The 144,179-nt window shown below is 42.9% G+C and overlaps 2 protein-coding genes across 6 annotated transcripts; both read right to left on the bottom strand.

Annotated features, from left to right (window-relative positions):
* Positions 1 to 23,053: 23,053 nt before the first annotated feature.
* On the bottom strand, positions 23,054 to 50,524 carry IL10RB (interleukin 10 receptor subunit beta). 3 transcript variants are annotated; one of them, XM_048867955.2, is made up of 7 exons: positions 50,003 to 50,524; positions 44,410 to 44,533; positions 42,870 to 43,024; positions 38,859 to 39,025; positions 36,526 to 36,676; positions 34,697 to 34,854; positions 23,054 to 24,735 (listed from the first exon to the last, which is right to left on the bottom strand). In XM_048867955.2, exons 1-7 carry the CDS (start codon positions 50,499 to 50,501, stop codon positions 24,511 to 24,513), a joined length of 1,479 nt encoding a protein of 492 aa, XP_048723912.2. In that variant the 5' UTR covers positions 50,502 to 50,524; the 3' UTR covers positions 23,054 to 24,510. The 3 variants fall into 3 exon arrangements, with proteins under 3 accessions (XP_048723912.2, XP_048723902.2, XP_048723919.2); XM_048867945.2 differs by having other exon boundaries at positions 42,870 to 43,027; XM_048867962.2 differs by lacking the exon at positions 23,054 to 24,735 and adding an exon at positions 27,189 to 29,153 and having other exon boundaries at positions 42,870 to 43,027.
* A 10,753-nt stretch (positions 50,525 to 61,277) lies between these two features.
* IFNAR2 (interferon alpha and beta receptor subunit 2) lies at positions 61,278 to 97,608 on the bottom strand. Of its 3 annotated transcripts, XM_048867980.2 has the most exons (10): positions 97,382 to 97,608; positions 89,683 to 89,727; positions 85,844 to 85,935; positions 77,602 to 77,643; positions 77,142 to 77,271; positions 75,104 to 75,279; positions 72,012 to 72,172; positions 69,338 to 69,503; positions 68,889 to 69,010; positions 61,278 to 64,854 (listed from the first exon to the last, which is right to left on the bottom strand). In XM_048867980.2, the coding sequence occupies exons 3-10, from the start codon at positions 85,881 to 85,883 to the stop codon at positions 64,198 to 64,200; spliced, it is 1,494 nt and encodes a 497-aa protein (XP_048723937.2). In that variant the 5' UTR covers positions 85,884 to 85,935; positions 89,683 to 89,727; positions 97,382 to 97,608; the 3' UTR covers positions 61,278 to 64,197. The 3 variants fall into 3 exon arrangements, with proteins under 3 accessions (XP_048723937.2, XP_048723931.2, XP_048723947.2); XM_048867974.2 differs by lacking the exon at positions 89,683 to 89,727; XM_048867990.2 differs by lacking the exon at positions 89,683 to 89,727 and having other exon boundaries at positions 75,104 to 75,276; positions 97,382 to 97,606.
* Between the last annotated feature and the right edge of the window lie 46,571 nt (positions 97,609 to 144,179).

Below are 144,179 nucleotides of genomic sequence, written 5' to 3' on the forward strand. Positions count from 1 at the left end.
GTAACCAGCAGCCAGGCGATTTGCCTCAACCTCCCACCCCACCATAAACGTCTCCCCCTTACTTTCACAGATATTGTGGAGTGCACAGCAAGCAGTAATAACAATGAGGTCGGCTAAAAGAGCACCCTGGAGTACGGCAACAATGGCTACCAGTCGTACTGCACTGTCTGCTGCCAAAGGCAATGAGCTGCTGCTGTGTAGCAATGCAGTACCGCGTCTGCCAGCACCCAGGAGACATACAGTGATGGTGAGCTGAGCGGGCTCCATGCTTGCCGTGGTATGGCGTCTGCACAGGTAACCCAGGAAAAAAGGCGCAAAACGATTGTCTGCCATTGCTTTCACGGAGGGAGAGAAGGAAGGGGGGGCCTGACAATATGTACCCGGAACCACCTGCGACAATGTTTTTGCCCCATCAGGCATTGGGATTTCTACCCAGAATTCAAATGGGTGGCGGAGAACTGTGGGATAGCTACCCACAGTGCAACGCTCCAGAAGTCGATGGTTGCCTCGGTACTGTGGATGCACTCCGCTGACTAAATGCCGACTAAATGCACTTAGAGCATTTGTGTGGGGACACACACAATCGACTGTATAAAAATGCTTTCTATAAAACCGACTTCTATAAATTTGACCTAATTTTTTGGTATAGACATAGCCTCTGTTTGTTTCAAAAGAGAGTTAACAGTCTTTTCTTCTTAACTCTCATGTTTTATCCCAGATGAAACTCAAATTTCTGCCAACAAATTCCCTGAAGTATGGCCCTTTATAAACCCTAGTCTACAGAACACTGAAGCTGATAAATTGTTGGTAAACAATCGTGAAGACAACACATGGGAGAGAACTTGGGTAGGGAGCCAGAGTCTATGCTTGCATAATACCAAATTTCAATAACTGAAAAAAATATTTTAAAAGTCAGCTATTTCTCAAGAGAAAAACAAAACAAAATGCAAAGAAAAAATAGAGCTTTGTGATTAAACTACAAAACAAGAACATAACACGTCTGGGGTTTATTGCCAGCTTTCCCACAACTTCCTCTGTAACCTTGGGTAATTCAGCTAATCTTTCTGTACAGAGAGACCAAGTGGGTGAGATAATATCTTTTATTGGACCAACATTTATTGGTGAGAAACACAAGCTTAAGCTGGTCCAATAAAGGATAGTACCTTACCCACCTTGTCTCTCCAATATCTTGAGACTGAGACAGCTCCAATAACAACATTTCTATACATTAGTTTTTCTTTATGTAAAATAGAAATAAGATTTAACTATTGCATAAGGGGGTTAAAAGGCTCAATATGTTAATGTTGATAAAGTGCCTTGTAATCCTTCAAAAATGATGCTATATGAGTATAAAATATTATCATTAAAGGTAACTGTGGCTTCACTCAGACCAGTAAGGGGTTGTGTTGCTGCCCGCCCTGTAACCCTGGGTGCTTCCGTGCTGTGCGGCTTTGGCCCAGAGCCCTGACAGCAGCATGCAGCTCACAGCACAATCGCCTCACCCTGGCTTCCACCAGTCTGGTTACACCTTGCATAATGACACCATCAGCCCCTCTTACTGGACCCTCACAGAACTTATTAAATTTACTGCCTCCAAGGGGACAGAGTATACACACCAGCCTGATAGATTGGCTGAAGGCCCATACTTCAGTTTAATACACAGCTTTGAGAAGATTTTGTAATAAAATAAAAATAAATTTATGAACAAGGAACATAGGTTTCAGTGATTACACGTAGGAGTGAAAGAGAGAGGAAAGGTTACAGATAAAACAAACATGCTTTCTAATGGCTAAAACTTGATTCTAGCAAGTTACAATCTTTCCCTGAGTAGTTTCCTTGCTTACCTCAAGTTATCCCCCTCCAGACTAGCAGACCCAAATTTCATAGGCTCAAAGCGTCCTGTATCCAATCATCCCTTCAATGATGGATGACAAAAATGGCTTTTTGCCTCTGTTTATATCATCCCACAGTTCATTAACCCTGTTTCAAGAGGCAGGAAGGCTTCCTGAGGGGTGCAATCTCCATCGCCTGTTAAGATGGCGAAGGGGTCATCTTCCCTCATTTGCTTGCCTGATGGCTTTGTTTACCTTGCATGCAAATATGTTTTTTATTGTCTTAGCTCACACCTTGCTTAATTTACATTGGACACACAGTCAAGTCTGTGAAACAGCGTTTGTCTAGGACAGGTGAGGCTTAGGCACTGTCTGCCAAACACATTTTAAGAACAAATTTCTAGCACAGATCTGTTTTTTAATACACCACCCATACATACATCACACAGTAATATTAATTACCAGCCTGTTACCGATTTGCACATGACACCTTACACATCTACCTTCTGGATAGAGCTTATGACAACAGTAGTTGGTGCAATGAGTGTGTCAGGCATGATATGAGTTATGGTTTGGTGGCCCCTCTGCCAGTTGGTATTGAGGGGCTCCCTGGGTCACAGCAACCAACAACAGATTGTAGCAACAAAATAGCATAGTCATAGATCTCTGCAGATAGCCTTTCAGCATTAAGTGCCCATAATAAAATTTCCCAGTGCCCTACGCAGCTGCATACTTTGTGTACGGGCAAGGATGCCCCTGGTGCTAAGTAACCTTCTTTCAGGCTCAGTGAAAGGAGTAATTAAGCCCTTCTGTGTAGTGAGATAGCTAGAAACTATAGAAACCATTGCCCAAGGCAAAGGACTACACGGCAAGGTCTGATCTGAAGCTAAACCATGTGGTTTCAGGGATTCCCTTACTGCAAACTCAGGGACTAGGGTATCGGTTGAAGCTGTGTGTGTGTGTGTTTGGGGAAAAAGCATGCAGACAGAAGGAGAAGCAGTTGTTCCACTGGAACTCTGCCTGTGGTTTGTTGAACCTGATAGGTTTCTGTGAAACATTTCAGGTTCAGTGATTTGGCATTTTCCATCCTCTGTTTCACTGGTAAATTCACAGCCAACTCTCCTCCCACTTCCTCATAGGTGCTCCATCCTCAGGGACCCTTCAGGGGAGACAAAATTGAAGAAGAATCTTAAACTTGGCAACTGAATTCTCTGCCGCAGACTGAGACCCCCTGAGAAGTGATCTCTTCTTTTCCATGAAGAGATCCTGAGGACAAATACTGCAGGAGACTTTCTTTCCTCCAGCACAAAGTTTGTGTGGGAGTAAATAAACCAGTGATATCTTCTTTATTTGAGATGAGCCGTCAGTCTGTTAGGCAGTTTTGAATCTAGCAGACATATGTGGGTTATGTAGCTGTGGGGAGGTGGCACACCTCAGCAAACCTTGGTGAGTTTCAGTTCTGTCATGAAATGTGAAATCAGTTGAGTTCTGCCTACTTACAGGGAATTTGCTATGAAGTTTTCACACAGGTCTTTGCCCTACAGCTATTGGAGATTTCCTTTAACTAAACTAGCAAGAGCCTGGCTTTTTGTAGGAGAAATTCCTGCATTGCAATTTTGCTGATTACTGTGATAATCTGTTCAGGCACACTGTGCAGAACTGCTGTTTAGTTCTCTTGGTACCTCACTGACACCATGCTCTTGCATGGCAACATCTGCGAGTAACACTTTCTAACATCTCTGGTTGGCTAGGAGACTCTGTCCCCTCCTGGCAGATAGTGACCTTGCCTGAGTTATCCATTCCTTTGTCATCTCTCATCATTGCTATAGTACAGATGAGAGATGACAAAGGAATATAAGTCTACTGTGAGCACATCAAATGTGTCCTTCGCTCTCTAGTCTCACTTCCCTTAGAATACTGAGTCTAGTTCAAGGTTTTGGTCCTTATCTTCAAGGCGCTCAATCGCCTGGGCCCAGCATATCTAATAGATCTTGTAAAGCTCCGAGATGAAGAGCATTTTTTACAGCTCTGCTTCTTGGGTACAATAGAACTTTCTACTGTAAGAGTAAAACTCACCTGTGTAGGAAACAGGGCTTTCTCAGGGGCCTGTCTGAAACCATGCAATGAACTCCCACAAGAACTAAGAACCATCATAAACTTTCCACTCCAAGGGCAAAGTGTTCTTTTTCCACCTTGCATTCTCTAATATAAACACATACATATCAAGGAATTCCAAACAAATAAAATAAATATCCAACCAAAGAAAACACTCCACTTTACACACAATTCTCTTCCTGGGGAGACAATGAAAGGGAAAAAAACAAATCACACATGCTCTGATGTTAGTCATGTTACATAATTCACTAGTGGAAGGTACTCATATACCATGGTGATGAGGGTGGTATAAGACCCTATGTGCAATAGTACAGAATAGAAATCATTATCTTAAAGTCCTTGCAACCTTGGAAGCATTATAGGTAAGGGATTTCCATTCCACACTGCAAGAGTGGATGTGGGATTATTACTGAGGCCACTATAGTGTGACCTAGGCTGGGTGATAGAGAGATATGCCTTGCTACAGATTAGGTATCTAGTAACAAGTTGCTTTGGAGGATGTATTATTACAGGACAGTTCTCATCTCAAGGGGAACTTGTTGGTTGTAGGCTTTATTTTTGTCTGGCCTCAGAATCTTGCATTCAAACGCATGCAATCAAGATTGTAACATGAATTATTTCTCAATGTGCCTACTCAGGGCAGCTCAAAGATGCTGTATTAACAACATTCATATTCCAATAAATTGAACAATATTTCCTCTCTGGAGCAATACCAAAGAGGAAGAGGAAGTTTACAAGAAAAAGTTACATTCTTTTTTTTAAAGATAAGTGCTGTTATTTGACCTGTAGCACTGGAGCAACTAACTGAATGTAGAAAAAACATGTGCTCCTGCATGCCCAGTTCTTGTTCCTATTGTTAAGAGCAAAACTTTTGTGAACTTCAATGAGAGCAGGATCACCCTTATGTGAAGAAGAAAAATAAAAAATGCATCTCTGTTGAATTTATTTCAATATGGCTGACAAATGTATGGGAAACAAATTTGTTTGTTTCTCAGATCAACTATTTTGAGCAAAATAAGAGAGATAAAAATAGTGGCTCATCCTGTTTATAAGGTTTTGTATTGTTACATTATCTTATGCTCCTTCTCTGCATTTGTCTTTTGATGTCCCACTGCACCAGTTCTGGGGGAAATGGCTATTTCTGATCTATTCCTAGTACATGCAGTTTTGAAAGCTGGATAATCATTAGGGCCAACATTTCCAGTGAGGGTACAGTGGGTGTGCCCACAAAAATACCTGCATCTCCACCAAGACTGGAAAAACCCTGCATTTGCACATGAAGGCCCCATTTCTACATTTGGTAGTGTGTGGGTAGACTGCTGTGCTCAGAGAGGGCGCAAGTGATTTCACAAATGGGCACTTCTATCCTTGCACAGGAAGTGGCATGGCATTGAGTCAAGTTGTAGTTCAGACATAAATCTAATCAACTAGGAGTTCTTAACTTACTGGGTTTGATCCTCAAGACATGTCAGGTATTCTTAGCGTTTGGAGGATGTGCCCTTTCTCTGCAAGGAGCACTTCAGAAGTCATTGTGCTGGTTCACTTTGGAAGAGCCCTGAGAGCTGTCACAAAGGATCCTGGAATACCACTGAGTAATGGTTTGAAGGCGGGGGGGGGGGGGGGTCATGAGTGGTGAAAGGCTGAAAACACCTGTCAAAAGCACCTTGAAAAGAAATCAGGCCTAGGTCCTCTGAGATATTTGGACAGCTAACTCCAATTAAGTCAATGGGAGTTAGGTGCCTAAATACCATTGAGGAGCTGGGCATTGCTGCATCATGGCTGGTGCTGGCTTCTGAAAGGAACTTTGCTCCCAGTGTCGCAGAAGGCAGCTACAAAATGGGGGCTTGTTTCTTCTTTCACTTAGAACTATTATTTTCTACACACTGTACTACGTTTCGATGGGACACTGTCAGTGTTAGAAGCCTGTATTGCCGACAAACACCTATGTCACTAAAACCTTACAGCATAGCTAAACAAAAAGATTTTTTAAAAATCCAATTTACTTTTCACACTTTATGCTGTTTCATATTTTGCATTATCTCCACTTGGACAATGAAAATCACTGAAGTCAGTTTCCCCTTCAGATTCTAAATCCTGCAATGTTTGCGTTACAGACACTGCAGCCAGAGTGCTTATTTGTTTTACAATCAGTTTCCATTGATATTAAAATATACCAATAATGCAAATGTTTATATTTGGGTTTGCATTTAATCAGAATCTGATCCAGAGGTTGTCACTTCTCCAAAGCCATAGAGTCAGATGCCCAACTCCGAGCTCTGTTCTCTAGCCCAGGGGCGGCCAACCTGAGCCTGAGAAGGATCCAAAATTTACCAGTATACAATGCCAAAGAGCCACAGTAACACATCAGCAGCCCCCCATCAGCGAACCCTCGCCCCCGCTCCCAGTGCTTCCCGCCCACCGGCAGCCCCACGAATCAGCACCTCCCCCTCTCTCTCCGCACCTCCCCATCAGCTGTTTTGTGGCGTGCAAGAGTCTCAGAGGGGGTGGGGGAGGAGTGAGGGCATAGAAGGCTCAGGGGAGGGGGCGGGCAGGGGTGGAGTGGGGGCACATTGGAAAGTTGGCACCTGTAGCTCCAGACCCAGAGTCGGTGCCTATACAAGGAGCTGCATATTAACTTCTGAAGAGCAGCATGTGTCTCCAGAGCCACAGGTTGGCCACCCCGCTCTAGCCTCTAGAACATACTGTCTTTAAAAGTTATGAAATATATGTCTGTGAAAGATGAAGGGTACATAGTGTCAATTTGTGCTGCATTTTCTTCCATAGGATATGTCTATACTGTACTCGAAGGTTTGATTGAAGCCTGGGTAGGCATAGCCACACTAGCTTTAATCTAGTTTGCATGCTAAAAATACCAATGTAGATGTAGCAAAGCAGGCTTCAGCACAGGTTAGGAATGTGAGTGTGTATCCAGGGGAACCAGGTGGGCTTGGACAGCCTGCGCTGATGCCATGGTCTTCATTACTGTTTTTATCCATATTAGCTAGATTAAAGCTAGTGTGGGTATGCCTTCCCAAGCTGCAATCACACCTCTGATTGCAGTGTAGCCGTACCCATAAACAACAGCAAATAGCAAGCCAATATGATACAGCTTTAACTGCAAACAACCATAGGAATTGAGGATGCACAGAATATTAGAGTAGCTTGACTATTATACAGGGGCAGTTGGATGATTGAGACGATTTTTCCATCTTTAATGAGAGTCAGTTTTACAGTACTGTATTCTCACTGCAGGTGCAGAGACACCCATATCTTTTTAAAGATCCTGAGGCTTTTCTGGTCAATTGCAATGAAAACTTGCCACAGAGAACAATTCTTACAAAACCAATGGTATCCCTTCCCCTTTCACTAGATTGCCATACATATGTGTTGCAGGGTTGTACCACAGGTGGTATGGCACATCTTTAGTCTTCACTTTACCTGCCTTTCATTTGCTGTGTGAACTGTGTTTATCAGTCTGCAGAAGTGAGAGGGGAGAACTGAGGGTATGTCTACACTACGGAATAAGGTCGAATTTATAGAAGTCGGTTTTTTAGAAATCGGTTTTATAAATTCGAGTGTGTGTGTCCCCACAGAAAATGCTCTAAGTGCATTAAGTGCATTAACTCGGCGGAGCGCTTCCACAGTACCGAGGCAAGCGTCGACTTCCGGAGCGTTGCACTGTGGGTAGCTATCCCACAGTTCCCGCAGTCTCCGCTGCCCATTGGAATTCTGGGTTGAGATCCCAATGCCTGATGGGGCTAAAACATTGTCGCGGGTGGTTCTGGGTACATATCGTCAGCCCCCCGTTCCCTCCCTCCCCCCGTGAAAGCAAGGGCAGACAATCATTTCGCGCCTTTTTTCCTGAGTTACCTGTGCAGACGCCATACCATGGCAAGCATGGAGCCCGCTCAGGTAACCGTCACCCTATGTCTCCTGGGTGCTGGCAGACGCGGTACGGCATTGCTACACAGTAGCAGCAACCCCTTGCCTTGTGGCAGCAGACGGTACAGTACGACTGGTAGCCGTCATCGTCATGTCTGAGGTGCTCCTGGTCGCCTCTGTGAGGTCGATCAGGAGCGCCTGGGCAGACATGGGCACAGGGACTAAATTTGGAGTGACTTGACCAGGTCATTCTCTTTAGTCCTGCAGTCAGTCCTATTGAACCGTCTTATGGTGAGCGGGCAGGCGATACGGACTGCTAGCAGTCGTACTGTACCATCTTCTGCCGAGCAGCCATGAGATGTGGATGGCATGCAGTCCTTCTGCACCGTCTGCTGCCAGCCAAAGATGTAAAAGATAGATGGAGTGGGTCAAAACAAGAAATAGACCAGATTTGTTTTGTACTCATTTGCTTCCCCCCCTCCCCTGTCTAGGAGACTCATTCTTCTAGATCACACTGCAGTCACTTACAGAGAAGGTGCAGCGAGGTAAATCTAGCCATGTATCAATCAGAGGCCAGGCTAACCTTCTTGCTCCAATAAGGACAATAACTTAGGTGCACCATTTCTTATTGGAACCCTCCGTGAAGTCCTGCCTGAAATACTCCTTGATGTAAAGCCACCCCCTTTGTTGATTTTAGCTCCCTGAAGCCAACCCTGTAAGCGCCCCTCCCAGCGTCAGAGCAATGGCAAACAATCGGGCATCTGAGAGTGCTGTCCAGAGCAGTCACAATGGAGCACTCTGATGGGGCTAAAACATTGTCGCGGGTGGTTCTGGGTACGTGTCGTCAGGCCCCCGTTCCCTCCCTCCCTCCGTGAAAGCAAGGGCAGACAATCATTTCGCGCCTTTTTTCCTGAGTTACCTGTGCAGATGCCATACCACAGCAAGCATGGAGCCCGCTCAGGTAACTGTCACCCTATGTCTCCTGGGTGCTGGCAGACGCGGTACGGCTTTGCTGCACAGTAGCAGCAACCCCTTGCCTTCTGGCAGCAGACGGTGCAATACGATTGGTAGTCGTCCTCATCGTGTCCGAGGTGCTCCTGGCTGCGTCGGCTGGGAGCGCCTGGGCAGACATGGGCGCAGGGACTAAATTTGGAGTGACTTGACCAGGTCATTCTCTTTAGTCCTGCAGTCAGTCCTATTGAACCGTCTTATGGTGAGCGGGCAGGCGATACGGACTGCTAGCAGTCGTACTGTACCATCTTCTGCCAGGCAGGCAAGAGATGAGGATTGCTAGCAGTCGTATTGCACCATCTTCTGCCAGGCAGGCAAGAGATGGGGATGGCTAGCAGTCGTACTGTACCATCTTCTGCCGAGCAGCCATGAGATGTGGATGGCATGCAGTCCTTCTGCACCGTCTGCTGCCAGCCAAAGATGTAAAAGATAGATGGAGTGGGTCAAAACAAGTAATAGACCAGATTTGTTTTGTACTCATTTGCTCCTCCCCTGTCTAGGGGACTCATTCCTCTAGGTCACACTGCAGTCACTCACAGAGAAGGTGCAGCGAGGTAAATCTAGCCATGTATCAATCAGAGGCCAGGCTAACCTCCTTGTTCCAATAACAACGATAACTTAGGTGCACCATTTCTTATTGGAACCCTCCGTGCAGTCCTGCCTGAAATACTCCTTGATGTACAGGCACCCCCTTTGTTGATTTTAGCTCCCTGAAGCCAACCCTGTAAGCCGTGTCGTCAGTCGCCCCTCCCTCCGTCAGAGCAACGGCAGACAATCGTTCCGCGCCTTTTTTCTGTGCGGACGCCATACCACGGCAAGCATGGAGCCCGCTCAGCTCACTTTGGCAATTAGGAGCACATTAACCACCACACGCATTATTCAGCAGTATATGCAGCACCAGAACATGGCAACGCGATACCGGGCGAGGAGGCGACGTCAGCGCGGTCCCGTAAGTGATCAGGACATGGACACAGATTTCTCTGAAAGCATGGGCCCTGACAATGCATGCATCATGGTGCTAATGGGGCAGGTTCATGCTGTGGAACGCCGATTCTGGGCTCGGGAAACAAGCACAGACTGGTGGGACCGCATAGTGTTGCAGGTCTGGGACGATTCCCAGTGGCTACGAAACTTTCGCATGCGTAAGGGCACTTTCATGGAACTTTGTGACTTGCTTTCCCCTGCCCTGAAGTGCATGAATACCAAGATGAGAGCAGCCCTCACAGTTGAGAAGCGAGTGGCGATAGCCCTGTGGAAGCTTGCAACGCCAGACAGCTACCGGTCAGTTGGGAATCAATTTGGAGTGGGCAAATCTACTGTGGGGGCTGCTGTGATGCAAGTAGCCCACGCAATCAAAGATCTGCTGATATCAAGGGTAGTGACCCTGGGAAATGTGCAGGTCATAGTGGATGGCTTTGCTGCAATGGGATTCCCTAACTGTGGTGGGGCTATAGATGGAACCCATATCCCTATCTTGGCACCGGAGCACCAAGCCGCCGAGTACATAAACCGCAAGGGGTACTTTTCGATAGTGCTGCAAGCTCTGGTGGATCACAAGGGACGTTTCACCAACATCAACGTGGGATGGCCGGGAAAGGTGCATGATGCTCGCATCTTCAGGAACTCTGGTCTGTTTCAAAAGCTGCAGGAAGGGACTTTATTCCCAGACCAGAAAATAACTGTTGGGGATGTTGAAATGCCTATATGTATCCTTGGGGACCCAGCCTACCCCTTAATGCCATGGCTCATGAAGCCGTACATAGGCAGCCTGGACAGTGGTCAGGAGCTGTTCAACTACAGGCTGAGCAAGTGCAGAATGGTGGTAGAATGTGCATTTGGACGTTTAAAGGCGCGCTGGCGCAGTTTACTGACTCGCTTAGACCTCAGCGAAACCAATATTCCCACTGTTATTACTGCTTGCTGTGTGCTCCACAATATCTGTGAGAGTAAGGGGGAGACGTTTATGGCGGGGTGGGAGGTTGAGGCAAATCGCCTGGCTGCTGGTTACGCGCAGCCAGACACCAGGGCGGTTAGAAGAGCACAGGAGGGCGCGGTACGCATCAGAGAAGCTTTGAAAAACAGTTTCATGACTGGCCAGGCTACGGTGTGAAAGTTCTGTTTGTTTCTCCTTGATGAACCCCCCCACCCCTTGGTTCACTCTACTTCCCTGTAAGCTAACCACCCTCCCCTCCTCCCTTTAATCATTGCTTGCAGAGCCAATAAAGTCATTGTTGCTTCACAGTCATGCATTCGTTATTCATTCATCACACAAATAGGGGGATGACTACCAAGGTATCCCAGGAGGGGTGGTGGAGGAGGGAAGGAAAATGCCACACAGCACTTTAAGCACAGCACTTTAAAAGTTTACAACTTTAAAATTTATTGAATGACAGCCTTCTTTTTTTTGGGCAATCCTCTGTGGTGGAGTGGCTGGTTGGCCGGAGGCCCCCCCACCGCGTTCTTGGGCGTCTGGGTGTGGAGGCTATGGAACTTGGGGAGGAGGGCGGTTGGTTACAGAGGGGCTGCAGTGGCAGTCTGTGCTCCAGCTGCCTTTGCTGCAGCTCAACCATACACTGGAGCATACTGGTTTGGTCCTGCAGCAGCCTCAGCATTGAATCCTGCCTCCTCTCATCACGCTGCCGCCACCTTTGAGCTTCAGCCCTGTCTTCAGCCCGCCACTTACTCTCTTCAGCCCGCCACTTACTCTCTTCAGCCCTCCACCTCTCCTCCCGGTCATTTTGTGCTTTCCTGCACTCTGACATTATTTGCCTCCACGCATTCGTCTGTGCTCTGTCAGTGTGGGAGGACAGCATGAGCTCGGAGAACATTTCATCACGAGTGCGTTTTTTTTTCTTTCTAAGCTTCACTAGCCTCTGGGAAGGAGAAGATCCTGTGATCATTGAAACACATGCAGCTGGTGGAGAAAAAAAAAGGGACAGCGGTATTTAAAAAGACACATTTTATAAAACAGTGGCTACACTCTTTCAGGGTAAACCTTGCTGTTAACATTACATACATAGCACATGTGCTTTCGTTACAAGGTCGCATTTTGCCTCCTCCCACCGCGTGAACGGATTTTGGTTGAATGCCAGCAAACATACACTGCAATGCTTTGTTCTACAGTGATTCCCCAGTACGTGTTGCTGGCCTGGAGTGGTAAAGTGTCCTACCATGAAGGACGAAATAAGGCTGCCCTCCCCAGAAACCTTTTGCAAAGACAGAACCGCAAATGCCAGGGCAAAGTAATCCTTTCACATGCTTGCTTTTAAACCATGTATAGCATTTTAAAAGGTACACTCACCAGAGGTCCCTTCTCCGCCTGCTGAGTCCAGGAGGCAGCCTTGGGTGGGTTCGGGGGGTACTGGCTCCAGGTCTAGGGTGAGAAACAGTTCCTGGCTGTCGGGAAAACCGGTTTCTCCGCTTGCTTGCTGTGAGCTATCTACAACCTCCTCATCATCATCTTCTTCGTCCCCAAAACCTACTTCTGTATTGCCTCCATCTCCATTGAAGGAGTCAAACAACACGGCTGGGGTAGTGGTGGCTGAACCCCCTAAAATGGCATGCAGCTCATCATAGAAGCGGCATGTTTGGGGCTCTGACCCAGAGCGGCTGTTCGCCTCTCTGGTTTTCTGGTAGGCTTGCCTCAGCTCCTTCAGTTTCACGCGGCACTGCTTCGGGTCCCTGTTATGGCCTCTGTCCTTCATGCCCTGGGAGATTTTCAGAAAGGTTTTGGCATTTCGAAAACTGGAACGGAGTTCTGATAGCACGGATTCCTCTCCCCAAACAGCGATCAGATCCCGTACCTCCCGTTCGGTCCATGCTGGAGCTCTTTTGCGATTCTGGGACTCCATCATGGTCACCTGTGCTGATGAGCTCTGCATGGTCACCTGCAGCTTGCCACGCTGGCCAAACAGGAAATGAGATTCAAAAGTTCGCGGTTCTTTTCCTGTCTACCTGGCCAGTGCATCTGAGTTGAGAGCGCTGTCCAGAGCGGTCAGAATGGAGCACTCTGGGATAGCTCCCGGAGGCCAATACCATCGAATTGTGTCCACAGTACCCCAAATTCGAGCCGGCAACGTCGATTTAAGCGCTAATCCACTTGTCAGGGGTGGAGTAAGGAAATCGATTTTAAGAGCCCTTTAAGTCGAAATAAAGGGCTTCATTGTGTGGACGGGTGCAGGTTTAAATCGATTTAACGCTGCTAAATTCGACCTAAAGTCCTAGTGTAGACCAGGGCTGAGCAAGCTCAGTGCAGCAGAAGCCAGGTCTATGCTTTTAGTATCCATTTCAGCATTAGGGATGATGGAGGTAGTGGGAGGGCCTCATATTTCCTGCACCAGCATTGCACTGTGACACTTTGCCATTGACTTCAGTGGGGCCAGGATATCACCCATTGTTTCTAAATTGTCTTTTTGATATTACTATTAGTAATTATTTGTTTTACCGTAATACCTAGATGCCCAAGTCAAGGACTAGAACCCCATTGTGATAGGAGCTGTACAAACATGGGGAAAAGCCGGTCCCTGCCCCAAAAATCATACAATCTAAGTATGGCACAGCATTTTCATTTCATACAGACATTCCTCTGCCTTAATCTCTTCTGAGTAAACCAAATAATTTTAAAATGTCCTCTTTTCAACAACAAAATAAGAGGTTATTTTATTAGGAAGTGTAACTAAGAAACTTCCAGTGTAGTCTGTGGGTTATCAGCTGAGCTGGCAGGATACTTACAGTAGTTTTTAATGGGAAATTTGCTAAATTTCAACTTCCTTCTGTCTGCTAAAGAGCAGAAGTAAGTCTTGACTTGCATATGCATTTCATATCATTCAGTTGACATAAGCCATGACTAAAGGCAAATTAAATTTTTGCAAGTAGGCATGATTTTGTACAAGTTGCATAAGGAAAGCATGAGGAATCTAACAGCTCAGATTCAGTTCTCAATACATGACATTTCTTGTCTCCAGTCTAATGAAATACCTTCAGCTTTGGGGATATTCTTTTATAAGGCGGGGCTTTAGCCTTACAGCTGCTCAATGCTAATGATACTTGGGCCACTAAATCTCTAGGCATAAAATTGAGACTTTTTAATTTATTTTCAGTGACCACAAAAGAGCTTTGTCATTTAGCTCTCCACATTTACTGTGAAGTATTATCTCAGACTTAAATGAGAGCTACATAAGGGGCTCCGAGATGCAAGTTCCTGTTGTTTTTTTAGTCCAAGGCTACATTCTGTGGTCAAAAGGGGCTGGGTTTCATATTTGGCAAAGGAAGAGGGGATCATTCCACATAGGGAAATTTCTTGTCCAAATGAACAAGTTCAATGCATTCTCCTCTCTACCAGCAGCCATTAAAACAGAGTCCTTTCCCTCTGCCCCGCATAAATAGAACTGCCTGAGGTTAGCTGTGCTCTAAGGGCTTGTCTTCACAGCGCAGTCAGCTCAACTTAGTACACTCAAGTTACTGCGCTCTAGCTAGCCAGGCTTCAGCGGAAGCGGCCACACTTCAGAACAACACTGAAGTTATGCTGAGACATTTGGTGAGTGGCATACAGTGACTAGACTCGCTGCTGCTGAGTAGTTGTAAGTCATGCCGTTGTTACGTCCCCACGGCATTACTGGCTGGAGCATCAGAATCATGGGAGCTTCAAACCTTCCCCCAGCCCCACTACGAGGGGCTATCCTGCATTTAAAGCACCACCTCAATTGAGCTACAGATTTTTGTGTGTGAATAGGGGTCAAGTTAGGGATAACAGTTGAGTTATAACTTGAGCTCACTGTGCTGTGAAGATACACCCTAATTTAGCATACACACTAGCCTTAGGCCTCCGCACCTTCTCAATACATGCCATCTATCTTTAGTACATATAATGTTCCTCTTTACCATAATATCTGAGCTCCTCACAGACTTGTCGTCACAGCACCCCTGTGAGGCAGTGCAGTGCTATTATCGATATTTTACAGATGGAAACTGAGGCCCAGAGTAGCCAAGTGATTTGGTCCCAAGGCTGTGTTGGAGCATTAGTCATTCATCCCCCAAATCGGAAATCACTATTTAATGCTGCTCTGGAATTACCTTTTAAGCAATAACAGAAATAATGCTTTGTTCAAGTGCACTGACACAAGTGTGAATAAACAGATAGTAGAGAGTCAAAGGAAGAAATCCCTTTTATGTTAAAAGGACACTCTCAGCTCAAATGTGGCCCAAAATGCAACAACTGATCAGATTCTTAGGAGCATGAGGAGAGATCCACCTTTAGATTCCTCAGTTAATTTACAAGGGGCCAGATCCTGGACCCTGGTGTAGACTATTTGAGGATTCCTTTGATTTATAGCAATCGCCTTTCATTTATAGCTGGCTCTGTGTCATCCTCTTTTGGCCACCCCACCTTAGGGGGTGTATTGTGTCCAGGGTGCTGCTGTTCTCTGGCAATCTGCAGCATGCGGAAACATTTGGAAGATGTTGCAGCTGGGCTTAATTTAGCATAACCCTGAAGGTGCCCTAACTTGCATTGTGGATTGAACCATCTTTGCCCCCTCCTCACCTTCCTGGTCCTGCTTGGCCAGACCCAAGGATTGGGAGCTAGATCTTCTCCCGGCCTAACACATTACACTGGGAATTATGCACTCACTTATGGGAGCAAATCATGTTATTGCTTGGAAGTGGAAATGTCTGTCATCCTAACAAACAGGTGAAGCATTTAGGACACTGTAGTTTTAGGAAAATGGATAGAGAGTGCCAAAGACTGATTTACAGTTTGTTATGCCATTTGGCATCCTTTCTTTGAAGTAATAGAAGAGGGGTTTGTTATATATGATCTCCTTTAACTTTGAATATTTATGAAATGCTTAGGGTGAGAGTGGTATGTCAAAAAGAAGAATAGCATATCTGTAAGGACCTGCAGTTGTACTTGTGAGCAAAATAAGGAGGAACAACAAGTTCAGGTATTTAGATTTATATTTTTGGTATAGTAACTAAACATCTACACTGAGTAAGTTGGTAGGGTTATAAAATATACTTGAAGGGAAGAGCTGAGATCTGTGACTGTGGGCTGGGAACATGGCAGTTTCTTGGAGACAGAAAGTTTACTTCATATTTCTGCAGTTTTGGAATGAAAGATGATTTTGGAAATTCTGACAACAGCCCAAGTGTCTCTGCAGGACTGAATAATCGACTGGTAAAATCTTCAGTACCTCTTCTGAAAACAAAGCCTAGGAAATGAATAGAACATTTGGTGTTCTCTCTTGAGCTAAATGCCAATAAGAATACTTGTACATATGGCAATATCTATTGCTGTAGATAACGGTCTGTTTCTTTTATTGTATGTACAAGAAAATAGCAATTATATGCTATTGGCCCCAAATTGAGGCTAGGTAAAAATAAGCATTTACAAAATGTAATAAGATTGATAGAGAATTTCTTATGCATATTTATATGTCATTGGAAAGGTTTAAACAAACATTTCCCCTCATTATTTGCAAATTAAACATTGTATCATCGTGCTAGAAAAATGTTTTGACTGGTGTGTTATGTCCCCTGGGGTGGGTGTGTCTGAGGGTGGGGAAATCACAACAGGCTATGAGGGGGATAACCAGGTGCTGAATATTTTATTACAATCGAAACAAAGAAACTCTTACTTCCCCCATTCCCTGCACAATTTAACTCTTCAAGGTCAAGTTTCTCTGTCAAACTCTTGAAACACACACACAAATTAATTATGCAGTTTTAGCATAATCACTGATGTTTATACAGTTAGTGTAAGGAGGTTGCAACAATTTTGACTTCAAATAAGAGGTTGCCAACCTGAAAAAGTTGGAGAAACATTGTGGTAGAATGCAATGCCCTAGCTATTAAATATCTGTTCCACAGATGGGTATTGTACTTCCATTAGTACAAAACATGTGCTCATAACATAACATGTGCCTTTTAAAAAAATGTGGTAATCTATGTTGAATTGAAATTGTTATAGTCTTAACAGCCTAATCTGGGTTAATAACTCTTTAGGATGGCTCTCTTTAAAGAGTATCATCCATTGGCAAATTGCTGTAGACTTGAGGCTTTTAATGAACGTTGCTTTGCTGAGGATGAAGCCAGGTGGAGGATACAGAACACGGGTTTTGCTGTGGCCACATAACATGGAAGGTTTTGACCAGTGCTCATTTTTGGAATTAGAGTTAAACCCTTTCTAGACACAATTCTGCACAGCTGTGCATTTTCAATGTTGCTAGATGAGTGTCCAGCAGAATACAAACATCCGCTGAATAAACTTCAGAGTACAACCCTGTAAACTTAGATTCTAGAAGTGAGAATTATTAAATAGTTTATATATGACATGGGAACCATCACGGCTTCTTTGGGTTATCTCCTTCTCCATCATATACCTGATAATATAACTATTGGCCTTTAGGTAAAGAAGTAGAATTATGACTAGCTTGGAGAATCTGTAAGGTTGATAAAAATAGGGGACCTGCAGCTTGTCTTTGTTTTTTTTATTTTGACAGTTAAACAAATGTTGTGGTTGCATGTCTGTGGGCTTCTGGAAATTTGTCAAACAAGATAAACAGTTTCCTAGTATAATCCTTCTGCATGCAATGTCCTTGACTTAAATTACTGTATAATTATTCGCAAAAAGAAAAGGAGTACTTGTGGCACCTTAGAGACTAACCAATTTATTTGAGCGTGAGCTTTCGTGAGCTACAGCTCACTTCATCGTAGCTCACGAAAGCTCATGCTCAAATAAATTGGTTAGTCTCTAAGGTGCCACAAGTACTCCTTTTCTTTTTGCGAATACAGACTAACACGGCTGTTACTCTGAAACCTGTATAATTATTAGCTCGGCTACTGCATGTGAGAAGTGAAATGGAGCATTTGACAGGCAATTCTTCTCTCTCTAAGCACCAGTTTATGTAAAGGATGAGGAAGTCCTGAGATTACTCTGACAACTCCAGCAATAGTATATTCCAAACAATCTGAAAGCTTAACATTTTTCAGAGGGTTGGAATTAAACTGGAGGGGTATGCTAAGATCTGTTAGTATTCGGTAGGGTTCTCCAATCTTATTTCCCACCTGAGCGGTGTGGTGATCTGGCAAGATGACTCATTCATTTCCATCTCATGCTGGCTATGCCATGCTGCAATAGGCATCTTTGCACCACGTTATATTGTGCTGCTTCTTTGCCTTTTAATTTTGGAGCACGGTATGTACTTGGTAACTGACTTTTGGTAGCTTAAATGGTCTCAATATATATAGTTTAATATGTATATAGTTTATGTATAGTCAATATTGTTTAAAAGAAAATCTTTATATGTCTTTAAAAATAGAGATGTCTTATGCCAAGAAAAGATTATGGCAGTACAGTAATCTCCACAAATGGAGCAACAGACAACACATTTCTCTAAAGTAGTTGAAAAAGTAGCGTCCAGAGACCTCACTTCCTCTTTCTCTCAAGTGATACTGCTGCAGTTGAAATCAGCTGGGATGGGAGAGCTAAAACCTCCCCTGTTTAAATGGGAGGGTTGGCATCTGGAAGTTCTGTGAAGGGTCCTTGTGACCCAGTGCTCCTGGCCTCTTTGCTTTGCACAGACTGCTCAGAGATCTTCTCTTACGTAGATACCACCTTACAATGTTTTACTCAATTACCTTCTACATAGTAGTGCAGTCACAGTATTTTACAAAAAGAAAAGGAGGACTTGTGGTACCTTAGAGACTAACCAATTTATTTGAGCATAAGCTTTCGTGAGCTACAGCTCACTTCATCCGACGAAGTGAGCTGTAGCTCACGAAAGCTTCTGCTCAAATAAATTGGTTAGTCTCTAAGGTACCACAAGTCCTCCTTTTCTTTTTGCGAATACAGACTAACACGGCTGTTACTCTGAAACAGTATTTTACAATGTTTTCCAGCTTTACTACTCCTTCTCCAAAGGGGGGGAAGTGTGTCTGCCCCAAGAATTCCCTTTTGCCAGGCCCCACTAAGTCACTTGCCCACCCATCAACCTACTCTCCTGCTCACCTCCCCGCCCCATTTCCCGGTGCTCTTTTATCCAGTGTCCTTGTTAATGTGTAATAGTAGGATTTTATGTTTGTATTTTGTATAATTTAGAACGAAGGATAAAGAATAATAAGATAATAATGTAGCATGTATTAAATGTATTGATGTATGATTTGACCATATCCTGCCAGCCACTCTTTTTGAATAGCAGAAAGGAATGGCCTAATGTGCCATTGGTAGAGATGCATCAGCCAGAATTTCTTTGTGTCTGGACTGATTTCAAGGCAGTAACAGACCTTTGGGGGTCACCACTTTGTTGTAGGGTTAGCATTTTAAAATAAGTAAAAGAATGCCATGATTGGTTTGTTTGTTTTTTGCATTGCAACTTGATGTTCCTGTTCAGAATGGTCTGTGTAAATTAATTTTGTTTTGTGTGTGAATGTGGAATGTCTGTTAAGATAAGTGTGAAGGCCATCGCTGAACCAGATGTTTCTAGGGAGGGATCGGTGACAGACGCACGTGTGCCAGAAGGCTGCAACACGCCCTATTGAAATGTCAGAGGAGGGCAGATTGATGAATCTAAAGATGAGACAGGCACCTATCAATGGGGACAAGATAGCTGTGATCAAAACCAGCATGGGATAACTCCCTGAGGAACTTGATGAAAGAACAAGATAAAGGATGAGAAGGACAATTTAAGAAAACAAGCACTCATCAAACAACAATTGATTACAGCATGACTCATTGGTGCAAAACTCATTGGTCCCAGTGAAGGAAAATCACTATATAAACAGGTGCCTTGTCATGAAACTTTGGGTTTGTCCTGCCAAGACTTCCCTGGAGCATCATGTTGCGACTGACGGAACTTGCCTCCTACCTACCCATGATCAACCTAGAGGGCCACTAGATCGATCTGGGCTCTGGACTGGAAACTGTAAGATCGATTGGTGGGACAGTGTGTGTGTGGTGTGATTGAATGCATATGCTAATTGTTGTATCTTCAATAAACGTGGTGTATTGCCTTTTCCACTGAAAAAGATCCCGTGTGTTTCTTATAAGCATAACAAATATGCTAGTTAGCTCATTAGCTACCCAGCCCCAACCTGATCTGGTAATCATAGAATCAAAGACATGTAGGACTGGAAGGGACCTCGAGATAAGGTGACCATATGTCCAGTGTTGGCTGGGATAGTCCCTTTTTTAAGCCCTGGCCTGGCTGTCTCAGCTTTTTTGACAAAATGGGGCATTTATCACATTTGCTCTTGCCAACTTGATCTTTCAACTCAGTTTAATAACTTGATCACTCAATAATTAGACCATCCCTGACAGGTGTCTGTCTAACCCATTATTAAAAATCTCTAGTGACGGAGATTCCACATCCTCCCTAGGCCATTTGTTCCAGTGCTTAACCACCCTGTCAGTTAGAAAGTTTTTCATAATGTCCAACCTAAACCTCCCTTGCTGCAGTTTAAGCCCACTGCTTCTTGTCCTATTCTCAGAGGTTAAGGAGAACAATTTTTCTCCTTCCTCCTTGTACTTTTATGTACTTGAAAACTTTTATGTCCTCTGAGTCTTCTGTTCTCCAGACTAAACAAACCCAATTTTTTCAATCTTTCTTCATAGGTCATGTTTTCTAGACCTTTAATAACTTTTGTTGCTCTTCTTTGGACTTTCTCCAATTTGTCCAGATATTTCCTGAAATGTGGCACCCAGAACAGGCCACAATACTTCAGCTGAGACCATATCAGCACAGATCCTCCCCAGATCCCATTCTGTTGTACTCCTTCCTATGCAGTCATTTCCCATTTTGTATGTGTGCAACTGATTGTTCCTTCCTAAATGGAGTACTTTGCATTTGTCCTTATTAAAGTTCATCCTATTTATTTTAGACCATTTCTCCAGTTTGTCCAGATCATTTTGAATTTTAATCCTCTCCTCCAAAGCACTTGCGACCCCCCTCTCCCCCCAGCTTGGGATCATCTGCAAACTTTGTAAGTGAACTCTCTATGCCATTATCTAAGTAATTGATGAAGATATTGAACAGAACCGGACCCAGAACTTATTCTGACAGAATCCCACTCAATATGTCCTTCCAGCTTGACTGTGAACCATTGATAACTACTCTCTGAGAACCGTTTTCCAACCAGTTATGCACCCACCTTATAGTAGCTCCATCTAGGTTGAATTTCCCTAGTTTGTTTATGAGAAAGTCATGCGAGACAGAGTCAAAAGTCTTACTAAAAATCAAGATATACCACATCTACTGCTTCCTCCCTATCCACAAGGCCTGTTACCCTGTCAAAAAAAGCTATCAGGTTGGTTTGACATGATTTGTTCTTGATACATCCATGCCGACTGTTATCACCGTATTATCCTCTAGGTGTTTGCAAATTGATTGCTTAATTATTTACTCCATTATCTTTCCAGGTATTGAAGATAAGCTGACTGGTCTGTATTTCCCTGGGTAGTCCTTATTCCCTTTTAATAGATTGGCACTATATTTGCCCTTTTTCAGTCCTCTGGAATCTCTCCTGTCTTTCATGACTTTTTGAAGATAATCACTAATGGCTCAGATATCTCCTCAGTCAGCTTCTTGAAAATTCTAGAAGGCTCAGCTGACTTGAAGACATCTAACTTGCCTAAGTAATTTTTAACTTGTTCTTTCCCTATTTTATCCTCTGATCCTAATTCACTTTTACTGGCATTGACTATGTTAGATGTCCAATCGATACTAACTTTTTTGGTGAAAACTGAAACAAAGAAGTCATTTAGCACTTTTGCCATTTTTACATCTTTTGTTATAGTTTTCTCTCTCATTGAGCAACGAGCCTATCCTGTCTGTGGTCTTCCTATTGCTTCTAATGTATTTGTAGAATGTTTTCTTGTTACCCTTTATGTCTTTAGCTAGTTCAATCTCATTTTGTGCCCTGGCCTTTCTAATTTTGTCCCTACATGCTTATGTTGTTTATATTCATCCTCTGTAATTTGACCTAGTTTTCACTTTTTGGGGACTTTTTTGAGTTTCAGATCACTGAATATCTCCTGGTGAAGACAGCATGATCTCTTGCCATACTTCCTATCTTTCCTAAGCAGTAGGATAGTCAGGAACTTTCCTATGCAGTGGGATAATCAGGAACTCCTCTCCTTAATCAGCCCCCTCGCCCAGCATAATTGATTAAACAGTGACCAGAACGCTGGTTCTGTTGCTTCCCAGCACTTTGTCACAGTCCTCCACCACTGTTCCCTCTAAGCTGTGCGCGTGCACACAGATCCTAAACCCCACTCACACGGCGAAACACCACGCGCACAAAAATTTGCACAGAAATATTTTGCGCACACGGCCTGTCAAAAATTAGAGGGAACATTGTCCTCAACTATACAATTTACTGCTTGCTGTGGTCTAAAGTAGAGGTTATCAACCTTTTTCTTTCTGCGTCCCCCCTCCCCCCCAAATATGCTATAAAAACTCCATGGCCCACCTGTTTCATAACAACTGGTTTTCTGCATACAAAAACAAGGGCTGCCACTAAGGGATAGTAAGACGGGCAATTGCCTGGGGCCTCATGCCACAGGGGCCCCTGCAAAGCTACATTTGCTCAGGCTTCAGCCCAGAGTGGTGGGGCTCAGGGCTGTGGGCTTCAGCCCCACGCAGTGGAGCTTCAGCTTTCTACTCTGGGCCCCAGCAAGTCTAATGCTAGCCTTGCTTGGCAGCCCCCTTGAAACCTGTTCACTGTCCCCCAGGAGGCCCCAGACTCCTGGTTGAGAAGCACTGGTCTAAAGAATGGCTGTGGATTTCTTATCCTTCAGGGATTGTTGCAAGATCTATTTTTCTGGGCCTTTCCTGGCTGGGCTGCAAGCATGGTGTTCAAAGAATTATTATTTTTTAATAAATATTGCACAGCTCCTACAAGTAGGCTCCTATTTTCACTATTTACTTTTCAATATATAAAAAGATCTCTTCCTTTTAAATTACTGCTGCAAGTAGGCACCTGTCAACAGAACTAAAAACCTGCTGCCATTGATAGACATGATTTGTTTGACGTTGTCTCCAACAAGCTATCTCCCTCCAACTTCCTGAAATCGGTTTAGCTGAAGGTGTAATGTGGAAGCAGGGAAAAGGGAGGGGGGTACAACAGTGTGTAATAGTTATGTGTGACTTTCTTCCTTGCTAGCTGTAGAAGGTAGACTCTTTCATAATGAGTACAGTGAATATTGCATGAATCAGACACTTTTGTAACTATAGATTTTATTTACATACACTATCTTTACAAAATAAATCTATAAAATATATCATTTACATCTATCATAATGTGAATCAGTATTTTACAAAATATTGTTGTTCTTCTGCACATTTAGATTACAACAAATACATACAAGAGAAGTAGCTGAGGGTAACTGATGCAAAAATGTCCCTGCAACAACATGCCTTTCTTTTCTGAAAATGCCTCTCTTACCCTTCCTCCATTTCCTCAATATTTTGTCCTTTAATATTTTTAAAAAGAGACAAAGAATTTTTTCCCCAATAATAAATACATTTGTATATTAAGCATACTATCATGTGATATGTTGAAGAAATATCAATTTTCTTTATTTTTTGTGTATTCTTTCTGAATTAGTTCTCTAAAAGATACAAATTTATCCTATCTCTATAATAAAAACAAAAATTAGGGCAATGAATTTTGCCACCCACATAACTAATTATGTTTTTCCATAATATACTCATTGCAATCCACTTTTGCTGAGGAAAAATTTGACTTTTTGCAGACATATAATACAGTATGTTCAGATAATTTTGCAGCAATTGAAGGATTTGTTTCTATTAAATTAAGACCAAGCTGTATGCCCAATATTATTTTTCTTTGCCCATACAGCAACTATCCTCCTTTTAGGCACACAGCAATATAGCCTAGCTGCTGGCCATTTCTGAACTGAGTATTAATTAAGTTATATGGTCTAGCAGATTCATGAAGGTGTATATAATATTAAACCCCATTTCCTGGAAAGTCTTTACATTGACTCCAGTGATTTTGGATTAGGCTCAATCCAAATTTGCTATAAGAACTGGAGGCAGATCCTTAAAGGTTGTAAACTGTCATAGCTCCATTGCCCCACTGTAAGCCAATGACGAAGTATGGCCCATAACTAAATTTCTCACATTTAAAACATACTGAAATTGTTTGCTACTATTTTATTAAGGTGGTACCCATCAAGAATAACTTCATAATTTTAGTGTCATGTATAAATCAAATGTAAAATATTATTCTGCTTACTACTAGTCAGATTTTAAACCAACCACTGAAACAAAATACAAAGATTTTCATATTAAAATCAGTTAAATCTAAAGTTTTCTTGGAAAGGAAAAGTTTCCTTTGAAAACTATGCTGTGCTGTTCATAATTCTGATGAACTTTAATATTCAATAAATTAATTTTTTCTAATTATATATTTAATACTTGCTTTACAAGAAGTACCATATTATGGTGCAATATAATTAGTGCCACAGGTTATAAATAAACCATTAAAAATTGCATCCCACTTCAAGACTCCTTTATAATGTTTCTCAGAGTTGAAAAATAAATATGATTGATAAAATTCTCTTTACACGTTTTAAATCTGGAATTTTACCAAGTGCTTGCTGCTGCATTCTCAATATAAAGTCATATTTAATGGGCTATTTGTTTTCAGCCTAAATCTGGTACAAGACTGAACTTGGTCCCTTTCCAAAAGCTGAAACTTTTTCTGCAATAGAAATCTCTTCTTGGGAGTCCTGAAGCTGCTCCTTTGTGTTGCTTGTCTCATTGCTACAGTTTTCAGATTCTTCTGAAATGACAGTTAACTTGTCAAAGGAGTGATCCTCTTCTGATAAGTGTGGCGAAAGAAACTGTGAACTGTAGGAAGGCTTGCTCAAAAACTGGAGGAAATAAGAGCGGAAATGAGAATCAAACTGTGGCTGTTCCTCTTTTCCAGCATCAGCAGCAGTTTTCTCAGCAGTCTTTAAAGACCTTGCACTGGTAACTCACTGTCTTAGGCCTCATCTACACTAGAAAAAGGTCTAGCTATGCTGGCAAACCCTCCTAGACACAGCTTATACTGGTAAAAGAGTGCTTTTGTCTATATGGCTTATACCAGTTCCCTGAATGAAATATGCTATACCAGCAAAAGGACCAGCATCACTGCATCTATGCTAGAGCTTTAGATGGTATAACTTTGGTGGCTGGGTAAATAATCGCACCTCTGACCATAATAGCTACGCCACCAAAAATTTTAAGTGTAGACTACTTTAAAGTGTATCTGTTAATTTGTACTCTCTATTCAAAGTGCATCGAACCACCTCTCCTTCAACGAGACCTAATCAGATTCTCTTTCTCTATTGATACACCACAATGCTCATCCAAGAAGCAACGGGTACGCCAATGCACTGAAAAAATTCTCTCTGGAGTAACACCACAGTAACAAAATATAGAAAGGATTGTTACCACTTTTAATAGATCCTTGTCAAAAATTCTGATGGAATCTATTTCAAAGCAAATCACATTAATCCTGAATTATTACTCACATGAGGGTTAAATGCAGTGCAGAGCCATACCAACATTTTTCCTTTAATTCATTTTTTAACATTTGTAAGAACTGTACGATAACAAAAGAAAAGTGTTGTCTGTTCTATTAACCCCTCTGGAGTTTCAAGCACAATTTTATTTGACTTAAAACATGGGCATAGCTGGGGGTGGAGGGTGCTGCCCCCCAAAACTGCAAGCCTCAGGCAGGTGTGGAATTTGCCCCCCCTACCCCATGCGTGGCCCCATTGGCCTGACTGGAGCTACCCCCCTGAATATATACATCCATTTTAAATTCACATAATCTAGGCAACTACTATTTTGCTGATCTCTCAAACTGTTGCTCAGTTTGCAAAAACAAATACCATCTACAGAAATGTGGTTGATTAGAATAATTAAGACAAAAAGAACTATTTACTGCCTGTATTAGGCTACTGTGACAGAATGTAGCCGTGTTCATACCCTACACACTACTGTAATAATCTTTGTACAAACTATGCCTTGTGAGGTATAATTTAAAAACTCATAATTTGCTGATCAATAATATCACAGCAAAATGCATGTGGCAGCATTATATGTGAAGTTATAAACATAAGAGGAGAGATCATGACTAAACTATGTTTTCCAGAGAAGTCTGGGGAATGGCCAAACCAGTTCCTCAGAGACAAAGGGCAAGTAGATGCCTCAGTCAGGTGTAAACAAAGCTGATGGACCATTACTTGCTAAGTGGCCATTCTTTGGCAGGAAAGGGGGCAGGAGCAAAAAAATCTACATCTTAGCAAAGAAACAACATGGGAGTTCCCTTCCATGCAGACTACTTGTCTCCTTACTCCCAGTTAGAAATGCTTCTCAAAGGGGGGATAGGACTATAAAAAGAGGGGCAGATGCCCCAAGTGGCCTCCTTCCTCTTTCTGACCATCAATTCGCTGCACTGAAGGACACTGCCAACATAGCTACTGCCTCTCGTGGAGGTGGAGTTATTAAGCTGACAGGAGAGCTCTCTCCTATCAGCTTAAAGCATTTTCACCAGATGTGCTACTGCAACACAGCTACACTAATGCAGCTGTAAATTTCTAATGCAGACCTGCACTTAATGTCCATAACGTTCCGTATTACCTCCAGTTTCTTGATGCACATTCTGATACAGTGTAACTCAGGGCAAGTCTACACTACAAAATTAAGTCGACTGAAGTTACGTCGACTTACAGCCACTACAGTAATTACATTACTTTTGCATGTCCACACTATGCTCCTTGTGTTGAGGGTGTGCATCCCCACCAGGAGCACTTGCTCCGATTTAACTGGCAGCATGGGCATTGCGGGATGGCTTTTGAAAGGCAACAACAGTCGACATAAGCAACGCAGCGTCTACACTGACGCTGCGTTGACCTAACTACATTGAGCTAAACACTATGCCTCTCACGGAGGTGGAGTTATTAAGTCAGTGTAGTGGGTGAGTTACATGGGTGGGAGCTACATTTTAGTGTAGACACTTACAGAGTTAGGTCGAAATTAGCTGCCTTACGTTAACCTAACTCTGTAGTGAAGACCAGGCCTCATTCAAACAGCTCTCTGCTCAACAGAAGCCTGGTCATATTCCCTGACAAAAATGAGTAACATTCATTACTCTGTTTATGTGAAGGTTTCAGATACCTGTGAAACTCTTGGCTTAAATTGAGTTGCACTATAACTTCTCTCTCACCTGAAACAGGAGTCTCTCATTCATACAGTACAACTCAGTTTAAGCCAAGAGTTTCAGAGATATCAGACACCTTCACATAATCAACGGATTAGTGAATGTTACTCATTTTTGTCAGGGAACATGACCAGCCTTCTGTTAAGTGGAGAGCAGTTTGAATGAGTTACACTGTATCAGAATCTGCATGAAGAAACTGGAGGTTACGCAGAATATTACGGACGTTAAGCAAATCATCTTACATTATTGCTGCACTGTTCTTGTGTCCTTCATTTTGGTTTATTTAATCCTCAACTGAAGTTCTAAAATGAGACATTGGAGGTAGTTCTCAATGGTTCCCTTCTCCCCCACCCAAATTAAAATAAAATAAAGTTACATGTGACCCCTCCCAAACGGAGTTTTAGGATGCATCAGGGTGGATAAACATCAATGATTAAAAAAAAAAAAAAACAAAATTGGATTTTTTTAAATTTAAAATCAGATTTTTTTGATAAAATGCTTTGAGGAAAAAAACCTATCTAAAGATAATTTTAATTAAGATACATTACAGCTCAAAGATATCTCGTCACGGAATAGGAATTATAAATTCTAATTCTATAGTAGGAGACAATATATTCATGTAATGTTTAAGAAAAGTTTTGTAAATGATTTCTAATAGTTCATGGATTAGGCACCCAATCTTACAGGGTTCCAGGGGTTTCTGTAGAGATTATTTAGGTTAATCTTTCTATCTACCCAATGGGACTCAGTGCTCAGTCTAGAAGATGCCATCAGAGATGATTAGTTTTGCAGTTCTCAAACTGTGGATCTGCATCTCCAGAGATAACATGCTTGTTAACAGAAAAAAATTGTTTTAAATAAAATAAAGGTATGAAATAACAGACATCAGCCCTATCGTCACTCTGCAAATTTGTGTACACAGAGTCAACCCCTTACTTCTCTCCAAAAGTGCACAGTTTCAAAAAGTTCAATGAATAGAAGATTGTTGGGGGCGGACTAGATCTGGACAAGGAAAAGAAGTCTGGAGATAAATGTGAGAGAGGAGGGACAGGCAGTAGAAACAAAAGTGAAACTGTTTGAACAGCATATTCCAGAAGTCTTAAGGTCTTTGAGTGTAGCCTTCATTGATTTGAGTTCTACCATACCATTCTCTCACTAGAAGGGAAAACCTATAATGGCAGCAGGCAGGACTGGCTCTAGGCACGAGCTAAGCAAGCTGGTGCCTGGGGCGGCGCTGCTGAAGGGGCAGCACTTCAGCTGTTTGTGGGGTGGCACTCCAGCAGCAGTCTGGCAGCAATTCAGCGGCATCTCTTCTGCCTCGGGTCTCGCCGTCGGCGGTAATTCGGCAGCAACTCCCTCCGATGTTCCTCTTCTCTCTGGCGGCGTCATATTCGGCAGGTTTCCCCCCCCCCCCCCGCTTGGGGTGGCAAAAAACAGAGCCGGCCCTGGCAGCAGGCTGTAAGAGACACCCAGTTTGGGAATATTTTATTGAAGTTCCTCTATCTGTGGGTAAGACAGGCATGCGTGCAAAATGCAAACAGTGCAACAAAGAAATGCAAGGCCTGGTTATCCAAACGAAACAGTGCACAAAGGAACAAGTGTTCCTTCTCAGGAGGAAGCTGCATTGAAGATGATGAAAGGAACATGCAGGATCTTCAGGTTGATAAACTTTTTTATTTCATACTTCTTTCTTAAGGGCTGCCCGTCTTCCTTCTGGACTATTCTTGAATTCTCATGTTTGAGCAAAAAATATAGTTATTACTCGACGGTACTATCATTTTAGATGCAGTTGTGATAAAAAATAAATCGCTGAAATAGGCAGATCTTCCTTTTACAATTTCACCTTTAAAGTAGTACTGAGTGTCAGTGAATGCAATGAGGAATACTAAAGGAGTAGTAATGGTAATAATAATTAAATAACTGCCTTGACTTATTTTGTTTAGAAGAATCCATCCTCAACATACAGGATTCTGAAGACTATCCATCTTTAAGATCACCATCATTTTCTATAGTTTGAGTTATCTGCCAATGATAGTGTTTCAGTCACATCATGATTGTCACATAGCCACAGTATATCACCTGTAGCAAAAAGAAAAAAAAAAATCTCCATCATCCAGAAATAACCATAGATAAATTTGTGAAAAGAACCAGCAGATTACAAAAAGGTAATTGATAAAAAAATTGCCCGGTTTGTTTATGCAACAAACTCTCCTTTCCGTATGATTGAGAACCCACACTTCATTAACATGGTTCAGTCATTAAGACAAGGATACAGTCCACGCAACAGAGCCGATGTCGCAGGTAAATTGCGGGATAAAGTGTATGAAAGAGAAATTGAGCAGTGTGAAAAAGGTCTAGAGGGTAAAATTGTTAACCTGAGTCTTGATGGGTGGAGCAATGTCCACAATGATCCTGTTGTATGTGCTTGTGTGACAAGAGAAGAAGGGAATGTCTTCCTTACAGAAACAATTGATACATCAGGAAATGCACACACAGCAGAATACTTACAAGTAGCAGTGGTAAAAGCTATAAGAAACTGTGAAAAAAAAATTCAAATGTCTAGTACGCAGCTTGGTCACAGACAATGCTGCAAATGTATCCAAGATGAGAATAAGTTATATAGAAGAGAGTCCCAAGCTAATAACATAGGGTTGAAGTGCTCATTTGATGCACCTCCTATGCAAAGCTTCATTGTTCCAGAAATGAAGGCTAATGTTATTGAAATTGCAAAATACTTCTGTAACAACCACTTTGCAGAAGCTGCTTGAAAAAAGTGGGAGGAACCAAACTAACTTTCCCACAAGATGTGTGATGGAACTCAGTAGTGGACTGTTTTGAGCACTATATCAAGAACTGGTCTAATTTGATGACAGTTTGTGAATAAAATCGTGAAAAAATAGATGGCACTGTCACAGCTGAAGTTCTCAACGTTGGGCTTAAGAGAAATGTTGAACACGTGCTGCGTAACCTGAAGCCTATTTCTGTAGCCTTGAAAAAAAATGCAGGGAAATAGCGGTTTTATTGCTGACGCTATTGAAATTTGGAAGGAACTGAGTGAGATCTTAAAAAGAGAAATATGCAATGACAGAGTTAAATTACAAGCATTAAAAAAAATGAATGGGACAAACACTATCGCCAACTCATTTTCTTGCAAATATTCTCAATACTCGGTACCAGGGTCAAACTTTAACTCCTGAAGAAGAGGAGTTGGCTAGGACATGGACATCCAGCTATCACCCCTCCATAATGCCAACTATAATAAACTTCAGAGCTAAGGGTGAAGCATTCAAGAACTATATGTTTGCTGATGATGTTTTAAAGAAAGTCACACCAGTGAACTGATGGAAGTCACTTAAGCACTTGGTTCAGAGTCTGTTGAAATGATAATTTCACTTTTAACAGCAGTAGCTTCTTCTGCAGGTGTAGAAAGAATATTTTCTTCCTTTGGACTAATTCATTCCAAATTGAAAAATCATTTGTGTCATAAGTATAAAGGGAAGGGTAACTACCTTTCTGTATACAGTGCTATAAAATCCCTCCTGGCCAGAGGCAACATCCTGTTACCTGTAAAGGGTTGAGAAGCTCAGCTAACCTGGCTGGCACCTGACCCAAAGGACCAATAAGGGAACAAGATACTTTCAAATCTTGAGGGGGGTGGAAGGCTTTTGTTTGTGTTCTTTGTTTACATGGTTGTTCTCTCTTGGGACTCAGAGAGGCCAGACAGAAATCCATTTTCTCCAACACATCCTAATCCAAGTCTCCAATATTGCAACCAGTATAGGTAAGCCAGGCAAGGCGGATTAGTTTATCTTTTGTTTTATGTGAATTTTCCCTGTGTTAAGAGGGAGGTTTATTCCTGTTTTCTGTAACTTTAAGGTTTTGCCCAGAGGGGGATCCTCTGTGTTTTGAATCTGAATACCCTGTAAAGTATTTTCCATCCTGATTTTACAGAGGTGATTCTTTTACCTTTTCTCTAATTAAAATTATTCTTTTAAGAACCGGATTGATTTTTCATTGTTCTTAAGATCCAAGGGTTTGGGTCTGTGTTCACCTGTACAAATTTGTGAGGATTATTCACAAGCATTCCCTAGGAAAGGGGTATAGGGCTTGGGGGAAGACGTCTCCAAGTGGGCTCTTTCCCTGTTCTTTGTTTTAAACGCTTGGTGGTGGCAGCATACTGTTCAAGGACAAGGCAAAGTTTGTACCTTGGGGAAGTTTTTAACCTAAGCTGGTAAGAATAAGCTTGGGGGGGGGGGGTCTTTCATGCGGGTCCCCACATCTGTACCCTAGAGTTCAGAGTGGGGAAGGAACCCTGACAGTTTGGGACCTGAAAAAGCAGGAAAGCTTGTTTTTCTTTTCCAGATTATGAACAAACAGGAAAACGAAAGAGAAGACGACTGAGTTAGCTGCAGAAGCCAATATTTTAAGTTTCTCATGTTGACCTGGCTGACATAGTAGATTCAAATTTTTTTTTTTTAAATATTTCATTCAACTATTTTAGTTAAACAATTTTAACAAAAACAAACCTGATTTTAAAAAACTTAAATGTTTAACTAAATTCAAAAATTCATATGCTTGTTTTGTTAAAATATTATATGTTTGCTGTTGAAGAAAAAAAATCCAGAATACATAATGTTAAATTGTTTTAGTTAACTAAAACAACAAATGTCTGTCTGGTGATATTCTCCTCCTAATACAGCATGGCAAGAAAATCCTCTAAATATTAATGATTAAGCTGTTGAATTGGAGATAGTTCACCTCCCAATAACTTCATAAATATCTTCAACTGCCTTTGGTAAATGAAATAACCAAACAATCATTCATTTTTTGATATAGTTGTAAAACTAATCTGAAAAGTTTTCAAAATAAATCACTTTAAAAATGTAAAGTGTGTACCTTCTAAAACTGAAACCTACATCTATCTCTGAGTTGTGAAGAAAATGTATTAAGGTTGTAACAACCAACAAGAATGCACTTTTATGTAGAAATCCATGATTAAATTGAGTCTTCCTGACTAGTGATTTAAATCAATTCCACCCTGGGATGCATATTGTTATATTTTCCTACAAATGTCTAACACAATAAAAATTTTAAGGGGCTTCTCTTCACAAAATACATATCTAACCTCCTTTAACTTTAAGGGGCATTGTGTGTATACTGAGGGGAGAAAAGATCACCTAAACTGGAATTATGTATTTCTTCTAAATATTCACAGATTTCTTACACATACTTGCACTGCACTGAACATGGGTAATTCCAACTCACAAAGGGACAAGGCCCTCCTCCACACTGGGAAACATTTCATATTAACTTGTTTTTAAAGATAAAGTGACCAGGGAGCAGATGAGGCAAAATGTGATTACAAACCTCTTAGAAACATAAAGCACTACTTAAACATATGTTTCCTCCCTTCATTCTGGACAGTCTAAATCAGTGGTTTTCAACCTGTGGTCTGTGGACCTCAGGGGTTCTGCAGATTAAGGTTAAGGGGACTGCAAAAGGTGACTACAAAAATAAAGTTTCAGATCCCAGAAAAGGCATTCTATTTTTCTGATAAATCAAAATTATCTGAATATCCCCACCTGCAGTCAAAACCTGGAAGTGTTGTTGTTACCACCGAAGCCCAGTTTAGTGCCCTTTCTCACACTGTGTCAAATGCTGTGCCAAACACATGCAACATTTATAGCTGAATTCTGTACAGTCAGTTTTCAGTCTAAGACTACTATGGTAGGGGTCTACAGACCACAGATTGAATTTCCAAACGGATCTGCACCTTCATTCAAATTTTTTTTAGGGGTCCGCATATGAAAAAAGGTTGAAAACCACTGATCTAAATGGTCCTTGGCTGTAATATTAAAACCAACCACAAGAGGCCAGCCTTAGGCTAAAATTTAGAACAAATCCACATGGCTTCCGTTTTGCATTCTTAACAGTCTTGAATAGAATTTATTTACTTATTTATTGAATTTAGGAATGGGCGGGGGGGAGAAAACATGCAAAACAAAAATATTCAGTTTCTAAAGCACCCACATAATTTGTAAAACAAGGTTTTAAAACCACCACCATATGGGTAAATGACTAAAAAGAAGGAAAAAAAACAAAAACAAAACAAAAAACACTACAAAAGATGAGCCTGGGAGCTTAAATTAATTACTTTTCTAGACACTAAAAATCAGGGACTGAGTAGAGAGACAGGATTTATGGTTTATTAAAATATATAACCCACTAACAACCCCTCCAACTGCCCTTCTCTGCCTCTTTCTTTCCTCATTGCTGGAGGTGGGTTAACGGGCCACTTCGCCTTGAATAGCCCCTTGAAATGTGTGTCAACTACTTATGCTACATAATCTGTTCTACCTTGTATTTAGCTGTGACACAGAGTACATTCGCCAGACCTCAAGAAGAGCTCTGTGAACCTCGAAAGCTCATCTCTCTCACCAACAGAAGATGGTCGAATAAAAGGTATTACCTCCCCCCTCGTGTCTCAGTGATGTGGCTGAGCTTTTGAATGCTTCCTTTAAAGCATTCTGTTAGAACATATCAGATGGGTAAGATTTCATCATTTACTAAAGAGTGACACCACTCTTACTCATTCTGAGTAGTGCCACAGAAATCAACAGAAACAGACGATGGAGTAAGGTACTAGGTTATGTCTGTGCTAACTAGGGTGACCAGATGAAACGAAGAAAATATCGGGACACATGGGGGAAGCAAAAAACATACAAACAAATAAAAAACAAAATGCCGGAGCGGCCAAAGCCGCAATATCAGGACAAATGGCGTCCCGACCGTGCATCGGTCAGGATGCGGGACAAAGACCTAAAAATCGGGACGTCTGGTCATCCTAATGCTAACAGAGTACAAGCTGGCATAGCCCTCTAGATGCAGCATACACTGACAGAAGGAGCTCTACCTGTATAAGGAAACCACATCCCCAAACAAGGTTAGTTATGCTGTTAGAAGCCCTGTTCTGTTAGCAGGGTTGCATTTACATAGGGGGAGGATTGTCAGCATAGTTATGTCACTATGGGGTGTGGTTGTGTCACACCCCTGACCTACTTAGCTATGTCAGTAATAATTTAAAGTGTGGCCCAGTCCCTGTGCAGTGTGGGAGAAGGTTGTGGAATGAAGCCAGCTGAATGCTGAATTAGTTCAAGTCGCATTACGTCACTATTTACACTCACTTGAATTACTGCTCAAAGTCTTTGGTAGCAGATCAATCAACTTTTGCAGTTCATTGAGGGTTTGAAATGATAGTCATCCACACAAGCAGTTTATCACAAGTGAACTAAAGTAACCAAAGATGACATAGCTTAAATAGATCATACCATATAGCTGCTAAGACTCGTATCTATTATTTTGCAACATATACACTGCACCTGGGTTCTTTTAGCTTGCGCGCCTAATAACCAGCATTACCCCATATATTCACTTCAGGCAAAACCTGTGTAACACTAACACAGCCGGTTAACTATCCAGGTGCATGGGTAAGAATGAGGAACTGCCGTCAGAAGGTTCACATGCATTAATCAGAAGAGTTGCAAGCTTTTTGGGGGTCTTTGATAGACAAAAGGCTCTTCTGGAAGGCTTAATTATTTTATGTAGAATACAAATATACAAACCTCCTTCAGATGTTGTGGAAGAGAATACTTAGGGCAGAAGACATATCTGGTCTGCCGATATATATAGGAAGAGGTAAAGAAACAGGCAGGAACTGATACTAGAACCACCAACATTGATACTAGAAGAACAGTGACAGTTATCCACACTGGAGTTACACCTGCAAGAGACAACAAGAAGAATTTTTCTTAATCTGATTATTCTTTATTATTATTATGAATAAAGAATTTTTCAGAATTTAATTCTCATAAGCGAATAAAATATTTTTTCCTCCACTTTTTGCATATTAACAGCTATTTTGGTGAATGAACATTCTTCCTTTTGGTAACAAAAAATACGTACCAACTTTGTTTTTACTTCAACCACTCAAGACATTCTTACTAGATAAGTTTAACCTACAGCCATGATATGTAGACATTTACAGAAAGAAAAAAATTTTAAGTAAATGCGGGGAGGGGGAAAGGAGGGTAACAACATGTAAACTCGCAGTATACTTATTCCTGGATGCTTCAAACCAGGGCACTGAATTCTGTTTCTCTCTAAAGGAAAAATGAAATAATGGTAACAAAAATGACAACTAATTTGGAGGTGGTGGTAGTCCAAAATTCCTTAACTTCCAAAATATTGTGTCTTCTAAAGCTTGGTTTCATGCACGGGGTTGTCACAGCATGCGATATGAATAAACATTGATCAAGGTATCACTTTAAAGCTGTCTATGATTGTTAAGCAGCTGCTTACTAATTAATCTGGGACTGCACTTTTCCTTTTAAATGGAAACACAAAAGCTCTCTTCTAAAAGGAGGCCACCTGACTGATGGTGGCTATGGCCACCATAAATAGCTATTCCATAGATAGCTATTGAGGTGGAGTGGTTGGAAATTGGAGCGTTCAGCCAGTTTCCACTGTGAAGTTAGTACTATAAAAAAATTAAAGACTGGAATCTTGATTAGGCATTGCAGAGGTTACATTGGAGAATTTTTTTTTATGATTGGTACTTACTGGTACAGTTGCATAAAAATAAAATATTTAAACAAAGAAACTAGTTTATATTGAGAGTCGATAATAATGGTAGCTTTGGATTGCACTCAGAGAAAAACATCTTTGGTACAATCTTAGTTCCACTGGAGACAATGGCAAAACTTCCCTTGACTTCAGTGGGACCAGGAATTCACTCCTTTGAAAGATGTATCTTGACTAATAAATTGCATGCTTTTTGTAACCATGAAGAAAACTGATTCTCTGGCATGCTTGCCTAAAGATTTTAAACACGAGAACAGAAAAAGAAAGCATGACTGAGCTCTATCCATTTAAAAAAAAATTCAACAATGTAATTGTTACAAAATGTAAACAGAATCAGACTTTGCAATATAGGGACAAATTCTACTCTCAGCTATACCTGTGGAAGCCAAAGGGTTCACAAATAAACGTAAATTGGCTTATGGGTAGATGAAGTTTATGCCTGTGCAGAGGGGCCAGCACAAGGCCTATGCACCACTTAAATTGCACTTAAATCTTGCTTAGAAGAGCTTTAGGGGTCCATGTGCCTCATATGGGTCCTCTGCACTGCAGTAAATTTCATCTGTTGTGTATCTTACTATTTGTAGTTATAAGAGACTGAATTAAAGCTCTCCTTTTTTTCTGGCATGAATGTTTCAAATTTTTTGCAAATTAGAGATATGCTTGGATATCACAATGAACAATACAGAAGTAACAAAACATTTCTGAAGGTTTAAATGCATGTTTTTGTTTCTTTTATGTCAATCAATGAGTGCCTTACAATGTTTCATAATTAATCAGGATGTTTATAATGTACTGGTGTGTTAGCTAATACCATTATCAGTTGTCCTATCACAGAACTCCTCACTCAGTTCTCCTGTTTTGTTCCATTCAGGAATAACTGCTTGAACTTGAAGGCAATATATTGTCCAAGGGTCCAAACCAGATAATATTTCGGAGTTATATTTAGTATCTGTGGTTACAACCTATATCAAAGAAGAATACAGAAAATTCAAAGAAGAATACAGAAAATTCAAAGGCAAATTCAAGTTCCAATAAATGAACAAACTACAGCTTCTAGTTACAACTCCATTTAGTAGTCTTTGCATTTGTAGCTGCACTATGAATTGGATTTACACAGTACCTAGTTCCTGAAAAAGTGAAAGTTTAAAATATCTGCTGTTAAAACAGTTTTGTAGTTGTCTGTATTACTTAAGAATCAAAGAAAAGTTTCCTTTTAAGAATTACTTAAAAAGGACACTGCAAATATTAAAATTAATCAGCTGACTTCAAATTCCTCTCTTTCTATTTTAGAACATCCCATTGATGGTGAAAATAATCACCTTCCAAAACAAAAGCTGTAACAGCATTGAAATCCTAGCTCCTAAGCTGGTTGACCAACAGGAAGTGGGCTCTAAGTTTCTTGTGATCAGACTCACAGGTAGTCTCCTTCCACTATACCATAAAAGAATTTTCCAAGAGAAACACTAACAAAAAGAGGGACTCTACAGCTATTATATAAATGTGCACAGAATTTTAAATAGCAGTATTTTAAAAAAAATCATGCAACTAACAAAACCAAACAAGTATTCATGCAACACACTCTATTTAGGGTTATATATGAAGACCACTCATACTTTAGCTAGAATGTGACACACTGCCTGCTTAAAACAGCTGATCAATGTATGTACTTTGTGTGCAATTGTTCACAGCACTGACTTTTTATCTTCTTCTGGGTGTGTTTAATGGTATTGGTCTTAAAAGTATAAATCCTTATATGGTTAAGGAGGTGCTACCAAAAGAGATTGCCTCTCCCCCTGTGCAACATCACACTAGGTGACACCAGCTAAAAGTGCGGTTATTTATAGACATGGCTTACAGTAAACTAGGACACTTTTTTTGTACGTGGATCTTAGGAGACTTGGTTGCTGTGAGGGAATAAATATACTTGAACAAACTATCCAAGTACTAACTTAAAAAAAAAAAAAAAAAAAGAGCTAATGAAATCCCATTGTCCAGCACTTCTTGGAAGCCTCTTTAATCACTGAGGGAATCTCCCAGGTTTGCACTCTAGTACTGGAACCAGACTATTCTCAGTGAAATCTCCTTTTGGGTAACTTGCTTCCTTTGGCAGTTTGCCGAAGGTTGCTTGACCAGGTATGGACTCACTGACTTTCCCTACAGAACAAACACTCTTTTCCCCCTCTTCCTCAATTATTCGTGAGCTGGGGCTAATAAGGTGTTTGGGATGAGAAGATCCCTTTATTTCTGGAACTGCATTTTAAGTACTAGACTGGGAATTGTGAAGGATACCTAATATGAATCAGAAGTGCAGCTGCACCAAAGTCTTCATGTATAAAAATTTCCTGTGTTGTACAGAGATCTAGTTATTCCCATTGATATTGATAGAAATTTCTGTCTTTCTTGGATCAAAAGTAAGATTCTATGACACTATAATTAACCTATTATTTATTTAAAAAAAAATGTCCATGCATATAGTGTGGTGGAGTCTGTGGGGCTGTGGAGCATGCCCACCTCTGGGACAGAATGTCTCTCTGGCTTAGAGGAGGGTGACCATAGTGGAAGTGAGTAAATAGATTATGTCTGATGACAGGGAAGATGGTAGCAGGAGAGAGACTGACCCTATGGCAGCAGCCATGTTAAGCATCCAAAAATCAGTCTTTTTTCAAACCAGTATTGTACAATAGATCATTCTAGCAAAACTGCTTGAATCACATATGATTTGGTTGCAGAATAGCTATTCATCATATCCCTAGATATTACCTATGTAGGCACTTCTAAGTTACATTTGTTTTTTTGTGCAGTGTGCATTGGTACTGCTGTGATGATTGCAGTATATACCACTGAAAAAAATAAAAACATTGATGCATAAAGGGAATAAACCCTCATAATTTATTAACTATTTCTAACTATGGAAGGATAATTTATGCCTATTTAGTAGGTGGTTACTCATTTCTCTGCCAGCTTGCAGAATGCAGGTTGTGACAATTACAAGTTCCTGATAACATTGTAAATTTCAGAGATCTTGTTTTTGCTTCAGCAATGTTAAGTCTCAGAACATTATCAATATCGTATTATAACTAGAAATGCCTGTTCAAAGCTGCAGCTGTAAAACAGTTACACAATAGTCAGTTGAGCAAAAGTTACCTCTTCACTATTGCTTTTTTTCCAGTATAGCACCCTGTAAGCCCAAGAGCCATAATATTTCTTTAAAGGCCACTTGTCTGACCCTTGTACAACAACAGGGCCTGTGAAATCTACATGCAAAGATCCGGATTCAGATTTCACTTTTATGTCCGGTGGTCCAATGATTGCTAAATGAGAAGAGAGGAGGGAAAAAAAAAAAGATTACAAAAATATGATTTCTCACACTGTTCTCAGATTGATATTTTTATATGGTATACAGCACACCACCTAATTACTATCATAATCTTATTTACTTGAAGAAAACTCCTTCACCTCAAAGAATCAAGGATAAATAAACTCTTCATTCACAGATGTGTCAAAGTGACTTTGTCTTTACACTTTAATAGACTATCTTCCATTGCTGTATACAGTATAATTGTAGCTGTATTGGTCCCAACCACAGAAGTTGGTCCAAGAAAGATATTACCTCACCCACTTGTCTCATTTAAATAGAAGACATTTTTGCTGTCTGTGCCTCCTCCACTCACTAAGCCACCCTCAGTTCTGTTCTGCCAGCTGCTTTCACTAATGGAAGAGGTAAGAATACTAAGGAACCTGCTCCCAGGGCATCTTATTGCCTGCATGTCCCCATGGAGCTGCAGCTCAGAGACGTCAGACTTCGCTGAGGAAACTTTCTGGTGAAGCGTTTTTATTGCTCTCCTCATTGCAACTCATTTGAGAAACTGCAACTCTTGAATTGCTTCTGAATTTATTATTAATTCTTTTTTACATCAAAGGATATATTTTTATATTTTGAAACTGGCTACTTTACTATATTTTTGTTCCCCCAAATATCTTAGTTTAGTGAGTACTTTAGTCCTCAGTTAGGTTGTGTCTACAATGAACTCTTTCATAAACTCTCCCAATGTTCCACCTGAACCACTGTATGGGTGCTTCTCATCTAAACCTGTACTCAGGTGGTAAAATGCCGATGGTCAGTTTACACTAGCACTCCAACTATTGCTACCAACAGTGAAGTTACACCAGGGCTACAGCATCAGTGGAAGATTTTAAGAAGCAGCTCAATGTAGACAAGGCTTTGCATTTTTCCAGAAATTCAAACCAGTTATAAAAACATCTCTGGCTGTGGCAGCCTTGGTTACACGGTAATTCCAACTGATTAAACCAGTGTAAAGTTATGGAAAAATTTCCCAATTGGTGACTCTGATGTTCCTAGGCTGCACCCATACATTAGGGTCTTTAATTTCCCAACAACTACAACTCTGTTGGTGGTAATGCTGGTGGAAACTGCAGATACACATATAATACACCTGGTTAGGTGCTCTGAGCAGTATTAAACAATATGGTGGTAAAAATGACACAGTGATTAAGAGTCCTATCTACATTGCAGATTTTACCAGTGCTGCTCCCTCAATTAGTTTTATACATAGACTCTTTAGTCCAATTATAAATTGGCTTTTGAAGGTCAGTGTTGCTTAGAAGTTAACTCTTTCCTTGAAATGTGAATCAAAATCCTGTTTTCAATGCAATTCTTCATAAAATTCTGACTTGTTAATGGTTTTGTTCTCTGATATGGGGGTTCATCTTAAGTACTACTCTTTCTGTCCCCAAACTCTCATAGTATTTGTTAAATACTTCAATTTTCTATGTTGTAGTTCAGCTTTTCTGGTCAGACAGTTTTAACTCTCTCCAAGTTAAGCTTTGGAAAAAACACAAACCCCCAAAACATGCTCTCATTTTCCAAATTTCTTTTTCTTCCTTAAGTATTACATTTGCACTAAGGTATGCAACTAACCTTCCCCTTGTAAGCATTTTCAGATTTCCTATAGAGTAACTGGTCATATGTTTTTTGTCCTACTGTGAGAAATTTTTCTCAATTAATACTTTAAACTGATCAATGCTTTAAAGTCTTTTTTTAAAAGTCCTTCAAGAGTTAGTGCATGGATATGGGAGTCAGTTTACAGAGAGATGTCTAAGTGAAGAGATCAAAGAGCAATGGCCATCACATCTTATGAATTTGGAATTTAATATGGAAAAATTATGTCAAACACTGTCCTGATATAAACAATTGCACTGGGAAAGTGAGACTGGAAACAAACTCTGAAAACCAAGGACTAGAAAGGTTAAGCTTTAAGTAAATTCAAACCAAGCCAGAGAAGAAGGGAAAACTAAGAATTGCTTCTAGAGGTAGAGAAACCAAAGAGGCCTCTTGCATACCTTCCCATTGACATCTGTGCAGTGGAGAAATAGAAGTTTTGGATAGTCTGACAAAATTAGTGCTTGCTGATGGATGAAATAATTTTGAGAATGCATTGACAAAGATCCTGTTCCCCACAAACTCAGACAACAGCATGCTGTCCAAGATCTCTGCTATAAGAAAGTGATGAAGTGCCAAGTTTGACCACCTTTCACACAAGACAGCAAACATGGTAGCTTCAAAATGATTTTTTTTTAATTGAAGAGTAAACTTTTTTCCCCTTGAACATGTCCAAATATAGGATGGAGGTGGAGTGGGGAGGGGGGAGGAGAGTTAATTTTTTTCCCCCAGCTTAGTAACAAGAAAGTAGCTGAATTGATTTAAATATGTAGGAAGTTAGAATCCTTGGAGGTAAAGCACTCCTGCTCTAAATATTTGTATGCAATATTTTTTTTTAGGGGGGAAATATATGTATGTATGTATGTATGTGTGTGTGTTAAAATCCCTCAAAAGATGTCTCAGAATGGAAGAATAGTCAATGATGACCTACATATACTTTTGATTTTACTACATTTTCTGTACTCCTGGGGGAATTCTGCACCACTTCACTTGTGCATAATTAATGAGCCATTAATATTTTTAATTTTTTTGCGCAGAAAAAAGCTTCTGCCAGGAAGTTGCTGCACTTCTGCCTTTTGCCTACCGGAGGGCACTGTGGCAATAGAACAGAGCAGCAGCTCCTAGCCAATTAGAGAAGAGAAAGAGCCTGCCTTCTTCACAGTGCCTGTCAGGCCAGGTCAGGAGACAGGAGATATGGGAAGACAGACAGCATGGGGCTGCTGGGTGGTCAGACGGGGGCTCATAAGGGCTAGTGGGGGAAGACAGACTGGGGCATGGGCTGAATGGGAGTGGAGGCTCAGGGCCACATTGAGTGGAGGCTCAGGGACAGGAGGGTGGCTGGGTGGGGGAACAGAAACACATGGTGACAGCAAGGTGGGCCCAGGGCTGCATGGGGATGGGGGGAGTGAGTGTCTACATGGGGATGAAGGGACACATGGACGGGGGTGCAACACATGGGGGTGCAGGGAAACATGGGGCCAGGGCCAGGTGTGCCTGACTGAATGGGAGAGGCTAGGGATCAGCCAGGGTCTACCTGCAGGAAGCTCCTTAACAATCCCTCCCTGCCTCCCACAAAAACCTGTTCCATACTTTTCCCCACCCATACCCAACAGCCCTCCAAGTTCACACCCAGGCTTCTTCTCAGCAATTACTTCCCTCTCCCTCAGCTCCTCCATTACCCCTGACTCCCCCAAGCCTTTGCACTGCTACTGAGGGGTGCAGGAAATACCTTTCTGTATTGTAGTTTAAATGAATTATTACTCACAGTTCTGTATTAATATGCCTAGTAAGGAATCTATTTGTCAAAAAACATTTCCTGAATCTTTTTTGTTGTCTGTATTGTTACAGACATACTTGCTGACAGGTATTTTGAAATAAATGACTAAAAATAATTGAAACTTGTGTTATTTTGACAAATAAAATATGCAGAATTTTGCAGAATTTGAAAATACTGTAAGAAGAATGTTTAATTTTTTGGTGCAGAATTCCCCCAGAAGTATTTGTGAGAGCAACTCTTCTCTTCCCAAAAAGTATACCAAATAGGACTCGGATATTTCATATTTTACTTAAAATAATTTGCAAATTTAAAACAATCTGAATTTTAATCTCTCTACTTATTCAGATTAATTGCAATTTTATTTAATTAACAGTTCGCTATTAGTGGGCAAAAGTTTCCCGTGTAGGGGAAGCCTTACTGTCATCGAGTGGCTTAAAGATGGTGTTCACCCAGTCTGACTCTTCGTTCTCTGATTCAGCTCTGACTCGCAAGGTGTAGTTTCCATATACAGACAGAGAAGAGAAGTCACACTCCGTGATGACAATGTTCTTACACAAATTCCTGTTATAAAGACTGCTGAAGAGGAGGCAAAAGAATTGCATCGAAGTCATATATTAGGAACAAGAAAATATCTTTCATTTCAGTGAAGCAGGTAAGTGGCAGTACTCACTCACCATGTATTAACATTGCTAATTATCACTCAGGCAAAAATCATTAGCTGAAAAAAAAAATAAGAACATGGATATATCTATATCTCTCACATACTTATATATAGGTATTAGACACTCGTAATATCTATTAGGATAGTCTATTATTACTTTATGATAAAGGTAGAGATTAAGGTGACCATTCAGCAAAAAGTACACTTTTGCTCTGACTTGGCACCTGCAAATCCTGATTGAGCAGACAGAAAATGCCTGATACCAAAGACAAGTTCAACTATGCCTGCATTTTCAGTCTAATTCTCACCCTTCTACAAATGGTCCTTTGGATAGGCCTTACACTATCCTAATCTTTCATTATATGCCCAGGTCTTGAATGGGTACTAGTTAACATGTGGAATGTTACTTCTGTTTTGTATGTAGAGCCCACCCTGGAACAGGAGCTTGCTACCCTGGCAGTTTGGGGGTCCCACACATCCCTCGTACCTTCCCCCTGCTGACTGACATAGCAGACATGCTTGCTTTGTGTTCTACATCTTTTTAGAGGCCCTTGCTCAGCAGGCACCCGACTGTCTGACATTCCCCCACCCTAAGGTTCTGCTCTTTCTTTGCCGAGAAATGAACCTTTTGACTCATTGGGGTAATTTGTTGTCTAGGCTTTGTTCAGCTACTGAAGCAGCCAGGGATCTAATACTAGACTAGAGGAGTCCTCAGCCTTCTTTAGAGTGCTCCCCACAAAATTCTTCCCCTCCCAATCAAAGACCAATCTGGAGTGAAAACATGGGAAAAATTCCTGACAAAAAGGGGCCTCAGAGTAAGCTGCTGAGAACCTCTGCTTTTGAGCACAGAGGCAGCAGACTGGGGAACATTCTTGCTGAACTTCACAAGCCGTGTCTGTAGAGGGCCCTGACAAACAGATTGCTCTGGGGAAAAAGTGGAACCTGTTGCCTGCATTAGAAATTGGAAAACGTGGGAGAATGCATCAGTACTAAGCCTGTTGAAGTAGTAGTTTCCTAGGACAGAGGATGTAAATTTACATGTAGCTGACCGATTACGGTTAAGATTACACGGTGTTTCCCACTCCAGATGAATATGTGACAAACTAATGAATATTAAAAACTATAAAGCTTGCCCTCTAATATGTATCTAGCTCAGGAGAAGGTGTCTTATGTGCATAAGCCAAAAGAAAGGGACAGTCCACGTCTGGAAAAAAAAGTCACAAGAACACAATACTATAAACTGTAAGTTTATCTAAGACATCTTGCAAAGGTAAATACACAAAGCTCCTAGACCTACCTTATAGACTCGACTGTATAAGTAATATTTTCTTTGTGAAAAGTAGGTGGATCCCACTGTAGAGTGCTATTCAAGTTAAATGAATTAATTCTTACATTTTTTGGTTCTGGCACAATTCCAAATGCTGAAAAACAAACAAACCAGTGTAATATATGTTCTTCCAATGACTGAAGTAACAAATAACCCTTTTTGAAAACTGGAAAAGAGACTAGAAGTATTGCTGGAATATACACATACTGTACTGCTAACTAGTAGTTTCCGTGACTACTGAGTTATGATCATCATTTTGATTCTTTACAGATGAGTTAGAAATTATACCAGCCAAGCCAGTCACTAAGAGCTGTGCTTTGTATTGTGCTTCAGAGCCGATTTCATTTTAAATCACAGGAGAGAAACCAAATAATGTGCATGCTCTTTAAGAAAAAAAACCTAATTAGCAACTTTATGTGCATATTGTAGATGTAATAATGCATGAAACTAATGTGTGAGAAGTACACTCCATGCACCTGCACAAGACAAACTAAATTTTAACACAGGAACTCCATTTCAAGTACAGAGTTTACTTCCTCAAATGTGACCTCTTCCTGTACCCATAAAATTTCAGTCAGAACGTCCATTAAATTAGAAGAGAATGTCACTTATGTACATAATTTGGATCTAGAATTTTTGATTTAAAGAAATTCTGGCATTTCATTTTTCTCCTTGCCAAATGAGCTTGTGGGGTGAAATTCTGGCCTAATTAAAGTCAATAGAAGAAGTCCCATAGACATCAGTGAGAACCAGATTTCATCTATGGCCATCAAGATATTTCCTGATCTGCTACATACTGAGGATATGTTTACGCTATGGAGACTATACCAGCATTGCTATACTGGCATAGACCCATACTGCAGATGCAGTCCACACCAACAGGAGTTTTTCTGTCAGGGTAGAAACACCACCTCCTTGGAAGACATTAGCTGCGTAGATGGAAGCAATCTGTATTGGGGGGTTTGTTAGCAATGTTGGTCAGGGGGGTGGATTTTCACACCCCTGAACAATGTAGCTATGCCAACATAACTTTTCAATGTAGACCAAGATGAAACTACTGTAAATGGACCAAGTTCAAAACTCTGTCTCTCTGTCACAGATTATCAGTGCTGTAGAGGTGTTATGCTCAACTATGGGAAATAGGGAGGTATAGACTTCCATACACTCTACAACACCCTCTGTGGCCAACTCAAGAGCCACTGACTGGCTCCAAAGGAAGTCAAATCCAGTCCTCTATGGGGCCATCTATACTAGGGCCTTATTGGAACTAGGACATTGGCACTATTTTTCAGCAATGGCGCAGCTGCCCCAGTGCTTCCAAAGGGCATAAGGTCCAGTATAGACAGTTATTTTTCATCCCATGTCATTTTCAGAGCTCTACACCATTGCTGAAAAACTGGAAAGAAATGTCCAATTTTCTAGTGTAGAAAATAAACCATGGCAGACAACATGAGGTAACACTGTTTTGGCAAAGCAGCCTTCTGGCTGCATCAAGAAGCTTCCATTGTATCTCATTTTCTCCAAAGAGGCTACACAACTCTCTACACTCACGATTTCAACACAATATAAATAAAAGTGACCTGGAAAGGGAAGTGGATTTGTGCCCCTTTATACATCATAAACAAATGAAAAGAGGTGTGAAAGATTTTTGTTAAAAAAAAAGTTCTGCTTGGTGCTTTCCCCACCTCTCCCAAAAACCACATCTTGTCTGTCTGACTGGAGAACTAATTAGGAAACAACATCAAAGGAGGCAAGAGTCTCAGCTCTCTGCAATTCAGAAGAGCAGGGATTTTAGACTATATGAAGTTTTAATTTTTATCATCTATTTGACTCCACTACCTAATGAATCCTTCATTAAAATTTCACCACCCCACCTTCAACTACAATGGGAGAGCTCACAAAAAGCATCTTCACAAAAGTCCTCCAGCAAAACCATAAAAGGCAAAACTTGACATGCTTGTTATTTGCAACGTGGAAACACTTATTTTTATTTGTAAAATAAAATGGCCCTCCCAAACTATCCCTAATGTTTCAGGCTCAGATCCATTTAAGAAGAAATTCCTTTTCAGATCACTTTTAAGACTTGATAAGATAGTCTCTATAAGCACAGGGCCAGCTTTTCAGCTGTTGTAAATTGCGGTAGCTCTATCTGGCCATAGCATAAATGTTATTTTAAAATGTTTATTGTTCAAATTTCATTTAAAAATATAAATATCAGCTTCAGTACTTTTGCTTCACTGCTATTTTCTTCAGTTGCTGCATGGAATCTGGGGTGTTTCAGTTATACAGACACATTCCCTCTACACAAGTCACATGGTCTTTGGCTGATTGATGCCCTTAGTTGTGGAGCACGGGTGGGCAAAGCAACAGCGTCCAGCCCATCAGACCTTTAAATTTGGCCCTTGAGCTCCCACTAGGGAGTGGGGTCAGGGGCTTGCCCCGTTTCACGCATGCTGTGGCTCTGCACAGCTCCCAGAAGCAATGGCATGTCCCCACTCCAGCTCCTATGCGTAGGGGCAGCCAGGGGGCTCCGAAAGCTGCCCCAGCCCCAAGCACCGGCTCTGCAGTTCCTGTTGGCCAGGAACTGCGGCCAATGGGAGCTGCAGGTGTGGTGCCTGTGGATGGGACAGTGCGCAAAGCTGCCTGGCTGGCACCTCTGCATCGGAGCTGGAGGGGGGGGGACATGCTGCTGCTTCCGGAAGCTGCTTCTGGTAAGCAGCGCCTGGAGCCTGCACCCCTGACATTCTTCCACGTCCCAACCTCCTGTCCCAGCCTTGATCCCACTCCTACCCTTTGAACCCCTCGGTTCCAGCCCAGAGCACCCTCTTGCATCCCAAACGCCTCATCCCCAGCCCCACCCCAGAGCCTGCACCCTCAGCCAGAGCCCTCATGCCCCCCTCCCCACACCACAATCCCCTGTCTGGAGCCCCCTCCCACACACCGAACCCCTCAGCCCCAGCCTGGAGCCCCCTCCCCCGCATCCTGAATCCCTAATTTCTGGCCTCATCCTGGAACCTGCACCCCCAGCCCAGAGCCCCTCCCACACTGCCCCAGCCTGGAGCCCCCTCCCATACTCTGAACCCCTCTGCTCCACCCCCAGTCCTCTCAGCACTCCAAACCCCTCACCCCTGGCCCCACTCCAGAGCCCACACCGCCAGCCGGAGCCCTCACCCTCTCCCACACCCCAACCCCCAATTCTGTGAGCATTTATGGCCTGCCATACAATTTCCATACCCAGATGTGGCCCGCAGGCCAAAAAGTTTGCCCACCCCTGATCGGGAGGGTCAAATTCTCCTTGTTCATAGTCTTTTGATTTCAATAGAATTAGACCAGTGCAACTGAGAGGAAAATCTGACTCTTAATATTTAATTAATACCAAAGATCAGCCGAAGACCATTCTCTTTCCCTAATCATAAATCTCATAAACAAGATATTAGAGTGCAGCAATATTTAAACTCTAGAGTAAATGTACACTAGACTGATATTTTGAAAATGAAAAGGTTCTGAATTGGCCAAGTGGCCCCAGCAAAAGGGTTTTAAAGATAGGGATTTCTCAGATCTGGGCCTTTGGGAAGTCCTGAGAATCAAGCAACTCAGCAGAGTACTGGGGAGGTCAGGAATGAAAACCACCATACACTTAATTGCAAGGATCAGTCAACTTCTGATCCCACTGCAACAGCCATTGCATACAACATAGGCATGATTTTTTTTTTCCCCGAGCATTGCCTGCTTTTTTTTCCCCCGATTGGTAGCACTGAGCAGAGGACCAGGGGTATGGCAGGAGTAAGAAAGACATGATAAGTATTTCTTCCACTCTATTGAGTGCTGATAAGGCCTCAGCTGGAATAATGGGTTCAGTTCTGGGTGCCACATTTCAGGGAAGTGGACAAACTGGATAAAGTCCAAAGGAGAGCAACAAAAATGATTAAAAAAATCTAGAAAACATGACCTATGAGGAAACATTGAAAAAACTGGGTTTAGTCTGGAAAAGAGAAGACTGGGGAGGGGGCAACCTGATATCCATTCTCAAGTACATAAAAGGTTGTTAAAAAGAGGAGGCAGGCCAGGGGCCCATGGCCCTGTCACTTTTAAAAGCAGTAGGCTATGCCCTTCCCCTTTTTACTGGCCAAAAGGGCAAATGATTGGGGTCGGGGTGGGGGAAGAGGTGGAGAGGAACAAGCAGGGGGTAGGGTCTTGGGAGGAAGAGGTGGTGCATGTGTAGAGCCATGGTTCAGGCACTGGTGGCTCCCCACTTTTAGCGAGCTTCTGCCACTCCTGGGAGGAGGGTAAACAACAGTTCTCCTTAACCTCTGAGGATAGGAGAAGCAGCAACAGGCTTAAATTGCAGCGGGGCGAGGCATAAGGGATAGCTCAGTGGTTTGAGCATTGGCCTGCTAAACCCAGGGTTGTGAGCTCAATCCTTGAGGGGGCCCTTTAGGGATCTGGGGCAAAAATTGGGGATTGGTCCTGCTTTGAGCAGGGGGTTGGACTAGATGACCTCCTCAGGTCCCTTCTTCCAACCCTGATATTCTAAGGGCAGTTTAGGTTGGACATTAGGAAAAACTTCCTGTCAGGGTGGTTAAGCACTGGAATAAACTGCCTAGGGAGGTTGTGGAATCTCCATCATTAGGAGTTTAAGAGCAGGTCAGACAAACACCTGTTAGGAACGGTCTAGTTATTACTTAGCGTCAAGTGTAGGGGACTGGACTAGATGACCTGTTGAGATCCCTTCCAGTCCTACGCTTCTATAATCAGTCCCCTTGGAGAACTACCCAACCAACCCCTCTCAACTCCCATAGTGCCAGGAGGCAAACTGGGGACATCAGTCACTGTCCTGTGCCACAGATGTGTTTCACCACCATGTTCTTTGTTGGGAGCCATGGGGAGGGGAAGAAAACATGCCTGCCTCAAGTGGCTTGAGTCTGCAACCAAGCCAACTGAGCTGGAGGGAAAGTCAGGCTTGGCCCAGGGCTATGGAGAGGGGAAAGCCCGAGATGGTGTTGGCCAAAGATCTGAGTTAAGGGCAAAATCCCGGCCCCCTTGAAGTCGATGGGAGTTTTGTCATCCAGGTCTGGGGGAGAGGGCCAGGACTGCACCAAGTCCTCCCGCATCTAAAACTACTTAATTATCCTCCCTCAAACCCCTCCTCCCAACTCTCTTTGTGGGGCTGCCTACAGACCAGGTGACAAGCGTTTGGCTGCTGGCGCACAGTCTCGCCTGGGGGCCTCCCAGCCCGCCCTGGGGCTCAGCAGCCCACCTTCTCCCTTGCCCCACTCTGGAGCTGGAAGCTCTCTGGGGCAGGGCCCGGCCCGGCTCTGCTCTACGTGTGCCCGGCGCCCAGGCCTCCTGCGCCACGGCTAGTTCCCCTGCCGAGCCACTGGGGGGAGGCGCCGCCGCCTGCGCACTGGGGGCTCCCTTGGGAAAGGAGGCGCTGGCGGGGAAAGTGCCGGAGCCCCGCTGTGGCACACATGGTCCAGGACCCGCGGGGAAGTAGCCAAGCGACCCCCCCCCCCCCCTTCCTGCCTCCCTACCGCCACCCGGCAGGAGCCGCCGCGGCACTCACCCGACGAGAGAAGGCAGCCGGCCACCAGCGCCAGGAAACGCCGGGCCATGGCAAGGGCTGGCGGTCCCCCTGGCTGCCCGCAGGGTGCGGCCGGAGCGCCCGCCTGGCTGCTACCCAGCGGAGGCCCCCAGCTCGAGTGCTTTCCTAGCCCGGCACCTGGTCCCGCCTCCGCACTGGGCGAGCTCGCCAGGCCCGGCCCGGCCCAGCCCAGCCCGGCCCGGCCCTCCTTCCTGCAGGTGAACTCTGTCCCCTGTGCGGCGCGCCAGGAGGAAACGCGCTGCCCGCTGCGCTCGCAAACGCCCCCGCAGCGCCGGGCCCTGCGCGTTGCAGAGCAGGAGCAGCTGGGCTCAAACTGGGGCAAGGTGAAAGCTCCGGGAGGCGTTTGCTGCCAGCTCCCTGTATCCCGCTGGGGACCGAGAGGGCCAAACCAATCCCCCGCCATCTCCAGGCGGACCGAGCGCCCAGCCCCCGGGAGGGAGAAACCCATCGCCGAGATCATTGGAGTCACCGCATTGGGTGTAAAGGAGGATGACCAGAGGTCCTGTTTTTATAGGGGCACTCCCAATTAGGGTGGGGATGGGGGAGGCAATAGGCACCCTATACAAGACAAAGCCCCAAATATTGGGACTTTCCCTATAAAATCTGGACATCTGGTCATCCTAGTCCCGGTATTCGGGACTTTTTCTTACATAGATGCTTATTACGCCCCACCCCCGTCCCGATTTTTCACACTTGCTATCTGGTCACCCTAGTGTAAATCTATATTTTCGGCTCTCCCCTCATTATCCACCCACCAGTTCTTTCTCCTGTGTGTGCTGGTGGGGATTTCTTGTGCTACCTTCTTGTAGTATTGTAGCAAAGGTGGTGGGCGGGAGTTAACAGTTTTTTTCTTGTACAATACTCCAGTTTTGTAACTCTTACTGTACCACTTTGTAACTATCAAAGAGAAATGATACCTTCTTCCATTTATCCACCCCTGGAAGAAATCATGCTGGGGCAAAAGCTGTTGGTTGCTAATAAAAGGGGAAATATAATTCTCTTTATGAATATGTTATATTTTTTCTGGGACCATCTGTCCTGCTCTTTGGGATTTTTATATATATTTACTATAATGACAATCTTACCTACTGCACATACATATAAAAATATCTCTTAACAATCATACATTTGTAGCTATTCCCAATGGGTCAGACCCTGTTTAGGTACAGAGCATCTTTAGCTGCCATTGGAATCAATAGCAGAGTTAACAGTGCTCAGCACATACACCAGTATACATCTAGATCAGTGATTCTCAAGCAGGAGTATGTGTACCCGTGGGGGTACGCAGAGGTCTTCTAAGGGCTACATCAACTCATCTAGATAATTTGCCTCATTTTACAACAAGCTACATAAAAAGCACTAGCAAAGCTGGTACAAACTAAAATTTCATACAGACAATGACTTGTTTACACTGCTCTCTATACGAAGTACAATATTTATATTTCAATTGATTTATTTTATAATTATATGGTAAAAATGAGAACATAAGTAATTTTTCAGTAATAGTGGCTGTGACACTTTTTTGTATTTTTATGCCTGATTTTGTAAGCAAGTAGTTTTAAAGTGAGGTGAAACTTGGGGGTACGCAAGACAAATCAGACTCCTGAAAGGGCACAGTAGTCTGGAAAGGTTGAGAACCACTGATTTAGATATTCCCCATCACTATAGTACCTGAGTGACTTGCAAACTTTAGTGCATCTTCATAGATCTAGAGAAATATTATCCCCACTTGACAGAGGAGGAACAGAATTACAGGGACATTAAGGGTCTGATTATATGTAAGTCGTCCCATGACTTCAGTCTTCTCAGGCCAGGTCTACCCTACACATTTACTTTGGTATAACTACATCACTTTGAGATATGAAACCTATGTCAGCTGGAGAGATTCTTACAGTAGGACAGTAGAACAAATTGCCTCAGGAAGTTGTGGAAGCTCCTTTGCTGGAGGTTTTCAAGAGGAGGCTGGATCTATCATAGAATCATAGAAGATTAGGGTTGGAAGAAACCTCAGGAGGTCATCTAGTACAACCCCCTGCTCAAAGCCAGGACCAACACCAACTAAATCATCCCAGTCAGGGCTTTGTCAAGCTGGGCCTTAAAAACCTCTAAGGATGGAGATTCCACCACCTCCCTAGGTAACCCATTCCAGTGCTTCACCACCCTCCTAGTGAAATAGTGTTTCCTAATATCCAACCTAAACCTCCCCCACTGCAGCTTGAGCCCATTGCTTCTTGTTCTGTCATCTGCCACCACTGAGAACAGCCAAGCTCCGTCCTCTTTGGAACCCCGCTTCAGGTAGTTGAAGTCTGCTATCAAATATCCCCCCTCACTCTTCTTTTCTGCAGACTAAACAAGCCAGGTTCCCTCAGCCTCTCCTTATAAGTCATGTGCCCCACCCCCCTGATCATTTTCGTTGCCCTCTGCTGGACACTTTCCAATTTGTCCACATCCTTTCTATAGTGGGGGCCCAAAACTGGACACAATACTCCAGATGTGGCCTCACCAGTGCCGAATAGAGGGGAATAATCACTTCCCTCGATCTGCTGGCAATGCTCCTACTAATGCAGCCCAATATGCTGTTAGCCTTCTTGGCAACAAGGGCACACTGCTGACTCATATCCAGCTTCTCGTCCACTGTAATCCCCAGGTCCTTTTCTGCAGAACTGCTGCTTAGTCAGTCGGTTCCCAGCCTGTAACGGTGCATGGGATTCTTCCTTCCTAAGTGCAGGACTCTGCACTTGTCCTTGTTGAACCTCATCAGATTTCTTTTGGCCTGATCTATCTTGGCTGGTTTAGACACAACAAATTCTGCATCTTGGCAGGGGGATAGACTACATACATGACTCTTGCGGTCCCTTCTCACCCTATGATTCTATAAAGGGGGAAGGTTGGGAGAGATTCATGAAATCTCCATGCCTGGTGTCAGTACACAGGAGACAGAAAGCTAAATTAAGTTAAAACAGGAGACAATGGAACACCACTAGGTAACACTATGGACAGCAAGGAGTAACAAAATACAAATATTGATTGGCATAGTAGGCAGGTAGATGTTACACGTAGGGTATGTCTACACTGCATGCTTCTTTTGGCAGCGTGTAGAGTACCTACTTGGGTAGCCTCCCCCCACTCAGCACAAGTATAAACAGGAGTGTAGAGAGTTAGGCATGGCATAGGAGAGTAAAGTCATGCCTGAAGGGTATGGATATGTACCTGAATACATGCCCTATATGGCTCTCTCCTCTCCCAAGCCATGCCTCCCGTGGACACTGCTATTTGTAGTAGTGTGGTGTCCTGCTGCTGGAGCCTTTTCTCTCCTCAGGAAAAGACTCCAGCTGAGGGGAAAGGTTCTCGAAGAGGCAAGGCAGCAGAGAAAGGTTCCACCAGCTCCTCTGTTGCTGAAGTCTTTCCCTGATACAGGGAAAGACTGGCAGTGGGGAAAAGCTCTGGAAGGTGCGAGGCAGTGGGGAAAGGCTTAGCTTCCTTTGCCGTCTCCTCCCTTCCAAAGTCTTTCCTTGCCACAGTGAAAGGCTCCAGTAGCAGGGAGCTGCTGAAGCTTTTCTCTGCTGACTCCCTCTGCCTGAGCCTTTCACTGACACACGTAGTTGCGCCCCGCAGTATGCCTTTCAATGTGGCATGTAACTACATGCACGCTACACGTCATCGCCAGTGGTGTGTAAACGTAACCTTAGTAAAACGTCTTCATCCAGTCTGGCTAGAAAACTGGGTGAAATGCAAGAAAAACAAATGAAATGCTTGTAGTGGATGCAAAGGGTCTGGACAATAAAATGGAGGCACTGGAACTACTGGTGCAGGAGTTCAAACCAGATATAGGGATAACAGAAACATTGTGGATTAGCTCTCATGACAGCAATACAGGTATTGGAGGGAGGGTATTTGCTGTTTAGGAGAGAGAGGAATAACAGTAAAGGTGGTGGGGTAGAGTTGTATATCAATGACGCAGCAAGCTGCAAAGAAATACAAAGTGATGCTATGGACAAGAGAGAATCTGTCTGAGTCAAAATAACTTCGTGGAAGGATGGTAAAAGAGGTTCTGTTGGGATAATGTTAGGGGTCTACTGTAGACCCCCAGCGTCAGTCTCGGATATGGATAGTGATCTCTTTAGTATTATTAGAAAAATAAATCCTGCCAGGAATTGTGTCATAATATGGAGACTAGCTTCCTGGATTATGGATTGCAGAATAAATGCTACTAATGCTGGTAGGCCCCCTTATTCCTGGATGTGACAGATGACCGTTTTCTTCCTCAAATTGTTACTGAACCAACAAGAAGTGATGCAATTTTAGATTTGGCTTCTGTAAGCAGTGCAGACATCCTAGAAGAGCTGGTCATAGGAAATAACCTTGAATTGAGCCATCATCAGCTGATTCAGTTTAAATTAAATGGGAGGATTATCAAAACCAGGTCATCAACTATGATTTTTTATTTCAGATGGGCAGATTTGGGAAAATTAAGGGAACTAGTTAAAGAAAGGTTTCAGAATAACAGCCGTGTTAGTCTGTATTCACAAAAAGAAAAGGAGTACTTGTGGCACCTTAGAGACTAACCAATTTATTTGAGCATACTAACCACTTCAAAAAGATTATTAGGAGTAAGCAGAGAGCCTATAGGGACTGGAAAAAGGGGTTGATTAGCAAAGAAAGCTACACTGTGGAGGTTAGAAAGTGTAGAAATAAAGTGAGAATTGCTAAAGGTGAAGCTGAATTGCCAACGAAATTAAAATAAACAATGAGAGTTTTTTGAGTTATATAAAAAGAGAATAAGGAAGGATGAGGTTGGGCTGTTAGGCTATGTGGATGAGGAGGAGTTTAAAGATAATCCATGTATGGCCCAAAAAGTAAATGAATACTTTGTCTTGGTTTTCAGTAAGGATGATTATATCGACCGTGTGCATGAAGGCAGTATGGCTGATGGAAATGAGTGTCTAGAAATGGAAATTACCACATCTGAGGTGGAAGAAAATGTTAAAGATCTTAATGGGCTGAAATCAGGGGGATTGGATAAATTCCATCCCAGAATACTGATAGAACTGGCACACGAGATTGCTAGTTTGATAGCAATGATTTTTAATAAATCTGTCTATTTATAGAGGTAGTACCATATGACTGGAGAATTGCTTATGTCATACCTATATTTTAAAAAGGAAAAAAATGATCCAGGTAATTACAAACCTGTTAGTCTGACCTTAGTAGTCTTTAAGGCTTTAGAAAAAATTATAAAGGAAAAAATAATTAAATTCATGGAGGTAAATGGTAAAAGGGATGTAATGTAACATGGATTTACCAAAAAATAACTGATTTTATAGATAAGGGAAGTGCAGTAGATCTAATATACTTGGACTTCAAGAAAGTGTTTGAGATGGTAGTATATAGGTAATTATTAGTTAAATTAGGGAAGATGGGGAATCAGTACAAAAACTGTAAGGTAAATAAGGAATGGGCTAATGGGGAATAGACAATGGGTTGTGCAGAAGCACGAATAAAGGACTGAAGGGAAGTTACTTGTGGAGTTGCTCACGGATGGGTCTTGGGACCAATCTCATTTGATATTTTTATTAATGACCTTGGCACAAAAAGCAGCAGAGGGCTAATGAAATGTGCTGATGATACAAAGTTGGGAGGCATTGTCAGTAGAGAGGAGGATCGGAATATTACACAGGAAGATCTGGATGACCTTGAAGACTGGGGAGTGACAGAAATGGGATGAAATTCAATAGTAAAAAGTGCAAAGTCATCCATTTAGGGTCTAATAATCAGTAGTAATAATACTGCTACAAGCTGGGGGTCCATCAGCTGAGAGTGACAGAGGAGGAGAGAGACCTGGGTATGTGGGTCCATCACAGGAAGATTATGAGCCACCAATGTGATGTGTCTGTGAAAAAGGCAAATGTAATTCCAGGATGTATCAAGCGAAGCATTTCTAGTAGAGAGAGGTATTAATGCCCATTGGTCAAGGCACTGGTAAGACCTCATTTGGAATAGTATGCACAATTCTGATCATCCCGGTTAAAGAATGATTAATTTAAACTGGAACAGGTGCAGAGAAGAGCTACTGAGATGTTCAGGGGAATAGAGGACCTCTCTTATGAGAGTAAACTGGAAGAGCTTGCCTTGTTTAGTCTCGAAAAAGGAAGGCTGGGAGGGGATATGATTGCTCTCTTTAAATACCAGGGAGCATGAAGAGCTATTTAAGCTAAAGGACAATGTTGGTACAAGAATCAATGGATATAAACTGGCTAGGAACAAATTCAGGCTGGAAATTTATTTCTAACCATCAAAGGGGTGAGGTTTTGGGACAGCCTCCCAATAGGAATTGTGGGAGCAAACAACTCAATTAATTATGAGAGAGAGCTGGATAAATTTCTGACTGGAGTTGAATGACAGGGTTGCTTGTGATGGTGGGGGGCAGGGCTCAGCCGCTCTGGGGCTCACTTCCGGTTTGTCTCATATTTTGAAAAGCTCATGCTTCATGGTTTCATCTGGCCACTTGCTGGGGTCTGGAAGGACCCCCCCCCCAATGTATTCTGTTTTGTTTTTTAAATCTCCTTCCTCTGAAGCATCAGGCATGGCCCTAGTCGAGATGGGACATTGGATAGGGAGGGTCCAGGCTCTGAGGTGCCACTGACCATTCTCTCTCTCAGGTGCTTGGCTTTCTGGTTCTTACTCATATGCTCAGGGTCTAACTGATCACCCAGCATATGTGGGGCCAGGAAGGAATTTCCCCCCAAGACAAATTGGCAATGAACCTGGGGGGGGAGGCGGTTTACGTTCTTCTGCAGCGTGTGGGTGCAGGTCACTTGCCAGGATTATCTGGCTATATCTCACTTAATCATTTCCTTGCCATTGCAGGGCCTTGGGCACTGGTGCACCTCGGTACCTCCTATTCTGTGCCCGTGGCACATAATAGTCTAGTTTCCCGAGGCAGGTTGTAATTCTTTGTTCTAATGTTGGTTGTTGGGTTTAGTGTGCGGGTGCCCAGTGACGTTGGTGGCCTGTGATATACAGGAGGTCTGACGAGATGATCTGGTGGTCTCTTCTGGCCTTAAATTCATCTATGACTCTAATTATTGGTATTTTATATAAATGATGACAAAAATTCATTATGTAACTGTAGGCATGGAGATTGGTGTACTAATGGAATAATTGCATGAATTGAAATAGACAAACACAGGACAAGTCACATAGTTCATATTCAGCCCCTTCTTAACCAAAACTCTCAGGGAAAGCAGTGGGAGTTTTACCTGAAAAAGGGCCTAAGTAAAAGTTATGGACTTCAGGATATGGTCCACAATGAATAGAATAAAGAATCCAGCACCATTAGTATGATGATTTTGCATTCGTACTATCATAATCAATGCTCATTTTAGCGAAAAGACATTTGTCAATTGGGAATACCAGTCCTTTATCAGAGGTGGATCAGTATATTCTTTCTGGCTTGTGCATCATCTTCAGTAATAAAAGATTCTGCCGGCCAAATTCTGCCTTCAGTTACATCTGTATAGTCTTATTGTCCTCAGTTATGGACTGGATTGCACAGGAGTAGGGTTGTACAGGTGTAAGTAAAGACATAATTTGAACACATCATTGAACAGGGGGCCTTATCAATGGAGTTAGCATAAGAATGGCCATACTGGGTCAGACCAGTGGTTTGTCTAGCCCAGGATTCTGTCTTCTGACAGTGGCCAATGCCAGGTGTTTCACAGGGAATGAACAGACCAGGGCAATTATTAATCCATCCCCTCTTGTCCAGTCCCAACATTTGCCAGTCAGAGGTTTTGGGACATCCAGAGCATGGGGTTGCATTCCTGACCATCTTGGCTCATAGCTGTTAGTGGACCTATCCTCCATAAGCTTATCTAGTTCTTTTTTGAACCCAGTTATAGTTTTGGCCTTCACAACATCCCCTGGCAATGAGTTCCACAGGTTGACTGTGCGTTGTGTGAAAAAGTACTTCCTTTTGTTTGTTTTAAACCTGCTGCCTCTTAATTTCATCGGGTGACCCCTGGTTCTTGTGTTATCTGAATAGGTAAGTAACACGTCCTTATTCACTTTCGCCACGCCATTTGTAATTTTATAGACCTCTAGCCTACCTCTCCTTAGTCATCTCTTTTCCAAGCTGAACAGTCCCAATCTTTTTAATCTCTCCTCAGACGGAAGCGGTTTCATACCCTAAATCATTTTTGTTGCCCTTCTCTCTACTTTCTTCATTTCTAATATATCTTCTTTGAGATGGGGCAACCAGAGCTGCACACAGTATTGAAGGTGGGTATATTCTGGATTTATATAGTAGTATTATGATATTTACTGTTTTATTATCTATCCCGTTCCTAATGGTTCCTAAATTCTCTTATGTAGTTGTTTTGACTGCCACTGCACATTGAGCAGATTCTTTCAGAGAACTATCCACGATAACTCCAAGATCACTTTCTGGAGTGGTAACAGCTGATTTATACCCTCTCATTTTGTATGTATTTTTTCCAATGTGCATTTCTTTGCATTTATCAACATTGAATTTCATCTCCCATTTTGTTGTCCAATCACCCTGTTTTGCACAATCCCTTTGTAGCTCTTTGCAGTCTGCTTTGGACTTAACTATCTTGAGTAATTTTGTATCATCTGCAAATTTTGCCACCTCACTGTTTACCCCCTTTTCCAGATCATTTATGAATATGTTGAACAGCACTGGTCCCAGTACAGATCCTGGGGGAACACTGTTATTTACCACTCTCCATTCTGAAAACTGACCATCCATTCCTACCCTTTGTTTTGTAGCCTGATCCTTTTTAATGGTTAATAATTGTATTGGTTGCCGATAGATACTAATATAATGAGCTGGGGGTAATAAGGTTCTCATCCCAGAATTAAAACGAACAAACTCAATATCTTGTAGGGAACCCTGGGGTGTATGGCAAAGATATTCACATCGAGGGCAAAGCCAAGCCTCAGCCACTTTTATTTAAATAATAAGTAAAGACAATAAAGCTGTGAACCACATAAACAAATACCCCTAATACTGTATTACTGCTGTCTTTGGTGTCATTCCCTGCAGATGCTCATCTATTTATATACTCCTACCCTTCCTTGGAGACCTGGTGGTGACAAAGGACCAGCCCTGCCCCTGGCATGCCAAATGAATCCAATGGTCCAGAACCCCAGTGACCAAAGGTCGGTGGTAGATAACAACGAAGAGCTGAAGGGTCAATGATAGAAAGCTAGCTTCTGCTACATGGTGGCTCAGGGCCTGGGTACAATCATGAATATTTGTTCAGATGCCCACCCTTCCATGTCCAGTTCTAACTTCCTTGCCCTCATAATATTGAGGTATGCTTATCCTATAGGTTAACATATTAATGCAGGGGTGGGCAAACTTTTTGGGCCCAGGGCCACATTGGGGAATAGAAATTGTATGGAGGGCCATGAATGCTCACAAAATTGGGGCTGGGGTGTGGGAGGGGGTGCAGGTGCTGGGGTGGGGCTGAGGAGTTTGGGGTGTAGGAGGGTGCTCTGGGCTGAGACTGAGGGGTTTGGAGGGCAAGAGGGGGATCAGGGCTGGGGCAGGGGTGCGGAAAGAGGTTCGGGTTCTGGCTGGGGGTGTGGGTTCTGGGATGGGACTAGGGATGAGAGGTTTGGGGTGCAGGAGAGTGCTCCGGGCTGGGATCGAGGGGTTTAGAGAGTGGGAGGGGGATCAGAGCTGGGCAGGGGGTTGGGAAGAGGCCCAGGGGTGTGGCCCTTGACCCAGCACCCCCTGGAGCAGGGCCGAGCTGTGTGGTGTGGCCCCGACCCTGTGCCCTAGCCGGAGTGGGGCCAAGCCGCGTGGTGCGGCCCCAGACCCAGCGCCCTGGTCAGAGCAGGGCCGCACCACGTGGCTCGGCCCCCGACCCAGTGCCCCAGCCAGAGCAGGGCTGCACTACGTGGCTCGGCCCCCGACCCAGTGCCCCAGCCAGACCAGGGCCGAGCTGTGGTGTGGCCCTGACCCTGCACCTTGGCCGGATCGGGGCTGCACCATGCGGCTTGGTCCCCGACCCAGCGCCCCGGCCAGAGCGGGGCCAAGCTGCTTGGTGCGGCTCAGGGGCCGGCTTAAAACAGCTCGTGGGCTGTAGTTTGCCCACCCCTGTATTAAAGCCTTTTAGCTCTATCACAGCGGTTCTCAAACTTTAGCAACATGACAACCCCCACCTTGATTTAATTTTTTTCATGGACCCCAAGTCCCCCTGCTCAGCCCCAGGCCCTGCCTCCACTCCACCCATTCCTGCAAGGCCCCACCCCACCTCTTCCCGCCCCTGCTCCACCTCTGCCCCTCTTCTTCCCTGCCTCTTTCCACCCCCTCCCCCAAGTGCCCCCTGTCCCTGCTCCCCTCGCTTCCTCCTAGTGCCTCATGCATGCTGAGGAACAGCTGTTCCCCAGCGAGCAAGAGGCGCTGGGAAGGAGAGGTAGGAGTTGAGGGAGGGAGGGGGAGATTATCAGCGGGGCTGGCTGACCCCCTGGGGTACCCTTGCAGACCACCAGGGGTCCGTGGACCACAGTTTGAGAAACGCTGCTCTATCATATACATCACCTATTGCTAAAGCACGTATGTGGTTAAACATCTGCCTGCAATTCTATCCTGAAATAGCCAAACCCAGTACCAGTTCAGTGTTCTTGCAGTTGCTTGGTATTGTTCTGGACCAACTCTTTCTCTTGACCAAGCTATTCCCAGTTTCCCAAAGTCTAGGGTAACTGTCAGGCCATTTTATCTATGCTAAAGGTCATAGGCCTACTTTACTTATGCTAACTTGCTTAAGCCAATGTTTTACAGGATACAGGCCTGTATTCCTTGCATTACATAAAAGGCTAAGCTAGCTCTATGAGCTATAGTTTACTGTCTTTTAACCAGTTACTGATCCATGAGAGGACCTTCCCTCTCATTCCAAGACTGGCTGGCAATGGTTGCCAAGGGACAATAGTTATAGCTGGAGCACAGTGCACATGGCCATGGGACCTCCTTGTCCCCTATGCCAGAGTCAGATTGGAACAGGAGCTGGGTATGTCAGCTCTACATCAGCTAAAAGCTTCCCTATGCTGAGGAAATTCTCATCTGCTAAGAGCTGGTGGCTTTCCAGTGGCACAAAGGGGCCAGAATGAAACACAGAATCTGACTCAGTTTATCTTCATTCTTAAATCTATCCACAAGATTAGATGGAGCACATACGTAGCATTACTAAATATTCCAGAGCAATAGTTAGACATTTTCAAAAACTTTTATTGATTTTAAAAAGGCATTTACTACACCTCAAAAATACAATGTGGTAGCCGATCATTTTAAAAAAATGTAAAAAAATATATAAAACGTAATAAGGTAATTAAAATAAAAACAAACACACACAAAGACATCCACTTCCATTACCAGTTAGGAATGATCTGTTGAATTATTTTAGCAGCTTGAACTCTGCTCCTAAAATATTGTGTGTTTCCTGGTTTACATACTTTCTGGCACATACACAGTTCCTGGTTATGTCATTACAAAAAGGAATATTTCCATGCAGCATCATACATTGCATTAGAAGTTCACACTTTAACTTCTGATAAAGATTTTGTATCTATGGTACAAGTCTAAATATGTTCTGTAGTATTTCTTAATACCTTATACTATTTTAAACTGCTTTAATTATCAAGTGAAATCCTGGCCCCAAAGAAACATATGACAAAAGTCCCATTGACAAAGGCCATATGTACATTACAAATTTAAATCAACCTAACTTACTTCGGCATACAGCTGTTGCAATAATTACACTGCTTGTGCATGTCCACACTTTGCTCCTTGTGTCGGTAGTGCGCATCCTCACCAGGAACATTTTTATGGATTGTACTGTCAGTGTGGGGCATTTTAGAATGGCTCCTGAAACCCAGTAATAGTCAACATACGCAATGCAGTATCTACACGGACTCTGTGTTAACCTAACTACATCAATCTTGACTCTATGCCACTCGTGGAGGTGGAGTTATGAAGTCGGCATAGCAGTGCAGTTAATGTCGGTGGGAGAGAAATGTAAGTCTAGACACTTCCATAGCTAGGTCAATGTCAGCTGCCTTGTGTCAACATAACTCTGTTGTGTAGACCAGACCTTAAATGGGACCAAGATTTCACCGTCAGTGTTTTGCAATGAAATATGCTTTGTGGAAAAATAATAATGTCTTATTTTATACTGAAGACTTTTAAAAGAGAGTGCTCTTTCTGGGTCTGAACCCACCAAATGTGCTATGACCATCTACTAGCTGTCTGGTCTCGGTTTCACTATAGATTGCGGTAAATGCTGAATCTGTTCAAATGTTATCAATATAGGAGATACAGTTCAGAAACAATGGAAGTTTTCATTCTTTTCCCATGGTTTTCACTTAATCAGCTTTCTCTGCATAAACAGCTTCTGTGTAGGATTAATTCATTTACAGGAATGCAGCATTACTCTATTGTTTGCAATGGTTAAAACATATTTAAAAGTAACCACCAATATAGAGCAGACCTTCCAGAGACTGCTTGTGGAGATTACTTTGTGGTGAAACCACCCATATGGTAACATCATTATTTCTGTTTCTCACGGTGAATTTTTGGTAAAGGTTTACTACTTATTAAACACTTAAAGTGGACTTGTCTGTGGACCACAATGTGTGAGAATTCACAAAGTTTAATAACTGCAATATACTGTTGCTACATATATTTACCTTCAGATCTGTACTTCGCTTTTGTGTGTGAAATAAAGCTAGTATTGTACACTAAAAGCTTGTCTGAACAACGGGTTTAGTTTGTTCCAGCTGATGCATATCAGTTGGTGCACAATATAGAAGTTGCTCTAACAGCATGTATACGGGACAGCTGTGCCCTCTTTCAATTCGCATCATTTCGTACACATGGTGGAGGCTTTGAGCGTACTAAGCATGTGGCATTTTGGGTGAGTATCCAATGGTCCTTTGCTTTGCTGTTGAACTGTGTGCATTCTGGGATTTGTCTTGTTGCACACTGTGAAATGCATTGCAGAAACCAGAGGAATTCTGGGACTTAAGGTAAAATTCAGAATTCCATGTTTTGCTCCATCTACCCTGATTCGATTCCTCTCTATCTGGGAAGGCTAGCATCGTTTTCGAACTGCTGTTGGCCAGCATGGAGGCAACAATGCTCCACACCACGATTCTGGCAACTATGATTATACGCAGAGGCTGTCTGGACTTTATTTGAGTTCTCAGTGCTGGGTGGCTTTGGCCTCCAATCACCTACCAGCAACAGTAGCAGAGGAATGAGCAGGACATCGAGCAACTACTATTCTACTCTTCCTGGAGCAGTTTCCACTTGGTGCTGTGCCATTTCTGCGCTCAGGAAAGCAGCATTGATTGGTGGGAGAGGATTGTTCTGCAGATCCGGGATGACCAGCCGTGGCAACAGAATTTCAAGACAGTGAAGGCAATCTTTTCCGAGATCTGTGCTGAACTAGCTGCAGTGGCACCATATCAACATGTAAAGTCCCATAACCCACTGAGAAGCTGGCCACCCCAACTGTTACTGGTCCATAGCCAACCAATTTGATGTGGGGCAATCGACTGTTGGAGGCATTGTCACGCAGGTGTGTGCTGCCACGCAGAAGGTACTGTTGCACCAGGTTATAAATCTTGGTAATGCTCAGGAGATTATTGATGGCTCCTGATTGTATTGGGCAACTGATGGTGCCCACATACCTATCATTTGACCCCACAAAGCAGTGTCGGACAGATGTTGGAGGAGTGCTAAAGTACCATGTAGCAACATTGTGCAGATATGAGTGATAGTCTGCACTAACTCAATTTTCACTGAACTTAGTACACTTTGAAGGAGGACTCCAGAATTTGCACCAAGGGTTAGGGTTTGCCTCATGTGTACACAGGTATTTTCAATCTGCACTAACTCGAGTTAGACTGGACTAAACCCCTAGTGTAGAGAAGCCCTAAGCTACCAAAACACTGTTAATTAATATATGAGTCCTGCATGCTTTTATAATGTACAGGCATATATTTAGAATTTAAAATATGCAGAGTTCATCAGAAGCTGAATTGTACGTTCAAACCAGAAAGAGAAACTCTGAAACATGACCAGTTGTTTATTCATGTTTTATAAAGTGGTTCTAGCTTTCGCCAATTCATCTCCTTATGTATTCAGAATCTGATGCATCACTTTCATCCGAGATAGTAGGTTTTTGCAATTCATGTGAGATGTTATGACAATCTGGCTTCTTAACATCTACTGTGTTAGTAAAAAATTTTGATTCAAGTGCATCAGAAGCACTAGAATCTTGAAAGTCAACTGCATCCTTTTGCTGGGAGATTAATGTTGCAGAATCATCCCAGGTCTTGTCAGGGTCTCTCAGCATCACAGTATTTAAGTTTATGTTAAAGCAAGCACTGTTACTTAACCCAGAAGTTGACGAACTGTTTACTTCAGATGAAGGATGAAAGAACACTCTACTTGTGCTTTCATTTTCGCTAATGACAGATTGATGCTCTTCAGAATTGTCTGCCTCAGAACCCAGAAGTTCAATTGCTTCACTGCTTCTCTCTGCAGATGGATAGTCTATAGTCTGGTGCACGAAGGTGTTTGATTTGGCATGGGAACTTGGAACGCTGCCCAAGATGTCATGTCTAGTATATTCACCAGAATTTTCACTATCACTTTCGCTATCATCATCATAACTGTATTCCCACTCTTTTTTTTTCATCTCTTTATACATGACTTGCACAGAGCACATTTTTTCAGGATCAGGTTCATGCACTGAGCAATGTAAGTTATTTGTGGTTTCCTAAAAAGACAAAACAAAAACAAAACAAAAAAATCACACACACAAAAATTACACACAAATAAGAGAATAAGAAAGTAATCTTGTTATTTACTTTAACAACTGCCTCACCACTTTGCACTTATACTAGTACACAGGCAAAAGTGTTCAGAAGTCAACGGATCACCCCAATATACATGTTTTGGCATTATCTTCAAAGGTCTGAGAACCCAGAAGTCTTCCCTCTCCTGCACTCAAAAAAGAATGGCATCGTGCTCCAAAATGCAAACACAGAGAACTAGATAGGCTCATGCAATTGCATATTGGTTCCAAATAAGATCAGAAATGACCCTATGCTTTTTGCCCAAGAAAACCCCAGATGGAGGACACTGTGTTTTCAAGATGTCTTTTTTGTGGGATTGTCTCTGTTGAAGACTATCAAATATATTTTGTGGCAAGGTTTTGAAAAACAAGGAAAAGGAGAGGGGAAAAAAAAAAGTTTCCAGCTCTCTTTGCGGAGAACATAGGTTCAGAGGGTAGTCCTAAAACTCTTCAGTACACTGCTTAACTTCATGCATCTGGTGAAGTGAGCTGTAGCTCACGAAAGCTTATGCTCAAATAAATTTGTTAGTCTCTAAGGTGCCACAGTACTCCTTTTCTTTTTGCTTAACTAACGTTTTCTATTTCCTTCCTGGAAGCTAAGGATCAATTTTTAAAGCCCTTTTAATATTTGCCACCTGTACAAAATCCTATATGTATGTATAATATCCCAGCTGTATGAATTCCCTAAAAGACATTCTCTCACATAATAAGCCTGAGAAAGATTGTTTTAGTCAAAATATGTGAGGCAATGTACAATGTATTTCACCAATTAAATTTCCTTTTTTCTACTAGTTTCACCATTAATCCTCAATCATGGATTTTGTCTTCATCTGTACAGTGACTGGAGACAGTTACTTTAAAGTCTATGCAGGGGATGTTGGCCCTGCCTACCAGGCCAACCACTAGAAGAGTTCTTCTAAACCTGTAAGTGTTTTCCAGCTTTGACACTTGGTAGTTAATGATAGATTTGGTCATACACTTGTAGTTGGCTATGAGAAATACAGCCATTTGAGAGTACTCACATGCTAATTTCCTTCTAGTAAAATTACCATTCCATTCTCTAGCATAAGCTCTCCCCTAATCCTCACTGATATAAGAATACACTAATAAATTACGAAAGAGAGACTGAGGGGGTAAGAGAGAAATCCTGAATCCTGTGGCATATCTATTTTGGAACCACTATTTAGAGCACACTCATGACAAAGGAGGCATCTTGGGATGATTGCAGATCCAGTTTATAACATCTGGTATACAAGGAAACTGAAGGCCAGACTTTTTCTGTGTATATCTATTTCAGCAAAGATGTTCTTTGCTTGGGAGACTGCTGTTGACATTGTAGAGCAAGTTCAGGTTTCCTCAGGAATGACATACCCTGAAGACTTGTATGCTTCCTCAAAGCAACATCTTATCCACCTGGCCAAAGAAGCCCTTCATGACTTATCTCCTTCACACCCTGGGTGTAATGACATAGGTAAGATACTGGGCTCTTATTCAGTGTGTGATAGATCAGTTGTAAGAGCTCTTTTCCACATTTCATCCAGAGTTTTGTTTTTTCTTAAGAAGGTGCTGAATTTTTAGTGCCTCTTGGTCCCCTGTCCTCTTGTGGACAATAAAAAAAAATATGAAGAACAGCTCTGGGAATTTTTCTGGTGTTGGCCCTCCAGAATGACAAGGGAAGAGATTTCCTGCATAATTAGCATGTGTCTTTCCTGACTTCTGAACTTTGGGGACTGGGACATCATAGGTTGATATGAAATTCTAGGGCATATCCATACTGTACTAGAGAGGCACCATTCTCTAATGGGTAGGGCATCGGACTGGGACTTAGAAAAGCTGTGTTCTATTTTTTTTACTTCCCCTCTCTGTGTCTGTTTTTCCTCCACATCTTTGTGTACATTGCCTATTTAGAGTGTAAGATCTTCAGGGTGTCCATAGCTTTAAATTGTGACATCATGCCACAAAGGCTCTAGCCAAACCAGCAGAAAATAGAGCCACTTTCAGGATGGGCTTTTTCCTTGTGAGCTTTTTGTCAAAAAACAAAACATTTTAATTTGGAATTGCTACTGTAGTGGCTGATGAGAAATTGTTTGGGTATTTCACATCCCCATTCTCCTCTACAGGCTGGCTCTCTGGTTAGACTACATCCCCCTGGGGGGGTTACATCATGGGAGTCCGTGGCCATGGTGAGATCTAGTGAGATCATCAAGGGAGATATCATCTGGGCTGAAAGCCCAGCTCAACCCAGAGAGAATGGGGACATGAGGAAACCAAACTACAACTTGCATGAGGTACCATGGAAAGATATCTATATACAAATATTTCAGTTTTTGAGTTTGGGATATTGATTTTTTGTTGAAAAAAAATACAGTTATTAGTGAAAAGCAGACAGACAATTTTGCTAAAAAATTTGTTTAGTTGAAATCTCAATTTTTCTATCCAAAAAACAGTTTTGATGGAAAGTTTTCAACCATCGCTATTCATAACTTCAATAGTTATGCTATGGAAACCATAATTTTATAATACACAAAAACATATACGTCATGCTTATGTTCTCAAACCTGTATGGTCATTTTCATATTTGAGATATTCCAAAACTCTGTGTAAATCAACAATTTATTGGAGAAGCCTTGACTCTGCAGGTAAACTTGGCAGTAATTATATATTCAGCACTAGCTTACCAGCAGCTTTGGACATTAAACCAATGTTGGCTAGGGTGCCAGGAATATCTAGTAATCATAGCGTAAAGTTACAAGTGATCTTTTGCCCTACAACAGGACAAAAACCTCAGAAATGAGCAGAAGACCTTGATTTTAACTTTTAATCCATACCTTTATCAATCAACTATGTTAGTCCGTTTCAAATCACCTGTGTTGTAGCAGAACTAGCAAAAAACTGTTTTGATAAAAATACAGCATTTAAGCAATTTAAGCTACAACATTTAGTAACCTACAGATAAGTATTTTTGTCGCCCCCCCCCCCGTCCTCCAAGCTAAGCTTCGAATTGAATAATGAACATTCTTCCCACATTAGCAATATGTCCTAAACTTCCCAGGCTAAGAATGGCAGGTGACACATCATTAGTTAAATTCTCACTTTCTGCCATTCAGTTTCCACAAATGTCCAGGCTTCTTGTGGTGCTCTGGCATTCACCATGCTGATGACACCACAACACCTTCTGAAAACTTTCTAGAGCAGTGGTTCTCAAACTTTTGTACTGGTGACCCCTTTCACATAGCAAGCCTCTGAGTGTGACCCCCCTCATAAATTAAAAACACTTTTTATATATTTAACACCATTATAAATGCTGGAGGCAAAGTGGGGTTTAGGGTGGAGGCTGACAGCTCGTAATGCCCCATGTAATAACCTTGTGACCCCCAGAGGGGTCCTGAACCCGAGTTTGAGAACTCCTGTTCTAGAGCACAGAACTTCCCCTAAGGTGGCCAGAGGGCTAAGATGCCTATTTGTGTTTTTTTTTAAATAAAAATCCCTTAAGATGGAAAATATTTAAGAAAACACAAAAATAAAAAATACTTTATTTCCCCAGATATATCCTCCCTTTCTGTAGCTGCTCCTTTGGTCCAGTGAAGTTCCATGACATTTATCACATTTTATTCTACATAGGATCCCCAGTATGATGCTCAGAGAACTGACATTTAATTGGGAGCCAATTTCAGAAATCATAGGAGTAGAAAAGGAAAAATAAAAATGTACAAAAATGAACGTTCAGGTCATTTACAGACCAACCCCCGCCGCCTTGCAGGCATCTAGCAGTCTACATCTAAAGTGGATGGAATTTCTAGTTGCTTTGCAATTCACTTTTAAGGGAACTCTTCAATGCAAAATATTTGTTTCTTAACTTTTATCTAATGAACAATATATCTTGCTACTTGCTGTATAAACATTATGAGGCCTTCCCTCTCCCCCACCAGGTAAATTAAATACAAAAAAAGATGTACCAAGACTTTTGGCCACGGTTTACTTTTCAAGCAAATGAAACCTCCTTTATACAGTCCTAGCAGGAAGATGCCTATTACGAATGAAACAAGTCCACCACTTAGGATTGGAATTATACCATAACCTGCAAATGGAAAAAAAACATACTGAGTAAAACCCAATAGATGTAGGAGAGATTTCCAATTTTTCTTATATTACACACTTATTTAAGATTGAAAAGAACAACTCTGGATCACTGAAAACAATTAAAGAGCTATTTGTACAGCCAGCAGGATTAGCCAAAGCTATCCGGTACCTCATATGTCATTTATAGGTCCAACCAAATGTCTGTCAAAAGATGCTTTCTCTCTTACTGGGATATTTACCAGTTACCCTTTTCTGAAAATACTATTAAAACAACCAGACTGACAACCTGACCCCCTCCCCCACCAAACTTTAAAATATTTGATACCTGGTTGAGTGTTGGACGGGGTGATTATACATTTCAAGGCCGAAGGGATGGAATGATGGTTTATTGATGCAGCCACAGCAACAGACACACAATAATTTGTATATGAATGCAAGCTTCCAACAACATAGCTAAAGCTTTCTTCAGAGGTTTCATTCTTAATAGGAATCTGCCATGAAAACAATATCTTATTGAAACCTGTTTGTCTAAAAGGAGTTGTTAAACACGGATTAAAAAAAACCTTGCATTTAATAGCTATTTTAATATCCCCATTGTGAAGCTGTACAGTGGCAAGTACAACTGAGTTGTATAGTTGGTGGTGGGGGTAGAATGGGGAGGAAGCATAGCACTTTTCCAGTTTTCGAGAGAAGGAAAGTAGTTACTAGAGCTCAAGGACTGACCCTACACTTCTGTCCACTGGATTCAATTTATTAAAAGGCTCAATTTTACAAGTTCTACATTAGCAAGAAGTTGGTGCACCATAAAATGGCACTTTTGCTGTTCAGTAGAAAAGTTAGCAGTCTTGTATCTACATTCCTTTTCTCTTTCTTCAAATGTATCTGTCTTCAGAGTGGTTTATTAAAGACTTTTAGAAAAACCCCCTTTGATGGTTTTGATTATAATTGTTCATTACATCTGATCTCACAAGCGTAGCTGAATTGGGCTGGGTCAGTTCTTAGATAGGGGACCTAGATGCTGCAGAAAACAGTGTAATTGAATCACTCATATTTTGGTGATCAGACACCATTGTGACAGGCACTGTGTAAATACTTCCTGTGGGCAGTCTTGCACTTCTCTAGGAGTCAGTAATGAACCCAGCCCACATTTTCATCTGGTGACAATTCTTATTCAATGTCTGTCCCAATCTGTTGTCATGTAATATTGAACAACCATGTGACCAAATGCCCCCTATATTCACACCCTACACGCTGTTGTAATAATCTTTGTACAAAATATGCCTTATGAGATATCATTTGAAAACTAATAACTGGCTTGTCAATAATATCAAGGTGAAATGTGAATAACAACATTATATGTAAAGTTATAAAAATAAGTAGAAATTAGATCTGAAATGTGTTTACCAGAAAAGTCTGGGTAAACCAGTTTCTGAAAGACAAAGGACAAGCTAACGCCTCTAGCCAGGAGGCAAAGTTCATGGGCAATCACCTACCAAGTGGCCATTCTTTGGCAAGGAAGGGAGGCATGAACTAACAAATCTGCATCTTAGCAAACAGCATGGACCCTCTTCACCACCAGGCTCCTTGCCTCTGTCCTCAAAGTGAGGATGAACGTTATCTAGGGCTAACCTTCAGGAAAATGCATTTCAGAAGGCGATTGAACTATAAAAGTTAGGAACAAAAACACTAAGTTCTCTCTCCCTATCCATCTCTCTCTTTCACCTAAGCGGACAAAAGAAACAACCTTTGGACTCTGGGAGAAGATCCTGGTCTGAGAATTTGGTCAGCAGTGTTACTGGAAACATGTGATAAGGGACTTCACCAAATCAAGTTTCTTAAGTTTTAGTACTAGGAAGCATTTTATCTTTATTTCTCTTGTAACCATTTGTGACTTTAATGCCTTATACTTGTACTCACTTAAACCTCATTTCCTTGTAGTTAAATAAACTTGTTTTATTCTTTAATCAAAAATAATCCATTGTTGTGAACTGTGTGTGTAGCTCCATTTAGGGTAGCAGACTGCTGTATACTTATCCCCTTAGAGGGGCAATGGGCCTAATATATCTGGACTGTCCAGGAGAGGGCCAGATAGTACAGAACAAAGGTTTTGTGGGAAAATCCAGGACTGGGAGTGTGTTGGAGTCACCCTGCAAGTGGTTACCAAGGCTGGTGGAAGCGAGTGTGAGACTGATGTGTGACTGGCAGGCTACAGCTAGACACAGATACTCAGAGTGTTACCCACATGCTGCAAGGCTGTTTCTGAGGAGCCCAAGTGGAAGATACAGCAGCAAAGCATTGTGAGGCACCCAGGATTGCAGGGCTAGGGTGACACTGCCCCACACTGGTCTGGATTACACCCTAGAATGTCATAAATTGTCAAGATTCATATTAGAGACAACTTCATTTTAATAGAGGCGGGAGAAGTGATCTCCTTATACAGTTCATTCTGGGATCCTTCAGCATGAAAGTGACAATGTAAATGTGTTATTTACTTTTCAAGTGAGTTGAAGGAAAGGTCCACTATAATTTAAAATTGGGATAGGGGAGCTCGTAGAGGGGAAAAAGGCACTTTTGATATACTCTAGCATGGAGTTTATTTTTCTGATCAATACTATGTGATACCATAAGAACTGACATACTGGAACAAACCAGTGGTCAACCTAATCAGCTTTTTTGTCTCTAGAAGTAGCCAATGTCAGGCGCTTCGAAGGAATGAAGAGAATCTCCTACACTGCACCTACTGGGGAATACTGTATCACCGGGGGGTGGAATGAAGGGCAGAAGGATTTTCTCTGGTACCCAAATCATCAGCTCATGCCTCAAGAAGGCTCACATTTATCCTGTGTTGTGTAAACCACTGACAATAGTCTTATTCATATAAAGATCTAGGATAAGATACGACAGAGCTCATCTTCAGCAAGCTTCCTTACTGCTCAAGCCAATTTATTTTTTACGCTTTGTACATTTTTCTTTAAATCTTAAAACTACAAGTTACTTACCTTTTCCTTTCTATCAAATGATTCCACTATTGTCATATAATCAAGTTCTTGATATACATCAATTAAAGATTTTTCTTTTAAATACGCGGCTGGAAGTTTTACTATCACATTTATGCAGGTTGTACAAGCAGTAAGATTAACTTCTGGTGGACCCAAGTATGCTGTTTAAAGAAAAAGAAAACAAACCCCAAAATATAACTACATTTATACATTTAACATCAGTTAGACAATCGGTAAAAATCAAGTCAATTCCCACGTGTCAGATGATTGACTAATTAGTTGCCCAACAGGGTTTGAAATTATCAAAGATTCAGGGGAAAATTGTTCCTCCAATTTTTTTAGCAGAGGGAATAAAAATAGAGAAAAACCTAAAACAATCCAAAAACTACCATGGGAGAAAAGGTGATTGGGGAGGGGGGTGGGGAGAGAGGGGAGTTGAGCCAAAACAGCAGCATCCCTTGTTTCTCCAGCCCCACAGAAGCCCTTCTGTGTAAATTCTGTGCAATTGAGGTTCTTTTTGTTTGGCTTGGAGGCGATAGGGAAGGGGTGAACATTGTTTTCTGAGGCAGCATCTTCTAGTAAAACACTTGAAATACCCATACGAATTAATCCCTGTGGGTGGCCCCTCCACACACAAATACCCCTTGGAACGTAGACAAAGGGACTAACTGTTGGCCGGGAACCACTGGCCGCAGAGCTCCAAAGGGAGATGCTCTCTCACAGGTGACTGTCAGGCAGGACCTGAGGAATATCATCCTGAGCCTGGCTTCTGTGTGGATGCTTTTGCCCTCAAAACAATGCCTGGAGATCCTGTTTCTCAGAATGCCCAGGAGTTTGGAGAGCCATAAGCCCTGACAATTCCCTGGCTTTCAAAACTATACAGACATTTTCTCCACTGCACAGCATAGCAGAATCTCCAAAGCCTGAAGGTCAAAAGTTTTGCACTTCACTGATCCTTCTGCAAGTGCTGTGTTTTGATCTAATTAGTTATTGTCTACACAGTGCTTTGAAAAATCTAAAACATGCTATGTAAGTGCTAACTACTTGTCTAGTTCATTATTATAATCATATAGGTAAAATAATTAAACATTTTAAAGAGGTGGAGTTCTGACCTTGCTCCAAACAGGAGAATGCACACACTTAATACCGGCCAAATCTTACTCCACACCCTTTCCTGTGGTTTTCCTGTTGTTTAATTTATACAAAAACAACAATAAACCTCAGCCTAAGCTTTCACCTGAACGTGGTTGTTCCCATGGTTTTGGACTACAAGAGTCATCTGTCTCTGCCTCAGATCCTTCTGCCAAGGAGGGAGAGGCTCCAACCCTTCCTATTTTATGGGTAGAAGTAAATCAGATGCTTTAGGGTAATGAATCAGAATAGCCCTGCATTTCTACTCAGGGTCATCTTGGTTTAAATATGCACCAGGAAAAGAAAAAGAAAAGTTGCCCTTGTTAAAACATTTACCATTTGAGCCTGGCTTTTCAGTCAACTGATAATACTTTTCTGCAACTTTACAAAACAGCAAACATAGAGGTGGCATGGGAAAGATGCTAGTGCACCCTCATCCATGCAAATGTATCCATAAATGTGAAACAGCTGGAGAACACTGTTACAGAGTAATATTTTTATTTTTCTGATACATATCTATGAAAAATAGGTGTTTGGAACAATGAAGTCTGAATACAAGGTACAATTTACCATTTCCAATTTTTTAGAAGAATCTTATTGTAAGGCACTATGTTGATGAGTCAGTTGAGGAAAAGTGTTACATTATTTTCAAGTTTAGGGTTCTCTGCTTCCCCAGATAAATGGGCATTGATGTTTGGACAGAAGAGGACAGGAACAAGGGTGTACATGGGGGAAGCTATGTAAGTCAACTCAAGTTGCAATAAGGGCTACACTATTCCCGGAAGGCCTGCAAATTTGAGATGCAAAATAGCTCAACCACTATATTTAAAATTAATGGAGAAATGTCCATTCATGAAAATGTTACCCTGGCTTGTTAGCATTACAATTAAAGTATTTCAAAGTCTTTGAGCTGAGTGGATACTATTTCTGTAACCTTGTACCTAACATTAGATAGTCTCCGTATTCAGTTTATCCACTTGATCCCCAATATAAATGGTCCTTATTTCAGGAGAGGAAAAAAAGAAATTAATGTAGCGATATTGTAAATAGGACTCCAGGGAGAAGCAGCCTCTAGCAGTATTAGACCATCATTGCTAATGAGCATCTGGTGTTTATGTGACATACCAAAGGGGATGGGGAGAAATCAAGGTGACAGCTAAAATGGAAGCAGATATTCCTCCACCCCTCACCTTTTGTTTTTGCCTGTTCAACAGTTAACCAATTAACTGACATAAAAAAATAGATTATGCAATTTATAAATGTAGTAATTTTTTTTTGAAATTTCTACTCTCAAATCTCCAAAATGATGCTACCACCTTTATAAAAGTCTGAAATAAATACACATAAAAGAAATTGATTCTTATATATGCACAATGGAAGGAAATCTATCCCAACATTTGCTTTTTCCTTCAAAACCATTGCTTGTTTCTATTCATAAGAACTATTCAAGCCATGTATTTTGTATAGATAGCTTTCCACTACACTAGATGATATGTTAGTTCACAACATCTTACATAAATTAGTATATCACCAACTAAATTACTTTGGAGTTACTTATAGCAGTGGTTCTCAAAGCTGGTCCGCCGCTTGTTCAGGGAAAGCTTCTAGCAGGCCAGGCCAGTTTGTTTACCTGCCGCGTCCACAGGTTTGGCCGATCGCGAATGGGGGCTGCGGGAAGGGCAGCCAGCACATCCCTTGGCCTGCGCTGCTTCCCGCAGCCCCCATTGGCCTGGAGCGGCGAACCGCGGCCAGTGGGAGCCGCGATCGACCGAACCTGCGGACGCGGCAGGTAAACAAACTGGCCCAGTCTGCCAGGGGCTTTCCCTAAACAAACGGCGGACCGGCTCCGAGAACCAATGACTTATAGTACCATTATTAAAACACTGGTTATGTATAGCTGAGAATAAAAACAATAAAATGAACAAATGCAGATAAAAATAGAATAGTAAGAGAGAACTTACTGGACCTATATGGACTGAATTCAGATACAGATGAACTTAATACTCCATGTTCTGTGAAGCTCTGAACCATTGCTATGTAGGTATCAGTATAGTCTTCATACTCCTTTGTCAAGTTACAGGACAGGTGTGTGATATTTGAACAGTCTTTAGCAATTTTCCATCCCTTTTCCGATCTACTTTAAGTTGAAGAAAAAAAAAAAAATCAGTGTTGTTCAAAAGGATCTTCTGATTTGTGACTGTACCTCTGGAGAGTAACATGAAAACTCAGAGATGCACTGGATGAAGTGATCTCTGCTCTCACTTTAAACAGCGTCAAAAATAATCAAAACCACAGACTAGTAAAATCCAAATGGTTTATTTAAAGTGTACCTACATGGGGAGTGGAAGAGAGGGACATGTTTGACAAGGAAAATTGAAAAACAAAATCTCAAACCACAACAAACCAGAATGATTAAGGGATAAAAACAAAAATGATATACAAGAAGTGTAAGTCATAAGCTTTACACAGGATCTCCCACTCACCTTGGCAACATAAAATAAACTTCCTGAAGAGGGACCGCACTTGCTTCTCTTGTCCAAAGGCTACCCCAATCCACTTACTCTTGTAGGGTTAATCTCCTTTAGGGTCATATTGGCTCCTTTCCTGGTCCATATAGGTTATGTACATATATATACACACTAATTTCTTCTCAACAAAACCCTACCCAAATCCGAAACACCACCACAACAAAATCTGAAAATTAACGTAATGTTTGCAGCCTCTCACATTTTTCACTCTGCTTGTATGTCATACTCTGCTTCTCCTGAACCCTTCATCTTCTCTATGTAAAATGTTAACTCACTGGGGCAAGGACTCTCTTATTATGTGTTTTCACACTGCATTGCACAATAGGGCTCCAATCTGAGATGGGTCCGTACATGCTACTGTATTACAAATAATAAATAAAATGGGGGAGAATCCTCTTTACCTAAATGTGACCTGCAAAGGATTATTTAAAAAAATAGTTTAACCCTGAAAGTTGTTTGCATGTCTCAAGACAGCCTGAGACAGAACAGCATTTGACGTATAACATTGAGCACCCAAATGGGATCCCATTTCAGGTTCCTCCTCCCATGTCTCCAGTTCTGTGATGATGACACAGATCATATTGCTGTTATGACAAAAATATTAGGAAGGCACACTGCATTATGGAACATCAAAAGTAAACAGTATTTAAAACATGACATGGTATGTTCTTGAAAAGTTTAATTTATTTTATATTCTTAAGGTTATAAAATTGTTTTTTAAAAAAATGTGGATTTTTTTTAAAAAAACATTTAGGTAACCTCTTATTGGCAGTGTTTGTTGGTGTGCCAAATTTCCTGGTATCTGTGATGGCACAGAATGAGGCATTCTGGAGTGGGGTGGGAGAACAAGAACTGGACAGTGTTATACTGGGGAAAGGTAGAGTTTGGAGTGAAATCCAAAAAGGAAAACAAAAAAAGTTAGTTTAAAATGTGTATATTTTTATTTATAGTTATCTAACCCTTGTTCGGTGTTGTTATATGCCCTGTATCCCAGATTATGTGGGGCACTCAGCATATATGTTATCACCAGTTTGAAAAATATTTGCTTTAAAGCTCAGTTTGCTCTGCACACATGCACTATCAAATATAGTATGGCTCAGCACCAGTCAGCCTGCCAATCCATCACACTTCCAAAGGGCTTGTGGCCCAATCTCTCAGTTAGGGTACAGTACTTTGCACTGATGGAAGAATAAGAACAGAAAGTAACAGAAATCATCAACAAAAGCTGAAGTTATCATGTCTTTGATAAATACAGGTTTCTTCCATGTACAAATTTGCTCTAGGAATTAATGTGTACTTGTTTAAAATTGTTCAAATAGCTACTCATATCCTAAAACCTAATTCTTACCCTTGTATCTGATGAATGGCAGATTTCAGAAAATCTATTTGAAAAACAAAATAGTCAATCGAATATTTTGACTAGTAAGTAAGAAAAAGTACAAATTCATGTACAGTATGAATGGAAACAAACCTGACACCTATGTACATCACATGATAGTATGCTGGCATAGTTGTATTACTTCCTGGTTCCCATGATAAAATGTGCTGGAAATTCTGAGAGTTCATTGTTAACTTCTGAGGTGGATTTATCACAGATGCTTCTAGATTAAAAGAAAAAGTTGCTAAGATTAAGAAGTATTTGAAAAGGACAGCAAATGCAATACCATTATACATGGTAATTCTACTCACCAATTAGTTAAATATCAGCCCCCAAAAAGATAAGAAAACTACAAGACTGAAGATGAAGTCATTTTAAATTGCACATCCATTGCATTGGAGGCACAAATGCATGGGACTGTCCTGCTGGATATTATCCACATAGCTTTCTTACATGGAAATGCATAGTGAAGTCAAGGATGCCCGATGGAAGTACACACACATCTTTTGAGCTATTTCAGGGATTTTGCTTAAAATATAATGAAAATTCTTACCTGGCAAGCTGAACAAAGTAGCAGTCAAAATGCCGAGGTACACTGGAAATGAAAACATGTGAATATATATTTATTCATTAAAGAAATTGTACGTGTGTTCTACAATATTTGTCAATGATAAATTAGAGTTCTTATTCATTTACTACTCGTGATACTAATCTTGTTCTCCATCTCTCTCATCGTTTGCCTTTCAGATTATACCATTTTTTCTTGATGAAACTGCACTTGAATTATTTCCTTTCTGTATCAAATGCTTTTCTGTTACTGTCCTTAAGAAGGTGATCAGTGATAGCTCAGGTGTTTCTAAATAGCATATCATTGTGATATTTAAGCACTATATAATAATTAAAGACAGCCTGCAGTGGGGCGGCTGCCCCACTCCCTGAGAAAAAGGGCTATAACAGGCCAGGGAGGCTGTGCAGACCAGCAGCCAATCAGCAAGGGCCTGTGGAGAGCCAATCAGGGCAAAAGGAGAGGCAGCCAATCAGGGCCGGGCTGGGTCCTATATAAAGGCTGCCTAGCAGCAGTGAGGGTAGTCTCTTCCTGGCTAGCAAGGGAGGAGGATTGGCTCCTGAGGTGAAGGAGGTAGCACCTTGGACAGAGCAGTGCTGGGCAGGCTTGGGGGAGCAGAGAAGAGCTCCAGCCCAGTTACCTGCCAGGCTGTGGCCCCTGCTACAAAGGGTCAAGAAGGTGCATGGGGCCAAAAGGGAAGTGGCCCAGGGAAGATAGGTGGGCAGAGAGAGGTTGCTGCTAGAGGGTCCCTGGGTTGGGACTCAGAGTAGTGGGTGGGCCTGGGTCCCCCACTTCCCCTTCCCCTGCACCTGGCCACAGAGGAGCGTGGCCGAGACCGACTACAACTTGCCCCTGAAGTGAGGCGCTAGACTTTTGGGTTGTGGTTGGCTGCTGAGGCAGATGCTAGCTGAAGGACTGTTATCTTCTGGCTCCCCTCCCCGGAAGGGGGTGAGATTGGAGTAGTGGGCAGTGTCCTGAAGAGGATGCCACTGTGCAGAGTAGCACTGTGGGTCCCAAACCAGCAGAGCAGACAATGGGTGAGACACCATGCACAGACGGTGCCCTGCAGCTGGCAAGAGCTAATTCCCAGAGCAACCAGCAGGAGGTGCCAGCAGTGTTGAGTCCTGAACCCATCACACAGCCCCAGTAAATGGAAATTTTCACACAGCCTCCCTTGTCCCCAATATGTATGTGTGGGTGCTTTTTTTCTTTACTCTTCCCCTTCTTGCCATCTCCTTTCTCTCCTCCAATCTTCCAGAATGTGGGATGGCATTTTCCTGGCTCATTCAGATCCATGTACCTTGTCACTCAGGCTCACTTTGATCTCCCCTGCTAAGGTATTACTTAGCCACGTTCCTGCTGCTGAAAATACGCTGCTCCATAGACCCAACAGTCTTAGCTTGGGTCAGCCTAGTTGAAAAGTTCTTTTAGAGCACGGTCATGGGGGGTTGTGACTGGATAATTGGTTTTTGAGGTAGCTCAGACCCCAACCTATTAAGTACCTGGCAAGTTAGTGCCCAGGCCTTAAATTCAATCTGGAAAGGGATACAGAGTCAGTAGTACTTGAGGAATATTGGTGTGATATGTTCACATGTGCCTTGGTGGCTACATGTCAGGAGTGTGGATTTCTGAAATATTGTAGTTTGTTAGCAGTTGCAACATGTAATTCACTGCTTTCATTTACCTCAAGCCCTATCGCCTTCTTTCCAAACTAAAATCTCAGCTGTCTCTCTCTGGCATCTCCTTGTGAATGTTTAGTTGTTAGCAGAGCCCTGCACGGATACAAATTTACATCTGTGGATGCGGATAGCATGGATGTGGAACTGCAGGGCTCTCCCGGGAACTGCAGTGGTGAAAGGAGCAGAATGTGGGGCCTCCACTCCCAGGAACCAGTACCCACGCCGGCAACTCCTCCAGCATAGCTGTACCACTCGCAGCCCCGTTCCTAGCCCTGCCCCCATCTGCATCTCCTGTCTGGGGGTGTGCGCACTGCTTGAACACAAGAGCGTGACTAAGGACAACTGCCTGTGAGCCTAGTGCCCGCTCCAGTAGGAAGGGCTGGAGGGTAGTAGAGCTACACTGGAGGAGCTGCCAGTATGGGGCGCTGGCTTCTGGGAGCAGTGACCCCACGTTCTGCTCCTTTTGCTGCTGCGGGTTCCAGGGAGAGCTGTCTGGTTCTGTGGATACAGATTTATCCCCAGGGGTATCCGCATCCATGGATCTAAATTTGTATGCGTGCAGGGCTCTAGCTGTTAGCTGAAGCTCAACATGGCTGAAATGGAGCTCTGAATCTTTCCACAAAAGCCAACCAGGCTCCCTCCTTTCTCGATCACTGTGGACAGCACCAGCATCTTGCCTGTCAGTCAGGCCTATTACCTGGGCATCTTCAATTCAGACCTCTCTAGGTCCCCATGTCCCAGCTATATCTAAATTTTGCAGATCCTTTCTGCAAAACATCTCTAAAATACAGTCTTTCCTTTCATCCACACAGCTAAAACCCTCATCTAGACTCATCATCTAGCGTCTCAACTGCTGCAACATCCTTTACTCTGGCTTTGACAAAACACAATCTTACCCCACTCATATCCACTCAGAATGCTGTGGCAAATATCATTCCACTAGCCCATTGCTTTGACCATGTTACCCCTCTCTTTGCATCCTGTTTCTGACTCCCTCTTCTTTATTGCATCAAATGTAAGTTGCCTGTCACTTTCAAAGACCTTCACGGACTATCCCCACCCTCCCTACCATCTCTCATTTACTATTCAGATGTCAACCCCCACCTCCAACTGGCCAATAATGCCAACCTCCATTGCCCACTTGTTAAATTTTCATACAAGCACCTTTGTACTTTCTTCCATCCTGACCCTCACACTTTGGGGATGTTTATGGGGAGCTCTTGCCAAGTTACCTCATTGTCCTTCAAATCTTTCCTTAAAACTCTCATTTACCATGATGCCTCCAAAAAATCAATGAGTAGGCCACTGTTGCACTGGTACCACTGCCTACCAAGCTGACCAACATTGGTTTTGTTTTTTTTTAAAATACTCCTGCCTGTTGGTATCCACCTATTATACTTCCTATCTTATACTTAATTTGTAAGATCTTTGGGGCTTGGACAACCTTTTCATTTTGTTTGTACAGCACCTAGCACAATGGGCTAAGGCTCCTAGGTGCTACAATAAATATAACAATTTTAAGCTTTTTAACAAAAGTCACAGCATAGAAGATTTTGAAAGGAGTCTTAAAATACATGAACACTGAATGGAGGACTGCAAATTAAGGCAAACCCACCTTAATTCAAAGTGGATTCAAGATTGTAGTGGGACATCATCCCAGGTTAAGAAGGAGGTTAATAAGCTTGGACACATTGGAAGGAGTTATCCAGCATTGATACAAGCTAGTAACATTTTTGTATTTATTGTCTGAATGTTCTATTAGGGAAAGTCATTCTTGTTTTAATTTAAAAGTTTCAGTCAATGAGCAGAGTGATATACAACTTAGCAGTGAAATAAACTACATGATCACAATGCAGACAAATGAGATACAAAATAAAGTGAAATGTCCCCAGAGGTCTAAATTTGCTGAAATAGCAAATTTCTTGCTACAATTGAAAAGACAAGCTTTTAACTCAATCATGCATGCTTATAATGCTAAATGTAATACAGTATAACATTTGATTGTACATGGGGAAAGACTTTCCAGTCTAATATTGGAACACTGATACAAGAATTATTTCCTGGAAATACCCCCAATTGCTCTTATTATAGTGTAAATGAAGTGTCCTAATTACTGAAATTAAACAATAAGATACCAATGTAGAATCCTCAAAACTGCAGACAAATTTAGAGACATTTCTGCGATGTTCCTCACTATTGTAACTAAATGCCTCTCACATAATTTTATCCTCCCAGTATCCTTGGGAACCAACTCTCACACAGATTAAGCAATTTGCTCAAAACCACGCAGTAAATCTGTGGTGGCACCCAACAGAAACCTTTTCTCTTGAGTTCCAGTCTGTGGAACCACAAGACATCCACAAGACATCCTTCCTGTCATAGCCCTTCCTCCTCCCTATGACTGCACAACAAAAATCTATTAGAACTGTCGTCAAAAAGAGCAGAAAAATCAAGAGAACTAGAACAATTTATTTCCTGCATTAGATTATCAACTATTTTAGAAAAGTTTGGTCAAGTGGGATGAATAGTAAAACATTGCTTTAAAAATAAATATATTCTATAACTTTTATAATATGTAGAGTAACGTAAGTTAAGATTTTAAGCTTTTGGGGGCAGGAACTCTCTCTCTCTTCCCATACATGTAGCAGCTAGTACCTTTTGAGTGCTTCCACTACACAAATAAGATATTACTTCTGCTTTGTTATGACACTGATCCAGCTCCCAATGAAATAAACAGAAAGTTTTCAAGTGATGTCAGTGGGAGTTGGATCAGGCCCTACCACTTCTGTAAGAAACACACTACTGCTACTACTTTTTTTTAAAATTTAAAAAAAAGTTGTAACTGAAACTACAGCTATAAAACAACTTTGTAGAAGGTTTAGTCTCTGTCCTCAACAGTTAATAATTTTTAAAAATTATTAACTTCTTTGGCAAGCACAATGGGTGAAATTCCTACTCTGGAGCATTCACATCACCCTCAACAACCAAGTTTCCTTACATCAACAAACTTGGTGAGCCTTAACATTAAATCATATTTGTCAGCAATATAATAAGATTCCAGGAATGTCACTCTGTCACTATGAAACCTAAAATGTCTGCTGAACCAATATGAAGCAATGGAAGCAGCCACAAGAATGGTTGAAGACTCTTTGTTCAGAATATCACCAGGCTAAACCATCACAGGGTTTTGCAGTCTTTTACCAGCCAATTAAGTTCTCAGCTATTCTGACTTTACAAATTATACAGTGTGGTGTACAGATACTGTAAATTAAACTTGTGTGGTGTACCTGTATTCTACAGCTAATTTGCATGCAGCAATTTCATTAGTTCTATGATGGAGACTGCACCATTGGTGGAGTAGTTGGCCCACCCACCATACCTGTGCGCCAACTGCCATCCACACAAGTCAATACAAATCTCCCAGCACAGTTTTCTAGATGCCAATCAACACAATTACCGTGTGATGGAGTATACCAGATCCTCTGAGGCCCCCTGCTGGAGCCCTCATGGAACTGCCATACCTCACCCCAAAAAAGGGGCAGTGGAGTGGGTCCTCCAAGCTGTCTAGAGTGGCTGTGTGGGACACAGCCAATCAGGGCCCAGCAGCCTAGTATAAAAAGAGCTTCAAGGCCATAAGGAGTACAGTTCCTTGCAGGAGCTGAAGGTGTATGGCTGGCTGACAGAGCTATAGGACCTTGGATGAGGTAGTGCTGCCAGAAGGCAGGGAGAGCAAGAAGCAGCCCTGAGCTGGTTGTAGGGCCTCCATCAGGACAAGGCCCTGAGGTAAGGGTGATGATGGCACAGAGCTGCCGGGAAGTGGGTCAGGGAATTAGAGGAGCAGCATGACTTAGATAAAAGGACACAGCGACAGCTGCTCTCTACAGTGTCCCTGGGCTGGGACCTGGAGTAGTGAGCAGACCTGGGTGTGTCCTGTGTTCTTCCAGTGGCTAAAGGGTGGGGGGGCAGAAGGAGGGAGGGGACAAGTGGCCTGGACAGTGAGACACTGTCCCAGAGCGGGGAACTGAACTATAGTGGCCCAGCTGGAGAGTTGTAGCCAGGAAGCCCCAAGAGGGTGAAGACGTTTCCAGAGGAGGGACAATCGGCTGCGTGTATGCCTGCACACTCACTCTAAGAGGGTGCTCGCAAGAGGTGAGTGCACCCTGTTACACACCCATATAACAAGGATGCACAATAATGCCAAACACAGAGACCCCCTCACAACAGCATGTGCCCTTCATTCACCACATGAACAAATAGCCCAGCACAACACACAATGACTAATGTCCCTCTGAAGCTTAGAACATCAGTTGTGTTAGTGTGAAGTGATCAAAACAGCTACAAGCATGGAAAAGAGCTCTTTCCGATTAGGCCATCACCAGGTTTTGTCATTACTATTGCTGACCAACAACAGCCATTTTTGACCTTCTTTTTTTTTTTTTAAACACAGCTCTACAAATTACACCTGGGCAACAGTGCCAGCTTTCAGCTACTACTTTCCTTATAGAGTGCTCTTTCTTCAATATGATTGAGGTCCTGAATAGGTACAAAAGTTGTATCACTTCAACTATACTTGTACAGTTGAAGTGGTACAACCTGCTAATGTGGATGCAGTTTTACTGGTATAAAAGTGTCTTCTACCACAATAGCTTATTCCTCTTACAGCATGTGAATCAGCACTCTTATACCAGCATAACTGCATTCACACAGGGGATTGTACCAGCAAAGCTATTTCAAGATTTTTTTTTTTTTAAATCACACCCTTATCCAAAACAGTGATATTGGTACACAATTTGTGTACAGTTCTGGCCTCAGATAGCAAGAGGAAACAAACTGGAAGAAGCTTTATCTTGGTTTAGATTAGAGGAGGAATGAGAATGCAAAGGGATATGATTTGCAAGTTAAACAGGGAATCTTCAGGGCAAATAAATTCACTGCTTATTCTGTTTCTTTTTCTATAGAGTTAAATGAATCTGCCAAAGCAGTTTCCTGTTAAAAAAAATCTGGCTCATCTGCCATTTTAGTTGTATAATGTTGTAGGAGCAGGATTTTATACTTGTACTATAAGTATTAATGTAGGATTTGATTTCATCCTGCTAGCCACCCTTTCATAGTCCCAGAGGGTCATTCCTTTCTGCTATTCAGAAAGTCTGTTTTCCCATATGCATTACAAATTGGGCCCTCTTTAGTTCTTTGTTTTAAGGTTTAGTTAGTAAGACAGTATTCTGTACTGTCTGTTAAGTAGATTAGAGGAACATTGGAGGCCTGGGTCTCAATGTAAACTGTCTTGGTTATAAAACTTAACAAGGTTTAATTTCTGGTTTCAGAGTAACAGCCGTGTTAGTCTGTATTCGCAAAAAGAAAAGGAGTACTTGTGGCACCTTAGAGACTAACCAATTTATTTGAGCATGAGCTTTCGTGAGCTACAGCTCACTTCATCGGATGCATCCACGGTATGCATCCGATGAAGTGAGCTGTAGCTCACGAAAGCTCATGCTCAAATAAATTGGTTAGTCTCTAAGGTGCCACAAGTACTCCTTTTCTTTAAGGTTTAATTTGTAATGCCTTTCTTGCTTGATTATAAAATACTGTTTGTATTCTCAAAGTCTCTGTAAAAGACGGTTTGGTCTCTGTAAGACTTTGTGTGAATGAGGAATGAATGCATGCATCAGGAAAAGATAAGGCGTGAAGGCCATTGTTGACCAGATGGTCAAGAAAGGAGGAGCGAAGACACTTATTGAAATTTGTTGATGCTAAAGAACCATCAACGTGCACCCATGATTGAGGAAGGGCAGATTTGATGACCCTGAGGTGGAGGCTAGCACCCCTAAAGACAGGACAATTGATTAAATTGAAGCCAGGACAGGATGACCCTTTCATAGGTGTTTTTGGAATGTTAACACCAATCAAGGAGTAACCAGTCAGAAACTGACACGGCAAAATCTATAGACTTCAACAGAGAAAAAGGACTATAAGAACAGGGTGCTTGGCCATGGGACTTTGGGTTCATCTTGCCACACTTCAGGAGCATCTGATCGCGACCGACAGAGCCCTGCTCCCCTCTGCGACCAATCTGGCTGGCCACTGGATTGATCCAGGCTCTGGACTGGTAACTCTACACCAACGCACGTGTGTGTGTGTGTGTGTGTGTGAGAAAGATCCCATGTGCTTCTTATAAGTATAACAATGTTAGGGTATTAAATCATTGGAATTTAGCAGGGTTAAAATCCTACAGGAATAGCATACAAAAGTTTAGGACAGGAAATGAAAAATCCTCTCCCCATCTGAAAGTACAGGGGAATTTAGGGATGTAGAATGCAACAAGTTGTTCCAGAGCACCCCATTATTAAAAAATGCCATGGAATCTTTACGGACCACTAGCAGTCTGGACCTTGATTGTGTGTCTTAGTCAAAAGGCAGCACTTCTAACAGTACAGTTCTCTCTAATAGCATGATGGTACATTAGGTCAGTAATTACTCAGAAGGAAGAGTGTAATCAATGAATGATCAGCACTATTAATGTTCTATCCAGTACAAAGAAATAAGTAACTTACCAAGTTGACAAAAACACAGTGGTACAATCACTACTGCCATAATGATTTAGAAGCACATCTTATTGATTGAAGCACTCATTTTACTTCTGGATCTGCAATTATACCAAGCAAAACTTCAACTTCAGCATAATTACTGGATGATTGATACTACAGAAGCCCTGTTGTGCTTTTAGAAGAGCTGATATCACACCTTTAATGTCATATGAGAACTGGGATGAAACAGTCTCTTTAACATGAGAGATGCAGGGTTTGTAGTGTTTCAGATAATTTATTCTTTAAACAAATGTTTGTCTATGTGTATTTTCATTAAGAGTTTATATGAAAACAGTGTGACAGACTGACTATCCTGAATGACCTTTATCAAATTAAGTTGAACATCTTTGGGGTCCACTGTATTAAACACAATTCTGTCTGTGTTGTTGTGGGCCTGTATGTATGTACCTTCTCTTGGGGACTGACCAATCTCTGGAAGCTTTTATGAAATTCAAAGGACTTTTTGGAACAATATCTGTGAACTGGATATCCTAGGAAGTACCTAAGGAATGCAAATGACCCACTTCCAATTTTTTTTTCTCCGAACTATATGGGGAAGAAAAACCCAGTGTCTACTAATTCCAAAAATTGCCATTAATGAGGTTGTGGAAGTAGTCACTCCACAGAGATTGAAGCCATGCTTATTGTATCACAATTACTCTGGGCTGGATGGACATCACCAGGATGCCAAAGTAGTTGCAGTATGGAAACTGAAGTTGGGCAACCGCCTGCAAAGTGACCAGAAGAAATGTTTCAAGGATACACTAGAGCATAACTTGAAACAATGCAACATTAATGCTGAGAGACATCAGAAACAGATCACTCTGGCAAGCAGTGGTCAATGATGGGGTTACCCAGTTCGATATTAACTGCTGTAGGGATCTTGAGGCACAGAGGCTGAGCTGCAAACAGCGGCAGACACGGGAGACACAGACTGTAATCCCTTCCTCAGTATTACACTATGTATGCACTTCATACAGAAAGGACTGCCATTCTTTCCTTGGCTTTTTTAGCCACAATCGTACTTGGAAGACATAAAATAGCTGCTGGAGTCATCTTCGGTCATGAAGGACAACAATAGGAGTTAACTCTAAGCTAATTAGCGTGTGTGGGTTCTTGTTTTAAATGTATACTCAAGGTAATAAACATTAGAGAAAAAAGTAGGCCATAGCAATTACCCTGTTAACGGTATCTGAAGAGAAAGCAAGCAGGTTCTGTTTGGACAGCCTGCCTCTGAGGATAACGCAATGTAGGCAGGAAATGATGCATCCTGGAAATACCCCAGTTAGATGGGAGAGGAACATGTTTCCATCCAAATGGGGGAACTGCTGTGGAACTGGGAGCCTAGAGTGGGTGCCCTTGCTGGAACACTGAGGAGAAATGCAGGTGCTCTGAACTGTGACAGTTGGGAGCACTATGCCACTAGATCCAACATAAAAAATGGTTTGACTGTATGTGAAAGGCTACTAAAATATGTGGCTTTAACAATGAATCTTTTTGGAAAGATGTGGAACATGAGGGGAAATTCAAGATGCACAAAATAGACTTCATAATTATATTACTCTTGGCCATAATTATTCTATCATCTTAATATTGGTAAAATATTTTCAGGATGTAGCCATAAATTCCAAACAGTGCACTAAGTTCCATTTTTGCAACCTGATTGCTTTCAATGAACAGATATAAATGAGGGCATAATTTGTCCTGAAGAAATCATGTTTCTGGCTCAAGCGTTCTCACCAGAAATAACAGTTTTGACTCTTATGTCTTGGGGAAATTTTACAAGTTAGACAGTTAGAAAAAAAAAAAAAAACACTTTCTACTTTTTAGAAATGTAGGGCTGGACGGGACCTGGAGAGGCTATCAAATCCATACCCCCCTGCTGAGGCAGGATTAAGTATACCTAGACCATTCCTTACAGGTATTCAGATATGTATCTACCCTGTTCTTATAAACCTCCAAGAATGGGGATTACACAACTTCCTCATGTATCCTGTTCCAAGAAATTAACAGTAAGGGTGGTTAAGTGTGGTTTTTTCTTCTTTTCCTAATATCTAACCTAAATCTCCCTTACTACAGATAAAGCCAATTACTACTTGTCCTACCTTTGCTAAACAAACAGAACTGATCAATCAAACTGAACAACTTATAACAACCTTTCCAATATTTAAAGAAATATTTTTGCTCCCATCCTGGGCCTTCTTTGGATTAAGCATATCCAATACGTTCAACCTTTCCTCATAGATCATGGTTTTTCTAAGCCTCCTTATTTGTGTTGCTATCCTCCGACTCTAATTTGTTCATGACTTAAAGTTGTTCATGACCCAGAACTGGGCACAGTACTCTGAGGTGTTGCCTGTGCTAAGCAGCTCAGGCCAACTACTTCCTGGGTCTTACAGATGGTATTCCTGTTAATACATCCTAGAATATTTGCCTTTTTTGCCACAGCATCACACTGCTGACTCAATTTGTGCTCCATTATAACTCTCAGATCCTTTTGCTGCCTAGCCAGTTATTTCTTTCTTCCTAAATATAGTACTATGCACTTGTCTTTACTAATTTCAGACCAATTAATCAAGATAATTTTTAATTCTAATCTTGTCCTCCCAAGTGCTTGCAACCCTCCCAGGTTGGTGTCCTCTGCAAATTTTATAATCTATTCCATTATCCCAGTCATTAATGAAAATATTTAACAGCAATGAGCAAACTTCATTCAGATGCCACTGAAAGACAATAAATGGAACCTCACAATGCCCTTTTTACAGTCACTTTAAAGAGCAGAAGTACACTTTAGTAGCATGTCACCTTTGAAGGATTGGATCCTTAAAATATCCATCTATTCAAAATGGGCTTCCCAAGACCACCTCTTTGCAGGGTCTTGCCCCAGACCCTGATCCTGCAAACATTTTATGCACATGTTTATCTGGACATACGAGTAGTCCACTGAAGTCGGTGAAAATAATCGTGTGCAAAGTCAAGCATAAATGTAAACATTTTCAGAACCAGCCCCTAAACCCGCAATGGAATGTGTTTTTTGAAAAGTGATGGAATGCTCTTCAACAGAAAGCTTAGACATGATCAGCTATTGAATGAAACCATTGTTCAAGTTTGCACATCTGCATTACTGTGTCAATTTCCAAAACAAGGATATTTCTTTTAATCTTAATCCTTACAATAAATCACAAGATAAATGCAAAGTACTGAATATCTAGTGCTATGCAAGGTAGATGTATTAGTTACTTTGGTTATTCAGCAGAATATTTAGAACAGAGTCCTAAAGGTAACAGGCATGTCCATACAGTCATGCATATGATACAATGAATAATTTATCTTTAAAATGATACTGGTTTGAAATCAAGTAACATGCTAACAATATTCAGTACTTTGTGGTTAAGCAGTACAGCTTGTTGGAAAACTTAGTTAAATTTTCCCATCAGAACTAGCATATTCATCAAATCTAAGTGTTCTGTGAAGATGTCTTGAATAAATTCTGACAGAAAGCAGGCAGATTTCCTACCAGCCTGCCCACCTACTGGGTTGCTAGGACTCTGGGCAGGTTGGGGAGAATCAAACATTTTGAAAAGGTCAAAACAATGCCTTTTCAATGTTTCTAAAACTCTTTTTGGATCTACATTTTTGGGGAGAACTTTGAAATTTTGGTTTTGTTCTATGTCAGAATGAAACCAGATTTTGAAATTTCAAAATCCTCCTTAACTGAAGGACTGAATTTCTGTTCTCAGCATGGCTGCTTAATACTGCTGTTAGAGGTGTATCGAAATTTTAATCCAGGGAACTAAATTACTTACACACACTTCTGTAGCTGAAAGGTCTAAATACACATGCAAACAACCCTGCAGGAAAGGAAGAAAAGAGAATGGAAAAAGAAGCCTTTAGCAGACAGAAGAAACACTACAAGAAACGCATTACATGACCCTTTATAAATGAAAGGGATTAAACATTAAATAAATTACACTAATACAGAGGTAAATCAGTACAATACCACATACCTGACATCACCCAAATGTACATCACTGTAAATGCTATATTCTACAGTGATACACTACACTCCAACAGGTTAGTATTGTACAAAGAGGAGATAAATGCAAGTGTTAAAGTAAATTCTTTCTTTCTAGAGTCCCTCCCTGATATTGAAAGGTCCTCTTAAAAACAAACAGGCATGCCCCAAGCATTGACAGAAGGTAGTTTCACCATCCCTATAACACGTGTATTTCCAAGTATTAATGAAACAGTAACAACCTAAGAAAAGTAAACTCTTTCAGTTGTTTGGATGTAGTGTCTCTTATAAACAGTCAGCACTTAGCAGCAGCAGAAAACACTGTTTATGGAATTATAGTGCATAATTAATTCTAATCTGTGATGTAGCATAAGGGATTACATATGGCTAAATCTGTCATCCTGAAGTTATACATCAACCTGGAAATCTTCTTACTTAAAAGGAATTTTATCTGGCCTTTTGTAAAATGGGAGACAGTCAAATCTAAAGACTAGTTACAGCATTTAATGCTCACCTACTTCACAGTTAATGAACTCAAATGGTCATCTTTTCAACATTTTCTCTAGTGCTTTCTAAATATTTTTGTTACAGGAAAAAAAACTCAGAAGTACAAGAGCAATCCCTCTGACAATATAAATTTACCAAAAAAAGAAGAAGAGAAGCTGAGGCAAAGGCTTGCAGGCACATAAATGTTCTTACAATGCATATACTTTTTTAAATGTTATAATTTTAAAAAAAAGCCCACAACCACCACCAAATACTAGAAACTTTTAAAATTGCATCTGTTGAGATACATTCAAATAACAATTCTGCCCCACTAGAGTTGCAACCACATTATATTCTCTGAATGGAGCCAAAGTATTGCAGTGTTAGCTTTTTATAATTAAGCTTAAGGAAGTATTTGTTGATTTGGATCTTTCAGGGAGAGAAATAAATTGAAAGAGGGAAAACTGCAATTTGTCACAGATGACTTCATTTATGGATCAGTTTTACAGTTCTCCATCTAAAACCTCTGTCAGTGACTTGTGTGTGTTAAAACAAGCTGAAAAGAAGTTGAGGCCCTTGCTGTGGACATCCATAAATCTAAAAATATAATGGGAAGTGGCAAAATACCATACTCTGTTGGTTTCTTCAAGTCTGATTTAGCCACACGTTATGGGCATAAAACTTCTTGTTTAAGAAATTGCTATCAAAATGCAAGTTGACTTTGAAATTAAGCTTTGGTTAACTTTAATACAATTTGTAGTTTTTGGGATAAGGAATTTGTCAATTACCAATCCTAAATTTCCCTTTCAACTTCTAATACTTGGAAAAAACAGCATGTGTCCCTCTTGAAAAGGGTTTTCCCTACATCCACAATGACAGAATGCAAACTTGGTGATTTGGATCTGTATATGGACACTGAAACTCCAATGGAAAGAATGGTGGAAATAAGTTTTTTTTCCACAGCCTCACTTCTACAATAGCACTGCAGTCACACTTGCTGATGACTATTCTGGACATAACTGTCAGTATTCCATTACACAGAACTGTGAAACTTTGCCTCAAGCTATGGTTACACTGGGAACATGACACAGCTGCAGCTATGTTGCTGCAGAACATCACTACAACAACAGGAGCGATTCTCTGTTGCTATAGTCAATCCACCTCCTTGAGAGGCAGTAGCTAGGTCAGTGGAAGAATTCCTCCATTGATCTAGCACTGTACACCGGGGTTAGCTCAGCTTAAAACTACATCTCTCAGGGGCGTGGATTTGACACTTTTGAGTGATGTAGATGGGTCGACATAACTTTTTAGTGAAAATGAGGCCTCAGGGTTCACTAGGAAAGAACTAGCACTCAAACGAGCCATCCCCTTAATCAGTGTCCTACTTGAGAATTCAAACTCAACTCTGAATTCGCAGGTTTCTAATATTGGCTGTTTAACTTTATTACCATTCAAGGTTGTTATACTATATAATGCGGGGGGACAAGGGGAAAGGATAGCTCAGTGGTTTGAGCACTGGCCTGCTAAACCCAGGGTTGTGAGTTCAATCCTTGAGGGGGCCATTTAGGGATCGGGGCAAAAACTGGGGATTGGTCCTGCTTTGAGCAGGGGGTTGGACTAGATGACCTCCTGAGGTCCCTTCCAACCATGATATTCTATAAAAACACTGATGTGTCTGCAATATTTCAGGCCAAACTCTCATGAACAGCAGTCTGATAGCTGGACTGTAAATGAAGTGAACAATACCACCATCACCCTTTTAACTGACTAATCTTGCTTAAAGATATCCAGGGGAACAAAGATTTGTCTGCTGCAGATCTACTGAAAAGTCCCATTCCTCTAAACCTTGCAGGCCCTCAGTATCAGTACATAAATAGGAAGGGGGTTCCTCTCCAATTGGCCTCCTAATGTCTACAAGACTGGGGCTCTCTTGCAGAAATGGGAAGTTGGGTGGGACTATGCCTGGCAAGAAGCTTGGAGGATCAGCAGAATCAGAGGAAAAGTCTCTGTCCACATTCTGCTGCCCATCCCCCAAGAAGAGACTCTTGAACCCTTGTCACATTCCATCAGGCTACCTTGTGTTGCTCCTTAGTCCCCATAAAAGGAGTTCCAGCAAGTGAACATTCCCTTACCTTGCATCCAATGCAGTGAGCTGTAGCTCACGAAAGCTTATGCTCAAATAAATTTGCTAGTCTCTAAGGTGCCACAAGTACTCCTTTTCTTATTCCCTAACCTGTTGCCTCTGACTCCCCTAAAACTTAAGCTAAGTCTACACTATAGCCTATGCTGGCATAACTTATGTCACTCAGAGGTGTGACTAAATCACCTCCTGAGCGCCATAACTTACACCAACATAATCGCTTGTGTGTCCAGCCCTATGTTGGTGGGAGAACTTCTCCTGCTGACATAGCTTCTGCCATTCACTGAAGTGATTTTATTATGCAAAGGGGGAGCTCTCGCCCATCGGCATAACATGTCTTTGCTAGATGCGTGCAGCTACATTCGTACAGCTGTACTGCTACAGTGCAGTACGTTTAGACATGGCCTTAGTAAGCTCTCCAGCCCCCTGACAACCGCCTTATCTCTGTGAACCTCATGAGACCTGGTCCACCTTAGGCCCTTAAGAGGCTCATCATTTCCTCAACTCCCATGAGCCTTAGGTTGCTTAGCTACTCCTCCCCACAACAGTTCATTACTTTTAGTGACCCACAAACTCTCTTGGCTCATCAGCCCCTTGGCAAACAGCCAAAGATTAAACAAACTTATTAAGGCCCATGGGCCACTTGGGGTGGCCTCCATGAGCCTAAAGGCTGGGCTACATGAGAAATTTAGATTAATCCAACTATGTTGCTCAGGGCAGGGGTATGAAAAATCCACACGCTTCAGTGATCTAGTTAAACTGACCTAAGTGTCCATGTAGACAGTGCTAGGTCGATGGAAGAATTCTTTCCTCAACCTAGCACTAACTACTGCTGCTTAGGCAGCTGGATTAACTAGAGAAAGGGCAGAACTCCTCCCATCTGCATAAGTCCTGTCTACACTTGAACTACAACAGTGCAGGGACATGGGTGTGGGTGGGTGGGAACAGAGTATCCTCAGTATTTCTCCAAATGTTCGCAGGGGCTTCTCTTCCAGTGTGGTAGACCTCAGGAGGGCAAGCAAGGAGTGGAGGTAAAATGACCTACTTGCTTCCACTCTTCAATCCCTCCTGCTTGTAACAGCTCTGTCCTCTGGAAGAGCTGCGGTCTGCAGCAGAGCAGAAGAAAATCCCAGACATCTCTGCTACCCCCCACACACACACCTTGAACTTGAGTAGGCTTGGTGCCAGTGTTTTCACCAGGAATTCAAATTAGGTGGGGGTGTTCAAAATATGGGTGGGGGGTGGTGAGGACCAATGAGGGGTGAGATCATTAGGGCAAAGGTGGGCTGTATTGCACCGTAGTAAAAACTGAAAAATGTTTCATGACCACTTTATTAGATTTAACTCCTGTTTTTAAATATCACACAAATTTAAAATTGGCTACAGAAGCCTACTATGAAGCACTATAGCTACATCCTTCTTGGTTTCTTGTTGTAATTTTGCACAAGTCTGTTAGTTAACTTCTCAAATGCAGTGCATTCATTTTTGGTGGCTTCTTATGTGCCCAGTACTTCCAGTCCTTCAAGATATGCTCATGATCCCGCAGAAAGCGACTTCTTTCAGAACACAAAATTCTATTCAATAAGGAAAAAATGCTCAACTGTAGCTGTTGTGACTGGGACTAGAAAGAGATTAATTCTTACTACTTTCATCCCAGGAAACATAGCCTAAAAATTGGGTCAAACCACTAGCGATGAAGAAGTTGAAGTCAAATCTTCATTGGTTCATCATATGATATTCCACTTTGTGTTCAAACTCTCTATTCTGTCATGATCACAGGGCAGTCCCATTGCAGGTAGTACCTCATTCCACTCAACTGTCAGTGTTCTATAAGACAGGCATCTGTAAAAGCTATGTAGAGGTTGATAGAATGAAGAAGTTGCTGTTGTAAAGATGTAAGAATCAAGTCTGAGTATTTTATATTTTTTTCAGGTGGTTTAACACACACTTCTTCTTGTCCTCTTCATTTAAAGAGTCAATAGATGTGCCCTAAATAGTCAACTTCTGAACTTAAGTCTTTGCTTCTTCCAGTATGTTTTCAATGGATATCTGATTGATCCAAGCATAGCTTCCACTGTTGGACAGAGATCTACTACTGTTGTAGCAGATGCCTGGTTGGCATTGTTTAATGCCCCAAGCGGTTTCAACAGTAGACTTACAAGAGAGAAGGACAATTGTCTTCTCTGAATTTAGTAGCAAAAGCCGTCCACCAGCCTCACTACTTAGATTTGTCCCGTCTTGGTAGATACTTTCCAAAGCCAATAATAATGGCTCTAGGAATTTTAAGACAACAGCCAAGGATCGCTCATGAGAAAGCCAGCAGGTTTTCCCAGATTGGACTAATTTGACTTCAGTCCCAGTGTATCTTCTATATTTTGGACTCTTGCTGAAAAAAGTATAATGAAGACATTAAGTTTATAGCTTTTCAAATGCCTTTTGAAGATTCTGAAGCTCCTACTAGTGCTAGTTGGAGTAGATTAGGGTAACACTTTTGTCTGATCAAAGCTTGTACTCCACTATGTCTTCCGGAGAAGTTTGCAGCTCCATCAAATGCATAAACAGCCATCTCTTAGAGTTAAATGCTTGTAAATTGAATTCCAAAGACATGGATTGTCAGAGATACAGCCTACCACTGACCTCAAGATAACGTATGCAGTGACTTAATACTTGACACCCATTTGCACTGGTTCATCCATCTGCCATGTACGCACATTTTCTGAATGCGGTGAGGGAGTTCATGTTTTCAGCGGCTGAGTCTTTCACTGTTGCACTGCATGCTTCTAATCAGTCAGCTGAGTTTCTTGCAGAACAATAGTGAGCATTTGCTGGTCTTGTTCAGAAACAGTGTCCAACTTCAGAATTAACAAATGTTAATCAATGGCTATTATCCAGCGTGGGCAGGGATGCAATACCATGCTCTAAGAGCCTCTGCTTGCCAGAAACTGGGAGTGGATGACAGGGGATGGATCACTCGATTAATTGCCCTGTTCTGTTAATTCCCTTTGAAGCACCTGGCATTGGCCACTGTTGGAAGACGAGGTACTGGGCTAGATGGACCATTGGTCTGATCCAATGTGGCCATTCTTATGTAGAAATTAATTATGTTTAGTACAGAAACTCCCCAAGATAATGACCTCTCAAGATAACAACCCTGGCAAATGTGTTTTTTGTTTTAAAAATTTTGGCCTACTAGGAAATGTATATTTATATAAGTCTAGCATTCTAGAACCATCACTAAAACATAGTACAACAAATGTTCCTTTAACGTGCCCCTTCCTTCTCCCTCTACCACACCCCACCCATAGTTGTTGTCCTTGGTCAGCGAAGACCCAGAGTTCAAAGGTGCTTTCTCATGAGTTCACTTCCCACCCTGGGAGGTGCGGAGGAGAAGGCACCTTGCTCATTCCTCCAGGTGCTTGCCACTTGCTCTGGCTGCTGTTGTTTATCATGCCACCATTCACTCCATTGCTTATGGCCCTGCGCCATCACCTTCTGCTGCCACTGTCACCTCTGTGAATCAGTCTCTTGAGGTTACACCCAGCGTGGGAACCTCATAGCCTAGCCTGCACTTGCTGTCTCTTCCACAGAAATACTGTCCTACAGCAAGTCTAAGCACTTAGATCTGATTATTAGTGATTTCAGCTCTAGTGGTCACTTAACAAAAGACACCCTCTGGCACCTAATAAGCTTTATCTTTAAATAAGGGAGAGATGCAAGTCAAATAGTACCTGTGACTCTTAAGCACAGCCCTCACCACCAAAGAAAATCCCTGCCTATGTCTCCCCTCACTTCCCCCAGCTCCACTAGGATCTGCCATCCAAACCCCTTGCTTATCATCAAGTGCAGTTCAGTTGAGGGTAACCGGTACTTCATCTGTAATGAAAGAGGTGCTGGAGCTCAAGCAAGCTCTTTACTTGCATAACTGATGTGGCAAGCCCAGAGGTCCTGGGGCTATAAACTGTCAAGCCTCAAGGGGCTGGGGCTCAGCCCTGGCAAAAATTAAGCATTGAGGGTGAACCCCTCAATCAGGACAGACTACGTATAGTTCTGCTGCCCTTTAATCATACAATAAGGATAACATTTCATGACCCCCACATTCAGTACTAAAGTGATTTGTAACCCACCACCAACCCAAATTGACCACTTGGGTAACACAGCTCTGTCTGCTGGATACCTAGGCAGAGTAGGTGAGTTCATGTAAATACAGTCTGGTCCTGAAGCCTTCCCCCCCCCCCCCATCACTAGCGGTCGGGCAGAACTCAGTCGGACCCTGCTTACAAATCAGAATTTGAAATTATAAGGTTGATCAGCATTGTGGAAATGAACATGCTGACAGTGTCAGAAAAACCAACAGCTGTATGAGGAAGCTGGTCTTTGTTCATACTTTTCAAACCTAGTATACTTTTCCAGGTACAAGTATTTTATCAAACACTGCATGGGCTTTGAAGCATTAAAATACACACTTTAAATTTCAATTCAAATTTCTAACCACTGACTACATTGGCAACACTGCGCTGTAACTAGCTGACCACATGAGGGGGTGTTGGGAAATCCCTGGAAGGGCCCCCCCAGTCCCTCCCAGCCAGCCGCTCTCCCGCACCACGTCTCTGACTGGAAACAGGCTCCCTGCCCCAGCGACAGCCCCGCGCCGTTCCAGAGCCCGGCGCTACCCCCAGGCGGCCGCACCCCGGGGCAGCAAGCGGGGCGCTCGGGGGCCGCAGCTGCAGCCTCCGGCCCAAGGCCCCAGCCCCGCTGCCAGCCGAGCGCGGCAGCACAGGCCCGGGGCTGGGAGGCGAGGGGGCCGGCCCCTGCCCTGCTCCCTGCCGGGCAATCCGCTCGCCTGCTTCCCCAGCGCCCCCTGTACCTGGCAGCGGCGCGGCCCCCCGAGGAGCCGGGGCGCCCGGCGGCTTCTCATGGCGACCCGGGCCGGGCTTAGGGCTAAAGCGAAAGCGCCTGGGCGGGATCTGCATCGCGGGGCGGGAACGAGGGTGGTGCGTGAGCTCCGGGTATCTGCACAGCCTGGGCCCCGCTGGCCGGGCTCCCTTAAATGCTACTGCGGAGCCGCTTGCTTCCCGGAGAAGAGCGAGGACCGTGACCAGTGCGTGAGCCTGCGGCGGGAGCCAGCCCCGCATATGCCACAGCCTCCCCCGCCCCCCACTACCCCTTACAGCTCCCCACCAATCCACCACTACCCCCCCAACACTCCCCTAGACACCCTCTGACCACACACCACAACCCCCCTACAGCCCCCGATCATAAACCACCCCCCAGCAGCCCCTACAAATCCCCTAATCAGACACTACAACCTGCCCAATGACCCCATACAGCCCCATACACCTCTCGCTCCCCCAAAACCCTTGCCACTCAGCTAGTAGCACCCTCCAACCCCCTGCACACCCACCACAACTAGCCCCCCTGTGCACCCTCCAACCCCCTTCACCACACACCCCACCTCACTCAGCACCCCCTCACACACACAGCCCCACCTCAAATCTTCCATACTGCTGCACTTAGAATCCTATAAGATTAGGGTTGGAAGAGACCTCAGGAGGTCATCTAGTCCAACCCTCTGCTCAAAGCAGGACCAACCTCCAACTAAATCATCCCAGCCAGGGCTCTGTCAAGCTGGGCCTTAAAAAGCTCTAAGGATGGAGTTTCCACCACCGCCTCCCTAGGTAACCCATTCCAGTGCTTCTTCACCACCGTCCTAGTGAAATACAATTTCCTAAGATCCAACCTATACCTCCCCCACTCCAACTTGAGACCATTACTCCTTGTCCTGTCATCTGCCACCACTGAGAATAGCCAAGTTCCGTCCTCTTTGGAATGCCCCTTCAGGTAGTTGAAGGCTGCTATCAAATCCCCCCTCACTCTTTTTTTCTGCAGACCTAATAACGCCAGTTTCCTCAGCCTCTCCTCATAAGTCATGTGCCCCAGCCCCCTAACCATTTTCATTGCCCTCCGCTGGACTCTCTCTAATTTGTCCACATCCCTTCTGTAATGCGGGGACCAAAACTGGATGCAATGCTCCAGGTGTGGCCTCACCAGTGCTGGATAGAGGGAAAGAATCACTTCCCTCGATCTGCTGGCAATGCTCCTACTAATACAGCCCAATATGCCGTTGGCCTTCTTGGCAACAAGGGCACACTGCTGACTCATATCCAGCTTCTCGTCCACTGTAATCCCTGGGTCATTTTCTGCAGAACTGCTGCTTAGCCAGTCCATAGTGGTGCATGGGATTCTTCCTTTCTAAGTGCAGGACTCTGCTCTTGTCCTTGTTGAACCTCATCACTTCACTTTGCTTCCCTGTTATATAGCCAGACTCTCAGCTGCACTATTAATACTTAAAAAGAAAAGGAGTACTAGTGGCACCTTAGAGACTAACCAATTTATTTGAGCACAAGCTATAGTGAGCTCAAATGAATTGGTTAGTCTCTAAGGTGCCACTAGTACTCCTTTTCTTTTTGCGAATACAGACTAACACGGCTGCTACTCTGAAACCTGTTAATACTCAGTGTATTTCTCAGAAACACAGTATAACTATTTAGTATAACAGGAATTCTCAGGGTATGCAACATAACTTGGCTTAGCTAAAGATGTTGCATCTTTCTTTATGATGAGGAAGTACTGCTCTGTTTGATCCCTAGTCCCTCACCTCTCTTTTCAACTCATACATGCCTAAAACAGGAGATCTGTCTCAGACTAAGGCCTGGTCTATACCCAGTTTTTTTTACCAGTATAGCTGTTGGTTAGGAGCATGATTTTGACTGAAATAATTATATAACTCCCACTTTGGATGCAGTTATATTGATATAAAGGGACCTTTCCATAGGGGTATAGCTGTACTTGTATAAGTACCTTTATACTGATAAAATTGAATCAATACTGGAAGGTAGGAGGTTGTGTCACTTTAACTACACTGGTACACTTAAAACAGTACAGCTTTTGTGTTTAGACAGGCCAGTAGGGGGTGAGGGAGGTGGATTTTTATGGGAGCTCTTTGCCAAAATATCAGGAGCTCATAATTCTCTGTTTTTAATGGTGGAAGGAATACTGTGGTAAAGGGAGCTATGTTTTGGGGGCTTTTGGAAGGGCTTTTGATTGTGCTGGAAGGGTCTGAGGTCTCTCTCTCTCTTTTTCTTTTTTTTTGAGGGAAGGAAGCTGTTGGTTTATCTTTCCAGATATTATTGTACGAAACCAGTATAAGAGCCACAATCTGGAACTTTGTCATTAACATAGGACCCATTCCAGTAGTATTGTTTTACTTATAAGTAAATTTGGTGCTTGTGATTATAATGTTTGAGTGCCTCATGAGCATTAATAAATTAAGCCTCACAGTACCCCTGTGGGGTAAGAAAATATTCTACCTTTTTTACGGTTCATATGGTGAACCTGAGGTATGGAGCATTTAAGAGAAATCTCAAGAATTTTCTGATTCCTAGTCCTGTGTCCTAATCACAAGACTGACATGTTTTAACTAACATGACAGTCAATACTACTTTTCCCTTAGTGGCGAAAAGGCTATGGTTAAAAACATGTTAACTGGTTGTGGTAACCCTAAGGTACCCCTTAAATCAGGCATCAGTGTAGGAGGAGATCCTAAGTTTAACCGTGACTAGTTAACATTTTTAAACATGACTATCCTTCCCCACACTAATGTTTAACATCAGGTTAGTTAAAATAGATACCACTTCGGAACAGGGGGAGAATATCTGGAGGAAGGCCAACATCTCATGTATTTGTGTAGCCATTAATGAAAATTATTACGAAGTATATTAGTCAATGGTAACTCACTCTATTTAAGCTCAGGAAAATATATAAAAAAGGGAGTCATAAATACTGGAGAGGATGTGGAAGAACTGGGACCTTTCTGCAGAAAACACCCTCAAGAACTAAGGACCATTTCATACCTCAATGTTTTCCACTCCAAGTCAGATTTGTTTGACTTTGCCTTCTCTAACAAACACACTGTAATAGCTACATTTATACTGAAACAAACACCCCCCCACACACTTCCTACCAAAACAAGATACTTAACTGCACATGCTTCTGCTTTTCGGCAGAGGGTGAGAGAACTAACACCACATGACAGATGTATAGTCATGTTGCTTAATTCACTACTGGAAGATGTGCAGATTCTATGGTGATGAGCACAGGGTAAGAACCTATATAGAGTAGAATATGGTGGGAATGCCCCAATAGTATTATGCAGAAAAATAACAAGTTAAAGTTAGGTTACTCTCAGAAGTGGTTCTAATAGGTTACAGTCCAAATGAGGTGATTAACCCCAGGAAGGACCCTCAGATAACAGTCATAATTACTACCAGCAGCCAGCTGTATGATAGCTCATATTTTGTGTGTGTGTGTGTGTTAAGTGATAGATCCTCGAACATTAGTGGCATGGAGAAATAAAGTATGAAAAATACTTTCAGTGGAAAAAAAACCCAAAAGACTTATCAGAATCAAGTAGATTTTTATAATACATGGTTATTTTTGGAATTTGAACAAAATAAATGCACAGATAAGAGTCTGACCAAACACAAACTAGTTTTTAAAGTTAATACAACGTACAAATAAGATTTCTTAATGTTTGTATGGAAAGTTAATGTATGTTTACAATAAAATAGTTAGTTAGCTGGTGTGTTTTCTAACATGATGTATTTCCCCAGTAAGACCTCAAGCTCTAACTGCTGACATGCACAAGGTTTATCAATACCACTCTGATGCAACTTTTTCAGCTTTTCCAACATCCAGTTACAGTTTAATCTGTTCTCAGGCTACTTGAAGTGGCAGAGAATAGTTCTCTGGTGGTTACATAGGCAGATCAAATGCTTACAAAGAATGTGAGCATAAACTGAAAGCAAAAATTTCAAATGACAGTTTTAGTTTTCAGAGTCACCATACTGTTCTATTTTGGTGTCACTGGCTCCTGGTGTGGTCTTTTGAGGGGTCTCTGCTGCCCCTTACTGGCCCTCCTAAGTTTGTCCTCTATCAGGGCAGTTCTTGGACCCTTATCTCTAATTAGGTCTAGCAGTCTGCCTTAGTTTGTTGGCGGTGTTTGTAGAGGCATTCTGATTTAAGGGTATTACCACTTTGCTGTCCTAGGCCTTTCTGCTTCCTCTTCTGTATGTGCTCTCTCCTTTATAGTGGGCCTTGGTTGTAGGCTTCACAAGGAACAACCAGGTTTCTGCTACTGTTATTTATAAATCCTGTGTATAACAGTCACTTCCTACATTTGACTGGCTAAGTAGCTAGTGCATGCTTCTTTTGTTGCAGTTATATGTTAGTAACATAACCACACTTTCACAGTATCAGTCATGCTTCACAACATGGTTTGTGGCTTCATTGTTATGTGAGATCAAGTTAATATATCAAACTGTAAGATCTGAAAATTAGATAAAAAGCAGTTTAATTTTTTTCTGAACAGATGTGTACTTTACTGCAGGGGTGGGAAAAGTTTTTGGCCTGAGGGCCACATCTGGGAATAGAAATTGTATGGAGGGCCATGAATGTTCACAGAATTGGGGTTGGAGTGTGGGAGGGGATGAGGGCTCTGGAGTGGGGCTGTGGATGAGGAGTTTAGGGTGTAGGAGGGGGCTCTGGGCTGGGACCGAGGGGTCTGGAGGGCGGGAGGAGGATCAGGGCTGAGGCACAGGGTTGGGGTGTGGGGAGAGACTCAGGGGTGCAGGCTCCAAGCGGTGCTTACCTCAAGTGGCTCCCGAAAGCAGTGGCATGTCCCTTCTCCGGCTCCTACGTGAAGGCACGGCCAGGCAGCTCTGCATGCTGCCCCATCCACAGGCACTGCCCTTGCAGCTCCCATTGGAGTGCCAGAGGGGACCATTGGAGTGCATAAGATCCAGAGCGGGGTCATGCTGTGGCTTCCGGGAGCCAAATGGAGAGGCCCCTGACCCTGCGCCCTGGCTAGAGCGCTGGAGCGGGGCCATGCCATGTGGTGCGGCCCCTGACCCAGCGCCCCAGCTGGAGAGCTAGAGTAGGGCAAAGCCTGACCCCCGCACCCTAGTGGGAGCTCACAGTCAGCTTAAAATGGCTTGCAGGCTGGCTGCGGCTCCCGGGGCGTAGTTTGCCCACCCCTGGTTTACTGTCTGTATATTAGATACTGGAGATATGTTCATATAATATATATGGATATTTTCCTAATTTCTACATCTTCCTGTCTCATGGCCTAATAAAAGGTACATTTACTTGAGACTCTGGTGAGTTTTTCTGTGTTTAATTTTTTGTAAAAGCCTATTTAGGGCTTCTGAAAGGTGTACAATGACAGTATCTGAGACTGAAATCTTCTGTTTATTTGGGGTCTAATCCAAGATTGATCATGGTCAATGGCAGTTTTTCCAGTGACTTCAAGAAACAATGATGATAAGTGTGGTGTTCAGTGATCACTCAGAGCTAGGGAGTCTGACACAGATCAGCTTCATTCAGTGTTTGAGGGTATGTCTGCACTGCAATTATAAACCCATGGCTGGCCCGTGCCAGCTGACTCAGTCTCACGGGGTTCAGGCAAAGGGTCTGTTCAATTGTGGTGTAGACATTCAGGAGCTCACAGTGTCTTAGAGCCCAGGTTCCAGCCCAAGTCTGAATGTCTACATCACAAGTAAACACCCCTTATCTTGAGCTTTGTGAGCCTGAGTCAACTAGCCTGGGCCAGCCATGGGTTTTTAATTGCAGTGTAGATGTACTTTGAGTTCTAAATTGTTGTGCATAACAATAACAAGAGCTTCACAGCACCCTGCCCAGACTCTTTATCTAGGAAACTCCGCCCATGAAGGCAAAGACTCCAATATCACAGCAAGGGCATGAGCACTTTAAGCTTGCACACACCACCAATGTGATGTTAGGTCTACACTACTAAGCCTATGGCGACCTTGCCTCCTGGAGCAGATGCAACGTACACCAACGGAAGGAGGAGTTCTGCTTTTATGGAAACCCCTCCTCCCAAAATGACGTTAGTTATTCTGACAGAGGCCCCCCCTGTCGGCATAGCTGTGTCTACGCTGGGGGTTTTGTGGACATACCTATGTCTCTAGGGGTGTGGTTTTGTCACAACCCTGACCGACCTAGCCATGCCAGCATAAGTTTTAAGAGTACACCAGGCCTGAGTCAGCTTTGAGCTGAAGGGATCCTCCTCTAGGTGCAAGAGGATAGTTCAGTCTCCACAATCGCACAATACTTTGTCATCTTGATGACATAACCAAAAGTCACCAGTTGTGATGTGGACAACTGTTTTGTTAAGAAGTGAACTGAGACCACTAACTCACTTTACATAGGCCACTGAGCAACTTTCAGAAGACAATGTATTTTGGTCACTACTGACAGGTAATGTAGAACAGAGTGGGTTATGTGGCCTATTTCATGAGCCAAGTCAGATTTTCTGAAATTACATTGGCACTGCACTTGTATTAGGTTATGTCTACACTAGAAATGCTATGCAGCAGCACAGCTGCAGTGCTGTGCTGCTGTAGTGTAGACACTACAGCAACAGAAGGGGTTCTTCTGTTGCTGTAGTAAATCCACCTCTCTTAGAGCTGGTAGCTAATGGCATGTCTACACTATACAATTATGTCAACCTAAGTTACATCGGCATACAGCCACTGCAGTAATTAAATCACTTTTGTGTGTCCACACTACACTCCTTGTGCTGGCGGTGTGCATTCTCACCAGGAGTGCTTGTACCAACTGTACTGTCAGCGCAGGGCACCGATGCAGCTGCACTGCTGTTGCACCTCTGGTGAAGATGCTCTAAGCTGACGGGAGAGAGCTCTCCTGTCGGCTTAACTCCACCTCTGTGAGAGTCCGTAGCTATGTCGGCAGGACATGGGTGGCAAGTATAATAGTCCAGGAGAGGCTAAGCCTCCCCTAGTGCAGCTGCTGCCGACCCGCCACCGGACACCTGGGCTGTGGTGGCCCTGCCTCTTCCGGTCCCTGCTCTGTCCCTTCCCTGAGGCTCCCCGGCCTGCTGCTGCTGCCAGGTGAGTCTTCCTCCTCTCCTCCACTCCACCCCCACCTCTCCAGAGGCCCCCGTCGCTTGCCGTGTCCCTCTTTACCCCCTCTCCCCTGTGGAGGTGGGAGAGTGAGGTGGGAAGTGGTGAGCCAGTGGTGGGTGGGAGGGAGTCTGGCAGGGAGTGAGGAAGCAAGTGGCGGGCAGGGGAATGAGGAGGGGGGTCTCGTGGCAGGCAGGGGGTCTGGTGGGAGAGTGAGGAGGGACACAGCGAGCAGCGGGGGGGGAGTCTTGTGACGGGCGGGGAGGTGAGGAGGTACGTGGCTAGTGGCAGGTGGGGGGGTGAGAAAGGATGCGGTGAGCAGCAGGAGGGAGGCTAAGTGGGGAGGGGGCAGAATTTGGGGTGGAGCGAGGGTGGAGTGTGGGCGGGGCCGAGGGTGGAAGAGGTAGGACAGGGAGCTAGCCTCCCCTAGGGGAAGTTTCACCCGCCACCCATGTGGCAGGAGAAGCTATTCCACTGACAGTCTACCCAGTGGGGTTAAGGTTGGTATAACTATGTCGATCGGGGGTGTGGATTTTTCATATCTCTGAACAACGTAGCTACGTCAGCCTAAGTTTTCTGTGTAGACCAGGCCTTGGAGACATTCCACACCATCTGTTAGGGAGACAAAGGAGTTAAATAACATCTTGCCCCTCTTTCCCCTAAATTTGAATGGGCTGTGAATGTATTTACAATTATAAGAGTATAAACAGAAGAAACGGAATCTCAAAGCATGCGTTCCAATTATGAATTACAGCAGGATGACTCTCCTTGTTTTATTTTTTTTATTTTTCCTAACTGTTTAGGGCTTGATCATGTATTCCTTGTACATCCACTGAAGTCAGAGGGAGTTTTGATTGTGCAAGGAATACAGGTTCACAACCCAGAATAAGAGCATGGCTGGGGGGAGGGATAGCTCAGTGGTTTGAGCTTTGGCCTGCTAAACCCAGGGTTGTGAGTTCAATCCTTGAGGGGGCCATTTAGGGATATGGGACAAAAATTGGGGATTGGTCCTGCTTTCAGCAGGGGGTTGGACTAGATGACCTCCTGAGGTCCCTTCCAATCCTGATATTCTATGATTCTACACTTCCAGATGTAGAGTGCTGTGAGTTAAACCAGCCCTCGGAGAGCACAGTAGGGAAAGAGCTGTAGTGTGTTCACACTGTCAGCGGAAAGCACACTGGTGTGGCCACATTTACGGCACTTGCAGCAGCATTGGGAGCAGTGCATTATGGGCAGCTATCCCACAGAGCACCTCTTCCCATTCTGGTGCTGTGGCTTGTGGGAAGGGGATTGGAGGGTGTGGGGCATTCTGGGTCTTGTCCCAACGCCCTGTGATGCATCGTTTCGCATCCAAGCATTCCCTGTGCTTCTGTCCACATATGTGCCATTTTTCAACGGTTTTTGTACTGCGTGCTCTGTCTTCCCTTTCAGTCTGTGGGAATGGAGCCCGAAGTGCTGAGGAATATACTGATGAGTCTCACCAGCACATCACATTTGGCAGTTGAGTTACTCCTTAAGCTACAAACTGACAGTGAGGAGTCCGACGATGGTGTCGACTCGCATAACACACACGACACAAGATTGCTTGTGGCATTCATGGACATGCTCACCACAGTGGAACACCACTTTTGGGCTTGGGAAACAAGCACTGAGTGGTGGGATCACATCATCATGCAAGTCTGGGATGATGAGCAGTGGCTGCAGAACTTTCAGATGAGAAAAGCCACATTAGAGCTGCCCTGCTGGTGGAGAAGCGGGTGGCTACTGCAGTCTGGAAGCTGGCAACTCCGGACAGCTACTGATCGGTCGCTAACGAGTTTGGAGCGGGAAAGTCAACCGTTGGAATCCTGTTGATGCAAGTTTGTAGGGCCATTAATCGCATCCTGCTCAGAAGAACCGTGACTTGGGGTAACATGCATGACACTGTGGCTGGCTTTGCACAAATAGGTTTCCCTAACTGCGGAGGAGCGATAGATGGGATGCATATTCCAATTCTGGCACCATCCCACCTACCTTCCAAGTATGTTAATCGGAAGGGGTATTTCTCTATGGTTCTCCAGGGGCTTGTGGATCACCATGGATGTTTCATTGATATTAACGCAGGCTGGTCCGGAAAGGTGCATGATGCACGCATCTTTCGGAACACAGGCCTGTTCAGGAAGCTGGAAGCTGGAACTGTCTTCCCAGACCAGAAGATCACCGTAGGAGAAGTTGAAATGCCCATTGTGATCGTTGGAGACCCTGCTTATCCTTTAATGCCGTGGCTCATGAAACCCTACACAGGGAGCCTTGACAGCAGCAAGGAGTGGTTCAACAACAGGCTGAGTCGGTGCAAAATGACTGTGGAGTGTGCTTTTGGCCATTTAAAGGGCCGCTGGTGCTGTTTGTATGGGAAGCTGGACCTGGCCGATGACAACATCCCCACGGTTATATCCGTATTCTGTACCCTCCATAACATTTGTGAAGGGAAGGGTGAAAGATTCACTCAGGCATGGACCTTGGAGATTCAACACCTGGAGGCTGAATGTGAACAGCTAGAGAGCAGGGATATGAGAGGGGCCCAGCGTGGGGCTGCAAGGATTAGGGATGTCTTGAGGGAGCAATTTGAGGCTGAAAGCCACCTCTAATGTTTGGTGCCCTGCATGAGAGTGAAGTGCAGTGGTTCCAATGTTAGTAGGAATCTGTGTTTGCTATGGATGATGCACTGACTTGCAGTGCCTGTTGCTTTCCTGGGCTAAGGTATCTTTTACTTAATGCAATAATAAAGAATGTTTTCAAAGCCAAAACATCCATTTATTGAAAAGAAACACAACTGCTTGGGAAACAGAAAGGGCAAGGGTGTGGAGTGGGGAACGGTACAATCACAGATTTGCGTATGTTCTGTTATCAGACTCAGGCTTCCTGTCTGGAGTGCTGTGCAATGAGTGCTGCATTTCAGGCTGGCTAAAATGCATGGTGATGGAGGTTGAGTGCACTGGGTAAGGGTCGTAGTTTGCAGGGCTGGGTGGTGAAGCTACAGGTGTTGGAGGCAGCTGGTGGTGATAAGAACCCAGATGTGCGGGAAAGAGGGTTGGAGGTGATATGGGGGCACAAGGGAAAGTGTATTGGGACAAGGACTGCAGGGTGGGGCAGGCGTTGTAGTGCTCCACCTGCATTGCTATGAGCGCCTGGATTGAGTCCGCTTGGCGCTCCATAATGCTTAGCAGCCACTCCGTGCTTTGGTGCCGGTGATCTGCATTCTGCTGGCGGACCCTCCTTTCACTCTCCCGCCACTCCTGCATTTTTTGATTTTCATTAAGGGACTGCTGCATTACTTCATGCAGCATGTCCTCTTTCCTTCTACGTGGCCTCTTCCGAATTCTTTGGAGTCTTTTGGCCGGTGATAACATGGATGGCTGAGATCTCAAGGTTGCATCTGTAAAGGCAAAATGCAACACTTAACAGAGGCAGCATTGTTCACATCAGACAGAGCAATGATTCGGCCATACTTAAAGTAGACAAGCAGAGTCTACACAATAGCAGAAATTGCAGGTCCCAAAGCGAGCGCACATAACGCACAGGAGCCCCAAAATGGTGAGTAAGCATGGGCAAGAGAGACTGATTGTTTCATGGCCGTACTGTCCTCTGGGTTTCTGTGCCTTAGGGAGGGCCAACAGCTGCAGGGGGCCCCTATACTGAACACTGCCCCCACATTTTCCACAGGAGTTCGTCCTGGAAGATATCTCGCTGCTGAGGGTGACCTGGGAAGCAAGGGAGGGTCTTCTACTACAGTGCAGCTTCTGCCCTGGCCCATATGCAGCTTGCCTGTGTGCAGCAATGGTCCCCCGACCCCTCCCAGCACAGTAGCGCGGACATGTTAGCCTGACTGGGACAAGGAGCACAGTGGCTCTCCCAAGGAACCTGCGCAAGCGCATTGCCCAACTTCTGGATGAGACCTTTGAAGAGATCACTGAGGCTGATTACCACGATGTGAGAGAGCACATCAACGCCCTATTCTGCATCTAGGCATGCTGCAGCCCTAACCCTCCTCGCCCCAAGAGCCCGCACTAAACAACTTCCTTCCCAAAATGAAAGCCGCTTACCGTGCACCTCCTCTGGTGTTTGTCCTTCCCCAAGCACCGGCTGCTCCGACTGGCTACCTTCCTTCTGTCTTGAAAACAGCTGCCAGCTGCATGCATATAGGGATGCTGGGCTGTCTCTCTCCTCCGCAGCACCCTCGCTCCCGCTTTCCTCCTCCTCCTGTCTTGTTGAACTGGTCTCTGAAGTGTCTATGGTGGTCCTCGGAGTGGAGGTGGGGTCGCCCCCAAGTATTGTGTCCAACTTTTTGTACAAATGGCAGGTCGCGGGGGCAGCACCGGAGCGGCGGTTTGCCTCGCGGGCTTTGCGGTAGGCCAGTCGCGAAACGGGTGAAGCCGCCCCCCGGCAAGGAAGTGGTTGCTGGCGTCCCACTCGCTGGTCATTTCGAAGGCTTTTACAAGGACTCTGGTTTTATGGCTCATTACAACAAGTTCTAACACTCCACACTGCCTGCTACCCTTAATTGCCCACTTCAAGTCCTTTATGCATAACAATCTAACCCCCAGTTGCCCACTTCACTTCAAGGGACCACCTCCAACCTGAGTTACCTCCTCTGCTTAACAAGCTGTCCCAACTTGTATTGAGCAGAGCTCAGATACTCTGCTTCCTTCCCAGACCTGAAGAAGAGCTCTGTAACTCGAAAGTTTGTACCTTCCACCAACAGAAGTTGGTCCAATAAAAGACATTTACCCACTTACCTTGTCTCGCTGGGACCAACACAGCTACAACAATAAGGCAATGAGCAAAAGCATGAAATACATATAAACATAAACATATAAACAAACCAATTTACAATAAAATGGTTAATATGAAATTAATCTAATTATCAGGTAAATTAAACCATATCAAATAGACCAACAATTCCTTATAATATGTATCTAACAATTTGGAAGGCAGTAGTCTTGACTAGCTAAAAGCCCCAAAAGTAACAAGGCATTATCAACCTCAATGCTAATCAATATATTTATGGAGGGTGATAAATTGTTCTCCTTGTCTACTGAGGACAGGACAAGAGGTAATGGGTTTAAATTGTAGGTTGGACATTAGGAAAAACTTCTTAACCGTAAAGGTAGTTAAGCATGGGAACAAATTACCTGGGGAGATTGTGGAATCTCTGTCATTGGAGGTTTTTAAGAAGAGGTTAGAGTTAGACAAACACCTGTCAGGGATGATCTAGGTAAAACTTAGTCCTGCCTCAGTGTAGGGGATTGGATGACCTATTGAGGTCCCTTCTAGTCCTACATTTTTGATCCTATATTCCAGCCAAATAGCTGATACAGGGAGTGTTGAATCACTCCCAGGTTGAAACTAATGTTGAGATTACACCTCTAAGGCTAATTAAAGCAGCCTACCCAAATTATTGGTGGTTAGGTAAGAGCCAGTTCTCCCCACTCCACCAACATGAAACATTCCATTACAATTCAAGATGACACAGCTTGTTATATTTAATATTCAAATGACAAAATTAGGGTAAAACAACATGATTTCTCGGGATTAAGCATACAGTCCTAACCTATGAAAAGTGTGTGTTTGTGATCTTTTAGACAGCAAGGTTGGTTAACCTGACTCAAAAATCATTTAAAAAATGAAAAGTAGCAAAAAATTGGAACTAAAATAATAGGAAACCACTGATCATGCTGTGGTGCTGGCAGACCAGGTGCTCATGCTGACGCCAAGGCCCAAAGGCCTCGCTGAACACTGACAAATGCATAGCTGGAAACCAGTCTGGCTCAGCTATGTGTTAGTAAAAAGAGAAGGAGTACTAGTGGCACCTTAGAGACTAACCAATGTATTGGTTAGTCTCTAAGGTGCCACTAGTACTCCTGTTCTTTTTGCAAATACAGACTAACACGGCTGCTACTCTGAAACCAGCTATGTGTTAGTATTGTTCAAAATAGGTATTAGATTTCTAGGTATGTGTTTAGCATTTGGACTTTATGAAATGCTTGTGAGTTGCTTCATGTATTAATTTCACGTATACTATCTGTAACCCATGCTGGAAGGTAACATTTAAGTGTTTGCTTTGTAACCATAAAAGGGTTTCTATGAAACTGGAACCCCGCCACAGTCAGAATAGAAGCTTTACCAAGTGTGAAATACTAGTTTACCACAAAAGGTGTCATCTCCTGCCCAACAAAAGAAGGCCCATAGACACCAGATGAACCATTGTGGAACACCAGTGGAGAAAAGACTTTTTTGATTGCTCCCTCCACTCCCAGGAAGAGGGGACTTGCACAAACCATTATCCCATCACAGTTTGAAGCCTGGGGGAAGGAAATAAAAATCCCTGACCAAAAGGATCTGTATCACTGTGCTACTTGGAATTTGGAGAGGGCAATATTTCTAAGCTTATGCAGGGGATGCCCAAGTTGCTTAGCTTGGATTAGCCCTTAAAGGACACACAGTGCTTGCATATTACAGCAGCTTCTGTTACCTTTTGAAACCTTAACTCATTTGTGTGTGTTTATGTTTAGCTGCTTTAACCTTGTAAATAACTTGCATTTCTTTTTCCTACTTGATAAACTAACTAAAGATGTATTACAGGATTGTCTGCAAGTGTTGTCTTTGGTGAGAGATCTAACCTATAACTGACCTGGGGTAAGTGACTGGTCCTTTGGGAGGGAGAGTATTGTTGTGATTTTTGATGTAAGGGACCATCGGTCAGAATGGCAGGCTTGCCTGTTAGGCAAGATAGACCAGAGCACCCAAAGGAACTGTCTGTGACTCTATGTTCAGGCTGCTACAGTGCTTGAGGAGTTCACATACGATTGGTGGAATCTAATTGTAGGACAGCATCCATGTTTGTGAGTCACTCCAAGCAGCCTGACTCATGCATCCCCTCAGTCAGGCACAGAGGGACAATTCCTGTTCTGTAGTCAGCTGCTTATAACTTCTCCTTTTGTATTTTGGTACTCAGTGACTCAACTTTGAAGAGCATTTTTGACACACAAAGTCTAGGTGAAAGGTTAGATTTTAACTCTGTCAGAGTAAAAGTCTTTCCCTCCTAAACCCACAATTTTGAAGTTCAGTTTTTATATGCAGTCTTATCTGACTCACAAGGGTGGAAGCAAAACAGTGTCAGCCTAAATCAGTTGAAATCAAGGCAGCCCCATTCTGCACTATCTGAAGATTCTGGAGGCTCTTCAGAGGTCACCCTTGTCCTCTGATATAGTCTCTGCAAAGTCTAGAAAAAAACAAAAGTATTGCAAGTGGGGGGCAGCCTTGTGGAGGCATCCATTGCTATAGTATCTAAAGGCTAGAGCTCCAAAGGGACTTAGATGTTGCAACAACTTAGGCACCTAGGGTCCCTATACAATGCACGGGGAGAATTAGGTGTCTAAGGGTGGGATCCAGAAAAGCCAGTAACTGAGTCGCATAAACTAACCAGTAGGAAATGCTGAGAAGAGGTGTATGGCCTAAGCCAGGGGATGGCAAACTGAGAGCCACATTTGGGTGGGGAAATTGCATGCAGGGCCATGAATGTAGGGCTGGGGCAGGGGTTGGGGTGTGGGAGGGATTGCGGCCCCTGGGAGAGGGGGAAGGTCAGAGGGCTCTGCGCGCTGCCCTCACTTGTGGGTACCTCCCCTGAAGCTCCCATTGGCCCCGGTTCCCTGTTCCCAGCCAATGGGAGCTGTGGGGATGGGGTGGGGAAATGGTGCCTGCAGGTGAGGGCTGCCCCTGGAATCCTCTGCCCCTTCCACCTCCACCCCACACACACACAGACTCCCAGGGGCCACAGTGCCAGTCGCTTCCAGGAGCGGCGCAGGGCTGGCAATCCCATGGGCCGGATCGAAAACCCTGAAGGGCCGGATCCAGCCCGTGGGCCATAGTTTACCCACCCCTAGCCTAATCTGTATCCCTCCGAAAGAATTCAGCACTTATCTCCACATGAGATTTGTAGCTGCAGGGCCAGCCCTAAACCAGATGGAGCCCCAGGCGAGGAGCATCTTTAGTGCTCCCCTTCCATTTGATAAACTTTTGAATACCTTATTTTTATTGCATTTGTAGCCCATTTCATGACTTTGATGCATGGTTTGTGTTCATAGATTCAGATTCAGACTTGAAGGTCAGAAGGGACCATTATGATCATCTAGTCTGACCTCCTGCACAATATGATTTATCCCTGCTATATAAGTTGATAAATTGGCACACTAGGATCTGTAAATTTGTCTTATTCATGCCATATGTAAGCAAATAAGAAAAAGTTTCCTCTAGGCTTATAGAGACTCTTTTAAATTTTAAGAATAACAGAAATGTACTAACATCAATAAACTGATCTGTGCACCAACATTGGGTGGACCTGTATTAAATAGTGTTACAGTAGGTGACAGCCTTAGAATGTTCACCCTAGTCCGGTATTTCACAATTACACAATAAAACAAGGTTCATAATATCACAGCTGGGCTCTCACTTCACTTCAGTTCATTCTTATATCTCACTGACTGACTGGCAGTGCCCTGCCCCTTATATACCCACAAGGGCATGGCTGGCAACATTCTAGGAGGTTCGAGGAAAATGTAGTTCTCAGAAAGTCTGGAAGGTTCCATGAGATTCTACAAAGGGCCAGAACATTCTAGGAGGTTAGTGAAAAATGAATCCACATACGGAATACCTGAAACATTTTACTTCAAACATTCTATTTTTCCTTTTGTCATTATCAACAAAAACAGCACCCCAAGCCTGGCACCCCAGGTGGTCGCTTGGGTTGCCTGCCCCTAAATCCAACCCTGCATGGTTGCGTACCCTCTCCTGGAATTAGGCGTTTAATTAGGTGCCTAAGGGTAGGATCCAGAAAAGCCAGTAACTGAGTCACATAAACTAACCAGTAGGAAATGCTGAGAAGAGGTGTATGGCCTAAGCCAGGGGATGGCAAACTTTTTTGTCTGAGGGCCACATTTGGGTGGGGAAATTGCATGCAGGGCCATGAATGTAGGGCTGGGGCAGGGGTTGGGGTGTGGGAGGGATTACGGCCCCTGGGAGAGGGGGAAGGTCAGAGGGCTCCATGCGCTGCCCTCGCTTGTGGGTACCTCCCCTGAAGTTCCCATTGGCCACGGTTTCCTGTTCCCAGCCAATAGGAGCTGCGGGGGTGGGGTGGGGGGATGGTGCTTGCAGGTGGGGGCTGCCCCTGGAATCCTCTGCGCTCCCCCTCCCCCTCCACACACACACTCCCAGGGGCCACAGTGCCGGTCGCTTCCAGGATCAGCGCAGGGCTGGAAATCCCGTGGGCCAGATCTCACACAAAATACTGGATGAGGAGGATCCCTCACCTATAACTTTTAGCCCAGTGGTCAGAGAACTCACCCAGGATGTGTATACACAACTAAATATGCATTGGAGCGGGGATTGGAACCAAGTCTCCTTGGTTCCACTGGGCTGTCGAGTCATGCTTACTCTTTTTCTGCTCTGATTAATATTTAAATCTTTATACAAAGTGGAACAGTTTCAACAGGGGAGATTGAGGGAGCCTCACATGAGAATACCCCATTGTCTATTAATTAGGATACTCACCTGGGAGCAGGGGGACTCAAGTTCATGCTTTCTCCACTTCAGAGAGAGGGGAGAATTGAACCTAGGTTGCCCATATCTTGAATGAAAACACTAATCACCGGGTTAACGGTTTTAGGGCAGAGGTGGGCAAACTACTGCCGCACAAACAGCACAGCGTGCGCCCACCCACCTCCCAGGCTTTCAAATAAGCCTGTCCTGCCGCTGTAAGCGGCCTGGTAAGGGCGCCAGGGGTGGGGGTTGGATGGGGGGCAGTCAGGGGCAGGGGGCAGTTGGATGGGGTGGAGGTTCTGGGGGGGGCGGTCAGGAGGCAGGGGTGGTTGGATAGGGGGTGGGGTCCTGGGGGGGCAGTTAGGGACAGGAATCCCGGGGGGGTTGGATAGACGTGGGAGTCACGGGGGGCCTATCAGGGGGTAGGGGTGTGGATTGGGGTTGGGGCAGTTAGGGGACAAGGAGCAGGGGGGGTTGGATAGGGGGTGGGGTCCTAGGGGGTCAGTTAGGGACAGGGGGTCCTAGGAGGAGGCAGCCAGGGGAGAAGGGGCTGGGGTGGGGGGTTGGATGGGTCAGGGTTCTGAGGGAGGCAGTCGGGGGCGGGAAGTGGGAGGGGGTGGATAGGGGGCGGGCACTATGCTGTTTGGGGAGGCACAGCCTTCCCTACCCGGCCCTCCATATGATTTCACAACCCTGATGTGGCCCTTGGGCCAAAAAGTTTGCCCACCCCTGTTTTAGGGGAACAATTCACCATCCCTGCTTCCTCCTTTGGCTGTTTTATGCGGGGCTAGGCATGCTCTAAAAATGCTTAGTGGATAGGGCCTTCTGGGGTGAGTTAGGTGGGGAGGGGAAGACTTAGTGTGAGGAGCCTACTGGGGCTTAAGCATGAGATCGATGCCAGGGTGTCTAGACTGAAAGGGCAATGAGCATGCTTACTGGCAGATTTTAAGGCACCTAGGTGACTTTCACAGTGGAAATATCGGCACCTACAGAATTAGGCAGCAGCTGAATGGGAGTTTTGAAGATCTCAGTAGCATCTAAATGTTGGATTCAAGCACCTAAAGGGGCTGTTAGGTAGTTAAGTCCTTTTGTGGCTCTAGCCCTAAGTTCTGAACTGATAAATTATATCTGTACGGCAGTGTCCATACTGGGCTTCCTAGAGGATCCCGCCCTTAGGCCTTCCTACATTCTAGAAAAATCAGCTAGCTTAAAAAATAAAAGATATTCATTATGGTGTTTCTTTTTCTGGGAAATCCTCAGCAAGTCAGTGGGTTTGGCAGGGTGTCTAAAAGTGGTCAGCATTTGGCTTACTCTAATTTCTGCTAGTTGCTTGTTCCATAAACAAACTACTGATTTTTAGCTCTGGGTCTCTCATGGTTTAGCCAGGGTTTTTCACGTGTATTAGCACAGGGGAGTGCAACTTCTCAGTGAGTTAGGTGTTGCAAGGTAGTTCTTATGAAAGCTGAGTCCTTGTGCATTGGAGGCCTCGAAAATCTGGACCATGCTATTGGAAGCGAAGAAGGAACCGGCAGCGGGCACAGATGATAGAAGTGTTGTGCTCTGACTGAGTCTTCATGCACTGAAAATGCATTATTTTACTCTTTCATATAAAGATCTAAAATATTCCACACTTCCTCCTATCCTTTGGTATCTCAGACCTTCTCCTTCCACTCTATGGCCATGCTTACACTAGGGAATTAATACAAAAATCATACTGATGATTAGAGTTGGAAGAAAACCTGATTATTATTGTTATAATATAATCATAATTAATAATAATCAGTGTGGGTCGAACTGAAAATTTCAGCGAATCAACAAAGTCCATTTGGGGTTGAACAAAACGTTTTGCTAGACCCAACACATTGTGTTTCCAGGCATTTTAAAAGAATTACATTCACAAAATAAGGGGGCTGGGGAAGGAAGCAATGGCGAGGGAAGCAGTGAGAGGAGGAGGTGGAACCCCTTTCTCTAACTTTTAGCCCAGGGGTTAGAGCACTTACCTGGGATGTAGGGGTCCTGAATTCAGTTCCCACCTCTGCCTGATATGGAGAAGGAATGTGAATGTGTCTCTCCTACCTTCCAGAGGAGTGCCACAACCACCAGGCTATGGGGTACTGTGCGGGATGGGACTCTCAGTCTATCCTGTTGAAGCTATTCCACCTTGTATACTAATTGAGGCAGGGATGTGAACTTGGGCTTCCCACCTCTTAAGTGCATGTCCAAACAGCCAGGCTACAGAGTCATTCTTAGTCTTTCTTTTTGATCTAATAACTATCAAAGTGTTCCATACAAAGTAGAACAGCTTCCACAGGAGAGGCTGAGAGCCACCTACCCTGAATAACCAACGGTCTAGTGGTTAGTGCACCCTATTAGGAGGTAGAAAGCCCAAGGTTAAATGTCTATGCCACATCAAGCAGAGGGGAGAATTGACCCAAGGACTACCACATCCCAGGTGAGTGTACAAACCACTGGGCTAAAAGTTAGAGCCCCCTTTTCCCACCTTTGTTTTGTGAATGGCACAAAAGCCACCTTGTGACTCTAGCCCAGTGGTTCTTAACCTTTACTGCAGCCTGCACCCCTTTGGTTCTCAAAATATGTTCTCGCACCCCTTATCAAAAATCGTTGAAGTAGGTCAGTTCTTTAAACCTGTTTGTATATTACAGTTATTGTTAAAAATGTACAATAATGATAAATACATAGATTTTATGAAACAAAGTAGTTGTACTTACATGCCTGTGCTTAATCTGTGTTTTCGATGATTTACCTTCTAAAAAAATCTGGCATGTCTCAAACCCCAGAAAGGGCATCTCGCACCCCAAGGGTGTGTGTGCACCCCAGGTTAAGAACCACTGGTCTAGCCCAACCATTTTTGGGGGCCAAAACTAATGGTGTGAAATTTGCAAGTTGTTTTGGGCTAACCAAAACTCAGTTTTTTGGCAAATAAAATATTTGTCCAAAAATGTTGCCAAACTTTACCGGTGATACCACTGGTTCATCAGAGCCTTAGTATACACAAGGCTTGGTAACTAGCATTTTTACTACTGAGTAAAACTACTGAAAAGTGTAGGCTTTTCAGTAAAACTACTGAAAAGTGTAAGCTTTTTTAATTTACTCTAGGGCTCCTGTCAGCATCAACACTGATTCAGGTGAACTAGTAGTTTCATCAATGGGCAATTTTTTGTAAAATTCTCTGGTGTAGATACAGGTTTGTAACTTTTCTACTACCCTCTGAAGAAAAACTAAAGATTAAATAAAATTTCTCCCTTACAATACACTGACCCTCTTGTGTCTCTTTTAACTGTGAAAGTTGTTTTCATGCCCAATCATTCATACCTTCCTGAGCATCATCATCACTATTGTCCCTAAACTCCAGCAATTCTTAGAGCCAGATCCTCTACTACTGGAAATTAGGATTGCTCTGATGAAGCCAGTTTTGATTTATAAAAGCTGAGGATCTCTCCCTGCTTCCTTAGGCGGTGGTGTCTTAGCAAGAAAACTAGCTACAGAACTGCTGTTTTATTTACGTACATTGCTGGTTCTTTACTTGTCAAACAATACTTGTTTGCTTCATCTATTGACTCCAAATGATACAGAGAAATAAATAAATACTATGTTGGCAGCAGATATGCCATCTTGAAACCATTTTATTGTATTTATGTATGTATAAGCATCCAGATAATTCCTGTGATTTTTCCTAAAATACTCTGGATTTGCCCTGGTATATGAGTGAAGAATACAGCACTACCTTAGAAAGTTATGACAATTTAAATATATATATATACCAGCTTGTTTACTCTTTACACAAGTCTATCTATATTACATTTCATCTCTATTTATGTTTTTCTGTTTGTATTCTCTTTTGAGCCCAATTCTATAGACCATACTTGTGGAATCATTCATATAAGTAAGGGCCAATGGATTAGGCCCATTTCTCGTTCAATTATGTAAAATCAAACAATATAAACAATTTTAAAACATTGTCTATGTTTTGTGATTGGGTCAGAGGTGAATAACAACATGCAGTGTTTGGGGAAGTAATTTCTAAATGCCTTCTATTAAGAAAAATTAGAATGTAATAAAAATATTTTTGTGGCCTGAAGGTGATGCTGTTGCTCTGGGAAAAAAGATATCAGAGAAGAAACATTTACTGAGCATGCTTTGAAAGTCACAAAAAGTACTTGGACTATAAATTTGACACACATTTATACTGTTGGAGATAGTTCAATTTCTAATCCATGATCATTTTAGAGGACTGAGACTTTTCTTATCAAAGTTCAAAATGTACTATATTAAAACTTTCTACTTATTACACATTGACTGGAAAGATATGATTAGGACAAAATCAATCACTCTTTAAATTATTCAGGCAGAACTTTTACTTTCTCCTGCTGTTGCTGGATAGGTAGTCTGGCAGCCTAATCTCCATTCCTTGTCTTATATATCTTCTGGGGGTCACCAGCTGCCTTGCTCTCCACTTCTCATAGTCTCCAGGGGCCCACCAGCTAGATTCTGTGCCCCAAATCCCGGGAAGGTTATGCTTAGTGACAGAAAACTTGCCCCCTCCCCGTCCTGCACTGGTAGTCCAGGAAAGGTCCCTACTGGCATTGGGGATGGGGCCTGGGATGCCCTAGATTCTTTGTGTGGTAACTAGGGAAACTGTTGGTCATCTGTGGAGCATGGGGGAATCTAGGCCCAAGGAGAAGTTAGGCCGAGTCAGCAAGATCTTTTACTCCCTTGTTGCTGCATAGGGTGATCAGATAGCAAGTGTGAAAAATCGGGATGGGGGCGGAGGGTAATATAGGCACCTATAAGACAAAGCCCCAAATATTGGCATTGTCCCTATAAAATCAGGCCATCTGGTCACCCTATGGCTGTGGGACGGGAAGAATGAGGTTGAATGAGCCTTGCTGGTGCCCACACAGATTCACTTTGGAGGGTCAGGGTAACAAGCAACCCCTAAAGTACAAGTGAACCAAAGAGGGCTGAAGCATCTCAGAGCCAGGACAGGCGCTTGTGGGCATTACCACAATACAAACAATAAAAACCCAACACATGTAAGATGGTGAAAGTCTCATTAACTAGGACTGGTGAGTTTCAAATAGCACAATGAAGGACTATAGCTACACTTTCAGTGATCCATTAGGTCTTTTCCATCTCTAACATCTATGAGCATGTAGCATGAGGCAAGAGAGTTATGGGTCCCACCCATGTTTGTCTCTCTTGTCCTCCTATTGCATCCTGTCTGTCATTTAGATTATGAGTTCTTTGGGGCAAGGACTATTCTTCTTGGTTATAGGTGTGTACAGTGCCTAGCACAACAGAGCCCTGATCCCTGATAGGGATTCCTAGGTACTACTGCAATACAAATGATAATAATATTTCAACACTGCCTATGCTAGAGATCCTGATAACGCTTCTTTAAACATTGCTACCTTAAATAAACTCTGGCATGCTCTCAGGAGATGTAGCAGGGGCCATACTCTGAATCTTTGAATGACACGATCTGCAAAATCTAATTCAGACCCCATAGGGTGGAAGTGTGATGTAGAAAATCACAATTGGGAAGGGTGAAATTCTACTTTATCTCCTGGAGAGATACACGGGTGGGGTGGAGAGGGGCAGATGGAGCTCTAGCCCACTCCCTCAGACAGGCCAGTGAGTCAGAGAATGAAGCACCACCGAACTTGGGTGAGAGGTTTTTATTTGGGATGGGATGGGGGTTCAGGGCAGCACCTGAGTCAGAGTCTGAATTAATCCTTCAGTTAAGACATACCTATGTGGTCAGGTTTCCAAATGAGTTCAGCACATTGGATGTTGAGCTCTTGAGAAAATCTGGCTATAATTGTCACATTGGGAGCTGCTGGGTGCTGGACTCTTGAAAATCTGGCCTCAGTTGTGGATGTGGAATGCTGAAAATCTGACCCTGAGCTCATTTGAAAATCTGGCTAAAGGTTTATAATGCATCTGTAAACAGCAGCAAATATAAAATTACAAACACATAGTAAATATAGTTCTCTTCAGCATTTCACAACAATGTGACTGTCCAAGCGGAAATTATTATAGGTTCACTGCACACTTAGGGTCTGCTTCTGCGAGGATACACGTACTTAACTTTATGCATGGTGAGTAGTGAACACTATTTATGGTGATGAAGTTAAACCTATCCATAAGTTTTGGCAGGATTGGGGCTATAGGAAGATAGAAGCTTTTACTTTTGCCTGCTGCCTAATGACACACCACTTTATCACATGGTACTGGGGTTTCTTATAACTCACTCTCTGTATGTATATTGATTGAGTGAGTCCAGATTTGAAAATACTACACTTTTAATAAAAATATATTAATAGGCAAAGGCAATTTTTGTTCAAATAAGATAATTTGTGAAACCTTAGGACCCCATCCTGAGAGTTGTTCTGTGAAGGTGGGTCCCAGGACTCATGTGCAGTAGCTTGCAAGACTAGGACCCAAATCAGCACTTTGAATCCATTTTTAAAATGTTCACAACTTTAAGTTAAAATGACCCTCCCATTTGGTTAGTTAATCTAGTACAAGATACCCTTTCATGCCTTATTAATTAGATATTTTCTCCTGGGAGTGAGAGGTTTACTATACTAACACAGCGGTCACCATTTTAAAAAGATGGCCATGACTGTACTGTGATATTTACCTTAGCCATGACAGTGACAGAATTTCTTACATTTTTAAAGGGTAATATCATGAATGCTGCAATAAATTTAACATTATATGAAATTCATCTACATTTTTAGTCCTCAACATTACTGAATGTAAACAGAAACAAACCAAGCTGCATGGTGACTCCCAATAGAGCACCCATTTCTACCAGGTACTAGAAGGCAGGGAGAGAGTTGAGGTAGTGCTTTAAATATGAATTATATTTGGTCAAACAATCATTCCAACCATGTATTTTTTTCATATTAATCAGAAGCTATACTGATAATAAAATTAATTATGCTGACTAGTAAAACTTTGAAAACACCCTATGTGTTAGTAATAAGGCATAGTTGCCCATGATCCTGATGATGTAGCATATATGAGGTCAGATCCTCAGTTGGAGTAAATCGGAGCAGCTCTGTTGAGCTGGTTATCAGCTGGGAGTCTGGCCCATTGTTTTCTCTGACTGCAGTACACTGCACAAATAATAATATAGTTATGACACCTTGGTCCAAATTCTGCATGGATTCATGGAACCCCAATGAAGTCATACAGGGTGTAGATCAGGGAAGAATTTGGTTCCAGGTGTTTTGTGTTTATTAAAAATGACGGCATATTGTAGAGTATATAGCGTAGATGAGGAATACTAACAAACTCCTTCTACAGCTTCTGAACTCTTGGAAACCACTCTGTCTTCCAAAACATATGCAGGTGACATCAACATTTGGGGGCTTTCTATTGAGTGACAGATAGATCAGCAGGGTTAGGAAGGAAAACAGCAGAAAGTGCAGTCTTGTCGAGTCTGATAACGTATTAGACCCAATGTGAGACCATTCATGTCACAGTTTTCTCAGATAAGTTTAAACATAGGAGCATCTCACAATAGGTGTTACTCACAGTGGTGTATGCCTCAGCTGGGATTTCACCGTCTGCAGTTTTTAAATTCAGTTGTGTCCCCAAGGGCTAATCAATATTGATGGCAATTATTCTTAGTGCCCAGACCAAGTGAAATGGGTGTTTTTCTTCTTTTTCTTGGGTAAAGTGAAATATAAAGTAAAAAATAAATCCCTTATGTACTACAGTACATAATATCCCTAATGTACTGCAGGATTACATAATAGCTACAGCTATTTTGCATCAAGTTTTCTTTGCCCATAGATAGAGTTTAGTCCAATAATGAATCCATTGCTTTAGCCCTTAGCCAGGAATGATGTGTGCTATTTATATAGGAGTGCACTGCACAATGGAGAATTAAAAAAACCACAAGCTCATCATGAAGCAATTGTTTTGAGCGTTACATTAAGGCCATTACCACAGGTTTTATTTATATATTTCTGTTTCTAAGCTTTAACCTCTGGAGGACGAAGTTGTTTAGAGTGAACGTAGGGAGGTTTTCTCAATATACAATAGGTCTACGTGTAAGAGGAAATGCAAGCAAACAATTATATTTTTGCAGAGAAGAAATTGTGAAACTTGCAGATTATCAAGGCTGCAGTTTTACTTGTGCCAATAGTCTCATTGCATTCAATGAAATTACTCAGCTGAATACAGTTAAGCAGGTTCATAAGGATCAGTGCCTTAAAATGTTTTTTTTAAAGTGCTAAGTCTGTCGTTGCCCAATAATGGATTTTTCCATGTAATCAATTTTTAACAATATTTTAGGGTTCTGACATCATATTTACATATATTTTTATTTACCAGTGACTAGCCCACTTCATGCATCTCTGGTGTTTTGCCTACTTTTGTGATTCAGCCTGTCTAAGCTTTGTGTCAAATTACTTATTACGTAAGTATCATAAGAGCATTATTGGCCGGGGGGAATTCCTCAGAACAAATGGCGGGTTAGCTAGTCGCAGTTTCATACCAGTGATAAAACAAAACTAAACTGAAACAGTTGAGAAGGGAGGGGAGAATGGGAATGGATACGTGCTGTGAGGGAATGGGTAAAGGGCCCATGTGATAAGAATGTTGTGGGTCCTGGGAGGTAGATTATGGGTATGTGTGTGTGTGTCCCTACACTAGCGAGCTTACAGCAGCACAGCTGTACTGATGCAGCTGCGCCGCTGTAAGACTGCTCGTGTGGCCACTCTGTGCCAATGGGAGAGAGCTCTCCCGTCCACATCATCAAACCACCTCCACGAGCGCTGGTGGCTGTGTCGTTGGGAGATGCTCTCCTGCCGACATAGTGCTGTCCACACCGGCCCTTCTGTTGGTATGACTTATGTCGCTCGGCGGGGTGGTTTTTTCACACCCCTGAGAGACATAAATTATCCTGAGAAAAGTGGTAGGGTAAATGTGGCCATATGAGCGTCTTAATCTTGAGAGTGTGACTGCCATGGTCTCAAAGTCTGAGCCTCACCGTTCTAATGCTTTCCCTCTAGCTTTGCTTTCCTTCTTGTGAATAATCGCTTAATGGTACGTCAGTGTCTAGAAAATCATTGCTAATATTATAATAATGTAATTTGCAGCTTAGCTGGCAATAGCTGATCATAGACCATGTTTCTACATGGAACGATAATTTTCAGCTCACCATGAGAAAGTATTTCTGTTAGCTCTGCAATGTGAAGCTAAAAGAAGAGTGGAGTTTAAATAGCAGCTCAGGGTAAAAGTTCATACTGAAAGTGTGCAAAGTGACACGTAAGTCATATGAAGGGGAAGAGGATAGTTAACAGCACAACTCAACGGTTTCTCCTGCTTACAGATGTAGTGCAAGCTCAGTTTGCTGAACTCCAGTGAACCCAAATTCCCAATTAGTTGAAGTTTGGTTATGTTTCTTGGGGCTGTTCTGGCTTCAGTTCTGCTCCTGAGGAACCTTAAGTTTCAGTCCTGTGGAGCTCCTATACGCTGTAGGACTGAAGCTGAAAGCTCCCGCAAAGTCCCAAATCTCAAAAGGAGTTGAGTTCCTCTTCAGTTCTGCTCCTCTTTGGGGTCTTCCATGGGGCCAGGATTTCATGCTAGGGGTACTGCAGGATGGATGCTCCCCGCTGGCCCCTGATTATCTAAACCCTTGACTTTGCTAAGGTTTCAAGTGTCTCCCAAGACTTTTGTAAAATCTGATTTCTCCCATACCTCTCTAGAGGGACACATGGGTCATCTCAGCAAGACTGACATGGCTTATTTTTTCCTGTATTAATTTTTGCTAGTGGGAGCTTTGCCTGAGTAAGGATTGATTAAGAACATTAGTGTTTGGCCACGAATTTGTAATGAAAATGCTGACAGACCCTTTGTCCAGTGGCACTAGTGACCAGCACTAAAATAAACGTGGAGATACTGCAAAATCTAATTCATAATCTGTTCTAAATCATATTTATATATCCCAAATTATGGGCCTAGTTCTTCAGCCTTTGTGTAAGATTAGCAGCATTTGGTCCTATAGGTTTTCTTTGGCTTTGAGAAATAATGTGCCAGTTAATTGGGAAATGGGGTTTGGAAACATTTGTTATAAAGCTCCAATAATTTGTATTTTATTTTGTAGCAACTTCTAATAAAGGAACCTGATTATGGTGGGGATATGCAGTTAATTAGCATTAGACTTCTGCTTTTGATTAATGCTACTGATTAGTTTCTATCCTTGACTTTTTCCAATTAAGGCATAGATGCGTTGGTGCTAAACACCTGGGTAGATTACCTAATTAGATGAAAGAAACATGTACACTGGTTTGCAGGTAATTATTTTAACTTTCAATGCTTATTTTATATTAAACATGCTAAGTTCTTTTGAGGGACTGTAGAAGCAGTCTCAAAGTTTGAGCAGAAAGCAGAACCTTGCACAAAAGTCAGGGCAGCTGGACGTATACCAATTTTTCTTTGGTTTTCATGGATCTGTGTGTACAAATGTAGCAGTAGGAGCAGTGGTCAGGTTCCAACTTCTGGCAGATATAGCAGGGCCTATGGAGAAACCTGCAAGAAGGGAGTAGAGCAGTGGCTCTCAACCTGCGGGCAGCTTGCGGCCCAATCAGCACACAGCTGCGGCCCATGTGACATCCTCAGAGGCATACAGATAGCATATATACTGTGTGGATGCAACCCACATAACACATAGAGAGCTGTATATGCAGCCCACACTAGTAAATAGGTTGAGAACCGCTGGAGTAGAGGATTCACAAGACTGTATGACTGACTGGGAATGGAATTCATAACTAACTTTCCTCTGGGTGGGGGCACAGAGCCTAAGCTCCTAATGCTACTGATGCCTGGAACTCTCAGAGTGAAGGAAAAGCCTCTCTCCCATTGTACCATACTACACACTCCTTCCTGAAAGGAGCTGTGCCATCACTCTCATTCTCTTCTCTGGCCCAATGACTGTTCCACAGGGAAGTGGGTGAAAGAGGAGGGACTCTGTAATCCAGTGGTTAGTGCACCCACCTAGGAGGTAAGAGACCCCTATTCAAATTCTTTCTCCCCTCCAGCAGAGGGGAGAATTGACCCTGGGTCTCCCATATCCCAGGCGAATGCGCTAAGCACTAATCTAAAAGGTATAAGGTGGCTGGTATCACCACCACCTCCAGATGGATTTTAATGGAACCAGAAGGCTCTGAGCATGCTGACCAGCTTGGGCCCCACATGTGACTTGGGTGTTGTCATGATGTCACAGTCTCGGTGCTCTGGAACCGCTCTGAATGAAATCAGACAGGAATTTAGTGCAGAGTGTCTCTCTTCAGGGCACATTCTCACCAGGGCAAGCCTTCTAGGCTTCTGTGCCTCCTGAGTCTGACCTCAGACCATTCAGCACTCCTGTTCACAGTGTGAGCTCCCCACCCAGTGAGTCCACCTGACCAGGACATCTGGGGAAGCCTTACACAGCTCCCAAAGGGGCCATGCACCCAACTTCACAGTCAGCAGTGACTCTCAGCCATCATTGTAAAACAGAACGTTTATTAGTCAACAGGATCACAGGGTTTCTTGTTAGCACAGAAACCAGGGAGTTACAGCAAAGTCCATCTTGGGCCCCAAGTCCCAACCAGGAGACTGACCAGCTTCTCACAGCCCAACCACAGTCACACCTTGCTGCCCTCCTCCTTCCTTTGTCTCTTTCCCAGGCAAACAGATCACCTGGCCTCCACCTCTCGCTTTGTTCTCCAACACCTCTGGCTGATTCTGGCGGAGGATGGGCCCCGGCCATCAGTTGCCTAGATACCATTTGTGCCCAGGCAGCCAGACATCTGTCACACCTGCCCTCTAGGAGCCTCTGCAATGATCACGCACCCTTGTTCCACCACCTAGATACTTGAGTAACACATAGGGGAAACTGAGGCACACAGCATTCAGACAAAACATTAAGGACATTTCCACTTCATGACAGGTGTTCCGCTGCTTATCTTTCCCGTGTTTGTGAATTGCTCTGAGGTTTAGGCGGGAGATAGGCAATCAGTTCCCTAAAGGGAGGCAGCAGTGTGCCTGCCCAGGCACCAAAGGAACTTTTATCCTAAAAATTTAGGCGCCAAATGAGTTTGGGCACGAACAGGGTTTGGTGGGAATTTTGTGGATTGCAGTGGAGCCAAAACTGGGACTTCAACACCTAAAAACCTTTGTGGATCTGGGCCGCCAGCTCCCACTGGAAATCAATGCGAGTTGGGCGCCTGACTGCCCTTTGTGCCCTTGAAAATCTCCCTTTGTGTGATCTGCCCCATTTTTTCTGGATTATCAAGAGAGATTCAGGATTACATAGATATAATCACGTGTACACCTGAAGGCATCACTTTCAATGCTTTGTTATCTGCCCATAAAGTAAATGGAAACTACCTATTCACCAAGTTAACACGGTGACTCTATGGTAAGAAGCAGTTGCCAAGATAATACCATTAGTCCACTGTGCAGGACAAATGCTAGCTAGTAGCAGAGTAACAGAAGTGTTCCTGTCCAGCCCACAACAGACACCTGCTCAGGCAATACATCTCCTGGCTGTAAACAGGCTGCACAGCTCACTGGCCGTTCTCCAGCCATGAAATGATTATCTGGAGAACAAAAGAAACAAGTGTTTCTTAATTCTGAAAAGAAACAACAAACAGTATCCTGTTGTTTTTTTGAATTGATGGCCTCAGAAAAGCAGATGTATATCAAATCTCTGCTTGACTGAAGGTACATAAGAAGCTAGCAGGAACTAATGGTTCATTTAGACCTTTTACAAGACAACATGTAATCCACCGAGCTATTGGGAACATCTGTAAAGTTACAATGTGCAGGGAGCTGCAGGGGAGTGCTATACAATTAAATGTTGATTTGCATATAAGTCTGCATTTATTCCAAAGCAACATTTTTTGAAATAATTGAAAGTACAAAGTATTGACGTTAGGTTTACACTGATGAAATACAGTATATTTAACTAAAAACGTTTGGAAATGATTGCAGAAACGTATTTTCGTAACTGATCCTGCAACATAATCTTGAAAAGCAAAAGTGTCAATTTAATCAAAGGATCGTGAATTCCTCATACAGAAGGCACTATCGAAGTGCAACATATTATCATATTAATAATGCCGTTGTAGTGGAACGTCATGATTCTGCATAGAAAATCAGAAAATGATCATTTTAATTGTTTGCATAAAAGAACTCATTTTACATTAATAAATAATGGATGAAAATCCAGTGAAGATTAAACTAAATGATGGAATAGAACACTCTGAAGGGCTGAAGCTTTACAACTCCTGGAGTTAGAAAAGAATGAACTAAACTTTAGTTAAGTGCTGTCTTATCAAAATCTCCTTGCTTCGAAGTCTTTCCATGAGACTAAATCTTACTCTAATCTATGTTTACACTTCCAAATAGAGGGTGCAGTCGGATCCACCTGCAGGGCTCCAATTGCGGGATTAGGCCACTAGTCCTCACAACATCCTCATGAACTGGATAGGTATTATCCTCATTTTATAGTCGAGGACACTAAGGCAGAGAGGTTAATAGACTTTCCCAATGTTACAGAAGAGACTCAGTGTTAGATTTGGGCAGGACTGGCCCTAGTCATTTTGCTGGACAGGGCAATAGTGCCCTCCCTGCTGTGTCTGAGCACAGAAAAAAGTCTGGTTAATCAGTTAAACCAAAATGGCCAGCCAAGCAGAGTAGACCAAAAGCAAAAATTAGCAGCACGTGTCCCCTGGAAGAAGGAATCCAGGGCAACCTCCCTGCTTAACCACCCTTAGAACCAGTCCTGGACCTGGGATTGGAACTCAGGAGTTCTCTGAGCATGTCTGTCTTGTATTATATGAAGATAACACCTTTCTGGCAGTGCGGATCGAGCACCAGTCCAGGACTTGGGAGATCCAGCTCTGTCACTGGCTGGCTGAATGGCCTGAATGACATAGCCTCTCTGTGCCTCAGTTTCCCCTTCTGTAAAATGGGGGTAGTGTTAAGGATCTCCTTTGTAGAGCACTTGGAGACTTACAGCTGAAAAATGCCGTATAAGACCTAGGTATTATTATTATTATTTCAAATAGATCACTTCACAGATTAGACCTACAGCTGCAGCTGGAAACATGTCGATCCAATGGAAAACTTTTTATTTTCACTGACAAGTCAGCAGTTTCCAGTCAGAGGTGCTGAACTACCTTAGCTCCCAGTGGTAACTACGGGTGCTCAATACCTTTAAAAAGCAGCACACTAAAAACCCCTGCTGGAGTCCTCACCCACACAAACTCCCATTGACCTTCAGTGGGAGTTCTTTGCCCATTAGGAGTGCAAGCTCAAGCTCTTTTTTATATTCAGCTTTTTATTGTTGACCCCTGGTAGCAGCAGGCCAGATCCAATATCGAAAGGTAACAAAAAGTGACTGGAGAACTCATATTTCTTCCTTGGTGGCTCATGTTTCCTGTGCATAAGCTATATGAAGAAGGATTATTTTTCCTAATAAGAGTCCCTGGCTCCAAGAGGAGCTCAGGTGCAGAAGGGAGAGGACAGAGGGGAAGGTTGGGTGCATGAATTCAGAGAGAAACCCTCTGCCATTTTTAACTTCCCTCTTGCTTCATCATCTTGGTGTGGGCTGCATGTGGAGAAGTGTGAGTGTAGCGATGAAGACTCAGGACCAGTTCAGAAAATATGGCCAGATCTGCAGCCTCTGTGGGCACCAGATCAGTGGTGGCCCTGGTTCTGGCTGGGGGAGGGTAGGCACTGAGGTAGACCGCTGTAAGGCCCTGATGGCGTAGGGGACACTCAAGGAGCTGCAGCAGGTAGTGCTACAGTCCATAGGGCAGCATGGGGAGACGGCTATAACTTCAAGAGGACTCAAAAAGTTCTCTGAGTTATGCCAGGTGCCTCTCAAGAGCAACTCAGGATCAGGACGGCACAAAGGTGCCTTAAAGCCACCATATCCCTCCCTGCTCCTGGGCTATGAGTACTTTGCTGCCCCTCTTAGATACGCAGTACAGAATCTTATCTGTATCTTCTCTATAAAAGGAAACCGTTATCCAGTGTCCCTACCTCCCTGCACAAACACACGCTAGTCCTGTACATATTGTTATTCCCTGCCCCAGTCTCACATGGGACTAGCTCCCCTGAGCTGGCATAGAACGGGTGTTTAGCACAGGTAGGGGATGAAAGAGAAACACTGAATCCTGGGCTTTGCAGCCAAGGCACTTCACATTTACTTTAACTGCTTTCTGCACTGATCAAGCAGCTCCAATTAGGTGGACACCTGCATGGGCACAGCGCCTCATTGCCTCCAGTGGGGCTTCATGCTCACATGGGTCTGCTTGCATGGAGCAAGTTGCCGGATTCTGGTCAAGGGAAGGATGCAGCAATTCTCTACTTGGGTCATACAGAAAATAAACTAAAAGCAGCAGCCTTATGCCAAGATCTTAGCGCAACTTATTATTTCTTATATTACAATAGCACCAAGAGGTTGCAACTGAGAGTAGGGCCCCATCACTGTGGCTGCTGTACATACCCATAGTAAGAGACCGTTCTAGCCGTACACAATTTATAATCTGAATAGACAAGACAGAAAAAGGGTTAAAGAGGAAACAGAGGTACAGATTTTCAGCAGGTCAGTGGTAGAAGTGGGAATAGAATCCAGGTCCCCTGACTCCCAGCTCAGTCCTATGCCTCTTGAAGAAACTTTGAAACCCCTCCCCAGCTCAAAACTTAGATCAATCATATTGTATCTATAATAAAAGGGCCAAGGTGTGCAGCTATCTCAGTAGTTTACCAGCCCAAGAGACGTTTCTCCTCCTTAGAGCTCCTTCCCCAGGCTGACTTGGGTAGACAATTTTCCTCTAATTTTTGTCCTCAGTTTTTTAAGCTGGTCATGGTGACTCCCATCTGGAGAAAAATGCCCTTGTTTAGAGTCTGAGGAAAGAAGTAACTTTCATTCTAGGTCCTTGCTTCCTTCTGTGCTTAACCTATTTGAACTAGTCAGATTTTGCCATTTCCTCAAAACCATAACCCTGTGCTAGGTTTAGAGCTGGTCGTTGTACTGAAAGGGCCCTGATCAACATCTTTAGCAACCTTCCCATTGATAAATCTAATGGTTCTTGTTCAGCTTTAATCTCATGGGATTCATCAGTGGCTTTTAATATGAGTGAGCATCAAACCTGTGACAACCAGTTCTCCCTATCTGGGGTTTAAACACTTGCACTTCAGTGACATGGACTGGAATAAAAACAAACCTTTTGAATATTTTTGTGAAAACAGCATTTGTGTTGAAATGTCAATTTTTGGACCAAACCATGAGGGTGGGTTTTTTTTTTTCAATTCAGGAAGGTGTATGTTTGTGTCTCTTTCTCTCTGCTCATGGTGCAGCCACTGGCTTGGGATATGGGAGAAGCCCTAACCACCAGGCTGTAGAGTGTGAGAGTCCCTTTTCCCCCTGTCCCCATGACAATGTCATTGAAACAGTCTCTGTGAAATGTTTCTGCTTTGATGAAAAAAAAGCATATTTCAGCTAAATTAAATTTTGCCAAAAATATTCCAAACAGCTCTAGACCCAGCCACAAGCAAAGGCCCTGATTCTGCAACTAAATCCTCATGGGCAGAATTTTTCACCCATCTGGCGGTATGGCTCCATTGGTAGGGCCCCAAACTGCTCCTCTTCACTCACCCGTCCCTATCATTAAAATACAAAAGGGGCGTGTGTCTGTGTGTGTGTGTAGGTATGTGTGGAGTGCATAACAGTGCCATCACCTTCCTGGTGTTGAATCTCCACTAGGGCACAAGGCTGGCAGAGGGAGGTATAAGGTACTAGTGACTCTGGCCCTCTGGATTCATATGCCACACAAGAGCAGTTCTGCATTCAGGAATAAGGGCATCATGCTCTTCCAAATTCCATTGTGAATGTAAGAGATTGATGTGTTGCACTGTAAACTGGAACGGCAAACGGAAGAAAAAGCACCATTCTGTGTCAGCTGTTTGGGGAGAGAAAGGAGTAGACTATTTGTGAAAAAGCTTTTCTGACTCTCCATGTGATATATGAGTTGAATGTGCCTATTTGGTCAGTTAGGATTTTGCAAACACCGCTTCTGCAGTGCACACTTTACTTACAATATTGAAAATAGGAATGAGCCAGATCCAAAATCCCAGATCCCACTGAATTTTGGAGGAGTTCAGATCTGGGTCTGAACTCTGCGGCTCAGCCCCCTCTCTAGTTAAAGATACTTTTCAAGCTTTGCATTGTTCATATTTATTGGATAATACTTTGAAAAATTCCCCTATAGTTTCCCGGTGTATGTAAGGTTCTAATATCTTAACTTTTTCATGTTTCTGAAGGGAATAATTGTTGAAACAGCTTTCCAAGTTTTTTTAGAGAGAACTTGTATATCAACTATAATACAAGATCTTTTCTTCAGGGTACTTGGCGACATGTCTTGAATCCATGGCACAAAAAATATACAAACAACTGGAGGGGTGGAGGTATTTCTTGGCTACAAGGGCCAGAAGTTCCTTTGTCCCTCCAGTGTTGTCTCATGTCCTTGTGTAGTTTTCAGTGTATTGTTCCAGCTGGATTATGTCTCCACCACCATTTCTGCTGCTAAGGAAATTCTTCAGTTGCAGATAGGCTTTCCGCTGTATCCAAGGCTCAAGCCAACTGTCTCCTTCAGTACATAGCAATGACATAAAAAGCATATTTTCTTTAAAAGTTATTGGGCTACTAACCATAGAAGTGTTAGCATACTGCACTCTCATTACCATACACAATGGAATCAAGGGTATATTTCCAAGGAGGTGTAAACACAATTTTGTGCACAAATCCCCTGAACAATACTGGGGGGATTTGTGCAGCACTCTGAAATTGTCCCCCTTAGTATATGTAAGAGCATTAATGCCTCAAGGCTGAATTCATTATTGACTCTGAGTAAACAGTCCTTTTAAAGACTATACACAGTGAACGGGCCAATAATACACAGCAAATAGGTAGACAAAGAATTACACTGTGACAATTAGAACAAAAGCGAGAAGGAGAGAGGTACATATAATGAATCATTAATGATCATGAGTTGTACGATGCCTTTCTACAGATGCTGAGGAAGAGAAGTGGAAGGGCTGAAATTCTCTGATGTGTTGCAGAGATGCTAGTTTCTCCATGGTTAAGGTTGAAATAAGGCTTCACTTAAACCCAATTTTGACTCCACTCCCATGTTGCAAGTCTGAAATAGATCCACCTAAAATGTCATAATCATGATCTTACGTCATAAATTGCTCTAGAAAATGTGAGGCTAATGAGATAAGGTGCTTGGGAGATAAAAGATGTCCCTGAACTGAGATAGTCTGTCTTCCTGGACATTTTCCAAATTTTGGACTCACTGGAGCTAAAATAAATAAATAAATAGTTGACCTGTACATTTCACATATGACTTGATACCTTTTCCCATGTGGGGTGTCCTTCCATAATCCTGATGTATGCTTACATGTGATGAAGGAGGAGAACCTCTATTCTACTGAGTTTAATAGACAGGAAGGAGGGATATTCTGGATAACTTAATGTATTTGGACAAAATGAAGGAATTTACTAGGCAAAAAAACTTAATTAACTCTCATTTAGGGCTGAATGAATCTCTCTTGCTTCAGCCAAAAAACCTTTAAGAGTTGAACCTTTCTTAATAAAATCACAAATGTTAGCTTGAAAACTAAGGTTCCACTTTCTAATGTTTGGTTGGTTTTGGTTTTTTAAAGAAAGAATGCAATTATTTAGTTAGTCCCCATAGCAACCTTAATTAGGCCCTCCATGTGGCTCAATGAGAACAACCAGAAAGTTTGAGGCTACTTTATCCATTCATCATAACAGCTAACTAATCGGTGATTGCACAAACTAGAATACCGTATTCTTAATTGTACACTAGTTGCATGAAGTTCAGCTTCCCTTACTGCTATACATAGCATATGGAAAAATGTGCACTTTCATAATCCCTGATCAGACAAATACTATTCCAAGTCTCCCACTAGGTGATGATGGCATGGCACTTGCATGAGGAGAACAAAGGGTAGTACAGCGATTAAGTATCACACTTAGTGTCTGGGATGAAAATACAGGACTATAAAATCTGAGCTCTGTGCTTCACATTGCCCACACTCCATCTGCAAACTGTACAGACAGAGTATTTTCAAATTTAAGATGCAGTCTGTAAATGTGGATTTCTTAAACCTCTCCAAAAAAAAAAAAAGATGAAGGGAATATGGGAACATATCACAGAGACTTGGTGGGATAATACGCATGACTGGAATATTGGTATAGAAGGATACAGCTTGCTCAGGAAGGACAGGCAGGGAAAAAAGGGAGGAGCTGTTGCGTTATATATTAAACATGTATACACTTGGACTGAGGCTGAGACAGAAATAAGAGACAGACTTGTTGAAAATCTCTGGGTAAGGATAAAACAGGTAAAAAACATGGGTGATGTCATGGTAGGGGTCTACTACAGACCACCAAACCAGGAAGAAGAGGTGGATGAGGTTTTTTTTAGACAACTAACAACATCATCCAAAGCACAGGACTTGGTGGTGATGGGGGACTTCAACTACCCAGACATCCGTTGGGAAAATAACACAGCTGGGCACAGATTATCCAACAAGTTCTTGGAATGTATCGGAGACAATTTTTTAGTTCAGAAGGTGGAGAAAGCTACTGGGGGGAGGCTGTTTTAGGTTTGATTTTGACAAATAGGGAAGAACTGGTTGAGAATTTGAAAGTGGAAGGCAGCTTGGGTGAAAGTGATCATGAAATGGTAGAGTTCATGATTCTAAGGAATGATAGGAGGGAGAACAACACAATAAAAACAATGGATTTCAAGAAGGCAGACTAGCAAACTCAGGGAGTTGGTAGGTAAAATCCCATGGGAAGCAAGTCTAAGGGGAAAAACAATTGAAGACAGTTGGCAGTTTTTCAAAGAGACAAGAGCAAACTATCCCACTGCGTAGGAAAAACAGGAAGTATGGCAAGAGACCACCCTGGCTTAACCAGGAGATCTTCAATGATCTAAAACTCAAAAAAGAGTCCTACAAAAAGTGGAAACTTGGTCAAATTACAAAGGATGAATATAAACAAATAACACAAGTATGTAGGGACAAAATTAGAAAAGCCAAGGCACAAAACGAGATCAAATTAGCTAGGGACATACAAGGAAACAAGAAAACGTTCTACAAATACATTAGAAGCAAGAGAAAGACCAAGGACAGAGTAGGCCCATTACTCAATGAGCGGGGAAAGACAATAACAGAAAACGTGGAAATGGCAGATGTGCTTAATGACTTCTTTGTTTAGGTTTTCACCAAGAAGGTTGGTGGCGATTGGACGTCCAACACAGTGAATGCCAGTGAAAATGAGGTAGGATCAGAGTCTAAAATAGGGAAAGAACAAGTCAAAAATTACTTAGACAAGTTAGATGTCTTCAAATCACCAGGGCCTGATGAAATGCATCCTAGAATACTCAAGGAGCTGACTGAGGAGATATCTGAGCCATTAGTGATTATCTTGGAAGATGGGAGACATTCCAGAAGACTGGAAAAGGGAAAATATAGTGCTCATCCATAAAAAGGGATATAAGGACAACAAGTCAGCTTAACTTCTGTACCCGGAAAGATAATGGAGCAAATAATTAAGCAATCAATTTGCAAACACCTAGAAGATAATAAGGTGATAAGTAAGAGTCAGCATGGATTTGTCAAGAACAAATTGTGTCAAACCAACCTGATAGCTTTCTTTGACAGGGTAAAAGGCCTTGTGGATGGGGGGAAGTGGTAGATGTGGTATATCTTGACTTTAGTAAGGCTTTTGATACTGTCTTGCATGACCTTCTCATAAACAAACTAGGGAAATACAACCTAGATGGAGTTACTATAAGGTGGGTGCATAACTGGTTGGAAAATCGTTCCCAGAGAGTAGTTATCAGTGCTTCACAGTCATGCTGAAAGGGCATAACAAGTGGGGTACTGCAGGGATCGGTTCTGGGTCCGGTTCTGTTCAATATCTTCAATGATTTAGATAACGGCATAGAGAGTACACTTACAAAGTTTGTGGATGATAACAAGCTGGAAGGGGTTGCAAGTGCTTTGGAGGATAGGATTAAAATTCAAAATGATCTGGACAAACTGGAGAAATGGTCTGAAGTAAATAGGATGAAATTCAATAAGGACAAATGCAAAGTACTCCACTTAAGAAGGCACAATCAGTTGCACACATACAAAATGGGAGATGACCGCCTAGGAAGGAGTACTGCAGAAAGGGATCTGGGGGTCATAGTGGATCACAAGCTAAATATGAGTCAACAGTGTAACGCTGTTGCAAAAAAAGCAAACATCATTCTGGGATGTATTAGCAGGAGTATTGTAAGCAAAACAGGGAGCCACATTTCAGGAAAGATGTGGACAAACTGGAGAAAGTCCAGAGAAGAGCAACAAAAATGATTAAAAGTCTAGAAAACAAGACCTATGAGAGAAGGTTGAAAAAATTGGTTTGTTTAGTCTGGAGAAGAGAAGACTGAGAGGGGACATGATAAGTTTTCAAGTACATAAAAGGTTGTTACAAGGAGGAGGGAGAGAAATTGTTGTTCTTAACTTCTGAGGATAGGACAAGAAGCAATGGGCTTAAATTGAAGCAAGGGCAGTTTAGGCTGGACATTAGGAAAAACTTCCTAACTGTCAGAATGGTTAAGCACTGAAATAAATTGCCTAGGGAAGTTGTGGAATCCCCATCATTGGGGATTTTTAAGAGCAGGTTGGACAAACACCTGTCAGGGATGGTCTAGATAATACTTAGTCCTGCCGCGAGTACAGAGGACTGGACTAGATGACCTCTCGAGATCCCTTCCAGTTCTATGATTCTATGATATGCAAGATTTAGGGCCTCGATTTTAAACATAAAATAGACATAAGTATACAGTGTTGTTGTAACCTGAAGAAGAGCTCTGCGTAAGCTCAAAACCTTGTCTCTCTCACCAACAGAAATTGACCCAATAAAAGATATTATCTCACACATCTTGTCTCTCTAATCCATATAGAACTTCTTTATCTAAAAAGATCAAAATGTTTTACCTATAAAGGGTTTAGGGACTATAACTCCCCATTTTTCCAACTTGATTCACTCCTGGATTTCACCCCCCCAGCAGCAGATTGTACATTCTGGGTGCAGGTACAAGCAATGGCACGGAAACACTTTTAACAGCGGGAGTGCTGAAAGCCAGCCCCCTTGCTCCTCTCTGCCCCCCACCAGAGGTGGGGCCAGGAGCAGGGCCGTGTCTCTGAAATGGGGGGACCCAGAGAGGGGTAAAGGGGCTGAGGCTGGGGCCACAGCTAGGGGCGGGTGCAGGGCCAGGAGCAGAGCCCTGGGCATGGGGCCGGCAGCAAAGCCTCGCATAAAACCTGAGGGTGCTGCAGCACCCCCTGCACTCCTACTTCTTGCGCCTAAGAACCCAACAGATCATAGGCATTGAATTCCCTTACTCATAACTTTGTCTGTCAGCTAGGCTTTTCTAGACATTCATCTCTAAGGACTCTGCATGTGCCAAGTCTGAAGTTTTCAATCTAAATTATCTGAGTGGGTTTGAAAGGTTGAATAAACACTGAAGAGTCTTTTTCCAAGCTTTCCGCAAACCAATTCCCTTTTGAGCAGAGCAAAAGGATGAGAAATTTTAGCTTGAAAGGTAGGTAGGTAGGTAGGGGTGTGTGGGTGTGTGTGGGTGTGGGAAAAGCCTCTGACCAGAGGTTTTAAGAATGAAAGTGCTGTCTCAACCATAACTAATAACCAGAAACAATCTCGTTTTAAGCAATTACTAGACTGAAACATAGTAACTCGGAATAATGGCTGGTTAGCACAGGATGCAGTGCTCTGAAGAAGGAGGCACGTGTGGTCCTGTGACTGAAGAAAAAATCATTAACTGGTCAAGTGAAAAAGCTGCCACATGCATGTCATTTTTTAAAAACAGCAACCAAAAATTGCCTCTACCCTGGCAGTCTGCTTTTGATCCATTTCAGATTAACTTTATATCTCTGACCTCTGGGAAGCTGAGGAAAGATGGCACAGGCATGGTGGGTGACCTCCTATGAGGAAATGGGGAGGAGGTGTTTACTGGTGGGCTTTCAGGTTGATGTGTGGGATTTGCTTTGCACTGCAGGGTACCACACTTCCCCCTTGTCTCCTGAAAGGGAATGTCCTGTAGTGTTGCTGCCTCTTCTTCAAAACACTGGATGCAGACTGTGGTGTTGGTACCAAGAGATGGAGGAGCAGCAGAGAGGGTGAAAACAAGTGACATATTGGCTTGTCTTCTCCCCTTGTGCTGCTGTGATGAGTCCAGGGCTTCTCCTGGCTCTGTGCTTGGCTTGCTGTGCTGGGGCTGCCCTTGATTCCAGTGAGGACTATCCAGTGTGCCTCAGCCCTGGGCTGTTAAGTCATCTTGTTGGCTAATTAAGGCTGGTCACCTAGAAAGGCTCATCTGTTCCCAGGTAAACTGTTTTGCTATTTTTCCCCTTTGGCCACACACAGAGAAATCTCTCATCAGTTTTCCAAAGGATGGACGGACTGACTGTCTCACATACCAAAAGTTAATATCTTTTATTGGACCAACTTCTGTTGATGAGAGAGATGAGTTTTCGAGCCACATGGCTCTTCTTCAGGTCTGGGAAGCTAAACAGCTAACAGCTAAACACAGCTCACAGCTAAACGCCAGGTGGAACAGATTGTTTAGCATAAGTAGTTAGTACATATTCTCGGGCAGCCGTTCTCAACTGATGGTCTGTGGCCCACTGAGGGGCCATAAACCATTTCAGGGGATCCGCCAAGCAGGGCCGCTTGGAGCCCTGAGCCCAGGCGCTCTGCAGGGCTGAAGCCCGGAGCCCCCCAGCCCCGTGAGGCTAAAGCCTTCAGCCCTGGAAGAAGTCACATTGTGGGGTTGAAGCCCTGAGCCCTGGCACCCCAAGCTCCGGCAGAAGTCGCCTCGTGAGGCTGAACCCTCAAGCCTCAGCAGAAGCCACCCCATGGGGCAAAAGCCTGGAGCCCTCCAGCCTCAAGGGGCTAAAGCCCTGAGCCATCACCCTGCTCCCAGGGGCAGAAATGGAGTTGGAGTGTGTGGAGGTCAGACCTCGAGAGCAGTAGTGTTCTAGGGATTGCACAAGAACGTCCTGCCTGCTTTATAAGCTATTGCTGTACCAGACCCTTCCTCTTCTCAGTGAGTACAGCAGTAGCAGCAAGTTGTTCCTTCCATCTGCAGTAATTCTCTTTCAGCTTCACAACCCAGTTACCATAAGACACTTCAAAGTCTGTCCTAGTTCTTCATTAACAGCCAGAAGACAGTTGTGGCACTTTAAGAACCACAAGGTTCACTCGAACCCTTCTATGACCAGGGCATGACTATTTTTTTTTTTGGAGGGGGAGAGGTCACGTCATTACAGTACATTTGCAAAAGTCCTCTAGCATTTATTATTTGCATTTTTAAAGTCACTATTTCATTTTAAATTTTAAACATGGCTAGATGGTTTTGGCCAGTTCCACTGGCTTTTCTTTGCATAGCTAACAGGTTATGACGAATAAGGGATTTTTGTGTCAAATTTTTAAAATAGGCTCCCTGCCAGATGGTCTGAGAACAAATGCGTGAAGTTATGTGCTTTTGGCAACTGTTCTTCAACTACAGGGAGCCAAGAACTGAGACTGTCAGGTACAAATTTTGAAGAGGGATCCTTTTTATACGCTTCCTTTGCAAAAATATTTTTGGAAAATATTTACATGGAAAAGTCAATGCTCCTCTGAAATGTAATAATGGTAAATTTGGACATTGTATTTGACAATTACTGTGTGAAATAGCAGAGTTTTAGTCCTGCTTTGCTGCCTGCGTATTGCATAAAATCTTCTTTTGCCTTTATTTGAAAAAGTGTGGTGGCTACTTTCTGGCCCTTTGGGCCCAGCACAAATCAAATGTATAAAAATATGAATTTTCTTTTTTTCATGAATTATACAGGGCTCATCAAAATGCAGTCCTGTAAAAGGGTTGTTTGGCTGTTTGTTTGATTTTTAAAGGGAAGTAACTTTATTTTGATTAGTGAGGGGCCAATATACCTTTTATCTGCAATTCTGTCATCGCTGTGTTCCTAATAAGTATGGGCACCTCCCCACATCCATAAATGTTCCTAGGGTGAAGCTTAGTCTGAGAACATGACTGGGAGCCAGGGACTCCTGCTTTCTAATTCCATCTTGGGCATTAACTCTTCCTGTGAGTTTTGGCAATTGACAAGACTTCTTTTCCTCACTTTCTCCATCTGCAAAACGGGAACAATGATATTTATCTCCCAGGGGTGCTGTGCAGTACATGTAATAACTAATTGGTCTATGTTGCCATAACTTATTGAAGATAAATGCATGTCAACTGGTGAGCATTTTCACCAGTCTAGGAAGGGAAGCAAACTCTGTGACCTAGTCCTTTTAAGGCCCTTTCCTCAGTGCACAACTTATTGTTTATAACAAAGGACATAAACAATACAAAATAAAATGACTGAAATACGGGTCACAATCCCCAGAGGCTTTTCCCTGCCTCACCCAGCCAGGGAGAAGGGCACACGCACTTGGACCCAGCTTCCTTTTCCTAATATACCATACCCAGGCAGGGATCCTTCTTCCTTTCCCATGTAATGCTTTATTCTGTCACAATTCAGCAGCAGTGAGCAGAAATAAACCGGGTGTGCAGGGATTCTGAAACTGCTCCTGAATTTGATTCTTCTATGTTGCTGCAGTTTTTAAAAGATAGAAAGTGGGGGCTGTGATGAAGGAGCTGTGACCTTGGGGAAAAATTATATGGAAACAGTGTTTTCAGATCACTGTTAGACCCACTTCAAAGAAGAAGAGGAAGAAAAAACAACCTCTAGAGGGTCAACAGTACTTTATGTAAACAATCTGAGGGCCTGATTCTGCAAACCCTTCTTGCTCAATTGGGACTACATGTAGGATTTCACGACGGGGCCCTTCCATCCCCAAACAAGGGGAGGCTGTTTATAATGTATGCTGTAAAGACTTATTGTCCTTTCATATTTGTTTATTTCAGTGGTATCCTATTCATATGCCTGCTGTATGGCAAACTGGTTTAAAAAAACTGGCCTTGGTCGCGATCATTTGTACGTAGTGACACCCGGTGTATTTTGATTTGCTGAACACTTTACTGCTAATCATAAAGCATTAGGATTGTTTTCTTTTAAAAGGCGGGTTATAAAGTTAAAACTTCCTTTAGAAACACAGTCAGCATCTCATTTTTCTCTCTTTGAGTTCTGGTCAAATAGTTTTTAACTAGATTTTTTTAATGCAGATTTCCAGCTGGAAATCGGGTGTCAGTTTCAAAGAATATTATGCTTTATTTTACTATATGAAACCAATAAACCTTTTCTAATGATTTTCTAGTCAGCAAAAATATTGCACTGCACTAGCTTGTTTAAGGAGACATATGAAGGCCAGTGATGGAATATTAGGCTATGTGGCTTGGTGCAGCCTGGCCAGAAGGCTGCAATGAATCTAGCATAAACAGAGGCAGCTGGTCACACAGCATGGTGTGGCGGGCCCACGAAACATGGCAGATGCAGCTTCAGCTGTTATTGGGTACAGAGCATCAGCGTCCAAGCCCAGGTCACATGAAGGACCCATTTTAACTGTGACAGTACAGTGTCAAACTGCCATTCTTTTTTTTTTTTTTTTTTTGAAGTCTGCCAGATCTTTGGAACAGCAAAACCCCAGCCTCCAGTTCACAGGCCAGGGGACAAAAAGATCACATATTTCAAGGATTATAAATTTCTTCTAGGCTTTGTGATTAGGGGACAGCTCTGCTTTTAGAGTTTTAAGACTTCACTCCAACTCAAAAAATGCCACTACAGAATTAATATACATACGCTAAGAGTGAATAAACTACTTACAGTTTTAACACTCCTTCCACGTTACTAATGCATTCGTTTAATGCAAAATGACAAGCTTGGTATGCAGTACGTGTAATATTTTACACGTAATTGTCAGTGTTCTGGAAGGTCTGCCTGAATTTTAGGCAACAAAAAAATACAGGGTTTTCAGTGCTTTCTAATCTCCTTCTTATTTGCTGTAGCCTGCAGAAGCTAAAATTAACTAAAAGCTCATTAGCGGAGTCCAGTGGACTAGCCACTTGCATAAAATTCACCATTACTAAAAAGAATAAAGTATTTTGCTCTTCAGTTTAGTTATGCAGTATACAAAAAAAAAAAAAAGATTGCCTGTTGATTTCCATAGATAAACACAGATTTATATGAAACGGTTTTTAAGTTGCCTGCCAGTCCACCATGATATCTGAGCACCATGTAAAAAAGTGTTACTTTTTGTGTAAGAATCTTAGCAAAAGAAGACTAAATTTTGACCTGATATGATGGAACTTTTTATCTTTTTCTTGTACATGATCTCAAGTTGGGAGGGGGGGAGGTGTATGCTAAAATACTATATATATCTATTCTGAGGGGGCATTGCATGCTGAGTTTGCAGCAAGGTACTGTATACAGTATGTACATTACTGTGTAGCAATGTGATATATCAATTCTTTTACTAAAATTTTCTGAAAGGTTTTTCAAAAACCAAATTGTCATTTTGTTTCTTTGTCAAGATAATCTTTAAATGGGTAAACAGAAACCATAAAAAGGAAAATAGTGAGAAATCCAAGAAAAGGCACAAAGAAAGAGTGTTGTGATGGGCCAGCAATAGGTCTGTAACTTAAAAGGCAATTTCTTTAGATCTTTTTTGCATTCAAGAGACTGTGGTTCTATTTGCTTAGGGATCAGTGGTAGGCATTTGTGAACCATTATGAATTGAAGCCTACAGCAGCATTGCTTTGTGGCTGCTACGGGTATCTATAGAAACAGATGTAAAAAAGCAAATAGGGTAGGATGTGCGGAGGGTCCATTGAGAGGTGCAGTGGTTCAAACTTCATTTTACAGTCCTGTCATTTCTGAAGAACTGGCACACTTTAGGTGGCAAATACATTAGTTGGTCTCAGCCTAATCCCCAGGGCACATTCATCTGTCTCACAAAACTACCACACAATCTGGCTTGACTTTGGTTCTGAGAATGTGAAGATGTCCAAGACTGGAATGACAGAGGTACTGCAGGTCAGGACTGGTGCCACTGGCTGAATATTGTGGGGACGTCCGCAGGGATGTTGGAATCATTTGTATAGTGGGGGTGCTGAAAGCCATTGAACCAAACTGTAAACCCTTGTATCTAATGAAAATCCCGTCAAGCCAGGGGGTGCGGAAGCACATCTTGTTCCAGCACCTATCAGAATATAGTTCTTAAAGTTGGATGCGTAGAATTAGAATAAAAGTGGGCTGATTTTCAGAGGTGCTGAGAACTTTTCACTGCATAGCTCAGCACCTCTGAAATTACAACCACAGTCCATGCCATTTTGCCATTCCATTTTAAACAACAATGTCACTTACAGTAATATTTTATAAGCAAGGTCTCACTGGACATATTCATGCTCTTGATTGTTTTTATTCTCTAATCTTTAAACAAAGAACTGTGCTTTTTATTTTTTGTCACACAAATTAACTCCGACTGTTGATTTTTCATCCGCATGTTAAATAGAACTCTGTCTAGAAAAGTGTCCACTGCAAAAGAGAAGTTAATGGATTAAAATTTCCCAAAGTGCCTAAGTCCCATTTTCAAGCGATTTAGGCATTTAGGAATCTGAGTGCCACTGAAAAATCAATGGGTTGTCTGATCTGGCGAATTGATTCGCATGGGCATATTTCTGTTCTGGACATAGCCTCATTGATTGATATCAGTGGCACGCTTCACAGGCTTCGGGGTTCGTATGCACAGATCAGCTTGCTGGATCAGGGCCATAGTTTAGCCATAGCCAACATTTTGGGAGGTGAAATTCAGATCTAAAGAAACAAACAACAACAAAAAATCAACCCACAGATCAAACGAAATCTTCAGTGTTTCATGGACCATTAACTAAAATGAGATGCTGCCCTTTTGCTCACTTCTAGAAATGGATTGCCCAGAAGGGTGAATTATAAAAGTCACAATGGATGATGTCTGAGGAAAGATGCAATCGTAAATTTTGGTGGCACTTCAAATGAGAGGCTGCATCTTGATCCATACTTTAACACAACACTAATGCGCATGTACATCACCTACCATTGTGTCATTGCAGATCCAAGAAGGCTTGTGCTGTGACAGAGGGGAGCCCTCTGCAAGTGGGCACATGTCTCCTAGAAACTTTCACTTACTCTCCTGGGGCTCAAGGACAGAGGCCAAACTGCTTCTGCCCAAAGACACAGTGAGGTACCTGTAAAGAGCTCATAAAGAGCTAGATCATGGTCTTATCTGGAGCCCTGAGTAAGGGGCAGTGCCTATACAGGTGCAAATGACTTCCCCCTCCAGGCTGGCCTAGCTGGAGGGGACAGTAAGCGTTCCCACTGAGGTGAAACAAGACAGGGAGTAACAGCCCCAGGACAGCTGTCTTCGTTCCCTAGCGTACAGAGCAGCAATGTGGGTAGCCAATACAGGGGAGCAAGGACCTCTAAAACACCCTACTCTCCTGCCCAGCTGTATAAGGCTGAGCCCAACCTCTTTTCCTAGGTATCCTGTCAGAAGAGTGATGTAGTGGTCTGTTTTTTTGTTTTTGTTTCTGCTGTTAGAACAAATATGTATTTGGAAGTAACCTTAGGAGAAGCTGATTGTCTGGGGGGAAAGTATTGTCTGCTGCTTTGAAAGGAGAATCCTCTGTCTCCCTTTGAGAGGCAGGTAACACTGTGTGTCTCTCATGGCCTCCCAAAGGGACACAGTTATGGTCTCCACTCCAAAGAGGGGCCTAGAGCGGGCTGGGTGGTCAAGGAGGGCTGAATGAACTGAAGCAAGCAGGTATCTTCACAAGCAGGTACCATGAATGATCTTAGACTTGCAATACATTAGCACAGTGGGGTGATGTAGAAATTCCTTTTGAAGGCAATGGGGGATTTTCCAAATTAATGGCAGGAGCAGGCCCTGAAAGTTCTTGCTTTAAGTTATTG

This window comes from Caretta caretta, chromosome 1, assembly GCF_965140235.1.
Source record: "Caretta caretta isolate rCarCar2 chromosome 1, rCarCar1.hap1, whole genome shotgun sequence".
NCBI classification, from domain to species: domain Eukaryota; kingdom Metazoa; phylum Chordata; order Testudines; family Cheloniidae; genus Caretta; species Caretta caretta.

Bases quoted from the DNA above. Each gene is read 5' to 3' on its own strand.
- IFNAR2 (XM_048867974.2), bottom strand. From the start codon at position 85,883: ATGGCAGTAGTGATTGTACCACTGTGTTTTTGTCAACTTG. The intron at 72,173-75,103 runs GTAAGTTCTCTC...TTCTTTAAACAG, and splicing joins ATTCAGTCCATATAGGTCCA to CATACTTGGGTCCACCAGAA. The intron at 69,011-69,337 runs GTATCAAATATT...TTCCATTTGCAG, and splicing joins CCCGTCCAACACTCAACCAG to GTTATGGTATAATTCCAATC.
- IL10RB (XM_048867945.2), bottom strand. From the start codon at position 50,501: ATGATCTCGGCGATGGGTTTCTCCCTCCCGGGGGCTGGGCGCTCGGTC. The intron at 43,028-44,409 runs GTAGGTCTAGGA...CCTCCTCTTCAG, and splicing joins TATACAGTCGAGTCTATAAG to CAGTCTTTATAACAGGAATT. The intron at 24,736-34,696 runs GTTTGTATATTT...TATTTCCTCCAG, and splicing joins TTCCACAACATCTGAAGGAG to TTTTTGAGCAAGCCTTCCTA.